Consider the following 144,179-nt stretch of genomic DNA (forward strand, 5'->3'; position numbering starts at 1 on the left):
ACAGTGGTTAGCACTGCTGCCTCACAGCACCAGGGTCCCAGGTTCGATTCTAGCCTTGGGCAACGGTCTGTGTGGAGTTTGCACATTCTCCCTGTGTCTGCGTGGGTTTCCTCTGGGTGCTCCGGTTTCCCCCCCACAGTCCAAAGATGTGCAGGTCAGGTGAATTGGCCATGCTAAATTGCCCATAGTGTTAGGTGCATTAGTCAGAGGGAAATGGGACTGGGTGGGTTACTCTTCAGAGGGTCAGTGCAAACTTGTTGGGCTGAAGGGCTTGTTTCCACACTGTAGGGAATCTAATAAGGCCAATTGATTGATAAATTCATTTTTGTCTATGTTCCACATTATTTCTGAGTCAGAATAATTTTTAAAATTGCACAAAACAGAATAATTTGGGGTAACTTTTTTTTATTTTGAACTTTGGAATTAATACTTCTCTTCATTGTTCTTACTTAGCTTGCGAAAGCTGAGAAATGAGATGGCCTTAATGAAAGGCTATATACTTCCAGATTTGTGCTAGAACTCCCTGTGTTGCTTGTGCATTTGGGACAGGAGGAACTAGAACCAACAACATTCTTAAGCTTCTGAAATGTAATTAACAGAAATAAAATCAAAAAATCAATAAAATCCAAAAAGGCTAGCAAGCTTAGGAAAATCGACAGTTAAACAAAGATATTAGATAAGTTGATGGTAGATGATGAATCCGTGACATAATTGATGGGTGTTGGGTAGGATTCATCTATTGTTTGATTTCTAGAGTTTCCAATTAGTGATTCAGTTGCTTTCTCAGCCGTAGCCATTTCAAATATTTATGATTAAAGGTACAGAGTAGTTTTCGGATTTCCTGCAGAATACCTAGAAGGTGGCTGTGAATTCTTTTTCCACAATTCCACTCAGTAATTAATGCACTGACATTTGTAAACAGAGCCACAGAAGAAGCCTAGTCTAGTTACAGAATAAAATGACCTTTGCGTCCAGTAGCACTGAGAAAAAAAACTTTACATAAAGCCACATTAAACTTGGAAATTAACACAAGAAACATTTTTTAAATTAAACACTTAAACATTCACGGAGTACTGCTCCGAAAATATAACCAATTACTAGCTAATAGTAAAACAATAAGACAAAGGATTCATCTTTTAATTACTTTAGCTCTTAGTAATTGTTTTATTTAAAACTGTATGTGGCTCCTGTTTTCAGGAAGATGCAGCTTACTGTGATGATGGAACATTACAGATATAGAAGCCTCTCTCACTATTAGAAAGATGTGACTGAAGTAGCTTCAAAATGACACTGAAAGTGGTGGCTTTCCATTGAACTGTGATTGCCAGCTCTTTTGATCCTTTGGGAACATACTGACATTTTGTAAATGACTCCAGGCTTAACTGTAGTAATCTGCGCAATATACGAAAGCATTCCTTCCTGTGATTATCAACATTGTCAAGGACTTTTCCAAGTTAACTAATGTGTGTTACACACTATTGCCATAAATCCTGCTCAAGAAAAATTCATGAGGCAATACAGAATGAAAATGTGAAAGACCTCTGGCACATCAAACCTAATTAGTCATGTATTTAAACAGAAATATGTTCCAAATTAAAAAGTAAACTAGCTTGTAACAACAAAATTAAAGTTTTAGTAAGATATCTGGTTTGTAAAACAAAGTGGAACAATGAGCAAATCTGTTATTTTGTGTCCCTCAATATCTAAAAAATATAAGAACAGGAGTAAACCATTCCACCTTTTGAGGCTGCTCTGCGAATTGTTCAGCAACCAGAACAGTCTAAGACTGTGGTAGGTATGTATCTGTAATATGTATTTCAGAAAATAAACAACTTATTAAAATGGATTAATTTTATTTTGTGGGATATTAGATTTTAAAGGTATAAACAAAGATGGAGAGAAAATGGAAATACTCCATATCTGGGTGAAGTCTGGTATCCTTTGTTAATCTAACTTTTTCTTTGAACAGCACCTATTCACATTGCACCAATGACGATAGAGTCTTCATCCATCTTAGATTTACTCTTTGAAACTTTCTTCATGAACCTCTTCTGTCTTGTTTGTTGAAAGCTACCTCAAATATTATCTTTACAATTATATGACATTTCTTTCACTTAAGATTACAATTTAACATCAGCTCTTTGAAGCAACACTAACTGTAAAAGATAACTACAATCTCTATTTGTTGATTTATGTGGTTTTCTGCTGTGATATTTAGAAAACTGAGACCATCAGCATCTGAGAATGGTAGAAGATTTATCAGACCAAAATTGATGAACCTCGATTATCTGAAGGACACGGGCAGGGAGAATTTCATTCAGATAATTGAATGCCGGATAATCGAATGATGGATAACACAGTTTAGCCAAGCATCAGACCTGGCGACCTTGTTCGGATAATCCAAAATTCAGATAATCGAATGCCAGATAATCGAAGTTCCTCTGTATTTTAAATTGCAGTTTAAACATATAGCATCCAAGACACTTTGAAAACCCTCAAAAGGCTATTAACATCATTACTCAGCAAATCAAAACAATTTTATTAATAGACTTCACCCAGATATGGAGTATTTCCATTTTGGTCTGATGAGTCTTCTACCATTCTCAGATGCTGATGTTCTCAGTTTTCTAAATTGTGTGTAGCAACAAAAATATAAGTACATGTATTAAAATCATCCATTGGCATGACTTATACGTTGGCCAGGAAGTTGCAGTTGTATTGATGGTGAAACTAAGAGCATTCTGGCACCTGCAGTTACATGTGGAAATTGAGAATTTGCTATCAATATATCTCTGCTCTTCCACAGGGTGCATTATTGATTTCCATTGTTGAGAACTTCAATTAGAAAACATTGCATTGACATAAAGCTCTGTTTCTTGTCCTATTTTTCTTATTGCAAGAAGCCTTGTAAATCTTATGCTTTGTTGAATGATTGTGAATTAGTGCATCATTCAAAACGATTATTGCTGTAAACATCATCCCATATTTTATATATATATATGTATGTGTATGTGTATGTGTATGTGTGTGTGTGTGTGTGTGTGTGTGTGTGTGTGTGTGTAGTTCTTGGTAGTACAGAATTTTAAGTATTGCAGAAAAATGACACTTTGCTAAAGCTTTTAATCCTGCACTCATCAGGATAATTAACAAGAATACTAATTCAAGGAGAAAATTAATATTTATATTGCATGACAGAAAAGTGCTGATTGATTTGGCAAGTGGACTCAGATAGAAGCATTACCTATTAATGCTAATTAACAGTTAATTACCAATCTCCGAATAGATTTTACACCAGGCAGCATGTCCCAGATTGGCCAGCCCCGAAAAGTGAGTCAGCAAATGGATACACATATTTTGTTGAGTTGAAAAAGGTGCATTACAATTAGTTGTGAAATCAAAGTTAACATTTTGGGTTGTGTGATCCTTCCTCAGAACTTTGAGGAAGCTTTTCCAGCAATTTCTGTTTTTGGTTCTGATTTACGGCATCTGCAGTTCTTTTGGGTTTATATCATTTGTTATGCTATTACTAAACAGGACGCTGATCCTTGAAGAGAGCATGTAGACCATTCAGCTCATCAAATCTACTCTGGCATCCAATGAGATCATGATTAATCTGACAATTCACAATTCCAATTTCCTGCCCTTTTTCCCTTATCCTTGATTTCCTTTCTGATTAAAAAATCTGGTGCCAGAATGAAATTAATTTGAGGAAGGATATTGCTCGATATTTGTGAGCAGCTTTTTTTGAGGACACAGTATCACAGCTCTCAAGATATGTGCCAATATATTTATAAATACATTGCAACGATGAGGATCTTGTTGTTCGCTTTTTTAATACAAAGAAAAACCCCCATGAACAACAGCATTTTGTCCCCGTCCTTCATTAATTGTTAATTTAAGCACCTCAATTGGTGATCGAGAAAGAAGGATGTTCACAAGCTTTCCTGGCTAGGACTTAATTGGGGTAGAGGCAAAAAAGGCAGCAGGATCCATACTCATCACCCTCCTGCATGATTAAATGTCCCCTACTTCCAAACTAGCTTTGGGGGAGGGCATTACATCCTGCCAATGTTTCCTCATGTTGGGGAATGTAGCATATGTTTTCAGAATAAGGCTACTCTCCATTTAAAACTGAGAGGAGAAGTAATTTCTTCTCACAGCAGTCACGGATCTGTGTAATTCTCTGCCCTATGCAGTGATGAAGATTGGCTTATTGAGGATATTCAAGATTGAGTCAGGCAGATTTCTGATTAACAAGGGAGTCAAGAGTTATGGGAGGGTAGGATACAGCAGCTAAGTGGAATTCAGGCCTTGACCAGCTTAGTCATGATCACATTTGAGGGAAAACTGATTTAAAATGAAAAAAAAAGAAAGTCTGAACATGTTTTGTGGCAAACAATTATTATATAAACACATTTTTATGATCTGCAGTGAAATGTAAATGCTTCTAGCCTACTTAAAATAGATAGAATTAGTAGTTTTCTCTTTATTTGCATTCTATTATTGTCAAAGCTTTGGAGCAATGCACATATATCAAATCAGCAAAGTAGCCTCAGCATTCAATGCCATTATTGCATACAATAAAGATTGAAGCTGGTACTATTAACAAAATATAATCTTACTGGATTATACACGTGAAGTAACGGACTATGGCAGGGATTCACAAATTATTTTCCAACTTGACCCAATTTTAACTCATCACGACCTTCTCAGGGCAATTAAAGAAGAGCAACAAATGACGACCTTCCCAGTGTTGTTCTCACACTGATTATAAGAACTCTTGAAAATTAAGGTTACCCCAGCTACCAACAAAACAAAACAGCAATAAAGCAACAATGTAACATTCAGTGTATAATTATTAAAGTTTGCATACCACATATGATATACGTGTGGAAATCTGTATTTGAAGTAAATTGTAAAAATATTGTTTTACTTACACAGCTAGGCTTCAGAAAAGTTCTCGATGTTCCCTGGTGACAGAAAATTCAGTGAAGTCCCTCCCCACACACATTGTAATCACTGCCCCAACCCACATATAGAATCCTCTTGTGAACCCTATTCCAAAACCTTCCTCCCTCTTCCTGGGAACACTTGGTGCTACTCCTCATGATGGACCTGCAGAACGTCAGGTTCAGGAACTCAGGTTCTTCTCCCTGTTAGATCTTCTGAGGCCCAAGCAGTTTCCACCCCTTATACACCTCTGATCACTATGATTCTATTAAGCATTCAGGAGTAGATTGCACTGCTTTGGCTGTATTGAAGGCTATTGCAGTCCAGGGAAAATGAAAGTCCATTAACAAAAAATCGCGACTGCTGCATATCAGAAATTTTTCATCCATGTTAATGAACAGTGGAGGAGGATTCAACAATTTACTCCTGTTCCTAATTCTCATGGTGTTATATTACCATCATTCCCTTAGTTCTTTTCATAGATGAACTCAGACTGTAGCACAGTGATTGTATAATTGAAAGTACATTAAAACCAAACTGGTACAACATATCATTTCGTGGACAGGACGATTGCAACCTATGCATTATTTCTGCAGATGGAATAGGGATTTCCAGCAAACTTCAAGCAGAAAAAAAAGATACTTCCTTGAATAGTGGCAGAAAATATAAAAATAACACTTATACATCATAAATTCTTTTTGAAAATACAGTATGTATTTTGTATTTCAATATATGTTAATTTGTAATGATGTTCATTCCACTTGATACCGAGAAAAACACAAGATGCATTACAAAACAACATGAACCCAATGAATTAATGTCCTGTTATTTCTGCCAGAGGTAAATATAATCAGATTAATTCTTCAGGGAAAGTGAAGAAAAAGTACATTTAACTAATGTCTGATCATCTGTTTTTATTTTGTAGATGACTTCAATGGTTAATTGGATCATAACATGTCAGGAACCAAAGTAGGGATATTAATGTCTTGCAGTCTGAGTGTTGCTAGGCTTTGATTAGCTCTGAAATGCTTGTTGAAAATATGAGTGAGCATGTCCGTAGCAGTTTCAAGGAGAAATTAGAGGATCGGCTCAAAGGACTTGATAATGAAAATCAGCCAGAACAATGCACAACAAAAGACTGGTTATATTCTATTTTCAAAAATTCCTTGTGGGTATCTTTCTTCGTGTATGTGAGGAATATCAGTATTATGATTGAAATATCTTTAATGAGAGTTTCAAAGCATTTACAAATTTACATTGATATACCCTGACGGTGAACACTAGATCACCATCTGCTCCACAATCAGAATATTTCATAACCAACTTAATTCTTTTAGCAGTGAAAGCAAAATATTGTGGATGCTGGAAATCTGAAATAAAAACCAATTTGGCCTCCAGACTTTAACTGTTTCTCTCTTCACAGAGGCTGCCATACCTGTTGAGTTCCTCTAGTAATTTCTTGTTTTTATTAATCCTTAAAGCCTCTGAGTTCAAAAAGGTGACGTAGAAAGGGGGAGAGGAAAGGGGAAGGAAAGGAGTTGGCAAGAAGGAGAAAAGCATTAAGGAAAGGAGGGTGGTAAGGAAGCATGAAGAATGAATGAAAGAAGGGGTGAACGGAGATGGAGAGGATGTTAAGGGGAAAGTGAAAAGAAAGAAGGAAAGAAAGATGGAGACAAAAGAAAGGGAAGGGAAACAGGAAAAGGAGAGAGAAAAGCTATGTAACATCTTTAATTAACTCAAGATGTCAAAAAGCATTTTATAACTAATGAAGTTATTTTGAAATGAAGTGTGATGTAGAAAATGTAGTATTCAATTGGCTGCCTCCTGGAATAGTCTATGCAATGATGCTTCTGTGCCTGCAGCATCACCTTAGCAAGATTATTTTGTGGTAGCAGAAAAACATTCCTGTTTCTGCTTAACAAAAATAATTCTAATTATACCACTCATTAAATCAACACAAGTAGCCACAACCGACCATATACTTAACTAGCATGCGAAAGGTCTGTTGGAAATCTATGTAAATCATAGGAACACTAACTGAACCCTAACAAAATTAGTTTTGCCATAAGCAGGTGGAGGCTCTCACGCAGACTAGACATGCCAAGAAATAGCACAGACCATTATCTTGCAAAATGAACTGTGCTCTTTTTTTCTAGTTGATTCTGCTGCTTTCAATTTAAAACTCGACTAGCCAGTGAGAGATAAAAATGTGGTCAGTGCATCAGTTATAAATGAGTTAGACAAATGAGTAAAGCAATCAGAAGGAAAAGGAAATATTAAAATGAAAGAGAATAATCTGTTTTTATACCTCTATCAGCAATTTGTTTTTTTCACATTTCTTTCCCTTCTCTTATAATTTTATGTTTGTTTTTAAGCAATTATCAGGTCATTTAAGTACCACTCTTTGGTTGTAGATGTGTTTCTTTGCTGTCGTTATACCGCCTGTTGTTTTCTGATTCTATCTAAATGCTTATCTTTTTTTTATTAGATTCCAACTGGTTTGCAGCATATAGCCCATCTATTTTTGCCTCTTATATAATCCTTTGACGCATATGTTTATTACTACAATGGCTTGTCCAGGGTTAAGTTCAATAGAATGCTCAGCAAGGAACTCTGAGCAAGCATTAGGATGGAGAATATTTGGCCATAACAAAGCTTCGCTTTAAGAAATAATGGATTAACACCTGGCTAAGTCTGCTAACAATATGGTGCCAAAGGGATTCATTAATTATGATCAATTAAGTGTGAAATATTGATGAAAAATGTGTTCTAGGATTAATGTAAGCAACTGAAAATAATTAATGCCGCATCTGCTGTGATATGCAATTTATGCAAAATCTGTTCATACTGCTTGTACACAGAAGTTTGAAGCAGCTACATGGATGATTCACAAGGAAAATAATTTGAGGAAATAATTTGGAGTCAAACTATTATGAATTAAATGCTTGGTAATACTTATAAAGAATATAAAGTCTTTGTTGGATGATCACACTGGCTTTTGTGGAAAGCAGGAGTATTTTTAACATGTTGGGTGATCATTTCTTGACCTACAGCATTATATCAAATAATCATCACACTGTATTCACTCAAATGGAGTCTATAAGCAGAACATCTATGGAATAGAAAATACCTTAAGAATATAAGAATGCTCCTGAGAATTTGCCTGACAATGATAACCGTACCACCATTCTCACTGACACAGTTTGTATTTTATACTTCACCTAATGCATTCCTGTGGCAGATAGGCACAAGCCAATAAGAACTGAAAAGCTGTTCATATGGAATAGACTACGTAACTGGGCTGTTAAAAGTGGGCTTTAAACAGATAAAGGGTAGTGAGTGGAATTCAATCCAGATAAATGTCAGGTGATGCACTTGGGCAGGACGATTAGGACAAGGGAATACATGATGAATGGGAGGACCCTGGGAACCAGAAAGAAAGAGAGAGAGGAAAAAAAGTTCTGGATGCTAAAAATCCAAAACAAAATCAGAAATTGCTTCAAGAAGGATCTTGATATGCATCTACACTGGTCTTTTAAGGTATTAGGACAGATGAATAAAATGGTTAAGAATGTATATGGAATACTTGCCTTTATTAGTCAAAGCACTGAGTTTAAGCTAGCACTAGAGAGAGTGCAGTGGAAATTTACCAGCATGTTGCCTGGGTTGGAGAGTTTCAGTTATGAAGACAGATCAAACTGACTGGAGTTGCTCTTCTTACAGCAGTGAAGATTGAGAGGAGATATGATTTGAGATGGATAAAATTATGAGATGCGGAGATAGGTTAGACAGGAAGAAACTTTTCGCCTTGCCAAAGGGATCAATGACCAGGGAGCATAGACTTAAGGTAAGAGACAAAAGGTTTACAGGTGATGTGAGGAAAAACATTTTCGCTTTCCATCACTTTACTTATGACTGAGAAGAAACTGATATGGCATTGGCTGGAATGGATTTCTGTGTGTATGTGTGTACAGGACATTCCTGGGTGATTTTCCAGTGTCGGATAGATGTTAAGGTTATAGTTTGGTAAGGAGAGCAACAAGCTCTGGAGCACAACGTTTCAGCAACAGCACTGAAAACTTATCAGGGCTCATAGCCTTTGTATATTCAGTGCCTCCACTTGATCCAGATATCACATGGAATGAATCAAATTGGCTGAAGAAGAAGCCCTTTGGAGGAGTCCGGGATGGAATCAAGGACACTATCAAGATCAGAGTCAACTCCCGTTAAATTCATGGTCAGAAGCTAAAGTTAGAGAGGAAATCTTAATGACAGTAGCATGTTGGATATGGCTGAGATGTAGATGTAAGGTCATCAGCCTCTCGTTGACACCCAGAGGGAGTTTAGAGAACAAAGCAAAGATCCTGGTCTTCATAGCAAAGCTGACTCTAAGAATGTAGGGGTCACAGTCTAACTTCCCTTTCTAGAAGAAGGTATACTCTCCATCTGCCTTCCTCATCTGCCCCTCCCCAATGAACTGGATTTTGCTAAGAGCAGTGATATCCATTTTATGTCTTGCTAGTGATTGGACACAAGGACTGTAATCTCACTGGGTACAATTTCCATGCCCTGTAAGTGGACAGGCACCTTTTCTAGCCACTTCTCCTTTCAGGTTGAGCATAGGATATCCTAAAGAGGTCTTGCTCATTCACTGAAACAGGTCCTGGAAGGTTCCCCTGTCTCAACACAGGTGCCCAATGACCACCATGCATCCACAGTTGTCTGTGTGCCCCCCAGATATCACAGCCTTGCCCCTGTCAATAATCCACCTTCACTACAGGACTTCATGTGATGGCTTGTATTGGACATTGTTTACAGTGAAGATTCAAGTGCGCAGTTGGGTTCTGCATAATCTTAGCAGTTGATGGCTATCATAGATCAGGCCAGACCCCCTAAAAACATTTCAAGAAAGTAACCCAGACCCTAACTTTGCTAGTTATTTTAAGCAGGTGTGAGGTGGATTATCCAGGAGGGATGTCATGCAGCTGGTCAAACCACTTAGTTTTAAACAAAACAATTTATTCACAAGATTACTGAATGAAACACAAACAAAAGAGATCAGAATATAGAATAACTTTACCTATCTGAAAGCCCAACAGATTATCCCAGGTTAATCATGCTGTTCCAAATTCCTGCAACAATCCCCATAAACACTCCTTGGCAAAAAAGGTAAAATCAAACACAGGGTCTTACAGGAGACACAGAGAGATGGCTTCATGAACTCCTTCTTGCATATAGCTGTTTCTTTAACCAGCAACCTTAATCTGACTGCCTGCTTTCAGTGAACAGCCAGACTGCTAAAACCATAGAAAAGCTGAGCTGGGAGAACTGGCCACTCCCTTTTTATTGTCATAGAGTCATAGAGATGTACAGCAAGGAAAGAGACGCTTCGGTCCAACCCGTCCATGCTGACCAAATATCCCAACCCAATCTCGCCCCACCTGCCAGCACCCGGCCCATATCCCTCCAACCCTTCCTATTCATATACCCATCCAAATGCCTCTTGAATGTTGCAATTGTACCAGCCTTCACCACATCCTCTAGCAGCTCATTCCATACACATACCACTCACTGCGTGAAAAGGTTGCCCCTTAGGTCTCCTTTATATCATTCCCCTCTCACCCTAAACCTATGCCCTCTAGTTCTGGACTCACCCACCCCAGGGAAAAGACTTTGTCTATTTATCCTATCCATGCTCCTCATGATTTTATAAACCTCTAAGGTCACCCCTCAGCCTCGGACGCTCCAGGGCAAACAGCCCTAGCCTATTCAACCTCTCCCTATAACTCAAATCCTCCAACTCTGGTAACTCTGGTAACCCTTTTAAATATTTTCTGAACACTTTCAAGTTTCACAACATCTTTCCGTTAGGAAGGAGACCAGAAATGCACGCAATATTCCAACAGTGGCCTAACCAATGTCCTGTACAGCCGCAACATGACCTTGCAACTCGTATACTCAATATTCTGACCAACAAAGGAAAGCATACCAAACACCTTCTTCACTATCCTATCTACCTGTGACTCCACTTTCAAGGAGCTATGAACCTGCATTCCAAAGTCTCTTTGTTCAGCAACACTCCCCAGGACCTTACCATTAAGTGTATAAGTCCTGCTAAGAATTGCTTTCCCAAAATGCAGCACCTCACATTTATTGAAATTAAACTCCATCTGCCACTTCTCAGCCCATTGGCCCATCTGATCAAGATCCTGTTGTAATCTGAGATAACCTTCTTCCATGTCCACTACACTTCCAATTTTGGTGTCATCAGCAAACTTACTAAATTTACCTCTTATGCTCACATCCAAATCATTTCTATAAATGATGAAAAGTAGAGGGCCCAGCACCGATCCTTATGGCACTCCACTGGTCACAGGCCTCCAGTCTGAAAAACAACCCTCCACCACCACCCTCTGTCATCTACCTTTGAGCCAGTTCTGTATCCAAATGGCTAGTTCTCCCTGTATTCCATGAGATCTAACTTGCTAACCAGTCTCCCATGTGGAACCTTGTTGAATGACTTATTGAAGTCCATATAGATCACGTCCATCGTTCTGCCCTCATTTAATCCTCTTTGTTACTTCTTCAAAAACCTCAATCAAGTTTGTGAGACATGGTTTCCCATGCACAAAGCCATGTTGACTATCCTTAATCAGTCCTTGCCTTTCCAAATACATGTACATCACGTCCCTCAGGATTCCCTCCAACAACGTGCCCACCACCGACGTCAGGCTCACTGGTCTATAGTTCCCTGGCTTGTCCTTACCACCTTTCTTAAACAGTGGCACCACGTTAGCCAACCTCCAGTCTTCCAGCACCTCACCTGTGACTATCGATGATACACATATCTCAGTAAGAGGCCCAGCAATCACTTCCCTAGCTTCCCGCAGAGTTCTAGGGTACAACTAATCAGGTCCTGGGGATTTATCCACTTTTATGCGTTTTAAGACAACCAGCACTTCCTCCTCTGTGATACGGATATTATTCAAGATGTCACTGTGTATTTCCGTACTTTCTGTATCTTTCATGTCCTTTTCCACAGTAAACACTGATGCAAAGTACTCGTTTAGTATCTCTCCCATCTTCTGTGGCTCCACACAAAGACCGCCTTGCTGATCTTTGAGGGGCGTTATTCTCTCGCTAATTACCCTTTTGTCCTTAATGTACTTGTAAAGAACCTTTGGATTCTCCTTAACCCTATTTGCCAAAGCTATCTCATGGCCCCTTTTTGCCCTCCTGTGTTCTCTCTTATGTATACTCCTTCTGCCTTTATTCTAAGGATTAGAATACTCTTCTAAGGATTCACTCGATCTATCCTGTCTATACCTGACATATGCTTCCTTCTTTTTTTTAATCAAACCCTCAGTTTCTTTAGTCATCCAGCATTCCCTATACCTACCAGCCTTTCCTTTCACCCTAACAGGAATATACTTTCTCTGGACTCTCGTTAACTCATTTCTGAAGGCTTCCCATTTCCCAGCCGTCCCTTTACCTGCAAACATCTGTGCCCAATCAGCTTTTGAAAGTTCGTGCTGAATGCCGTCAAAATTGACCTTTCTCCAATTTAGAACTTCAACTTTTAGATCTGGTCTATCCTTTTCCATCACTATTTTAAAACTAATAGATTTATGGTTGCTGGCCCCAAAGTGCACCCCCACTGACACCTCAGTCATCTGTCCTGCCTTATTTCCCAAGAGTAGGTCAAGTTTTGCACCTTCTTAGGAGGTACATCCACATACTGAATCAGTGCACGTGTTTTTTTTAAACTTGAAAGCATTCTCAAATCGATCAACCCCAGGCATTTCAAAGTCTAGGTCTTTATGATATAATGAAAGAGAAACCAAGAACAACCTAACCTTGTTAAAGGAGCATCATCATCACAATGGCTGAATTCAGCAGCAAGGCAAACCTTGAGAACTGGGCCACATCCACACTACAGCCTTCTTCTATCTTCACATTCTGTTTGGTCACAGCCTTGCTCTGCTGTTGAGGACTTCTTGACTTGTTCTTTGCTGGAACTAGCTCCTTAGCCTTGTTACCATGGAGGAGCTTGCATGAATGCATAGTGAAGATCATTGGAATAAACTGACAGACAACCATGGTGAGAAAATAGCAGAAATAAAACTTACGGTATGTTAAATCTCATGTCCTTTACAGAAGGAAATTGAATATCCTTCCGTAGTCTGGCCTAAGTGTGAATCCAGATACACAGCAATGTGATTCACTCTTTACTTCCCTCTGGGCATTAATGGAAGGGTACATCAGGTCTGGCATGTCAACCATACCCAGGTGTTATAAACACGTTTTTAAAAAGCTAAGTTTCATTTTGGGATCTAACTTGTGCAGTGTTATGACCACCTGTAATTATAACAACTTTCCCTCTGTTACTGGCAATCACAAGCCAGTTGGCCACAATACAGCAACAAAAGCCAGTATGTCATAAAGTCAAAGGTCGCCACTGTCCTAACAAACCATAAGCCTGCTTTTTTCATTGGAGAAAATGGCAACAAAATCTGAAGCAGGAGAGTTATGCATCATGGTCTGTTCCCACTCTGGCATGAAAATCGCCCTGCTAGATAAAGTGTTCTGTCATGCTCTCAAAGAATTGACATTTCACCTTTAACATTGACATCACTGCTCTGAGCTAGATACAAGTGGCAAGAGAAGGCCAACTTAAAGAGCAAGGTGATGGTTACACCTTCTTTTGGAAAAGCAAACCTGAGAAAGAATAAGAATGTGGGTTTGGGTTTGCCTCAACAAACAAACTGGTTGGACATCTCAACAAATCCCCCTGTGGGATAAGTGACAGACTCAGGATCCTATGGCTCACATTGATCCAAAAGCAACACATCATAATTATCAGTGTCTACAACTGGACCTTCGATGCAACAGGTGAGTCAAAAGAGGCATTTGACACTAACCTTGAACAATTACTGTCCCACATCCGCAAAGGCGACAAGTGCATACTCCTCACTGACTTTAATACAAGAGTCAGGAGGGATGCAAACCTTTGGAAAAGCATGTGAGGCAAGGTGGTGTAGGGAAGACAAACTCTAATGATGGAGTCCTCTTCCTGATGAAGTGCCTAAGACTTCATCATAATGGATACCTCTTCCATCAGAGGAACAAGCACAACACCTCATTACAACACCCCTGCACTGGCACCTAATAGACTACATCATGGTTCAATTGAGACACTGCACAGATGTCCACATCAACCGTTCAATGACTGGAGTTAACAACTGCTGGACCAACCACTGATTAATCCATTCTACTACCTCCACCAACATGGTCCCAAAGCAGCAAAAGTAGAAAGAACTTTGCTGCAGGAGACTCAATGTTGCTGGTTGAAAGACCCAGAGAGGAAAGACCTACTCAGGGTGTGCCTCACAGCCAACCAGGCAACAACCAACGTGCCAGAGCCGAAGAGTATCCACAGAACCTGGTCCATAATAATAATCACTAATAATCACCAGAATCAGCACCTGTGCGAAGACCCTCAGCCTCTCAACCAGGAAATACCAAGACTGGATCATCGAGAATGATCAGGAGATCCAGGATCCCACAGGCCATAAAATGTAAGGTGTTTCTAAACTGGCAGCTCCACCAAAGCCTGAACAAGAAAAAGCAAGCCTACAGAGAACTGAAAGCCAAGATGCAACAAGGAACCTGTGACCAGAAGAATAGATGGTGTGTTGAAAGACACAGGATACTCAGCAACTCACCAACAACTATGATGCACTTTGCTTCTTCAGCACAATCAAAGCCATCTATGGTCAGAGTACTGAAGGACCTACTCCACTGAAAGCCAAAAATGAGAGTTGCTCAAAGACTTAGAAGTAATCTCGAAGCTGGAGAGCACTTCAAGGAGGGTCGATGTGGACTTGTTGGGCCGAAGGGACTGTTTCCACACTGTAAGTAATCTAATCTAATCTATAAACCTTATTGAATGCATTGACTATGGTTTCTAGGTCGCGTGTGTACACATGCAAGCATTATTGGTATACTGAAGTTCAATGATAGAAGTTGGGGTGGTCATGGTACTGGCCTGGAGGCAATGGAGGTTGGACAGTTTCCTCTTGTACTGTAGGTTAGCTCCACTCTGCCTGGGAGTTACCTGGAGATAGGGTGGAATTTTGGAGCAAAGAAGATGGTTAGTGCAATGATGCATGCTGTTTGACATCAATTTGCATTCATACTGTACTGGTTCTGTGGTAGATCCAGAGGTGAGGATCATGGCTTGCATGCTATCGTGAAGCAGGTGGAGAATGGTGATGGATTTTTATAGGCGGCTGAATTTGAGGAGACACTCACCGACCCTCTGAAGAACAACCCACCCAGACCCATTCCCCAACATTTACCCCTTCACCTAACACTACGGGCAATTTAGCATGGCCAATTCACCTAATCTGCACATTTCTGGACTGTGGGAGGAAACCGGAGCACCTGGAGGAAACCCACACAGACATGGGGAGAATGTGCAAATTCCACACAGTTAGTCCCCTGAGGAGGGAATTGAACCTGGGTTTCTGGCACTGTGAGGCAGCAGTGCTAACCACTGTGCCACCCTTAGGATGGCTAAGAAGGTATTTATGAGAGAATTGATGATGAAATCCAACACTGATTCCAGTGCAGCACTGTAGACTTTGGAAACCTGAGGAACATTGTGTTCAAAATTCAAGAGTTGAAACACAGCACCAAGCTCATGGCCTACAGAGCAATCATAGTCCCCAACCCACTGTATGCATCAGAAGCATGGACCTTATGCACCAGAAACCTCAATCGCTGGAGAGTTATCATAAGTGCTGCCTTCACAAAATCCTGCAAAGCCATTGGCAGGATAGGTGTACCAATATGAGCATCATTTCCTGGGACAATATCCCTAGTATTGAATTACTGGTCACACACCACCAGTTGTGATGGTTGGACACATTGTTGGCATGCTAAAATAAGTCTCCCTAAACAAATGCTCTATTCCAAACTAAACAATATTAAGTAATCACTAGGATGGCAGAGGAAATGCTACAAGGACATTCTGAATGCCTCCCTAAATAAGATCCCCACCAACATGTGGGAATCACTTGCCCTAGGAAGCACAAACTGGAGAAGATGCATCTGTGAAGACACTAACCACTTTAAACTTCACCGAGTGGAAGACATGGAGGCCAAGTACAAACAGCAGAAAGAATGCACACACTCAGCTGGTTTCCACCCACTGACCTCATCAAACACCACCTCCCCAACCTGTGGCAGAGTCTGAGGCTCCAGGATAGGTTGATTCAACTACCATAGAAGCTACCCCAGCAGAATTGAAGCAAGTCAGCTTTGACCCAGAGGGAAAGACAAAGGAGGAACAGGAGGGAGTGGTGTAAAATTCACTATTCATTCAATATTAGAATAATTTTTCTCAGGATCTTTTTTTTAATTCACTCATGGGACTTGGGCATTGCTGGTTCGGCAGCATTCATAGTCCATCCCTAGTTGTTCTTGAGATGGTGGTGAGCTTCCTTCTTGAACAAGTTCATATGTGGTAGGTTAACAAGCACTTTTCTAAGGAAGGTAATTCTAGGATTTTGACCCAGAGACAGTGAAAGAATGGCAATACAAGTCGATGGTGAGTGGCTTTGAAGGGAACTTACAGGCGGACACGTGCATCTACCTGTTGCACGTGTCCTTTGAGGTGGAAGTCATCGTGGTTTAGAAGGTGTTGTCTAAGGATCTTCAGTGGATTTTTGCAGTGCATCTTGTAGACAATACATATTGCTGCTGTTGAACATCAGTGGTGAAGGGTGAAGACACTTACGGTGGTGCCAATCAAGTGGGCTGCTTTGTCATAAAGTCATAGAGATGTACAGCATGGAAATAGACTCTTTGGGCCAACTTGTCCATGCCGACCCGATATTCCATATTAATCTAGTCCCATTTGGTAGCATTTGGCCCATCCCCCTCTAAATCCATCCTATTCATATACCAACCAAATGCATTTTCAATGTTGTAATTGTATCAGCCTCTACAACCTCCTCTGGCAGCTTATTCCATACATGCACCACTCTCTATATGAAACAGTTGCACCTCAGGTCCCTTTTAATTTTTTCCCCTCTCAACCTATATCCTGTAGTTTTAGGCTCCCCTACCCAGGGGACAAACCTTGAATACTCACCCTATCCATGCCCCTCATGATTTTATAAAATTCTATAAGGTCATCCCTCAGCCTTCAATACTCCAGGGAAAATAGCCCCTATTCAGCCTCTCCCTATAGCTCAAAACCTCCAACCCTGGCAACATCCTTGTAACATCCTTGTAAATCTTTTCTGAACCCTTTCATGTTTAACAACATATTTCCTATAGCAGGGACATCAGAAATGAATGCTGTATTCCAAAAGTGGCCTAACCAATTTCCTGTTCAGCCACAACATGACCTTCTTACGCTCAATACGCTGACCAATAAAGGCAAGAATACCAAATTCCTCCTACACCACCCTGTCTACCTACAACTCCACTTTCAAGGAGCTATGATCCTGCACCCAGAGGTCTTTTCATTAGGCAACACACCCTAGGGCCTCACCATTAAAAGTTATGCCTTGATTTGATTTACCAAAATGAAGTATCTCATATTTATCTAAATTAAACTCTATCTGCCACTCCTTGGCCCATTTGCCCATCTGATTAAGGTCCCATTGACTCTGTGGTAACCTTCCTTGCTGTCCACTATACCACCAATATTGGTGTCATCAGCAAACTTATTAACCATTCCTCCTATGTTCACATCCAAATCATTTATATAAATGATAAAAAGCAATGGACTCAGCACCAATCCTTGCAGCACACCGCTGGTCACAGGTCTCCAGTCTGAAAAGCAACTCTCCACCATCACCCTCTATCTCCTACTTTAGATCAAATTTTGTATCCAAATGGCTAGATCTCCCTGTATTCCACATGATCTAACTTTGCTAACCAATCTACCATGTAAAACCTTGTCAAGAACCAAGTCCATATAGACGATGTCCACTGCTCTGCCTTCATCAACTTTCATCACTTCTTCAAAAAAAAACTCAATCAGTTAGTCAGCCCTGGATGGTGACAAGTTTCTTGAGTGTTGTTGGAACTGCACCCATTGACTCAAGTGGGTAGTATTCAATTATGTTCCTGACTTTTAGATGGTGGACATGCTTTGGAGAGTTAGGAAAACGTGAGGACTGCAAATGCTGGAGATTAGAGTCAAGATTAGAGTGGTGCTGGAAATGCACAGCAGATCAGGCAGCATCCAAGCAGGAGGAAAATAGATGTTTCAGGCAGGAGTCCTTCATCAAGAATGAGAATCAGGAATTTTCCTGCTCCTCAGATGCTGCCTGACCTGCTGTGCATTCCCAGCACCACTCTAATCTTGACTCTAATCTTCGAGGAGTTAGGAGGTGAGTGCCTCACTGCAGTATTACTAGCCCCTGACTTGCTCTTGTGGCTACTGTGTTTACGTAGTGCGTCTAGTTGGGTTTCTGATCAATGGTAACACCAAGAATGTTGATAGTGGGAATTCAGTGATGGTAAGTGCCATTGAATGTCATGGGGTAGTATTACATTGTCTCTTACTGAAGATGGTCATAGCCTGGCATTTATGATGTTTGCCACTTGTCAGCCCAAGCCTGGATATTTTCTACATCTTATTGCATTTGAACATGAAATACTTCAGTATCTGAGGAGTCATAAGTGGTGCTGAACATTGTTTGCCATTGATTGCACATCACTACTTTTTGATAGTGGAAAGGTTATTGGTGAAGCAGAAGACGGTTGAGCCTAAGACACGACTTGAAGAATTCCAACAGAAATTTCCTGGAGCTGAGATGACTGACCTCCAACTACAACTGTCTTCCTATATGGCAGATATGACTCCAACCAGCTTGCCCCCATTACTATTGATTCCAGTTTTGCTCGTGCTCTTAGTGGCACACTTGGTCGAATGCAGCTGGGACGTCAAAGGCATATTACTCTCACCCCACCTCTGGAATTCAGCTGTTTTGTCCATGTTTGAATTAAGGCTATAATGAGGTCAGGAGCTGAGTGACCCTGACAGAACCCAAACCAGGCATCATTGAGCAGGTCATTGCTAAGCAGGTGTTGCTTGATAGCACTATTGATAACACCTTCCACCACTTTACTAATGCTTGAGAATAGACTGATGGTGCGGTAATTTGCCAGGTTGGATTTGTCCTGCATTTTGTATGATGGATACACCTGGACAATTTTCCACGTTGTTTGGTAGATGCTAGTGCTCTAGCTGTACTGGAATAGCTTAGTTAGGAGAACGCAAGTTGCTGGAATGTTGTTAATGCCGATGGCCTTTGCAGTATCCAATGCCTCTGACTTTTTAAAAAAAGTATGATGCAGAATTAATAGAGTTGGCTGAAGATTGGTATCTGTAATGCTAGCAACCATTCGAGGAGGCAAGACAGATCATCCACTCAAATTGTCCAACTGAAAATTGCTGGGAATGCTTCAGCTTCATCTTTTGCACTGATTTGTTGGGTTCTTCCATCATTAGGCACAGGGATATTTGTGTAGCCTCCTCTAGTGACTTGTTTAATAGTTCACAAATGTTCATGACTGGATGTGGCAGGACTGCAGAGTTCAGATTTGGAAATTATTCAACAACAAAAAAATGCCCCTTGCAGCATTCCAAATATAATATAGTTTACTTACAATCTGTCTTCTCATTGCATATGCACTGCTCCCTTGATGCTCTGCACTTTGTCCCCACCAAAATCCTCTCCCCAATCCCCACACACTCATCAGCTTCTCACCCTCTTCCCCCACATTCATTCACATTTTCTTCTGTCACTTTGTCATCCCTACTAACTAACTGAGCAGCCCCTCTTCGTGAATCACTCCTCCATCACTGTTGGGTCTGCCCAACTCCTCTCCTGCTCCACTCCAGTCACTGACACACCAATAAGCCCCCCTCACTGACTCACATCTTAGTAATGTTGGACCCAACTGGGGGCTCAGGCTTCTCCCCATCCAAGGCTTGCCAGACCCCTACTGCCATCCTAATACTTGAGGTACTCCTTCCAGTACCAGGTTCAAATTCCAAAAATACAAGGGCAGCAACAAGAAGAAACTAGCCAGGAATGTCCCAGTCACTGTCCTGAGAAGCAGTGTTCTGGAGAACTAACCAACAAGACACAGGACAAAATATAAAGTTACAAGAGAAGCCTATAATGGACAAAGTGGTTAGTGACCCTTATTCTAACTCCAACATCGTACAAACATTGCCAAGTCAATAATGTGTGTTCTGGTTTAATCACGATGACTGGATGGATGAAAGCCATATACACAAAGATATTCTGCATGGTGAACTGGCTACTGGATCATGGCTTCTTGGGTATCCATTCCTCCATTACAAGTTCACCTGCAAGCAAGACATGAAGATGGCTGACATAATTGTCATTAACTTTCAGTTATCAGTCGCTGATGGCTGTGATCTGGAGGCTGACTGTTTGGTCTGGCGTTGGAAGAGAGGGCACATAGGAGAAGTTCAGAAATAAAAACCAGAAGCCATCCACTTTCTGAACTCAATATTTCCCTGCAGCAAGTGCAGATTGCCATGCTGAAGGTGCTGAGCTACATCAGGCACTGGTTCACACAGTGCAGATCCTGAGAACCTACAATTAAAGATCATTGTCACAGAGTCACGCAGCCCAGAAACAGACACTTCGGTCCAACCAGTCCATGCCAAATATACAGATAGTTCTCCTATAATGTAATAGTTGCGTTACCATACAAAGCCATGTAACAGAATATAAATAATGGGGCCTATGGGAAAAACAAGGTTGGGGCAGGCCACCAAAAAAATTAGTAAATATTGAAACAAAATAAGTAATTTAATGCAAATGATAGCACAGTCTAAGTAAATCTTTAAATCATATATTTTAATGAAATAATACAGTAGATTTAACACTAAAATCACTGACTACAGCACTGTACCTTTCACAAAGCTCTTCACCAGAAAGCATGCAAGCTGACTGACCACATCAGATGCTTATCTGGAAGTCCAGTCCTCAAGATTCGCCCCCCAGATTGAAGTAAAGTTTCTTCTAAACGTAGACTACAATTCCCAGTTTCACGCTAAGTTTCAAGGCTTGCAACACCGATTGCATTCCTGTTTTAGCTGATCACACTGAATTTGTATTTCACAAACAAAGGATCCTTAGGTTGGGTTTCGCTGTTCAGCTAGTGTCGGGGGTAGAATTGTATAACAGCGAACAGGAACTTGCTTTATAAATGGAAGTCCACAAATCACAAATTAGGAGAACTCCCTATAATCCCAAACTAAACTAGTCCCATTCGCCTGCTCCTGGCTCATATCCTTCAAAACCTTTCCTATTCATGTACTTATCCAAAAATCTTTTAAACGTTATAACTGTACCCACATCCACCACTTCCCTGGGAAGTTCATTGCACACGCAAACCACCCTCTGTGTAAAAAAAAATTGTCCCCATGTCATTTTTAAATCTTTCACCTCACCTTAAAAATGTACCCCCTTGTTTTGGCATCCCGCATCCAAGGAAAAAGACAACTGTCATTGACCCTAACTATACCCCTCATTATTTCATAAACTTCTATAAGTGATGAACAGTAAAGCCTCACAGAAATCCTTCCAACAACTGACCATCCCACGATAATGAAACCAAATAGCATTTCTCCATTACCAAGATGGCCGCCACCCACGGTCGGGCGAATACCACGTGATCCCAATAACACCGTAGCTGATTGGTGGGTACAGGAGGGGGGCGGGGAGTAACTCTGACATTGCACGGTGGTGTGCGCGACGAGACGTGTGGGCATGCGCAGTAATGTGCAGAGGCTGGGCCTCCGTGGGGGTTGTTTACAGTCGGAGGTCGCGGCGTGTGATTCGGGATGAGTGAGGGGCAAAGCGAGCGCGATCGGAGCAGCCAGGGTGCTGTTGCCACCAGCACCACCACGCCGACGACGGGCGTGTCCCCTCACAGCGCCTGCCCCCAGGAGGTGACCACGGTGGTTATCGCCGCGGCTCTCTTCGAAAGTAGTCAGGCAAGAGGAGCAGAGGAAGCCGTGCGGGCTCCTGATACTACAGAGAACTCCAGGCAGGCTAACGGGGAGGAGGAGGAGGAGGAGGATGAGGAAGAAGGAGAAGAAGAGGACGATGATGATGATGAGGAGGAGGAGGAGGAGGAGGAAGAAGAAGAGGAATTGGAGGAGTTAGAAGATGAAGAGGAAGATGAGGAAGATGATGATGAGGAGGAGGATGAAGAGGAGGAAGAAAGCGGCCACAGCGAGACGGTGATCAGGAAATGTGTGTACCAGGATTGTACTGAAACCACCAACCTGGTGGCTAAACCTAGGAAGCCTTGGATGTGCAAAAAGCACCGCAACAAAACTTACAAGGACAAATACAAGAAGAAGAAGAGCGTTCAGGCTATGGTCAGCAGGAACAAAACTTATATGAGCATAAACTACATATGCTGTGCAAACAGTTATTTTTGGGTTTTATTTCCACTCTGATTCTTTCTTGAAAGGTTACTGGGTTTCTTGCTGAAGTGCAGACCTTTGACCATTAGTAGAGGCAGAAGTGGACTAGTGGAGTTCCACAGGGGTCAGTGGTGAGGCCACAACTATTCATGCTATTCATTAATGATTTGGATGAAAGATCTCTGGGCATTGTTGCTAAATTTGCAAATGAACACCAAGATAGGTGGAGGCACAAGTAGCATGAGGAAGGTGGGAATCTGCAGATGGACTTGGACAAGCTAAGAGAATGGGCAAAGAAGTGGCAAATGGAATACCGTGTGGGAAAGTATGAGGTTATGAATTTTGGTAGGAAGAACAGAGGCATAGACGGTTTTCTAAACGGCAAAAGGCTTTGGAAATCTGAGGACAAAGGGGCTTAAGGTTACTGTGCAGGTTCAGTTGGCAGTTCAGAAGGCAAAGGTAGTTGTAGCATTCATTTCAAGAGGTTTAAAGTACAAGAGCAGAGATATACTGTCTCTGGTCAGACTGCATTTGGACTATTGTGAGCAGTTTCTGAATACTACTTGTCCCTCCAATCATCTGCAAACTTAGCAACAATCCCCTTAGTTCCTTAGCCCAGATTATTAATGTGTAACATGAATAGTTGTGGTCCGTACATGGACCCCTGTGGAACTCCACAAGTCAGCAGTTGCCATCCTGAAACAAACTCCCTTATCTTGACTCTTTGCCTTCTACCAGTTACCTGGTCCTCTGTCAATGCCATTACAGTGCCCCAACACCATGGGCCCTGAACTTATTTAGCAGCCTTCTGTGTGACACCTTGTCAAAAGTCTTCTGGAAACCCATACAGATCATGAAATGTGAGGTGCCGTGTTTAGGTAAGGCAAATCAGGGCATCACTCATATACATAACGGAACAAAGATACCTTGGGGAGCAGGTTCATAGTTCTTTGAAAGTGGAGTCACAGGTAGACAGAGTGGTGAAGAAGGCATTTGGTATGCTTGTCTTTATTGGTCAGTGCATTGAGGAGAGGAGATAGGAAGTCATGTTGCGGCTGTACAGGAGCAACCTTTGGATTACTGCATTCAATTCTGGTCTCTCTGCTATAGGAAAGATATTGTAAAACCTGAATGAGTTCAGAAAAGATTTATAAGAATGTTGCCACGATTGGAGGGATTGAGCTATACAGAAAGGCTGAATAGTCTTGGGCTACTTTCCGAGAGCATTGGAGGCTGAATGGTGACCTCCGAGAAGTTTATAAGACCATAGATAGGATGAATAGCCACGGTCTTTTCCCCAGGATAGGGGAGTCTAAAACTAGAGGGCATAGTTCAAGGTTAAAGATTTAAAAGGGACCTAAGGGGCAACTTTTTCATGCAGAGGATGATGCATGTATGGACTGAGCTGCCAAAGAAAGTTGTGAAGCTGGTACAATTACAACAGTTAAAAGGCATCTGGATGGGTATGCGAATAGGAAGGGTTTAGAGGGATATACGCCAAATGCTGGTAAATTGGACTAGATTAATTTAGGATATCTGGCTGGCATGGACAAGTTGGACTGGAGGGTCTGTTTCTGTGCTGTACATCTCTATGGCTCTATAACTCGACTAAATAATATTTCCATTTCTTTCATCTTCCCGCAACTTTGTTTCTATCTTTCCTACTATTTGGCCATTAGAATACACTCAGTAATATATAGTACCTCTATTGTTTCTTCTAATTATGATAACAGAAACTTTAGTGGCTCCTGCCCTAAAATTAGCAAATTTGTTGAATTCATGTTCTTGCGATAGTGAGAGTTGAACTTGTGATCACTAAACTGTGGTACATTTAAAGTAATTTATTGGCTGGGCTGTAAAGTGCCTTCAGACTGCTAATGAAATGTAATATATATGAAACTGTATAAATGTACATGTTTTTCTTTATACTCTTTGCTTGTTATCTGCATGTACTGGAGTAAGAAATTAAGTTAAATATCCCCATCCTTTACCCCTTCCAGCTCAGGGTTGTTGAGTCAGCTGTTGTGTATTGCCCAATATTCCAGACAGACCAGGAGTTACACTTGGCCAGTGGTTTTGTTAATTGTGATGAGTTCTCAATCTCAATAACTTTGAAACAAAAATGCATAAGCATGCTGTAACTTCAAATAGTCTTGAATAATAAGCTTTAATTTCTTTATTTCCTGTCTTAATTTATAGTTTATAATTTTTATTTGAAAGATTTTTTTTATTCATTGATGGAATGTGAGCATCACTGGCTGACCAGTATTTATTGCCCATTCCTGCTTCCCCTTGAGAAGGTGGTGGTGGTGATCTGCCTTCTTGAACTGCTGCAGTCCACCTGTCTAGTCCACCAAAAAGGTCCACTTTGCCTTTTACTGTACAAAAAAAGGTGTTTGCTGCTTTTCTGAATGCTGTATTCTAATCCAACAACTTTCACAATCATCACATCTTGTACCAGCCCACAAATAACTAGATTTATTGAATTTCCAGCTCTTCATGCCATTAATAACTGTGAAATAAACATTGAACAGTTTTTCTTTTAAGTCAGTTCTGCACCAGATTCAGTAGTCAAAATGAGGCCACAGATGTTTGTTGTTATTTATGTTGAAATAATATACACCTTCAGATAAGGAAAAAGGGCATTGTTAAATACAAATAGCTAAATGTTATTGTTTGAGGTGCATCACTCAGCTGTTTGCTTTGTTTAAATGTTTTTTGTGGTTTTCCATACTACTAGTATACATTGAACATCATGCATTTGCCTTTTTAGCTGAGACAATAAACCAAGGTATTGTCTGCCATCTGAGGTAAATGTTAAAAAAAAAGGCCATGCACCCATTTCAGATAAGAGCCAAAGCATTTCCCTGTGTCCTGACCCTCACCAACATCATTTTAAAGAAGAATCTGGTCATTATTATAATGCTGTTTGAGGCTTTTATGGAAACTAGATGTCCATATACTACATAATTATCTGTAAAGTATTTTGGGATATGCCGAAAAGGTGAAAGGTTCTACATAAATCCACATTTGTACATTATTTATATGTCAGATATTCACCACAGATACCTCAGTCCAGTGATTATTAGTGTAAGCAAACCTTTAAAAGCATTAGGTGTTATTAATTGCCATTTCATTGTCTCTGGCACTAAAAATTCAAACGTGGAGCCTCATTCCTTCAAGTTTAATTGTTGATGTTTTAAACATCCTTCCTCTCTTTATTTTTCTTTCTGCACCAGATTTGACATTGATTTCACTGATTCTAACTTACAGTACCTTCTTGGTCTTTATGCTGTTAATTTCATAATTCTTCAAATTGATTAAAGGGGTTTACAGTGCTTGTTTTATTCATTCACATCCCACATGCCCTCTCCTGGACAGTGTCACATTATTGAAATCCTGCACTTCCAGCAACTTGTAGTGCAAAATATCACTGCTTTGAAGCCAATTCATTTTTGATATGTTGAAGACTTGCGTTTTTAAGGATTGTGGAAAAAGAGGTCATGTCGGGTTTTGAAGAGATAAACAGATTGATTCCCTTGAAAGAGATCAGTGAAAGGTCATTATGACCTGGAACAATGACTAAATGGGATGTTTAATGGCAGGTGATATTTTTTAATGTGTAAAGCACTTACGTATTCTCGTTTCTGAACAGGATGATACAGATGAAAGACCTACATCTGCCACCAAACAACGTTTGAGATGTATGATAGTGCATCAAACGAGTCGTAAAGCAAGCCTCCTTGAGCAAGTTTTAAGTCAAAAGAGATTGGTGAGACAGGAATTATTTGATTCTTTTATTTTGAGGAAAATATATGTTGTATTTTTTAAGTGATAAATCCTTGTCATACCACTCTGTTCAAATATGATTCAGTTTTTTTTCCATTTATGGAAGATACTGTTCAGTACATTCTGTATATGCCACAGTTGCTGATCTATTGCAGTTGGGTGAACCCAGTCTGTAAAGTCCAATCAGTAATAAATGCTTGAAATTGTGAGTTTTACCACCACAAATTTAAAGACGAACTGATGTGAACTCCGTGGAAAATTGAATATGCTCCCGTTGAGCAGGATAGTTGAATTTTTACAAGGACTCTCCTATTTGTCTGCTGAAACTTTAGCAGTACAGCCTCAGAACCAGAATCACATACCACACCCTCCGGCAAAAGACAAAGCTGGAACATTTGTATCTAATTTCAGCCAGAAATGCTGAGTCAGTGATCAGTCTCAGCCTCCTTCTGAAGTCCCAGCTATGTTCTTCAGCTATGTTTCAATCATGTGATTTGAAGACTTGGGTCTAGGCAATGTATTCTGTAAAAGTTATGGGCCCTGGCAAAAGTGCTTGAAGTTCTGTGGTCCAGAACTTCCTGTGCCTCAAGCTAATCTGTTTCAGTACAGCAACAACACTAGCGTCTATCTGGCAATGTGGAAAATTGCTCAGGAAAGTCTTGTACTCAAAAAAAAGGACAAATCATCCAATTACCTAACATTAGTCTGTTCTCACTTATCAGCAACATTGTGCAAAGTGCCATTGACAATGCAATCAAGCTGCACTTGTAAAGAAATAATCTGGTTTTTGATGCTCAGTTTAGTTTCTACTAAAGCTACATAGCTCCTGAAACACTGAAGGTGAGGTGAGAGTGACTGCTTAACATCAAGTCAGCATTTGACTGGGCATGGCATTAAGGAGCCCTACCAAGATTGAACTCAATGGAAATCAGAGGGCAAGCTTTTCACTGGTTGGAGTTGTACCCAGTTTATATGCTTAATAAGCATAGCAAATACAGACAGACCGTTTTACCTTGGTAATGCAAATGCTTTCAGAAACTATCATCTGGAACAAAATCATCACTTAACTAACAGGCAGGTCTATATTTATAAATGTACGGACATCTTCTAGAGCTGATAATTGGCAAGTAACATTCGCACAAGGAGAAAGTGAGGTCTGCAGATGCTGGAGATCAGAGCTGGAAATGTGTTGCTGGAAAAGCGCAGCAGGTCAGGCAGCATCCAGGGAACAGGAGAATCGACGTTTCGGGCATAAGCCCTTCTTCAGGAATGATTCCTGAAGAAGGGCTTATGCCCGAAACGTTGATTCTCCTGTTCCCTGGATGCTGCCTGACCTGCTGCGCTTTTCCAGCAACACATTTCCAACATTCGCACAACACAAGTACAAGGCAATAACCATCTCCAATGAGAAATGTTGCAGCAGTGTGTCTTATTTACGTACTGCTCTGCAACAACTTACCAAGGCTGTTTTGATAGCATCATCCAATCCTGTGATCTCTACCAGTTGGAAGGATAAGGACAGCAGATATATGGGAACACCACCAGCATCTGCAAATTCCCTCCAAGCATCCTGACTTGAAACTGTTTCAATATTCTTTAATTAGGAATGAGTGAAAATCTTGGCACTCCTTAACAGCACTGCCAATGTATCTTCACCATATTGATTGCAATGATTCAAGAGTGCAGTTCATCAGCCTCTCCAGGGAATGACAATAAATGTTGGCCTAGTCAGCAGTGCCCACATAACAAGAATGAATAAAATTTAAAAATAACTATTTATTTCTGATGTGGAAGTCTAACTGCGAACAAAAGACTGTCCATTCTAATGCACACGTTCTAATGGGATGGTTATTGTATCAAATCAGGCTGCTCTGTTCTCAAGCTCACCTTGAAAGGAGTTGGACACCTCGTTTTTTTATGCTTGCCTTTTGTTGATGCAATGTAAGGCTAAACTGGCTAAGTACATAAGAGAGAAAGAAATAGAAAGAAATGTTACAGTGCAATGAAATAATGTGGCAGGTTTGTATAATGTATGGAAAGCTACACTGTTCCATTGAATGGCCTGTGCTGCTAATTCTTTAAATATATTGTGCACATTACTGGATCAAAAATACTGTTCTAGATGTTTTGGATAGTTTATCCATGAAACTTGTTTTAAGAGTCCATTTGCCATGATAATCAGTCAGTTAGTAAAGAAACAGATATGTCACAATGTATGTATGTTTGTAGGCTGTGTCCCAGCACTGCTTTGATTTGTTTCTTTTAAACAAAAATAATTTTGCTTTCAGAAATGCTACGGAGTACCCAGTTTGAAGAGTTCAATCAGAAATGTGGCTGAAACACTAACATTTAGTTTCTATTTGTGGTCTTCAAGCTTAGCTTTCTGTTGTGAGCATGGGAGGAGAATTTGTTTTTTGCTGTGAAATATAGAATGGGAAGTTTGCAGAACAAAAATTTTAGTTGAATTTAAAAATTTGTAATAGAGTACAAAAAAAACTTCTATTGCAATAGTATTTGATAATATTTGATGAGTAATGCAATTATATTTATTTTTAGTCATTATTGAGAAGTCCAGAAGTTGTCCAGTTTCTACAACAGCAGCAACGATTGCTGAGCAACCAGGCCCTTGCTCAAAGGCAGCAGTTTCCAGAATCACCAATGTGATGCTTTCTTTGCAAATAGGATGGTAATGTACAGGAGGATGATGCTAATGAAACCTCTGTAAGTCACTGAAGGTTTTCAGCTGCTTTACTTCATTACTGTGAGAACAGAGTTTTCTAACACCATTTTGAAAAAAAAATTAAGTGTGATGATTGTGATATTACCATATGAAAGACTTTTTCTGTATTAAAGGTATACTTGGATATTTTGAATATTCCTGATTGGTAATTTGACCCTCGATGATGATTGTGCAAATGAGGTTGAGGGAATGATGGTATAAAATGGAGCAGTTTACTATTACAGGACCTAGTCTTGTCACTGAACATTTTCAAATTAGATACAGCAGCTGAGTGCAAAATAAAGCGCTGTTGCCCCTGCGCCATCAATGTACATCAGCCTAAACAAAAACTATCATTTACGTAATGTTGTATGTGAAGTCATCTGAGGAAGTATTGTGGTGGAGGTAGAAAATGTAGTGAATCCTGACTAAGCAAAAATGAGAAAAGTTGGAATAGCAAGTAGATTTTAAAAGAAGAGTCTATATGGCTTCTGAAAGCAGAAGGGTGTGGAAGGATTTCAAGAGTACCTTTATTGTTTGATACTGTATAATGGAAAGTCTGTGGAGTTTGTAAGGATATGTAAAGGTTGTAATGTTACAGAAAAGCACTGCTATAGTTTGTGTCTTAAAGCAAATTGCAATCTGAGCTCATTTCTGCTGTTCAGAATTTAAGGTTTGAACTATTCATTTTTTTTCTATGTGTTCAAGGGAACGTGGGCATTGCTGGCTAGACCAGGTTTTTGTACAAATTGTAGGGAGGAGGGACTTGGGGGAGGGGTGTCTTCTGTGCAGAGGAGATGACCTGGGGGGTGCAGTGAGAGAGGGACTCACTGAAATCTTTGTAGAGGGAGGAAGAGAGCTTCTTCAAGGAAGGCATCCTTGTAAGAGGATTCGCAGTAGGTTGAAATCTTTGAGGAGAAAGTGAGGACTGCAGATGCTGGAGATCAGAGCTGAAAATGTGTTGCTGGAAAAGCGCAGCAGGTCAGACAGCATCCAGGGAACAGGAGAATCGACGTTTCGGGCATAAGCCCTTCTTCAGGAATGAGGAAAGTTTGTCCAGCAGGCTAAGATAAAAGGTAGGGAGGAGGGACTTGGGAGAGGGGGGGGCGTAATGTTGATCGATTCTCCTGTTCCCTGGATGCTGCCTGACCTGCTGTGCCTTTCCAGCAACACATTTTCAGCTCTGATCTCCAGCATCTGCAGTCCTCACTTTCTCCTCAAAGATTTCAACCTACTGCGAATCCTCTTACAAGGATACCTTCCTTGAAGAAGCTCTCTTCCTCCCTCTACAAAGATTTCAGTGAGTCCCTCTCTCACTGCACCCCCCAGGTCATCTCCTCTGCACAGAAGACGCCCCTCCCCCAAGTCCCTCCTCCCTACCTTTTATCTTAGCCTGCTGGACAAACTTTCCTCATTCCTGAAGAAGGGCTTATGCCCGAAACGTCGATTCTCCTGTTCCCTGGATGCTGCCTGACCTGCTGTGCTTTTCCAGCAACACATTTTCAGTTTTGTACAAATTGCCCTGAAGATAGTGATGAATTGTCATTTTGAACTACTTAGTCCTTGATGTGTAGGAAGTACTGTTAGGTAGGGAGTTCCAAAATTTTGACCCAGTGAAGGAATAACAATATAGTTCCAAATCAAGGTGGTGAGTGGCTAAGAGGGGAATGACCATGTGGTGGTGTTCCTCAATATTTGTTCTTCTCCTTCTAAGTGATGGAGGTTGTGCTGTCATCTTACAAATCCTACGCATGTACATTCCCTCCACACTCTTATTTTCAATTAACAAAGGTAAAGTTGGCTGCAGGCACTACATGTATAATCACAATGCAGACATTGTAGGAACAATGCTCTGCAGGATTAAAATTTTTCTTCATCATCCTCTCAATTTTTCAGCAGGTTCTTCCTCTTTTGCCTTCACATAGCCAGCCTTCCATTGTTATAAATAAATAATTATGGCATCCAAATAGAATACAAATGCTGTTTTACAGATGCAAGCATGATTTTTAATTCCCAGACGCCTTGCAGATATTAAACACTGCAGTCAACTGTTACATTCATTCAGTTTGAAATTGGAAATGATTAGGTTAGAGGACATTTGAATTTCTAGAAATGTATGTTTACTAGATTATTAAATGTGTTAAATATCTTCAAAAGTGATTTTGTTTGAAGATCTAAAAGGTGAATTTTAATTACAATGTATTAAGCCTGGTCTTTAACAAATTTTGGAATATTGATTTTCAAATAAAGTATGGATATGTAGCTTTTCATTTCTAGTTTCTTTGTTAACTTCAAAGAAATAGGTTCTGACATTTTAATACTACCCTCTGGTTGTGTTGATGAGAAACTCCACTGTTAATCTGTGATTCTTAAATTGTACTCCAGCCAGGGAAGCCTGGGAAGAATCATTATTCTGCAGACCTTAAGGCAGTCTATGTGATTAGCATAAAAATTTAGACATCATTGTGCCGTTTGTTCACAGTAAGACATAAGCCACAATGTTTCTTCGCTGGAGTCTAATTATCTGCCCAGCCCCAATACAAACACACCCACATCTTGTACAACAGTATATCACTACTGATTAATAAGATATTACTTAAGACGGTATATGAATGCAATCACCAAGCTCAATACTGTCTTATGGATTCTGGAGAGGATTCAGTAGTGGAGAGTTGTGATATTATTTTATTCCCTCTCTCATTACTATCATTTGTAGAGTCCTGGTATCTGAATGTGATGAATTAGTTTGCCAAATCTAGGAATTTTCAGGTCTGCACAAATTGGTAACATAACCTAACTGCCTAACAATGGGATCAATTTTTCAGAGAGTATTGGAAACAATTGTTTTTAATAACTAAAATAAAATAAAGAAATGCAGATGCTGGAGATCTGAAACAAAAACAGAAATTGCTGCATAAACTCAGCAGGTCTGGCAGCATCTCTGGAGCAGAAAAAAAGCAGAGCCAACATTTTGAGTCTGGTGACTTTTCATCAGAACTTCTGATATATACATATTCTCATCCAAACATCGGCTCCTATTAAACATTCTTCAAGAAAAGGGCATGAAAGAATTCAGGAGCAGACTTGGTCTATATCTGAGGGACTGTAGCCATTTGCGGATTGCATCCAACAGTAATACTGACACAAGGTGATCCTCATTGTTCATGAGTCAAAACGTGTGGTGCTGGAAAAGCACAGCCGGTCAGGCAGTATCCGAGGAGCAGGAGAGTTGAAGTTTCGAACATAAGCTCTTCATCAGGAATGGGGAGTGGGAAGGGGTCTGAGAGATAAATGGAAGTGGGGTGGGGCTGGGGGGAAGGTAACTAGGAATGCGATACGTGGATGACGATGGGGGGTGATGGTGATAGGTTGGAGTGGACGGTAGAGCGAATAGGTGGGAAATAAGATGGACAGGTAGGACAGTTCAAGAGGGCGGTGTGCTGGGGTGGAGTGTTAGGTCCCGGATAAGGTGGGTGGAGGGGAAATCAGGAAACTGGTAAAATCAACATTGATCCCATGTGGTTGGAGGGTCCCAATGCAGAAGATGAGGTGTTCTTTCTCCAGGCATTGGGTGGCTAGAATTTGACAGTGGACGAGGCCCAGGGCTTGCATGGCCTTGGAGTGGGAGGGGAAGTTGAAGTGTTCGGCCTGAGGGTAGTGGGGTTGATTGGTGCCTGTGTCCTGGAGATGTTCTAGGAGCGAGGCTCTAAAATCTTGTGTTTTCAAATAAACCTATTGGTCTATAACCCAGTATTGTGTGATTTCTTTTTACATTATGAAGAAGCCAGAGGACCACCTTGGTTCAATGATGAGTGTCAGGAAGCAAGGTAGGGGTAGCACTATGCATACCTAAATGAAAGCTGCTAACCTGGTGAAGTAATGATACAGGATCACATGCATGCAAAAGAGCAGAAGCACTAAGCTTTGGACAGAGCTATGAATCTCGCAAGTAATAGATCATATCAAAGCTTCACATTCCTACCGTAATCAGTTGTGAATAATATGAATGCAAACAATTAATGGAAGGAGATGGAGCCTGAGGACTGTCTCCATCCCCATTGGGGATGCCCAGCTCATCAGTGCAAAAGATTGTGTCTTGGGCAAACAAGCTGCAAAAGCATACATGGAACAAGGACCAAGAGTAGGTCACTTGGCTCCTCAAGTCTGCTCTGCCATTCAATAAGAACTTAGCTGATCTGACCTTAACTTCAACTCTTAAGTTTCTGCATATCCCTGATAATCTTTTATTCTCTTGGTAATCACAAATCTATACTTCTGCCTTCAAAATATTTAAAACTTTTGCATTCACTGCCTTTTCAGAAAGGAAATTCCAAAGATTCTCAACCCTCAGAGAAAAACATTTCCTCATCTCTGTCTTAAATGGGCTATTCCTTTTTTAAATGGTGACCCCTAGTTCTAGATTCTCTCACAAGTGGAAAAAACATCCTTTCAACATTCACTTAGTCAGGTCCTCTCAGGATCTTGCATATAGTCACCTCTGACTCTTCCAGAGTTCCAGAAGATGCAAGCCTAGCCTGTATCGCCTTTTCACATAAGGCACTCCACTCATTCCAGGTATTAAATTGTCTCTGTACGGCTTACAACATATTAATATCCTTCCATAAGTACAGTGAACAGTACTGTTTACAATATTCCAGATGCGGTTTCATGAGCTGTTAGATTGAGTTGCTGTAATGTACAGGATTATATTTTAAAAACATCAAATTGGTATTTCAAGTTGTTACATAATTTAATACTTAAATCTAATTCATTCAGAATTCTCTTTTTTTAAATTGCAACTTGTAATAAATATATGAACAGGTGAGTACCTATCATCTGTATTTTTTTTCTTTCTCAGCTGTTTCTAACAAGGTTAAGATATGTGCATTTAAATGTACCCTGAGGAATAATTGTAATCACCAACAATAAGACAAAACATCTCTCGATTTTCCATGGTCAACTAATTTAACAAAAGTTGCTTGTATTTCATATGGAAAATTGCTAGACCATAATTGACAGAACACCATATTAGATATGAAGGTTAACAAGCCAAATGTAACCATGCAATAATTTAAAAGAAATGGCCCATATAAAACTAGGAAAAACCCATATGCATCTTACGCATTAGTTTTAACTTGCCAGTTTTATATTTTACGATCAAGAGAGTTAATAAAGAGCCATACTAAGAGACTGAAGATATGGGATTGTGAGGTGAACCCATCTGTGTTAAAACTTTATCCAGCCATTGTAAGGGTCCATGCAGATGAATCTCTATCCAGCAGGGAGTGCTTGTAACGTCTTGACGATGGTACTCTGCTCCCCATCCCTGAAATGATTAAAAAGAAGTCAGTTTTATATGAGTAGATTTCCTTTTGTGTTTTATCTATTTAAATTTCATTTTTATAATGTTTAGTTATTTTGATACTTTTTAGGTTTTCAAAGCCATGCAACATTTCTTCATAATGACGACAGGCAGGCAGGCTTTTATGAGGTTCCTGAAAATGGTTCTCCAAAAGCAATCAAATGGAAGCATGAAAATTATTTACATGGGGAATCACTGGGAAATTATTGATCTTCAATTCCACAAGACTGACCACATGTGGAACTTAAGTACTAGCTTATGCCAAATGCTCTATTCAGAGTTCACAAATAAATTGCATGACAGTCAAATTGCATGAAAACAGACCCTTTGATCCAACTCGTCTACTCCAACCAGTTCCTAAACTAAATCAGTCCCATTTGCCAGTCTTTGGCCCATATCCCTCTAAAACTTTCCTTTTCATGTATCCATCCAGATGCCTTTAAATGTTATAATTGTGCCAGCCTCCAACATCACCTCTGGCAGCTCATTCCATACATACACCACCCTCTATATGAAAAAGTTGTCACTCGGGTCCCTTTTAAATCTTTCTGCTTCACCTTAAATCTAAGTCGTCTAGTTTTGTAAATCCCTACCCTGGGTAAAAGACCTTGGCTATTCACCCTATCCATGCCCATTACAATTTTATATACCCCTATAAGGTCACCCCTGAACCTCCGATGCTCCAGGGAAAAAGTCCCAGTTTATTCAGCCTATCCCTTTAGCTCAAACCCTACAATCCTGGCAACATCCTTATAAATCTTTTCTGAACCCTTTCAAGCTTAACAACTTATTTCCGATAGTAGGGAGACCAGAATTAAACACAATATTCTAAAAGTGGTCTCACCATTGTCCTGTACAGCCGCAACATGACATGCGATCTCTTGTACTCAATGCACTGACCACCAAAGGTAAGCATACCAAATGCCTTCTTCACCACCTTGCCTACATATGCCTCCACTTTTAAGGAACAGTGTACTTAGGTGTCTTTGTTCTGCAACACTCCTCAGGCCCCACCATTAAGTGTACAAGTGCTACCCTGCTTTGCCTTAGCAAAATGCGACACCTCAGATTTATCTAACACCTTGACTATTGGTTTTGCTTTATGCTGTTATGGTCAATTGTGATCTGCATTTTCTTATCTTTGCTGCTGCTTTTGGTAGTATAGCCATCTGCTTATAACATTAGAAGCCATACTACTCATTGACCACTTTCTTTGCAGCTTGTCTTGGCATAATCACTTAGTTCTGTTCTACTTACTCATGTCAATTTACTTTCAGAGATAAGCTCTGATGTTTTTCCTTGGTCTCTGCATTGAATGGCATAGCCCTTAATGATTTCAGCCTCCATCTCAACTCAACTCACCCTAATCTGTGTTCACTGCTCTCCATTTACCTCCAACTCTACAAACTTGCCAATCCACATTCAGGGCCACTCCTTCAATCTTGCAATTTCATGTTTATTCCGTTCATACAAAACAACAACATCAAAAAGTCTGATCCCTTCCTTGTAATCCACAAACTCCCTTTGGATGGTAGGATCCCATTCCATCCCTCTTTTAAATGCATTTCTTTCTGTATTCAACCTACCTCACTCACTTACAATGAGACTTTCAAACTTCTAGCTGTCTAGCCTTTCTCCTCTATTTCTCACGGCTGCAGCTACCTATCTGCTCCATTACATTCTTCTCTTTACTGTTGATGCCTCACTCCTAGTAAAACCATTATATTCTCCAATTCTACTTGTCCCTGACAAAATACCTATCTACATTCTCTTAACCAAGCAATGCAGGTAAGAATTTCTACAGCATACAGTTTGTTACACTCATTATTTCCAGGTCTGGCTTGATCACATTAAGCAGCATTAAGACCAGCTCATCTTGAATGCAACTGCTTAATACTTCTGGAATCATAGAATTCCTAAAGTGCTGATAGAGGCCATATGGCCCATTCTGCACAGACTATCCAAAGAACATCCCACCCTATCCCCATAACTCCACATTTACCATCGTTACCCTACCTGGATGAATATGCTTGAATTCTGGATCAGTGGTGCTGGAAGAGCACAGCAGTTCAGGCAGCATCCGACGAGCAGCAAAATCCAATATGCCTGAACACTATGGGGTAATTTAACATGATCAATCCACCTAGCCTGCACATCTTTGGACTGTGGGAGGAATCCAGAGCACATGACTGAAACCCATACAGACACGGGGAGAACATGTAAACTCCACACAGTTTTCCAAGGCTGGAATCAAACTTAGTCCTTGGCACTGTGAGGCAGCAGTGTCACCAGGCCACCCATGAAAAAGCAAGTCTTGCCTCTTCCTTACCTTTCGAGCCTCACCTCCATTAAATGAAACAAATTGTAAGCTGCCTTCATCTCGATCTTACTCACAATTTGTTCAACTGTCAGTACCAGAAAGCTGAGGTTCCTCTTCTACCCCATCCTCAATCTTTCTGTAGTTTGTCTTCTGTCTTGCCTCAAGCTCATTTTCTCCATGAGATCCATCTCCTTTTTCATCTTATTGATCTTCCTAAGCCTAAAGTGCTGAATAAAAACTTTGCTACCTGGATCCCTATTTAAAGGATTCAGCACCTTCCACAAATGTACTCCACTCTGCTGCTGGCTCGATATGTTCAAATTCAGAATGAAGTGTGACTGCTTGCCAATTTACTCCTCTCCTACCACTGCAGCAGCCTCAAAATGATGGACTGAAAATGGACATTGCTTCAGGCAGTCATCCATTACTTTGTTTGGGATGGGGGTGAATGGGAGTTGCATATGAGTGAAATCCAAAAATCTACTCTTCTGTTAGTTTGGTTTATTAAAATAAGCTACTGTTAAGTCTAGAAGATCTAATGTCCTAAGATACATAGCAACCTCTGAATGAGGATTAACAAGTTATATACAAATTCCCATTTTATATAATTAATAGTTGCAATCCACCATTCAGCTTCTATTCCCCAAGCATGTTGTGGTTCTGTTCGCCGAGCTGGGAATTTGTGTTGCAGATGTTTCGTCCCCTGTCGAGGTGACATCCTCAGTGCTTGGGAGCCTCCTGAGAAGCGCTCCTGAGAAGGCATTTATAGTGGTTTGTCTAATGCCGGAGGAAATATCACGGAAGTGCTTCACAGGAGGCTCCCAAGCACTGAGGATGTCACCTAGACAGGGGACAAAACGTCTGCAACACAAATTCCCAGCTCGGCAAACAGAACCACAACAATGAGCACCCGAGCTACAGATCTTCTCACAAACTTTGAATTTCCCAAGCATGTTAAACAATGACTATATACTTATCTTTTCTTAAATAATAGAGCTGCTAGTGAGCAAAAATTAAAATCCACAAAACAGATTAAAAACCACTAATTGTTACTTACAGCTATTCTTTCTGAAAACCAAGCTAAATGGCATCAATGGAAAAATTTTTTTAATGGCATGAATTTCATAGTGTATTAACAGCAGTTAACAACGCAACCAACATTTTGGATATCATCAACCATGCATAATTTTTAAAAACCATCGCTCTATAATAACGATTAGGTACTTACTTTCACAAAGCTCATGCGGATTGTACACATTTTTGTCAATTCATAGACCACCTCAAATCCATGATTTACAGATTGCGCTAGAAGCTGGGCAAAGAGCTGATTATTGAATATCTTGAGGCTACAACCACTAGGAATCTTGCAAACAGTAGTTGGATGAAAGCCATGTTGATAGTTGCAGTTGCGACTCTGGACAAAGATACTGCTTTCACTCAAGCATTCGGCGTAAACCTCACCACCAACATAATACAGGTGAACACCTGGAAGATTATTTTCATAAATTGTTTATTACATCTGTTTGCATAAGAATCTTTCTTTCAAAAATGAATTCTAAGAGAACTCCAAAAACATGGTTTTTACTACGTGATTTGTTTTAAGAGTATAGAGCTACAGTTTATCTAACTCTCTGAACTTTCAGACAATCAGGATAATAGATCAAAAACCATAATAATAAGCCTATTGATAACTTTTCCCTAATACCATCTGCTCTTATATACACACTGTTTAGAAAGCAGTGGTAACAATTTCCACTCTATTCTAGAGGCTGAATTACATATGGTAGAGTATTGTCACAACAAAGCATGCAATAATTCAGGAACACCTAACACTATCTTTTCAGGACATCTAGGAATTTTCATTGAATGCACACCGATCAGCTGTGTCTGCATTCTGGTTAAAGGATGAGTAACAATTTGCAATTTATAATGCAAACAAGAATTGAAAATGGAAAAATGTACCCTTAATTTTAAAGGCTGAATAAAGCAGCCCTGCTTTCTAACTATCTATGATATCCACCAGTTGCCAACATATGAACGCACTATACCACGAAGCTGTCCCACTGTATTTGCAATTCTACAGCTAACCCTTAGAGCAATATATACTTGAGAATCAAATCCCTTAATTAAAAGTTTATTTTTCCAGTGAATTTATGTGGTTCTATTTTATGTGTTATATTCTGCTTATATTTCTAGTCAAGTTATATGGTGGAATTTATAGTTTAAACTGAACTACCTGGTGGACATTAGGAATCCAATAGATTTATTTGAGGAGGAACAATGAATTCTCCCAGTATGTTCCTCAATCACCATTACCAAGTACATTCATGTCATTATTGTTTGTGAGGAGTACCTTTTTGTATAATGGAAGCTACATCCACTTCCATAGTAACAGTCATTACAGTTGAAAGCAATTCATTTTATGTGATGTGCACTGGTACAGCTTGAAACACTGCTTCTAACTGCATAGTTAAGTGTGCTGCATTCTTGTGTGTCATCCAAGGCACACATTGTCAGACCAAGTTGTTATGAAGTTAGGATGAGAATTCGTTAGCACTATTTTTCATAACTTGCCCATATTTCTCAATCCTTTTTTACACTCTCCCTGACGAATGCCTGCTGTGATCAAGTTGGTTTTGGAAAGAGTAAGTACATTTCTCAGGAGATTTGAAGAGAAAAATCCAAAAAGACTAAGAAAATTCTAGTGTTTAACAACAAATAGCCTTTTAAAGACAAAAAGCATTTATTTATGGACCTGACCTTTTCCAATGTGCCGCCTGGTGTTTTCAATTGTAGAATTTCGATTTACATTTGACAGAAGCCCAAGGCAGAACCTGTTCTTATTATTGGAGGGGTCTGTGAATCCATCAACCAGTAAACTTGTTGCTGATGCATGGAAAGCCTCTCCAACTCTATTGTTTAGTTCATAATAGACGATGGAGCACCAGTGATCTGGCTCTTCATAGCAGACAGGTTGCAAATCTGAAAGGAAATCAATTGACAGGGTTTGACGTATCTCCAGGATCGTCTCATCTGTACTTATCAACATTACAGTAATACAAAATTGTAGTAAAAATAAACATTCTTTGTGAGTGTAAATTAGTATTGTAGCTAGAGACATTTGTGATTGCAATTTTCATTGTCGGATTTATATTTTATTCAAATAGTTTAACAGGATTTTGCCATTGTTTCTAACCCTAGAAGCTGTTGTCCCCAACAGAAATCCAATAGAGGTCTGGAAGAAGTTATCAGGCAAAAGGGAACAGCAGAACAACAGGGCAACATATTTGTATGAATATAATATTAGCAGAGAATAGGCATAAACAGATCATTCTTGGGTCAACAGGGTGTAAATGGGTGGTGTGCCACAAGAATCAGTATACTGGCCTCAACCTGTTATTGTTTACATCAATGATTTGGATGAAGGGACCAAATGCATGGTTGCTAAATTTGCAGATGATAAAAGGACAGATAGGAAAGTATCTTGTAAAGAGGACACGAAGATTCTGCAAAAGAATTTGGATAAGTCAGGGTGCAAATAAAGGTAGATAAAGTGTAACTTGGGAAAAAGTGTATTTGTTCTCTTTGGCAGGAAGAATCGAAAGGCAGTATAAAGGTAAATTATAGAATTCAGAGATACAGAGGGATCTGGTGGTCCAGTTCACAAATCACAACATGTTAATGTGCAAATACAGCAGTGATTAGAACGACATATGAAATGTTGTTGTTTATTGCAAGGGGAATGACATATGAAATTAGGGGTGCTTTGCTATTGTTGTAAACAATGTTGGTGAGATCACATCCAGCCTACTGTGTACAGTTTTAGTCTTATTTAAGAAAGGATTTACACGTGCTAGTTTAGGGAAAGTCCATTTGATTTATATTGTGAAATATTAATTTATAAGAATAAAGTTGCACAGGCTGGGGCTGCATCCATTGGAGTTTAGAAGAATGAGAGGTCATATAATTTAAACATTTGAGATCCTGAGTGTACTTAATAGGGTGGTTGCTGAAAGGATATTAATAATAGCTTCAGTTTTTTTTGTCAGTCAGGATCCCAACACTCTTTTACTTTACATGTACATTATTTTCTTTTGATACAAGTACAGTTCTTTCCTGGATTTTGATACCCATGCGAAGCACTATACATTCAATTTGATCTAACATCTATTTGCCCAATCCGTAAAGGTATTTAAATTCCCCTGTAGCCTATTCTGCTCAGCTTTGGAGTCTACCATCCTGTCAGTCATGTAATATATGTACATTTAGCCACTCTATTAATGATTTGCAGCAGAAACTCATGAACATAACTGATGATGACCCCTTTATCACCATCTTGTGGCAGAGGTTGGAACTAGGTGATATCTTTCGAAAATAAGGATCACCCAATTAAAGCAGAGTTGACAATGTTTTCTCTCACAGTGTTTACGAGACTTTGGATAGCTCTTCCTCAGGGATCAGTGAGAGGGCACAGGTAGTTAGAATTTCATACAACAAGAGAATCAATGATTAACGGGGTGGGGAGCTTGGAATATGGAGTTGATGCCGCAATCAGATCAGCCAAGATTATATTGAATCGTGGAACAGGCTAGGAGTGGTCAAAGGACCTGCACATATTCCTAAATCATATGTTTGTACAGCACAATCATCAGTTGTTGCACTTTCAATTTGCATCAGTCACAGTTCCTGTCAGATAAATTCTCCAAATTTCTCCTTCGTTGTGCGAATGCACTAATTTTTATGGTTTATATCATGACAACAGCCTTTCAATACAGTACTCTAGCAGCCACCTTTCATGTATTGCCCAAAATAATGGCCGAGAAGCATGGAGAGGTACACAATTCTGTAAAATTGTCTTTAATGTGATAATGAGCAGACACTCTGTTTGATGTCTCCCTTTCCTAATAAGCCTGGGAATTTGGACATTGCTGTAATTTCAATGCCTCCTTGGCTGAAATTAATAAAGATACTTGATCAAAACTAAGTGAAATTTTCTACTCCCTTGAGCAGGGAGTGTTAGTGAGAAAGCTGGACAAATACAGAGAGAATAGAAGAATCAGAACCTCAAAGATTTTACGATTTTTCCCTTAGGGAAAATGACATTAGCAACTCTGCAGGTGCTATCCCTGTAGTTGCATGAGGGGTGGTTCTATGACCAAATAGGAACTGGGACAGTTTGGTATCCAGTGAAGCTGTAAGCTGTTTTTATAAGCTTGCCTTCACAGTTTGTCAGCTCTTTCTGCCAGACCATTAGAGGATGGATGGTGTGTAGCTTAAACGTTGAATGGCATTCAATTTTAGGAAATACCCAAATTCCCTGTTGGCAAACGATGGCCTGCTATCCGTCAACAACACTTCCGGGAGTTCTTGTCTTGCAAAACATTTGTGGAGTTTTTTGATCGTTGGCCCTGTGTTTGACGAATGAACTCTATGCACTTCCACTCTGAGTGATGACTAAGAACATTGAGCCTGTGAAAGAACCTGCATAGTCGATGTGTAACTGAGTCCAGGATTTACCCGACCACTCCCATGAGTGTGGGGGAGCTGCTGGCAGTAATTTCTGTCCTTGTTCACACTCTGGGCACTGCCCCACCAATGTGGCTATGTCAGCGTTCACTTCTGAGCACCAGACATAACTTGTCGCAAACATCTTCATGTTGGAAACCCCTTAATGACCCTGGTGGAGTTCAGCCAGTATCTGACTGTGACCTTTGCTTGGGATAATCACTTTTGCTCCCTATAATAATATGCCATCCTCTACTGTGATCTGGTCTCTCTGGGTCCAAAAAGGTTTGAACAAGAATAAAAATTACTGCCAGCAGCTCCCCTACATTCATGGGAATGGGTGGGTAAACCCTGGATTTAGTTACACCTCGACTACGCAGGTCATTTCATGGGCTCAAAGTTCTTCGTCATTGTGGGCCAAGAAGGTTTCAATTCTGGTTCAGATGGCCCTTTGGTTTCACCCATCATCACCAGCTGTTTCAGTTTTGCCAAGACCAGATCTTTCTCCATCCAAAGTGTGATATTGTCAGCTGTGACTGGTTGTGTGTGCAGGAAGTTTTAAAACTATTACTGACTCTTCCAATGGTGGTACCAGTGGCATCATGTCTGCCAGTGAGAGATGGCTCAATACATCCACATTCGCTACTTGGCCTCCTGGACAGTGTTCCAACTTGTAATTATATGCAGTTAGTATGACAGCCCACCACTGAATTTGGCCTGAAGTTATAGGTGGCACTGTCTTGTTCTCTAAGTAGACCTAGCTGGGATTTGTGCTCCATTTTTATGACAAATTTACACTAGTGAAACTATTTACAGCATTTCCTGATTCTAAATATGACTGCCAAACATTCATTCTCTATTCTGCCATATATAGGCTCTGCATTAACCAATGTGCTGGATGTATACACTATTGGGCATTCCATTGGGCCACCTATGAGCTAATACCACCTGATGCCGAATGGGGAGGAATCGCATATCAATACCAGAATTCGCTAGGGTTCATACTATGCCAAGACCTCAGAGGATGATAGCTGTTTCTTCACCTCCCTGAAAGTTGTAGCTTCAATTTATGACCATGTCCAAGGCTTTTTTAAGACTTGATGCAAAGGTGCCAGGATGGAAACCAGGTTATGTAAGAACTTTCCTTAGTTTCACCAGCCCAAGGAAAGATCTAAGCTCCTGTACAGATGTGGGAGCCAAGGCAGCTTTGATCACCCTCACTTCATCTTCCAATGGGTATAACCTTGTCTTGTTTACTCTGTAGCCCAAGTAAGTCACTTGGGGTGCCTGGAACACACACTTTTCCCTTCTAAAGCATACATCCACCAGGGAGACACGTCTAAGGACTATCCAAGTCCTCTAAATGCTCCTTATTGGCCTTCCCTGTTATTATCGCATCATCAAGAGAAATGGTGACCTGTGGCAAATCTTGCAAAATGTTTTCCATTGTCCACTGAAAAATTGCATAGGCTGATGATACCCCAAATGATAGTCTTGTATATTGGTACAAACCCCTATTAATTGTAACATAGATCTGGAAATCCTCAACTAACATGACTCTTTGCAAGTACAAATGGCTTATGTCCAGCTTCGTCAAGGACAGCCCCTCCTACCAGCTTTGTATATAAATCCTCTATGGGAGATTCTGGGTATTTATCAAGCTACAAAAAGTGGGTTAGTGTTTGTTTAAAATCTCCACAAACCGACACATCGAGTTTCACAATCAGTACGATCAACGCTGCCCATTCTGCTTTCCAGCCTCTGGATTTCTGCTTCTACTTTTGTATGTGAGGTAAATGGCACTGGGCAGGCCTTACCGAATCATGGAATTGCTACCTGGCCAACATGCAAGATGGCCTTGGCTCCTTTGACAATCCCTTGACCTTCCTGAGAAACTTCCAAGTATTTAATCAGAACTTCACTTAGGCAGTCATTTTCTAATCAAAAATGTTGAACTAATCTAAGTGAATCTTTCTGAACTAACTTCACCCCATCAAGCTTGGGCCCAAACCTTTTACTACAATCAGTGGGAACTGATCCAGCTGCTTCTCATAAAAGACCAGAACCGAAGTTGTATCCTTAATCTGTAAAGGTTCCCTGGTATAGGTTCTCAGTCTAACTGAGGTCTTGCACAAACTTAAAGGTTGGCGTCGAGAGCAAATTTTATTAAAGACTGGTTTGGCGATCACTGAAACAGCCTCAACGGTATCGACCTCCATTAGAACCAAGTGATCATTTGAAGAGATATTTATTTTGACTGGTTCTGACTTGGAGGTTGCTAAACAATTTAACTGTTCCCAATTGGATGCAGGATGTGCATTCTACTGGATACTGACCAATGAGTTTTCTTAAGCTTTGGTTGGTCCAGTGGGACTCTTTTGCCATTTTGAGTCAGCATACTGGTAACAACTACAATGGCTTGCCCACCCTAATCATGATGAAAATGTTATCCATTTGGCCAAGGCTTGGCTTTGTTTTAGGGTTTTGTTGTGGGCTGACCTAGAGTCCCTCTGTTCAGGATGTTTCCTCAGTAAAGCTATGCAATTGCCTTCACTCAAGTGGTCTTCCCCAAGCTCAGCTGGACTGGCAAGTGTGTCCATTTCCATCAGAATACCCTGCATCTCATCTGCTCCACTTGCTGTATTTCCAATGATAAAGCCAGTTGTAGCGCCAGTTTGAAGTCCAGATGGGCTTTAGCTAGTAGGTGCTTTTGCATAGTTACATCATTAATCTCACATACCATGTGGTCTCTCTGAATCTAATTAAGGGTTAAACTAAAGTCACACACCTCTGCCAGTTGTCTTAACTTAGTCAAAAATTCCCAAATGGATTCGCTGGTTCTCAGATTGCTGAGTAAAACTGATAATGTCTCAGAGTTAGAGGATGCTTGGGATCATAAAATTCCATAACTAAATCCGTCAACTCTTGAAAGATTTTAATATCTGGTGCCTCAGGGAAACCTCCAAATAACCGATAAAGCTGTGGGTCCACAAGCTGTCAAGGGAATTACTCATTGCTTTTCATCTGCTGCAATGTCATTTGCCTGGAAAAAATAACACATTCTTTCCATACATTAGGCCCAGTCTTTTATGGGGATCAAATGAGTCAAACTTCCCATATAATGGCATGATGTCAGAAATGCTTACCCCAATTCAAAGCCGACTGTTGTAAGTGAATTCCTTCAGGAGTGTGCTTTACTCTCAGCGTCAGTGAAATAACTCCACAGAGGCTGGCATCCTGTCACCAAGTCACTCTTTATTTACATGTCGATAAGTCCTTGATGTTGATCCAGTTTCCTCAGAGCCAGCTCTCAGCATGACAGGATGTCCGAAACTCTTGTTTATATCTGTCAGCCAGGGCTCCCTAATCATGCCAGATTAACAGCCCCAATCAGGGAACTCCTATTCCATGAGGTCTATTTGGCTGATAGATATAGATATAGAATCCCGACAGTGTGGAAACAGGCCGTTCGGCCCAACAAGTCCACACCGACTCTCCGAAGAGTAACCCACCCAAACCATTCCCCTACATTTACCCCAGACTAATACACCTTACCTATACATTCTTGAACACTATGGGTAATTTAGCATGGCCAATTCATCCAACCTGCACATCTTTGGATTTTGGGAGGAAACTGGAGCACCTGGAGGAAACCCATGCAGACATGGGGAGAATGTGCAAACTCCACACAGACAGTCGCCCGAGGCAGGAATTGAACTCAGGTTCCTGGCGCTGTGAGACAAGTGTTATCCATACACGTACCATCCTCTGTGTGAAAAAGTTGCCCCTTAGCTCTCTTTTATATCTTTCCCTCTCACCCTAAACCTATGCCCTCTAGTTTTGGATTCCCCCACCCTAGGGATGAGGCTTTGTCTATTTATCCTATCCATGCCCCTCATGATTTTATCAACCTCTATAAGGTTACTCCTCTGCCTCCGATGATCCAGGGAAAACAGTCCCAGCCTGTTCAACCTCCCCCATAGCTCAAATCTTCCAACCCTGCAACATCCTTGTAAATCTTTTCTGAGCCCTTTCAAGTTTCACAACATCCTTCCAATAGGAAGGAGATCGAAATGCACACAATATTCCAAAACTGGCCTAACCAATGTCCTGTACAGCTGCAACATGACCTTCCAATCCCCGTAATCAATACTCTGACCAATAAAGGAAAGCATACCAAACACCTTCTTCACTATCCTATCTACCTGCAACTCTACTTTCAAGGAATTATGAACCTGAACTCCAAGGTCTCTTTGTTCAGCAACACTCCCCAGGACCTTACCATTAAGTGTATAAGTCCTGCTAAGATTTGCTTTCCCAAAATGCAGCACCTCGTATTTATCTGAATTAACCTCCATCTGCCACTTCTCAGCCCATTGGCCCATCTGATCAAGTTTCAAATTTCAGCGCTGCATCTGCATTGGTTTGATCTCTAATCTAGTGTGCCAGTTCATTTTCACGTCCACATAGTTGCCCTTGTTTAGGTTTAAATTTCTATAATACTAGGCTTCTCTCTCTTTCAAACAGGTGTAGCATTCAATCATATTGTGATTGTCAGTTGCATCTTAACTCTGAAATCATTAACTAATCCCAACATATTACATAGTATCAGGTCTAATATAACCTGCACTCTGATAGTTTCTTAGAGGAGCACGTTCTGGAATGAATCTTGAAACCACTCTATGAATTCCTTATCAAGGCTACTAACCTCAGAGTCTTTTTTGAAGAGATTACAAAGGTGATGGACAGAAGTAAGTCAATGTATATTGTTTATATTGACTTTCAGAAGGCATTTGATAAAGTCCTATACAAGAAAGTGTTCACTAAGGTGAGATTACTGATATGGATAGGAAATTGATTGAAGAAACAGAACGATAGTTAAGCATTCAAATTGTTTGGACTTGACTATTGGTGTCCTAGAGGGATCTGTGTTGGAAGCTCAATTATTCAGAATAAATGAATTAGGTAATGGAATAAAAGGTCAAATATCCAAATTAACTGCTGATAAAATTGGACAGCATTATGGACAGCTTTGGCAACAGCATAAAATTCTAACAGGATATTGATAAATTAGGTGAATGGGCACAGTTGTGGCAGATGGATTTTAATATAAGCAAATGTGAGGTTATCCATTTTTGACCAAAAAGGAATAGATCATAGTTTTTATGTTAGAAAGAGCAAAATTAAATACATTGGATATCCAATGAGATTTGGGGGTTCAGGTGCATAGCTCTTTAAAATGTCATGAACTGGTGCAGAAAATAATGAAGAATGCTAATGGAATGCTGGACTTCATATCTAAAGGGTGGCACGGTGGCTCAGTGGTTAGCACTGCTGCCTCACAGCGCCAGGGACGCAGGTTTGATTCTAGCCTCGGGCGACTGTCTATGTGGAGTTTGCACATTCTCCCCATGTGTGCCTGGATTTCTTCCGGATGGTCCAGTTTCCTCCCACAATCCAAAGATGAACAGGCCAGGTGAATTGGCCATGCTAAATTGCCTATAGTGTTAGGTACTTCGTCAAAGGGAAATGGATCTGGGTGGATTACTCTTTGGAGGGTCGGTGTGGACTTGTTCGGCTGGAGGGCCTGTTTCCACACTCTAATAATCTAAAGAGCTAGAGTATAGGGAAGCAGACGTTATGCAGCAGTTATACAAAACCCTAGTTAGACCCCATTTGAAGAAGTGAGGGTAGATCTGGACACCAAACCTTAAGAAGCAGGCTCTGGAGGTAGATTAACACAGGTTTACAAGGATCATCTCTGGGCTTCAGGGGTTAAGTACTGAACAGGGATTAGAAAATTTGACATTTATTCTCTAGAATTAAGACGTTGAAGGGTGATCTAATTGAAGATTTCAGAATATGAATCGGGAAAGACATGGTAGACAAAGTTAAACTATTTTCACTGGTTGAAAATTCTAGAACCAGGGACATAGTCTAAGAATTAGGGCCAGGGCATTCAGGAGAGATGTTAGAAAACACTTCTACATGCAAGAGTAGTGGAGATTTGAAACTCTCTTCCTCAAATGGTGGTTGATGCTAATTCAATTATTAAATTTAAACATTAGAGAGACATTTTTTATTAAGCAAGGTTATCAAGGGATACAGGCCCAAGACAGGTATATGGTGTTAAGCCACAGGTCAGCTATGATCGTGTTGACCAGCACAGCAGTATCGAGGGGCTGAATGGTCTACTCCTGACCCTATGTTTCTTTTGCCAATTTGATTTAAACAGTTTAAATGTTGATTTAAAACAGCCATGTTTATGGCTTCCCCTTTATTGCAAACGCACAATAGTTCTTCTTGTATTCTTTGTACTACATTGTGGTTACTGCTATGGCACCAGAAGATCACTCTCACTAGTGACGACTTCTACTACTCATCAGCTCCGTGATTCTACACTCTGATCTCCTGGACCTCGGTCATCTCTAAATATTACATTAAAGTCTTCCTTGATAAACAATGCTACCATTCCACTTTTCCTAGCTTCCTACTCCCCTTGAATATCATGTACCCCTCAATAATCAGGACCCAGTCCTTGCCATCCTGCAGCCACATCTCTGTAATGGTTTTCATAGTTACTTTGTTGTGTGTTATCAATTCATTTATTTTGTCATGAGATAGGAGAGTGACTCCCCTTGACATTACAGCTGCAGTTGACCAAGTGTGACTGAGAGGAACTTCCTGGGGGTCTTTTGTGTTGTCCCTCCTCCTCCCTGTAGATGCCTGTTGGCACCACCCTCTCTGAGAAGAAGGGACACATGGACTGAGGCCAAGCCCTTTTGTTCCCCCACTCACCTTGACTCTGATGCTGACTGTCAATGGTTACATTGATGGAGTTTTGGTCTATGTGTATGTCTGTGTCCAGTGAACTCATGTCTACATGACAGTCACCAACCTGCCCATGAGACAGACAGAGGTAGACAAGCAGGAGGCTGGAAGAACACAGCAAGCCAGGCAGCATCAGGAGATGGAGAAGTCAACATTTTGGGTGTAACCCTTCTTCAGGACCCTTCTCCACCTCCTGATGCTGCCTGGCTTGCTGTGTTCTTCCAGCTCTCTGCATGTCTGCCTTGGATTCCAGCATCTGCAGTTTTTTTTGTCTCTAACATGAAACAGACAGATGGCATGCATCAACCGTGCACTCCTCCATCATTTGATCTTGTTTACTGACTGCCTTTGGCAAATCTGCCTGCGGTTCATGTGCCTGTCTGTGCATTTTTACAAAGTCCTTAATGGCCAAGACAATGGAATCATCTTCTTCCTGGGCCTGAGCAGGTGCCATGTCTTTGGAAGTTCCTTGTGTGCCAGTGACCTGATCTGTGCCATCCTCAACCAGCTGCAGAGACGTGTCAGTGGTGGGCTCACCAGATTATGCTTCCGAGTCCAGTCGAGATAGAGAATTCAGTGGGGTGGAAGTGAAAGTCTCTGAGCTGGTGCAGGGTGCAGGTGATTGGTGCATCATCTGAGGGTTGTTTGATGGCCTCCTCAGAGATGGAGGTGGAGCTGAGGATTAGCAGTGTTGGCCTCTTCTTTGTAGTTCTTTGCTAGGTTCCATGAGAGTTTACATAAGAGAAGAGGGGGAACTAGTTGTCTAAGAGGGCTGAAAGCTTGTACAAGTTAAGGATGTTAGTAATGGGAGAGCTGAATGGCACAATGAAGCTTATTGGTTTAGTTTCCATTGAGGTTTCGTGACCCACTGAGCAGTTGTGTTCTTCTTTGGCCAACTGCAGCATTTTCTTTTTCATATGGGGTAAGAAGCTTAATGTGTGCCATTGTTCTTCACCCACTCTGATTGGTTAGGAGACATTTTTTCCTGCAATGAGACAAAGAAGGGATTGAATGAAAGTGTATTGAAAAACAGTTAATAGTGATGAAGGAGCAGGAGAGGTGTTGAGGATTCCCTAATGAGTGAGTAGGAAATTAGAAGACAGGAAGGGTTAGTAGTTTGTGAGGCTGAGGTAGGCAAGAGCCATTGAGTGGACATGTGTAATGCATTAGTGAACAATGTGTGAGCACAACATGAGTGCTGGTAAGAAGCTGGTGTGCAGTGTTAGATTCCTAGTGAGTGGTTGCTCTATTAGTATGAGAGACAGCAGAGAGAAAAACTTGGTACTTACCTTTGCACAGCCCAGATAGCCATTAAACTGCTTTCAGCACTATTGGTTGTTGTGTTTAATCCTGGACACCACATTAACACAGGCTGTTCTCTCCTTCCAGGCTGGTTGTGGTGTGGCCATACAACAGACTTCCTTTCCACCACCCCATCCACTAACTCCTCCAGGTTCCTGTTAGTGAAACAGGGGCCAGCTTCCCTTTTTTGGGCAGAAACAGAAAATGCTGGAAAAACTCAGCAGAATTAATGTTTCGGGTCCAGTGACCCTTCTTAAGTCCTTTTCGTAGAGTTGCTTGGTTACAGTGGTGGAGTAGCAGAGTGGAGGGTACTTTTTGACTTGCAGCATCTGAATTGCTATAGAGTTGGGAATTAAATAAGGCACCAACACTGTGGACATCACAAAGTCCTGGCAGCTTCCACCAAGCCTGCTGCATGAATGCATAAGATGGCGGGGGAGAAGCCTGTTGTATAGTTAATGAACAGAGGATTATATGAGAAAGTTTGACATAACAGACCACTCGCCATGAATCTCACCAAAAAATACTCTGCCAAAAAATATGAAAATTCAATCTCATGCCCTTCTTGGCTGCACAGTTCTGTATTTAAGCTACAAAGTTGGTTTATGGTGAAACTTTGAATCACACCATAAGGAGAAAACTTTAACCACTGTGCAAATCTGTTCAGGAAAGTTCCCCTCATTTCCCTTTCATATCAAAGCAACTGAATTGCTTTCATGGCTATTAGCACTGCCAAAGTTAATGACCAAGTAATCAATACAATATTTACTAACATTTCTCTTGTAGATAGAAAGGCAAACCCAAGCCATCGAAATTGCCTAAGTACAGAAACATTAAATGTAATCAATAAAAACTGGAAAAATTCAAGATACCTCCCAATATTTATAATTCAAAACAAACTAAAGCATAGTCAAGAAAGTAACAGACACGATAACACTACATTTCAAATAGTAAGAGACAATCGAATCTCATTGTAAAATTATTTGCTCTATGTCGTGATTATTCTGAACTTTAAGACCATATTCTACATTTCCCTAATTCCACCAATTACATTTTATGAAGTAAATGCATATCCCAGATCAGTTTGGTATGATGTTTAGACGTTGTGCTCCACTGTGTTATTATGTGACCTGTATCTGTAGATCTGTTTATTGCTGCTGTAATCTTAATATGATGTGGAGGTGCTGGTGCTGGACTGGGGTGGACAAAGTCAGAAATCACATGACACCACATTATAGCCCCTTCACCTGATGAAGGGGCAATGCTCCAAAAGCTTGCGATTTCAAATAAACCTGTGGAACTATAATCTGGTGTCGTGTATAACTTCTGACGTAATCTTAATAATGTGTGCCACAAACTGGTGTACAAAGTTAAAAATCACACAACACCAGGTCACCTGATGAAGGAGCGTCGTTCCGAAAGCTAGTGTGCTTCCAATTAAACCTGTCGGATTATGATCTGGTGTTGTGTGATTTTTAACTTTGTACACCCCAGTCCAACACTGGCATCTCCAAAGCATGACAAACTGGTGTGTCGGCTTACCTTTACAATCAACCAACTCTGGAACAAATGAGGAATCACTTGAGATGTCCATTGGCTGAATGTCACGCATCACTTGTTTGTCTGTGGGCCCATACAGAGGTGGTAGTGTCTTGGCTGCAAACAGACCATGGTCAACATTAACAATTGGAAAAGTTAACTTTTACTTTTTTGATCTGATAAGATGTACCTGTTGACCCTTTTAAAAATAATTTGGATTCCCCAAACAAGTAAAGTAATGCCCAATAAAAATAGAAAATGCTGGAGAAAATCAGCAACTATGACAGCAATTTTTAAAAATTCATTCACAGGATGTGTGTGTCACTGTTCAAGCCAGCATCTATTACCCATCCCTAATTGCCCAGAGGGCAGTTAAGCATCAATCAGATTGCTGTGAGTCTGGAGTCACATGTAGGCCAGATCACACAGCAATTTCTTTCCTTAAAGGATATTAGTGAACCAGATTTTTTTTACCTGACAATAAACAATAGTTTTCATTAGACTCTTTATTCAGCATTTTTATTGAATTCAAATTCCACCACCTTCTATAGCAGAATTCGGACCTATGTACCCAGGACATGACCAAGGCGTCTAGATTAATGGTGCAGTGATAATACTACTAAGCCATCACTTCCCCAGATGTGGATAAAGAAGCAGAGTTAATGTTTCACGTCCAATATGATTCCTCAAATGTTCCTTCTCCAAAGATGCTGCATGACCTACAGAGTTTCTCCAGCACGTTTTGTTGATATTTCAGGTCTCCAGTATCTACAGTAATTTCCTTTTATTAAAGTAACAGCCAAATCATGTTAGATCTAACACAGGAAGCGCTAGACAAAAAAACAAATAAACATGCATCCATTTCTCTGTCGTGGTAGTCACATGATACGACCATAATGGAATTTTGGAGTCATCAGAGCAATAAATTGGTCAACAACAAATAAAAGGAAAGAGCGGCCTTGAGCTTTAAGAACCATAGGCCCAAAGACATATGTTCCTCAGAAGCATGCTTTTCTGTGTGGAATTTGCACATTCTCCCAGTGTCTGCGTGGGTTTCCTCCCGGTGCTCCGGTTTCCTCCCACAGTCCAAAAATGTGCAGGTTAGGTGAATTGGCCAGGCTAAATTGCCCGTAGTGTCAGATGAAGGGGTAAATGTAGGGGAATGCGTCTGGATGGGTTGCTCTTTGGAGGGTCAGTGTGGACTAGTTGGGCTGAAGGGCCTGTTTCCACATTGTAAGTAATCTAATCTAGTCTAACCTTAACATGTGCATGTTTCAAATTATGCACTCTGTGACCCTCAATGTAACAACATAAAGAAAATACTAAGAAAGAATACAGGATACTTTTCTCTAATAGGTCAGGCACAGAATATGAAGCAGTTCTGACAGAACTGTATAAAACACTAGTGATGCCACAGTAAGAGTGCAGCATATCATTCTGGTCTCCACATGAGAGGAAGAATGTGATCACATTAATGAAGGTACAGAGAGGATTTGTGAGGATATTGCTAAGAATAAAAATGACTGAATAACTGGGAGTTCTGAAGAAGGATCAAGGAACCTGAAATGTTAACTCTGCTTTCTCTCCACAGATGCTGCCAGACCTGCTGTGTATTTCCAGCATTTTTGTTTTAGTTTCTAAACAACTGGGGTTGATTTTGGAACAGAGAAGGCTATTGGAGAGCTTAATTGAGGTGTATAAAATCATGAAGGGCTGACTGTATAAGGAGGATTTAATTCCCTTAGTGAGAGATCCCTACCCATTTGGAAATAGATTTCAAGTAATAGAAGCATGAGGGAAGACATGATAATTTTTTTCACTGAGGAAACTAGAGATCTGGAACTTGCTGTCTGAAACAGTGTAGAGGCAGAAGCTCTTACTATATTTATAAAGTACGTAGGCATCCACATGAATTACTAACTTACAATAAACCATTACAGCACAGTAAAAGGCCATTGTGTTTGCACTAGCTATGCATTCTAATCCCACTTTCCTGAATCTGGTCCATAGACATTCCTGGCTACAGGGTTTCAAGTGCAGATGCAGGTTTTGCCTTGAAAACCAAACTGAGCAATGAATTCCAGAAACCCACTACCCTTTGGTCAAAAACATTTTCTTCGTGCCTCCTCTAATAGAGTCATAGAGACATACAGCATGGAAACAGACCCCTTGGTCCAACCGGTCCATGCCGACCATCCTTCTACGAATTTCCTGTGCCCCCTGGTAATTGACCTCTCTGCCAGGGAAACCAGGTCTTCCTTTTACACTGTACCCAAGCTGCTCATTATTTTTAACACCCCAATTAATTCACCCCTCAGCCTCCTATTCTCTAAGGAAAACAACACTAACCTATCTGGTTGTTCCTCATACCTGAAATTTTCAGACCCCGACAACATACTTTTAAATCAGCTCTGTACATTCTCTACAGCAATTATGTCCTTCTTGTAATGTGTATAGAACTGTATACAACATTCCAGCTGTGGTCTGACTAGTGTCTTGTATGATTCTAAAATGAATAATTGAAAATAAAGCAAACAAAGGTGATGACAATCCCTGTACTGCCATTTTTTGGGTTGTAATGGTCAACTAAACAGATATCTATTATGAATTATTTTCAATGAATGTCACTGTATTTATTTTCAGTACCAGCCTTAAAAGGAATTATAACAACAGTTCTACTGAAAGCCAGGTCTACTGTTGTACTCTTACAGCGTTTCTTTGTCATACTCTCAAATGAAAGTAGTAATTTAGATTGCTAAGCCTATTGGCTTTCTTTTGGGAATGTGTTTCTAATCAAACATTACAGTACGTTATCTTTCACTCAGACTTCTATAACTTTACCCTCAATAAAGGTTGTAGTTCACTGGGTCACTTTGCTCCCTTTTTAATTAAAAAAAAAGCATCAACCTTTGACTAGGTTCAGTATTCAGTGAATTCTATAAGATCTGTACCAGAGTTCATAAAACATGTTCTGTTATTTCGTCAAGAATCCTTACAGTATTTTATCTTCAAAAGTGTTTCATTTACTGTAAAGTGTTTTCAAATGTTCTCAAATTGTGGCAGATTAATTCCCGTTAATATTAATTGAAATGCTACCTGAGAGTTGATATGAGGCTCGTGAACCAGAACTGGCAGGAGAACTTGGATAGTTAATGTTGCTCGATGATTGAGGGAAAGCGTTGTTTGGTGAAGGCAGATAAGGCGGATTTATTTGCTGATGAAAAGAGCTTGGGAAAGTAACATTGTGCGGCATCAATGGTTCATTCTGAGGTGACAGAGGCACATTGCGAAACTTGACAAGTAGGCTATGTTGCGGGTTAAATTCACTATGACGTGGCACAAGTACAGGCGGTAGCACTGTAAGAGAACACACAAGTTCAGATGGCCGGTAGACTTTGATCATAGTTTTCTCTTGTATCACAACAAAATCATTGAAAGTTACCTATAAATCTCAGTCTTAATTGCATACCTATGCTCAAACAAAATATGGTAATTTACAACATTAAAGATTTGTGGGTGATTTTAAAATTCTATCACAAATGCTTTTTCTTTCATCTTTGCAGCGCCATTGTCCTTTTCAAACACTGGCATTAATATGCCCAATCGCCTGAAGAGTTAGATAGTAATTCCTTCTTTTAACTGTTTGCCTGCTGGCAGTTTCAGTAAACTTGTCATTATCATCATTGGATACTTGCCATGGAGTAAAACCTATGGCTAGAATCTGTGCATGGAATTTTAATGTGTGGAAGGTGCAGGAAACTTCCACTCTTAACCTCCTGCATTGGGGCTTTGGAAGGACTTACGATTTGGCAATATCATGAACACATCTGTTAGTCAAAATGTTGATAGGGTTGATAGATTAATGTGGAGACAATGTTCCCTCTTATATGCAAATCTAGAGCTGGGGTCATTGTTTAAAAATCAGGAGTTGCCAACTGAAAACAGAAATGATACAAATTTTTCCTGACGGTCATGAGTCTTCAGAACTCTCTTCCTGAAAAGGTGATAGAAATAGACTCCTGGAGTAGTTTTTAAGACAGAGGTATATAGATTCTTGTTCAGCAACAGGCTGAAACTTTGTCAGTGGTAAGCGAGAATGCAGATTTGAGGTTACAATCTGATCAGCTATGATTTTATTGAATGATGGAGCAGTCAGAAAGGGCTGAAAAAGTCTACTCCTGCTCTTTGTTCACTTGTTCCGGGCCATCAAGTCTTGGACCCAAAGAATTCTGGTTCAGAAAAGGAGGAGCCAAAAGACTTCCCTGGGTCAATTTAACTGTTAAGGTTTTAGTTCGGCTAGTGATGCTGAAAGATGACCATTTTATCATTGGCTCAGTTGTAGTTGTTCCAAACCACCTCAATTACTTGTGAACAGTTATAACAGGCCTGCTTATGTTGATTTCTGCGCAACTGTTTTTAGTTTTCATTTGACAACCATGCGTATTCCTTTATCTCCAACGTTCATTCCTCTTCTTCTACCCTGTGCAATTCTTCCCTTTCAATTTGAGTGTTAGCAAGACATCCATAACTACATATTCAGTCCCATTGTACAAGTCAACTTTGTACAAGTCAAATTGTAGAAGTTTGAAGCCCCAGCACTGATCTCTGTGGGTCAGTGTGTTCTCCTAAAACAGCTGCAGTGGGGACCATTGTGTAATGATCACAGATGGAAATGTACAGCAGATCTTTCTCCTATTTAGATTAGATTACTGACAGCGTGGAAACAGGCCCTTTGTCCAACAAGTCCACACCGACCCTCCAAAGAGTAACCCACCCAGACCCCTTCACCTAACACTATGGGCAATTTAGCGTGGCCAATTCACCTAACCTGCACATTTTTGGACTGTGGGAGGAAACCGGAGCACCCGGAGGAAACCCACGCAGACATGGGAGAACGTGCAAACTCCACATACACAATTGCCTGAGACGGGAATTGAACCCGGGTCGCTGGCGCTGTGAAACAGCAGAAAGTTTTTGGGCAATTCAACTTTGACTAGGAGTTCTGATAAAGAACCTTTTTAATAAGGAAAAACAAACAACGGTGATACCTTGACTATTTGAACAAGATAATTAGGAAATGAATCAAGATCTTCTGATCTGTTCCTCTGTCTCAACAATCTTACTTATTAAATTTACATTTACAAAACTGACATGTATGTGTAACATGCTCAGTTATTTATCAGTTTTAATCATGGTGTACACTTTCATTACTTACATACACACAATGGCTATTAGTACTGCATATAATTCTGATACAAAAGAAGAGATTGAAATTAGCTCTTAAGGAATAAGTTGTTTATTATTCTAACTGCACAGAGTTACTACCTATTTATCAATAAAATAATTTATCATTTGATAACTAAATATCATTTGATTTTTTCCTAAGCTACAAGCACGAGTCACAGCAGTTATATTGGATCTAAACTTTCTCTGATATTTCTAAAGCTGACTAGCATTAAAGTTTAAGAAGAACTGAGTAAGGTTTTATTTTCTTAGCACTCTCAGTAAACATTCAAAATCTGCCCACAAATAATGTCACATATAACAGAATGGAAGAAAGTAACAAAAGTTCATAACAACATTAGTATAAATTCAGCTATAATTCATGTAATGCTTCAGTTGTTGAGCTCTCAATCTCAGCTCTACCGTCATGGTTCATAAGGGAGACAACTGTTCTAGGTCATCTTCCATTGGTTACAAAGTGACAGGGGTAAAGACGTGAGAAAAGTTCATTTGCCAGCGCTTTTGACCCTGAATGAATGGTAATAAGAAAGTAAGTATATTTAAAGATATACTAAGCAGCAAGTCCCATTATTACTTAATAACTATGTGAGCTATGGTGCCCCTCACATGTGCATTGCTCATTACACAGAGAATTGCTAGCAACAAGCACGGAATGATCAGCCTGGAACACCTTCCCCCTCCCAGCTAAGAACAGTCCATGTGAGAGTGGGACTAATTGGAGAAAAAAAAATGAAGAGGTAACAGACCCAGTTTTGTATTTTTCCAGAAGGCAATGTAATGTCAGGATTCATCCTCAGGAAACATTTGCTTGGTAATAATTTGACATTGGTGAAAGTGATTTTGTCTTAGGGTATCTTTGATAACTGAAGATTAGAAATCAATCCTGGAAGCTCATTGAAACTAAATGATAACATCCAATTTCCCTACCTTACCTGAACCCACCCCACCAGAGAATACGAATGACTGTAACATGTGATTGAGTTTGTGGGCTTCCATCCCCACTCACATTCTGTAGATTTTTGGCCAGTTTAAAGAAAATTTCCATATCTATTGGTCATATCTGCTTTGTCCCATTTCTGTAGCCATGAAAGATTACAGATGTAGGAAGTAAAAAGTGATGGGTTAATCAAAACTCTAAATCAAAACCAGAAATGAGAAGTAAACTAATTCTTTAGCAGCCAAGTGTGTTGTGAAGCTCCTGGTAAATGTGATTGTTTTACTAAAAACTAATTAAGACTGGATACTATTAATTAAATATTCATTTACAATAAATCCTTTTGTGCAAATAATAAAAGCAAGGCACAAAAAATAATATTTATTGCAGATTGAATTAAGTAAGAACATGATTCAATCTTTAATTGTCATCCTTTGCAACAAAGTATGTTTATTATGCTCAATCTTCGGATTGCTCTGGTAGTTTTTGAAAACAAGTCATTGGAGTTTCAAGAATAATACATTAATTTTCAGTTGATAATGATATTAAATGGGAAACCATTTAATTTCAATTAAAGAATTGCATATCTTACAAGCTGTTTATTGCAGCCACTTCTGATCTGCAGGTATTTAAAATAAACAGTTTTTATAGGAAAATTGGACAAACATACAACTAATCTCACCAGTTTCTATGTAAATCCTGGATTAAATAGGAAAGACTCAACTACAACTCCAAAACAACAGGTGTAAGAAAAAGCCAGACTTCTACTCAATGAATTAAATTTTGAAAGGGACACATATTGATGATTTTAGTAGGTAAAATAAAAACAACATATTGACTAAATGTTGAGACATTAAGATGCAGAGAGATTTTATAAAGGACAGGTTTTGGGCTTTTGATATTATCATGTAATAAGTACTCATTATTAAATCTCCAGGGCAACAGGGGAACCAGATTAAATGAACTACCATAATAGACATACCTGGCATTTCCACCCTCCTGTAATGATATGGATTAATGCATACTTCTTTCTGCTTTGAACCAAATGGGAATTCACAATACTCGAGAGGTTTTAACTCATGGTGAGACTGTAAATCAGGCCATCGCCACACCCTGCAGTATATTACATGTGGTAAGCCTTTACGATGAGATACTTGTAATCTCCCATCCAAAGACCTTGGAATGGTGACACACTTGCTGAGTTGCCCTGGTGAGCTGAGGGCTTTCTCCAGGTCCTCCATGGCCCCTTTCTTTTTTTTCAGCTTTTTCACAAGCGAATCCACAGCCTTTTCTGCCCATTTTTCCTCCTCGTCTCCTTGTTTCCATCCCAGGAGCTTTTTCACTGCAGGACTTGTGAAGGAAAACAAGCTAACCATAGTCATCATTGAAAATACAGAGGAAGAGCTTTTTTTAAATAGTTAGGAAGCATGAAGAAAATGTCATCAAGACCTTCGAAGCCCGTGCAGTTTGATAACTGTCCAGGATAAAGTTCCTGTGATATCTAGAGGTCAGCCACAACAAATCTCTTCAATGCTCTGAATTTAGAGCTGGCCACTGGGAAAGTCTGAGAAGCTTCCAGGAATGGATGCTTTTCTTCTGTAGTCAGATGCCAGCTGGTATTAATTTCACCTGTTAGAATAATACATAGCCATGTTAAAGATCAGATAGCTCTCTCTTTTGAAGGTGTCATTCTTTTCAAGTGTAGTTCACATTTCAATGCTGCATTAATTGCTATGAAATACAACACCATCTGTTTAGCCTGTGGAATTGTGTTGCAGTGTAAAAAAATGTATATATGCATGTACACATACACCTCCACAGTCAATCAAGATTTAACATGGTTAAAATATACAATTTGTGGCAAAATGTCAAATATTTGACTACTGAAATTTTTAAATTCTGTAATTAGAGGCAAATGATATGAGCATAACAACATCTTGAAACTCTGAAATCAGTTGCACTGAAACCTGAACATTGTAGGTTCCTCATCAGCTATCCTAGGGTATGTTTCATTCTTTCATCATTTTCAAAGCATGAAAATTGTCATTCAACAAAATAAGCCATATTTTCTGATTCATTTCTCAGGGTAATGCCCTGACCAATGTAAACCTACTCGGTTTCAAATCTAAATAGAATTTGGCAGTTAACAGTTGACCATAAGACCATAAGATATAGGAGTAGAACTAGACCATCGAGTCTCCCGATCATTCGATCATGGCTGATCTGCTTTTCCACCCTGTTCTCTTGCTTTCTATCTGTAACCTTTTATTCCCAATTCAAGAACCTATTGCTATCTTAAGTACACTCAATTACTTGGCCTCCACAGCCCTTTGCAGCAAGGAGTTCCACACATTAACTACCTTATGGCTGAAGAAATTCATCCTCACCTCAGTTCTAAAGAGCCATCCCTTCGCTCTAGGGCTGTGCCCCTGGATTCTCATCTCTCCTGCCAGTTGAAATATCTTCTCCACATCCAGTCTATCCAGGTCTTTCAGTAAGTTTCAATTGCAGAGGCCTATATCAATGCTGGGCAAAGGACTCCCAAGCACTGGAAGTAATTTCTTTGAGAAAATTTGCTCCACCTCACATTGATCTGCACACTCCGCATTTAATTTGCAAAATGGTTCAGTGTCCTTGTACACTAACTAATGAAAGTAAATTGGAAGGTGCAGGAAGCATTTAGGAAGGCAAATGGTTGACTTTCATTCCAAGAGGATTTGAATACAAAGTAGGGATAAAAGGTGAAAGTGAGGACTGTGGATGCTGGAGATTAGAGTCAACAGTAATGTCGGAAAAATGACAGCCAAATATGCAAGCATCTGACAAGGAGCAATGCAATAATGATTAGCTAATCTCTTTTCATGTTTGAGGGATAAATGTTGGCCCGGACATTGGAAATAATTCTATTGTTTTGTTGAATGCTATGGGATCATTTACATCCACCAGAGGGAGATCAGACCAGTTTAACATCTCATCCAAAACGCAATGCCCTCTGAAAGTGGAGCAGTCACTCAGGTCTGCCCTTAAATATCAGCTTTGATTTTTGTGCCTTGTCTTTGGAGTAGGGTTCAACTCCATAACTGTCTGACTCAGAGGTGAGTGCCACCAAGCAAGTGACCACCAAAATTGTTAACATTTCCGTCATGTAATGGGAGGAGGCTGCTGGAAAAGGATTGAGAAAAAAGTCAGAATAGGGTTCAGCCATGAAGTTGTTTGAAAGCTGGCACAAAGATACTAAAATGAGACCATTGGAATTTGGGTAGAATGGTGGCGATGGCTTCATTATTACAGAGAATGCCATTTGTGCATTTGATCAGGGTTCTCAGTGCTTTAACTGGAGCAGAGACCTAAATAGAGAGTTTAAAACTTGGATTTGGGGGGGGGGGGGAATTCACACAGATTTAGGAGGCAATAACATATTAAAGGAGCTCTTTTGAAAAGGAGAATACAATTAGAGATGGGGTTCGTCCTGTTTCCAAGACAGATGGGAAGGAAGCAGTGTACCAGGGTTACAGTTGGCTTCAATATTAGTGACAAAGAAATCCATGAGCTCTTCACTTCTGTGGAGAAAAGAAAGGGTGGAAAGGAACTGAGGGGGAAATTTTGAGTTTGGAGATTGCAAAATTATTTGAAAAAAAAGCCACAGTTCACAATCCACTTTGAAAATGGCTGTTTGGCAGTATTGGAAAGATGGGTGAAAATGAAAGTCACGTTACAAAGCCAAACAAACAATCTTAACGCTAGTAAGAAGCTGATATCACACCATCACGGCAGGTCACATTTAGAGAGTTGGTCCTCAGCTGTAGCAATAGCCACAGTGCCAGGAACTGACTTGAAAAATATTGCATCCAACCAGGTCGACCTGAAGGCCCTGCTTTCTCTCCTGTATAACCCAGAATGGCGGAGCTTTAAACTACCAAAGATTAAAAAAAAACATCTTTGACAACAGGGAAGTCTTGATTGCTCAGACCCCACTCAGATTCCAGACAGTTACCCTCAGATTTCCAACTCATGGTAGACTTTTTTCAAATGTTTTGGCAGATTGAGTAACTCGTTCGACAAAGTAACAAACATCGACGAATCCTTAAGCTGGGGGGAAAAAAATCAACATTACTTACAAATAAAACAAACCACATTTATGGTTTAACTTACTGACCCTTCTGAGGTGCGAGGATTCCGTCAGCACGTCTCATGTGACAATCCTATGGACAACCAGAAAAGATTGAAGAGAAAACTTCATTGCGACTTACGAAAAGCAGCGGTGAGTGAATGAGAGACAAGACAGATTGGTATCAGGGACCTGGATAACCTTACTTCTCGCACCCAGACAAAGAATTTCTCAGTCACAGAGCACCACTGTCAGAGTCATGGAGTCCGAATCAGTGAAGTGCCAAAGAGACAGTCAGTCTGAGTCTCTCCGCGCATAGGGATCAAGTTGAGAGAATGCCAATGAGGCAAAGCCACAGAACCCAAGTGACATTCACAGACAAGTCAGAGTGTCACAGTACTAGCGGGAAGACAGCCAGAATGAAAGCTTCATGTTTGAATATCAGTCATAGCTTGCTTTCGCAGAAGTCAGCGTCACTAACATCCTAGCCTTAGGCTTTCACCACACTGATTTTGGCAACAGTACAACACTGACATAATCATCATGTCAGGGTCAAAAGTGCAGCATTATGTAGCTGGTGCCAGCCCAGTCTCATCTGTATTACGAGTGACACCACCTTAAAGAAATTGCCTCAAATAAATTTTTTGATTAGTTGTGAAAACCACTCTATGTTATTGCGGTGGGAGAGCCTTCTGCAACTGCAGATTATCGTACAGTGCAGAAGCCTGGAAATCACAATCAGCATAAATGTATCGATGTACACAGCTAAAGCTGGTGGTGTGAACGGCCAGGGCACACTCCCCACAAATAATGCTGACACAAATCATGAGACTCATATCAGTCAATGTCAGCCAGGGACACATTCAGTCTAAACTGGCCTGAGTGATGTGAGAATATTATGGACTCAACCAGTCAGGTGCACTCTTAGTAAAGTGTCATTTCACACATACATATTACAGAAAGTGTGACGTTTGTGTTCATTGACCTCCAACTGCAAGTGAAATTTCGAAAGTACAAAGAAAACAACGTTTCTGGTCAGTTCTTTTTCAATCAGACTATCCTATGATTTAATTTTTAAAAATGACAGGGCTTCAATTGGGTAAACTGGAATTGGTGTGATTATGGAGACCTCACACTGTTATTAGCATGAGACCCACTCCATTTTAACTTGTCATTTTGATATCCTCAGCTTTTGTTTTGGTAATGATTATGAAAATATCAGCAATGGTAACAGCAACTTCAGGAGTTCTGTCATGCATGGAATAAGGTAGAAACCCAGGCATTGCAGCCAGTGAGGGTATACTTATCCACAGGGTGTGCTGCAGAGGCTAGCCAGGTTATACAGCACAGAAACAGACCCTTCAGTCTAACTTTTCCGCACCCACCAACATCCCAATCTGACCCAGACCCATTTGCCAGCATTTGATCCATATCCCTCCAAACTCTTCCTATTCATATATCCATCCAGATGCCTTTTTAAATGTTATAATTGTAACAGCCTTTACCACTTCCTCTGGTAGCTTGTTCCATACATGCACCACTCTCTATGTGGAAATTGTTACCCCTCAAATCGTTTTGAAATCTTTTCCCTCTCACTTTAAGACTATGCCCTCTATTTTGCCCTGGACGAATACATGGATAGGGAGGGAATAGAAAGGGATTTATATCCTGTAAATGAAGACAGTTTTAATATGGAAGGGCAAAATGTGTCAGCACAGACTTGGAGTGCCGAAGGGCATGTTGCTATGCTGTATTGTTCTTTATTCTTTTGGACACACCCCATCTTTTGCAATTGTGAATTCACGAGATGTTGCCCTATAACACTTAGACTCACCGCAAAAACCCATGAAAAAGTTGCATCTTGTTGAAAGAGGGGGAACAGTTTATCAACTGCACAATTACCATAAACATCCTACGACCCTGAAAAACTAATTTTGTATTTACATAATGTCAAATTTCTCCCAATGATATAAATTCCATATTCTTTCTATTTTAAAAAAGCATATTTTCAAAAGACTTCTTCTTAGTTTTCACATCCCTCTGAGGCGGAGCATTCTGAAGATTCATTGCTTTCTGAGTAAAGAAATTTCTCCTTATCTCAATGGGGTTTCTCTTGTTCTGAGATAATGTCCCCCGATTCTACATTCACTCTCCTATCTACATCCACATGCTAGAATTTATCAATTTCAGTAGGATCACCTTTTGCTCTTTGAAATTCTAAAGAATACAGACCCAGTTTTCTCAATCCCTCCTCACGATCCTGCTGCTCCAGGAAATAGTTTGGTGAATCTCTGATGGACTCCTTCTGTGGGAAAACCATCCTCCAATAAGGAGACCAAAACCATACACAGTAATCCAAGTTTAGTTTCACCAAAGTCTATACAATCACATCAAATTATCTTTACTTCTGTACTCAAATCTCCTGACACTGGAGGCCAACATATCATTTCTCTTTATTTTTGCTTGCTACACTTGCATGCCAGTTTATAGAGATTAATAAACAAGGATGCACAGCTCCTAATAGGTACCAACATATTCCAACCTCTCACCATTTAAGAACTGTTCTATCTTTTTTACTACCAATGCGGATTACTTCATGTTCATTCACATTATGTTCCATTTGCCATTCTTGCCCATTCAATTAGCCTGTCCATGTCTGCTTGAAAATGACTTGAATCTTCCTTACGATTTAAATTCCTACCTAGTTTTGTGTTACTGACAAATTTGAAAATATTGGTCCCCACATCTAAATCATTTGTTTAGATTGCGAATAAATGTAACACTGATCTTTTTGGTACCCCACGAGCAGTACAAGTCCCATCTGCTCAGAGGTGAACGCATAACTGAAAAGGTTGATTAGAAAAATATACACAGCCTGTCATCCTGAGAATGGCCCATTTATTCCTACTCTCTGTTTTCTGCCTGTTAACCATTTCTCAGTCCAAACTAATATATTGCCCCCAATCTCATGTGTTCTAGCTTGTTTACCAACCTTCTGCATGTGGCCTTATCAAAAGCCTTAACACAGAGGGTGGTACGTGTATGGAATGAGCTGCCAGAGGAAGTGGTAGAGGCTGGTACAATTGAAACATTTAAGAGGCATTTGGATGGGTATATGAATAGGAAGGGTTTAGAAGGATATGGGCCAGGTGCTGGTAGGTGGGACTAGATTGGGTTGGGTTACCTGGTCGGCATGGATGGGTTGGATCGAAGGCTCTTTTTCCATGCTGTACATCTCTATGACTCTATCTACTGTCTTTTCTTTAACTGTGCGACAAGTATCATCCTCAAAAAAACCTAACAGATTGTCAAATATGGAGTGGAATTGAGAAAGGTGGAAAATGTTGCCCCTCAAATCCTCTTTAAATCTTTTCCCTTTCACTTTAAACCTATGCCCTTTAGTTTGCCCTGGACGAATACATGAATAGGAAGGGAATAGAGAGATACGAATCCTATAAGTGAAGACAGTTTTAATATGGAAGGACAAAAATGTGTCGGCGCAGGAGTGGAATTGAGAAAGGTGGGAAAATATGGCGAAAATGAAAAAAATCAAAGCCTCGTGTCAAGAAATGTTTTTGTGATTTTTATCCTCAGACCTATATTGGTGACACCAGAATCTCACCACTTATGTGGTGACTACCTTATTTCCATGATTTTGCATCACATTAAATTCCCAACTCACGTTATTTATATGTCACTTCTGATTCTTCACTCTTTCCCTTAGAAACTATACAGCACAATTTCATGAAATATAACTCTGAGCCAGTACTTGGTTACTGCACCTTACTGAATGCTTGTTCTGGTCATCATCCAACAGTTTATTTACCACAACATTTCTGTATGCTCCTTGACCACTATCCTCTTTGATTATTCATCCTCACAAATCAGCATCAGTAAACTATGAGCCACAATACGTTATCATGCCTGCTCTGGATCCAACTCACACAGCGCTTCAGCCTTTCAATGCTACTTTGGAGCTTAGGGACACCTATCACTTACATGCTTCTCCCAAGTTGCTGTGCATTCAAGAATAGACATACATCTCTTGCATCTGCACATGTGCATCTTATGACGCCTAGCATGCTTTTTTAGCACTCATTTACTTGCAGACAGCCAGCCTGTTTCTGGCTGACTTTCTTTCTTATTGCACAGTCACTGACCTCAGCAATGACTTCTGTGTGGTTGACATTGCATTTCAACACATAGGGTCTTTATTGCTCAATTACAAATTGCCAGTCTCTATTTAGAGCAGGTGGAGAATCAGATAGCTGCCATGCTGGGCAGCTCTGTCCTGTTAAATAGAGGGTGAATATATCATTCTGTGATATTGTGCTACATCAGTGTCACACCTGCAGCATGTGCCAGTAGTCTACATGCAAATACACTGCACTTGCTTCAAGGGAATGACAATGTGTGAAAGTTAAGGTTGTGCGCTCCTGTGGGGTGAAGGGGAGCAATGGTCAATCAGCTCATCCATTTCAAGTTCAGGTGATGCCCACAGTCATTCAGGCACCTACGTCTTACCAAAGTTTGGGAATCTGTACATGGGTAATCCAAAGAGTAGGCCCAGACCAGCTCTACAGGTCAACTGCTTACAGTTCAAAATGTACAGGTACATTAGTCAGATTTCTGTGGAAAGATCAACCTGGGGGTGCCTACAATGAGACAAGGGAATTGAGTATGATCCAAGTGGATGAAAGAGTAGTTAGTGGTGGTATAGGAGCAGGAGAGGTGGTGACATGTCCTTGGTAAATAATAGGAAACACAGTAGGAAGGAAGGATGAGGTGTGTGACAGCTGTTGAGCGGACATCATGCGTACAATCATAAGGGTTGTGGTCCACGAGCCTTGTTAGGAAGCTCCTGCAGTGGTAGCATTGTTATTATTTTGTGAATTTATTATGTGGAGGTGCCAGTGTTGGACTGGGGTGGACAAAGTTAAAAATCACACAATACCAAATTATAGTCCAACAGGTTTATTTGAAAGTACAAGCTCTTGGAGTGCTGGTCCTTTGTAAGGTAGCCAATAGGGCAGGATCATAGGACACAGAATTTATAGTAAAAAATAAAAGTGTCATATGTGAGAAACAAAGCTCACTCACTTCAATAATTTCAGTCCGAGACAAGATCTGAATCAGTAGTGTCATTTATTTCACACTTGCAAGTGGGTGTGATGTCCAGTGCCTATAAGGCAGAGGACATACACAACCCAAATTTAATTCATACACAATATTTATATAATTTGGTTTCTTTTGTTTTACATTGCTCCTCCCCTGTTTACATCTTCCACTTCCCTAAGACTGGCCCCATTACTCCTGTTTATCTCTTGCCTTATCCTGCCTTGTCTGTGACAAAATGCTTATTTCTGACCTCACAAGGCCATTTGACCTCATCCCATCCTTTGCTTACCATTATCTACTCCCTCCATCTGAGCTGCCCCTCACAGCATCTTATCACTAAGCCCTTTTAATTGGGGTTTGTTCCTGTAAAAGTGGGAAACAGATGTTTATACCTACTGTTTGTACAGGCGTATCTAGCTTAACTTCATCCCTTCACAACATCTTATCTATTTGCCCGTAATATATACCATTGTTTTGCTGTCACGTTTCATTCTGGCATACAATTTTAGCTAATACAAAAACAATTATATATTTCCTCCACATCGTTTCCATTCTTGTTGACTCAGCTCTTGGCTAAAACAATTACACACTGGTGTGAGTTCATTTACTTCTATATAATCAATTATAGTTGCAGAATTGCAGAAGTAATTTACCTATATTCCACACATACAACTCATGCCAGTAGTTTTGATTAATAATAACTTAAAACCTGCATCCCCATTTGAAGTGATTAAAGACTTAACAGCAATCTATGTTTGTTCAATACATCGCATCAGTTGTATGACATTTTGATCTTTTATTATAAATTCTGCATCCTATGATCCTGCCAAAGTAGCAGCGCTCCAAAAGCTTGTATTTTCAAATAAACCTATTGGACTATAACCTGGTGTTGTGTGATTTTATTTTTATAGATATTTTTATTAGAATTTTAACATTTTTACAAGTTTACAAAAATAAACAAAACTCTCAGATATAAACATTGATATACAATTAGCTCAAATATACAATAGCCAAAATTTGACAAAAAAAACAAAACAACAAAAAAAAACGAAAAGAAAAAAAAAACAAACAAACAAAACTCAACTATCTACTAATCTAACCTACAACTAACCAGGGTGTATATTTAATTCTCTTACATGCTCGGGATGTGTTAGCATCAGATATAATAAAACCCGTATTCGTGCGGGATTCCTCCCCTGAGGGGCCGCGGACCAGCCAGGTTTGTAATCTCAATTAAATAAAAGCCCTTGTTAGGATAGCCGAAATATCTGTATTTATGTAATTCAAAAAGGGCTGCCATATTTTATAAAATAATTCGGTCTTTCGGTGCACCATATTTGTAAGGAAGTCAAGGGGAATACATTCCATAATTAGTCTGTGCCAATTTGAAAGTCCGGGGGGCCCTCCGCCACCCAGTTCATCAAAATATTTTTCCTTGCACAGAAAGAAAGAATAGAAAATAGTCTCTTCCCGTACGTGTCCAGGGAGGGAAAGTTCGAAAAGCCCAAGAGGAGAGATACGGGGTCCACTTTTATTTCCGTTCCTAAAATTTCTGTCAGGGTACTTGCTACTTTAGTCCAATATCTGTGGATCTTATGACAGGTCCATAAGCAATGTACAAGAGTGCCCACCTCTATTTTGCATTTAGGACACATTGGAGATGCTCCTGCCTTAAATTTTGCCAATCGAACCGGTGCTATATGGGCCCTATGAAGTATCTTCAGCTGGATAGCCTGGGTTCTGTTACAAATAGTAATTCTTCTAGCATTTTCCCAGATATCATTCCACGTTTCTGTGGAGATTTCTAGTCCCAGATCCTGATCCCATGTTTTAAGCAGATTATCCATATCTCCCGATACTTCATTATGTAGTAAATGATAAATATTACTGACGGAAGATACCCCCACTGGTCGTAGGACACTACATTCTCTATCGGATTTATAAAGACTATCTAATAACGTAGTCTTCTTCTGTATATAATCTCGAATTTGGAAGTATCGAAAGAGGTCTCCATTGGGTAATCCGAATTTCTGACACAGCTGTCCGAAAGACATCAGGACCCCATCTTTAAATAAATCCCCGAGACATGAGATACCCCTGGATCTCCAGAGTTTAAAAGTGGCATCTGTTAACCCCGGTTGGAATCCCCATGCTCCCACTATCGGTGCATAGGGGGATGTTTTATGTGAATTACCCTCATTTTGCCGCATTATATTCCAAGCCTTGATTGTATTTAGTATTATAGGGTTTTTACAGTGATCTGTAATGATTTTCCTCTTGTCTGAGAATAAAAGGTTAATAAGTGGGTATTTTACTTGAGAAGCCTCGATGTCCAACCAGATTGATTGTGGATCAGACAAGACCCAATCAGCTATGTAATTTAATAGGGAACTTAATTGATATTTCCTAAAATCTGGGAAGTCCAATCCACCCCTTGCCTGTGGAAGCTGTAGCTTCTTCAGCTTAATGAGGGGCCGCCTATGATTCCAGATAAAGGAACTCAGCCAGCCGTATAATTTACATAAAGCCGTCCTCGGCAGCATCACCGGAAGCATTCTCATAGGATATAGGAGACGGGGCAGGATATTCATTTTGATTAATGCTATTCTACCCAACCAGGAAATTGGCAGGTCTCCCCATCGCTGGAGGTCCTGCCTTATCCTTTCCAATAAATACACAAAATTAGCCTTATACAACTGACCAAATACTGGAGTAATAAAAATGCCTAAATATAAGAAACCCTCCAGGGACCAGCGAAAGGGAAAAAGGGAACCGTCCGCTAAGCGGGGTATCACAGCAAGGCCACCCATTGGCATAGCCTCCGATTTTGAAAAATTAATTTTATAGCCTGAGAATGCACTAAATGTATTAATAACTTGGATTAAGCGAGGTATGGACATCAAAGGGTTACTGAGGAATAGAAGAACATCATCTGCATAAAGGGTAATTTTATGTTTACCTGTACCAATCCTTGGGGCCACTATATTAGGATCAGCTCGTATAGCTTCTGCTAGTTGTGTGATTTTTAACCTTGTGAATTTGGCCACTGTGCCTTCAGTCCCCCATCTCAGTCATTGCCGTAAATTATATAAAATTGAAGTCCCAGCACAAACCCCTATGTGATTCCGCACATCGCACATTGTCAATCAGACAAAGACCTACTTATTCATTCTCTGTATTTTCTGCCAGTCAGACAATTTTCTGTCCATGTTGATATGTTACCCCACAACTTGAGATTTCATTTTCCACATCAACCTTTGATGTGGAAAGTTAACAAATGACCTTTGGAAACCTAACTACTGACTCCCCTCTATGCATCCCTGTTACTCCTTCAAATGACTCCAATAAATTGGTTAAACATGACCTACCTTTGACAAAATCTTCCTGATTACCTTGAGTTTTTATAGAGTCATAGGCGTGAAAAAGTTGCCCCTTAGGTTCCTTTTATATCTTTCCCCTTTCACCTAAATCTATGGCCTCTAGTTCTGGACTCCCCCACCCCAGGGAAAAGACTTTGTTTATTTATCCTATCCATGCCCCTCATAATTTTGTAACCTCAGATGCTCCAGGGAAAACAGCCCCAGCCTGTTCAGCCTCTCCCCATAAGCTCAAATCCTCCAACATCCTTGTAAATCTTTTCTGAACCCTTTCAAGTTTCACAACATCTTTCCGATACACCAGAATTGCATGCAATATTCCAACAGTGGTCTAACCAATGTCCTGTACAGCCGCAACATGACCTCCCAAGCCCTGTACTCAATACACTGACCAATAAAAGAAAGCATACCAAATACCTTCTTCACTATCCTATCTACCTGCGACTCCACTTTCAAGGAGCTATGAACCGGCACTCCAAGGTCTCTTTGTTCAGCAACACTCCCTAGGACCTTACCATTAAGTGTATAAGTCCTGCTAAGATTTGCTTTCCCAAAATGCAGCACCTCACATTTATCTGAATTGAACTCCATCTGCCACTTCTCAGCCCATTGGCCCATCTGGTCCAGATCCTGTGGTAATCTGAGGTAACCCTCTTCGCTGTCCACTGAACCTCCAATTTTGGTGTCATCTGCAAACTTACTGACTGTACCTCTTATGCTCACATCCAAATCATTTATGTAAATGACAAAAAGTAGTGGACCCAGCACCGTTCCTTGTGCACTCTACTGGTCACAGACCTCCAGTCTGAAAAACAACCCTTCACCACCACCCTCTGTCTTCTACCTTTGAGCCACTTCTGTAAACAAATGGCTAGTTCTCCCTGTATTCCATGAGATCTAACCTTGCTAACCAGTCTCCCATGGGGAACCTTGTCAAATGCCTTACTGAACTCCAAATAGATCACATCTACCGCTCTGCCCTCATCAATCCTCTTTGTTACTTCTTCAAAAAACGCAATCAAGTTTGTGAGACATGATTTCCCACGCACAAAGCCGTGTTGACGATCCCTAATCAGTCCTTGCCTTTCCAAATACATGTACATCCTGTCTCTCAGGATTCCCTCAACAATTTTCCCACCACCATTGTCAGGCTCACTGGACTATAGTTACCTGGCTTGTCCTTACTACCCTTCTTAAAGAGTGGCACCACATTAGCCAACCTCCAGTCTTCCGGCACCTCATCTGTGACTATCGATGATACAAATATCTCAACAATGGGTCCAGCAATCACTTCTCTAGCTTCCCACAGAGTTCTCAGGTACACCCTATCAGGTCCTGGGGTTTTATCTACGTTTATGCGTTTCAAGACATCCAGCACTTCCTCCTCTGTAAAATGTCCATATTACAGAGGAGGAAGTAATGAATGTCTTCTGAGAGCACAGCTATAATCTCTTTAATGATTGATTCTAACTCCTTCTCCATGAGGAATGTCAAGGGAACTGACCCATAGTTTCCTTGTTTCTGTCCCCTTTCATGAATAGAGGATTTATATTTGCTATTTTCTAGTCTGCTGGAACCTTCCCTGAAGGGCAGGAATTTTGAGACATTAACACCAATGTATTTATTAGCTCATTAGCCACATCATTTAAGCCACTGGAATGAGATTCTGGACCCAGTGACATCTCAGAACGCAGCTCCATCAGTGAATACTTAGAACCATTTCTCCCATGGCTGAAATTTCATTCTTTTTCTCTCTCCATTCTGCCTGATTCACAGTTATTATTGGATTTTCAAAATATTTGTTTCTCGGATGTGGATGTCACTAGCTAGGCCAGCATTTATTGTCTGTCCCTAATTGCCAGAAGTGAATTGGGAGTCAGGCACATTGTGTGGCTCTGGTTACGTTTAGGCCACTCTGTGTAAGGTGGCAGATTTCCTTCTCTAAAGGACATTAATTAATCTGATGGGTTTTTATGACAATCAGTAAAGGTTACATGGTTGCTATGAGGGCTAGCTTTTTATTCCACATATTTTTATTGAATTCAGAATTCACCATCATCAATTTTGGGATTTGAAACCTTGCATCGAGAGTGTGGTGCTGGAAAAGGACAGCAGGTCAAACAGCATCCGAGGAGCAGGAAAATCAATATTTTGGGCATAAGTCCTTCATCAGGAATGGGCTAATTTGAAACCTTGCCTCAAGCACATTAGACTGGAGTTCTGGATTATTTGTTCACTATTCTTTACAATGAAGCCAGAAGCAAATTGGTTGTTTTTTCTTCTGCCATTCTCTTTTTATCTGCTATTGATTTTCCATTGTCACCCTCTGGAGGATTTACACTTAGTATTTTTCTTTTTAGATACCTATGGGAACTCTTGATATTCCTGATTTACATTCATTGCTAGCTTCTTCTCATACTCTAATTTTTTCCTCCTGATTAATATTTTAATCATTCTCGTCCACTCTTTGTATTCTGGCAAGTTTTCTAACCTGCTACTCATCTTTGCACAGTTGTATGCTTTTCTGTAGGTTTGATGCCTTCCCTAACTTCTTTAGTTAACCACAAATGTGGGTCCTCTCTTTAACATTTTTCTTAATAGGAAAAATGTATTCAAAATATATTGAAATATACGCTTTAAAAGTTTTCTACTGTCACCATCAATCTATCCCCTAGCCTAATGTGTCAGTTCACTTCAGCCAGTTCAGATTTCCTGCTCACATAGTTGCCTTTATTCAGGTTTAATGCATTAAACTTAGCCTCATTCTTCTTCCTTTTTAAATTAGTTGTAAAACTCTTCATATTGTGATTGCTGTTACTTAGAGACGCCTTTACTCTGAGGTCATTAATTACACAATACCAACTCTACTAAATCCTGCTATCTTGTCAATTATTTGGAAAGTATTCTATGAACTCTTCATCCTGGCTACTGCTGCCAATTTGACTTTTCCAGTTCAAAGGGAAGTTAAAGTTGTACATGATTATTGCCATCCATTTATCAAAGCACCCAATACATCCATTGTAGAAGGGGTACTGTAGACAATGCCCCTACTGACATGTATTTGGAAAGGCAAGGTCTGATTAGGGATAGTCAACATGGCTTTGTGCGTGGGAAATCATGTCTCACAAACTTGATTGAGTTTTTTGAAGAAGTAACAAAGAGGATTAATGAGGGCAGAGTGGTAGATGTGATCTATTTGGACTTCAGTAAGGCATTCGACAAAGTTCCCCATGGGTGACTGGTTAGCAAGGTTAGATCTCATGGAATACAGGGAGAACTAAACATTTGGATACAGCAGTGGCTCAAAGGTAGAAGATAGAGGGTGGTGGTGAAGGGTTGTTTTTCAGACTGGAGGCCTGTGACCAGTAGAGTGCCACAAGGATCGGTGCTGGGTCCTCTACTTTTCATCATTTACATAAATGATATGGATGTGAGCATAAGAGGTATAGTCAGTAAGTTTGCAGATGACACCAAAATTGGAGGTATAGTGGACAGCGAAGAAGGTTACCTCAGATTACAACAAGATCTTGATCAGATGGGCCAATGGGCTGAGGAGTGGCAGATGGAGTTTAATTCAGATAAATGTGAGGTGCTGCATTTTGGGAAAGCAAATCTTAGCAGGACTTATACACTTAATGGCAAGGTCCTAGGGAATGTTGCTGAACAAAGTGACCTTGGAGTGCAGGTTCACAGCTCCTTGAAAATGGAGTCGCAGATAGATAGGATAGTGAAGAAGATGTTTGGTATGCTTTCTTTTATTGGTCAGTGTATTGAGTATAGGAGTTGAGAGGACACGTTGCAGCTGTACAGGACATTGGTTAGGTCACTGTTGGAATATTGCGTGCAATTCTGGTCTATCAGAAAGATTAGATTAGATTACTTACAGTGTGGAAACAAGCTCTTCGGCCCAACAAGTCCACACTGACCCGCCAAAGCGCAACCCACTCAGACCCATTCCCTGACATTTACCCCTTCACCTAACACAAAGGGCAATTTAGCATGGCCAATTCACCTAACCTACACATTTTTGGATTGTGGGAGGAAACTGGAGCACCTGGAGGAAACCCACGCAGACACAGGGAGAATGTGCAATCTCCACACAGAGACCCGCCTGAGGCGGGAATTGAACCCGGGTCTCTGGCGCTGTGAGGCAGCAGTGCTAACTGCTGTGCCACCATGCCGCCCTAACCCTAACCCTAAATGTTGTGAAACTTGAAAGGGTTCAGAAAATATTTACAAGAATGTTGCCACGTTTAGAGGATTTGAGCTACAGGGAGAGGTTGAAGAGGTTGGGGATGTTTTCCCTGGAGTGTTGGAGGCTGAGGGGTGACCTTAGAGAGGTTTATAAAATCATGAGGGGCATGGATAGGATAAATTGACAAAGTCACTTCCCTTGAATGGCAGAGTCCAGAATTAGAGGGCATAGGTTTAGGATGAGAGGGGAAAGCTATAAAAGAGACCTACGGGGCAACTTTTTCACACAGAGGGTGGTACATGTATGGAATGAGCTGCCAGAGGAAGTAGTGGAGGCTGGTACAATTGCAACATTTAAAAGGCATTTGGATGGGTATATGAATAGGAAGGGTTTGGAGGGATATGGGCCGGGTGCTGGCAGGTGGGACTAGATTGGGTTGAGATATCTGATTGGCATGGACAAATTGGACTGAAGATCTTTTTCAGTACTGAACATCTCTATGACTCTATGGCTTCTTTCTCCTACTGTTCCTTATTTTTATCCAAAACAGGTTTACCACCTGAACCAATATAATCTCTAACTATTGCACAAATGCAAATTTAATTAACATTGCTCCCCCTTCACCCTTAGCAAGCTTTCTATTCTTGTTGAATGTCGTAAAGACATCAACATTCAGGCCCCAAACCTTGTCATCCTGCAGCTTCATCTCCATAATGGCCATCAAAGCAGATTTATTTACTTCAATGTATGGTATCAATTTGTTGCTTTGTTATGAACGCTCTCTCCGGGTCCCTGTCCAGGTTTCTGGAACATTTTTTCTCCTATCCTCATTATGATGTCAGACACAAGCTGATTATTTAGTTTCTTTGACATTTCCCTGTCTCCTCTATAAATTCTCTTGCCTCAATTTGTAATGGATCGACATTTGTCTTGGCTAATCTTTTCCTTCTCACATGCCTAAAGAAGATTTTACAGTCCACCTTAATGTTTCACAATAGCTTCCATTTTAATTCTCTTTTCCTTTTATGAATAGTTTCTTGGTTATACTTTGCTGGCTTCTAAATTGCTCTCAATCCTCAGTCTTATTACTTTATCTGGCACCAAAATGAAATAGCAAATACAAGAAGCAAAGAGGGATTAAAGAGAAAAAAAAACTGGAAGGTAATATACAGCAAAATTCTGTAGTCTTCTATAAGAATATCAATAATTAAAGATTGGTTTAAAAACAGGGAGTAGGGACAAAATGTGTATCTGCAAATGGAGTTAGAAGGCAAGGCTAACGTGTTAAATGAATAGTTTGCTTTTGTCTCTATCTATGAGGCAGCTGCTGCCCAGGCCATAGTGACAGAATAGGGAACTCAGTCACTAGAACAATTCACAGTAAATAGGAAGGGAATATTGAATAAACTTTTACTTCAAGTTGATAAGGCGCCACAACTAAATGAGATATGTTCAAGGATATTGATGGAAACAGTAAAAGTGAAAAGTGGAATCGCAAAATAGTGGCTATCATCCTGGACTCAGAGCTGGTACCAGCTGACTGGAGATTATGTCCTCATTCAAAAAAAAAGTAATGTTGGGCCTAACAATTATAGAACATTCAGTTTAACATTGATGATGGAGAAATGTAAGTTATTTTGGAAAAGTCAGCATTGATTTGCTAAGGGAAAATTGTAACTAATTAACTTGCTGAAATTTATTTGAAGCAGTAACAGGGAGAATTGATAAGGGTAAGTCTATTATGTGGTGTACATGGACTTCCAAAAGATGTTCCATGTAATGCCACACAGATTTGTGAAGGAAGTGATAGGGCATGGAATAAAAGGGATAGTAGCTATATGATTAGAAATTTGGCTGAATATTAGGAAGTAAAGAGGACTGATTAATAAATATTCTTCAGTTTGGAGAAGGTTTGTAATGGAATTCCCTGAGAGTCTGTAAAGGGACTCTTGCTTTGATATATACATATAAATGATCTCGATCTTGGTCTGCAGGAGGAAGTTTCAAAGTTTGCGGCTGACACAAAACTTGGAAGAATTGTAAATTGTGAAGAGGACAGATGTAGACTTTCAGAAAAGACACTGACAAGTTGATGTACTAGGCAGATCGCTAACAGATGAAGTTTAATGTGGAGAAGTACAAGTTGATACACTTCAGTGCAAAGAACATGGAGAGACTGTAAACAATAATGGGTACTTTTCACAAAGGTGTGCAGAAATAGAGAGACCTAGCTGTACATGTGCATAAGTCATTAAAAGTAACAGGGCAAATGGAGCTGTTAAATAAAGCAAACCGTATTCTTGGCTTCATTAATAGAGCACAAGAGTAGGGAGGGTTTGCTGAGCTTATGGGGAAATAAGAACTAGAAACAGAAGTAGACAATTCAATCTCTTGAGCCTGCTCCACCATTCAATGCAATCATGACTGAACTCATCTCTGCCTCGGCTCCACTTCCTTGCCCACTACCTGAAACACTTTGGCCTATTATTAATTGAAAAATCTCCATAAATTTCTTTGGTGTCCCAGTCTCTGCCTTACTCTAGGGTTGCAAATTTCACAGCTGCACAAACCTTTGAGTGAAGTAATTCGTCCTCATCACAGTTTTAAATCTACTATCCCTTATTCTAAAGCAATGCCGTCTCATTCTAGATTGCCTGACAAGAGGAAACATCCTCTTTGCCTCGACTTTATCAATCCCCTTTGGGATCTTATATATCCCAAATAAATCTGCTGTTATCCTTCTGAACTCTAGCTAGTATAGGCCTAAAGTGTTCAATTTCTCCTCATAAAACAAGCCCTTTATCTTTGGAGTTAATCAAGTGAACCTTCTCTGAATGATTAGGTTAGATTCCCTACAGTGTGGAAACAGGCCCTTCAGCCCAAACCGACCCTCCGAAGAGTAACCCAACTAGACACACTTCCCTCTGACTAATGCACCTAATACTATGGCAATTTAGCATTGCCAATTCACCTGACCTGCACATCTTTGGACTGTGGGAGGAAACCGGATACGCGGAGGAAACCCACACAGACAGTTGCCCAAGTCTGGAATTGAACCTGGGACCCTGGTGCCGTGAGGCAGCAGTGCTCACTACTGAACCACCATGCCACCTTTTCAATGCAGTTACATCCAAGGACACTTGTTAGATCTCAACTGGAGTATTGTGTACAGTTCTGGTCTCCACACATTAGGAATGATGGGAATGCATTGGCAGGAGTGCAGAAGAGTTTTGGAAGAATGGGGGCTGCAGGGATGAGAAACTTTAGTAATGAGGACAGATTGGAGAAGTTGGAATTCTTTTCCTTGGTGAGGTGAAGGCTGATGGGAGATGTGATGGATGTTCTTAAAATCTTGAGATGTCTTGTGAGAGTAGAAAGGAATAAACTACTCCCGCTCAAAACAGGATTGAGAAAGGGCACAATTTTACAATGTTTTACAATGAAAGAAAATGCAAAGTGAGAAAAAAAATGCTTTTACACAGTGAGTGTTCCAGATTTGGAATACATTACCTGGAATTGTGGCAGAGGCAAGTTCAATTCAGGCATTCAAGAGGGCATTGGATGATTACTTAAATAGAAACAATGTGCAGGATTACAGAGAAAGGGCAGGAGTTTGAAATATGTTAAGATACTCAGAGAGCCAGAGCAGACACAATGAATATCCTCCTCCTCATCTAACAATTCTGTGATTCTTACTGTGCACTGTGAAGCACAATGGAAGTGGTGGAGGGTGGTATATAAATTCACAACATTTCTTCATTCTTTCTTTAGCATAAATTACTCTCTGTGCAAAGATTATGCCACTTATTTTACCCTCCCTGCCGATGATGTACAGTAACAAAAGTTTATAAAACAATATATCCAATAGAAAAGAAAGAAGAAAATAATGGAATTATTAGAGGAGGCATAGTTACAATGTTATCATTTAGATCCTCACTATTTCCTTCAGTTGTGTTCTAGCATCTGGACAGGTTGAGCTGTTCGAGAACTGTAAGAGGCGTTCATTCTTAATTACTTGTGTTTTCAAGCGACCTTAGTTGAGGTTGCTGACAGTAATGTTGGTGCAAGATGTATATGAACAAAATGGACAACAGTACCTGACATTAGTAAAACAAATGAAATATCTTCTCACCATTTAGTATGCAAGACAAGCAGGCATTTGTCTCAAGAACCACTTTGGAAAATATTTTCAATGACACTGTAATTTTAATGTAGCTTCCACATGAATAGTGTTTAACCTGTTCAAAAATTAACATTATTGTAAAGCCTGTAGCAGACTGGCAGACTCCTACTGATGAATCAATCAGTTTTTATTTTGCATGGGGGTTTAGTTACATGAAGCATACTGTAGATTGTATGAGCATTAAGATTTATTTTTAAGGTTATGTTTACAAGAGTGGTAGAAAAGAGTAAACACAAGATGAAAGGATAAGAGCAAGGATAACATTAATTGCACTTCATATTCGGGAAAAGTTTGAACTGCTGAGATTAGTACTTGTGAGCTGCTGTTACTTGTATTTGTTTGTCAGCTGAAATGTCATAGCTTTAGCTTGTGTTGATTGCTGGTACAATCCAATATAGTATATGCCTGTAAGATCATGCTAATGAGTGAATGCTACAGTTTTTCTGTCTAAAATGGAGATTGTTGTTTGACCTCTGAGAAAGTTTTTGGTATCATGGTCTCCAAATATGAGAATGAATGGGTTTTCATGAGATGATGTCTGATAAATCAGAAATATAGATTGCAGAGGACAGAGGGTGAAGGACAGAATCTTATTTGTTCTTTTTTATTCATTCATGGGATGTGAGAATTGCTGGCAGGACCAGCATTTATTTCCCACCCTAATTGCCCTTCAGAAAGGAGTGGTGAATTAGCTTCAAATGCAGATGTGTTAGCATGGACTGAGGATTGATTAACAGACAGAAAAGAGAGGAGTAATAAGTCAGCTATTTCAAAGCAGGCGATTGTAGCTACTAGGTTACCACAATGACCAGTGCTTTGGCCTCAACTATTCACAATCTGTATCAATGATTGTGGTCTCAATTATAGTATATCTAAGTTTGTTAATGATACAAAGTAAGCTGTGAAAGGAACAAACGAGGCTACACAAAGGTATATAGAAATTAGGTGAATGGAGAAGAACGTGTCAGATGGAATATAATTAATGGAAGTGTGCAGTTATCAACTTTTGGAAGGAAAGCTTTTTTTTAATAGTGAGAAATTGGGAGATGAAATCAAAAATTGCTGAAAAAGCTCAGCAGGTCTGTGAAGTGAAATCAGAGTTAACGTTTCGGGTCTGATGAGCCTTCTGCAGTACTTTCAGTTTTTATTGAGAATTTGGGAAATGTTGATATTCAGAAGGAGCTGGGTGCAATTTCAAAGACAAATGTATGTTAACCTTTATTACAAAGCATTTGGGGTATAACTGTGAAGGCATCTTACTGCAATTGTACAGGACTGTGATCAGACATCAGCTTAACATGGGTGTACAGTTTAAGATTCTTTATCAAATAAAGTATATGCTACCTTTGGAGCAGGTTCAGCAAATATTCACTGGACTGGATCCTTGAATGAGGGCATGAGGTGCATTAGAGTTGGTCCTACATTCTCTGGATTTCGTAAACGAGAGAACTTAGCATTGAATCACACAAAAAAAATTAAGGAGCTTGTTAGTGTAGACATTTGAAGGACTTTTCTTCTGGTTAAGGAATTTGAAACCAACGTGGAGACCTTCAAACACTACTCTGGAGTCTGAGAAGTTTGGAGCATCAAAGCTTTATTCAAGTATACATAGTGAAGTAAGATCTTCTCAAAAAATCAACAGTTATTGTAGCTATATTTATACTCCCCCCTGTAGAAAGCTATGAATTGCAACCACTCACACGAGGCAGAATTTCTGTGACCATGGTGTGCCAGTTAACTGAAATAATGACTGTAAAATTCAATGCATCGTAGGTTCAATCTGTTCTAAAATCCAAACAATTATGATTAGCCCATTAACAATTGTAAGATCAACAAGCAATTAGTTGACCCACAGTTGCTCCACATCAGTCCTTTCCATTGGCTGTGGCTGGAACCTTTCTTCCAGACAGGCCATCCACCTGGATATCTATCTGATGGACATCCATGGATTTGATTGGCCCTAGGCTAAGCTTTTACCTTGCACATGTTGTGATTCAGCCTGTATCTAATGATAGGACAGGGGCTTTTGAATTTGCTTTAAAAGCTCGGACTCTTTCTTCCACCAACTCCTGTGCTCCCCAGCACATCCTCCCTTCCCCCGCCCCAGTAAAAAGGAACTCTTTTTCATTTACAAGTATTTGGATATACAAAATAGAGCAGAAGTAGACCATTCAACTTTATGACCCGACTATTCAATAAAATCATGCTGATTTCTTCGTATTTTGAGTTCCACATTGCCACCTTTTATTCCCCTGTCTAAACAAAAATCTAACTATCTCTGCCTCAAAGATATTCAAGGACCTCACTTCTATTACTTTTGAGGAAAGCAGTTCCAAAGTTGCAAAACACCTCTTGGTGAAAATATTTCCCCTGATTTCTGTCTTAAAAGGATGGCAACTAATGTTAAAACTGTGTCCCCTACTTCTGGACTCAGGCTCAACAAGAAAAATTCTTTCCATGTTTACCTTGTCAAGACCATTGAGAATTTTATGCACTTCAATCAAATCACCCCTCACTCTTTTAAACTCCAGTGAAAACAAACCCAGCTTTTCCTCATAAGACAATACATGTATTCCAGGTATCAATCTCATGAACCTCCTCTGCACCATTTTCAGTGCATTTAGATCTTTCCTTAGATAAGGAGACCAAAATTACACAATGTATTTGCAATATTATATAAAATTTTTACATTTTTTGCCAGCACATTGAGTACATATACTCTTTTACTAGCCCTGCTTCTTTCAAATCCACAATTAAGTGTACTTTCTGTTCCTCGGGCCATAAATTACAAGCCATCATAACTTTCTCACACCCACCTACTGTTTAATCATTTGTATTTGAGATTTGCTATGAAATTAGGTTGGACTTTGTACTATCAAAATTTATTCTGCTCCATTCAATTCTTTGGACTCCTTATTCCAGGAGTTATGTGATTCTTACGGTTACTAGTCAATTGGTCTAGTATGTATTTTGCCAGGCCATTTGACTCATAGAAACATTGAACACAGAAACATTGAAAATAGAAGCAGGAGTAGGGTATTTGGCCCCTAGAGCCTGCTATGCCATTCACTATAATCATGGCTGATCATCAAACTCATGAGCCTGTTTCTGTTTTTTCCATATGTTCTTTGATCAATTCAGCCCCAAGTGCTATCCTGAACTCCTCCTTGAAATGTTTTGGCCTCAACTACTCTCTATGGTAGTGAATTCCACAGGCTCACTAATGTTTAGACAAAGAAAGTTCTTCTCATTTTAGTTCCAAATGGTTTATCCCATGTGAGAAACAAAAGCTCACTCACTTCAATAATTTCAGTCCCAGACCAAAAATCTGAACTAGTAGTGCCGCTTTATTTGTACACTTGCAAGTGGGTGCAATGTCTAATGCCAGGTAAGACAATGACAAATGCACATCAAATCCAACAAACTCTCGAAATTTATACAGTTTGAATCCCCATATTTTTTCTTATTTCATTGTTTCCCCCCTTCTCCACTTACGTTACTCATTTCCTTAAGACTGATCCCACAACTTCTGTTTATCAGGCCTTGTCAGTGACAAATGTCTATCTCTGGCTCCCATAAGGTTGTATGACGTCATCCCATCCTTTGCTTACCATTATCTACTCCCTCCACCTGCGCTGCCCCTCACAGCATCTTATCACTAAGCCCTTTTAATTGGGGTTTGTTCCTGTGTCTCTGTACAAGTGGGAAACCTACTGTTTATAAAGGCCTTTTTTCACAGCATTTTATCTAGTGCCTGTATTTCTACCATTGTTCTGTAATCACGTCTCATGCTAACGTCCTTCCTCTACGTAGTTCCCATTTTTGCTAACTCAGCTTCTAGCTGAGAAAACAATCACAGACTAATGTGAATTCATTTACTCTGTATCAGAACTTATAATTTGCAGAAATAACATCAATTCACCTATATCCCACACCCATATCTTGGATTGTGACCCCTGGTTCTGGACAACCCCATCATTGCGAGCATCCTTCCTGCATCTACCCTGTCTAGTCCTGTTGGTATTTCATAGATTTCCATGAGTTTCCCCCTCCTTCTTCTAAAGTTCAGTGAATATAATCCTTATTCCACCTCTCCACACATCAGCATCAACTCAGGGTGATTAGTGTAGATGGTTTTTAACTATTTAAAATTGTCCCAATGTGTTTTTGATAGCAACATCTTTGGGTTCCCTATCTTCACAATGCCGTCCTTGGGAGAGAGAGGGGTCATTGCATTGACATTTTATAACCACGTTGTTAGATTAAAGCATCTTATACAAGTACGTTCTAACCGGTTAATGATGTCAAAGCACGATTCTTGACAGTATTGTCTTTTAAGTCCTGGTTTCCATAGGAACTGAGGCAAATTGATCCACCTAGTGCAACCTTAACCATACCTATAACATCTATTGTACCAATTAGAGCCGTTGGTCTTCTTTCCTTTCTTTAAGCAGATGCACATAATACCCAGAATGCAACAGCATAAACAGGTGTTAATAATTGATCAGGACACTTCCTCTTCTTAAAGGGAATTCTGCGTTACTATTTGTGCAATTTTGCTTGGGAGCTTCTTAGGCGGTGACTCCTGGACAGCTCAATTCCTCATCTCTGTCCTCACACATACACACGATAGCTACCTCTTGTTTTGAGAATCAATTCTAACAATACGTTTTGTTGTCTCATTGTAATCGAGTGTCTTTTACCCCACAACTATCTGTCCTAAATTATACACATACTGCGAGTCACCATCTTCTCATTCATTTACTGTCTGATAAAATATTAAGAAATGCCCTTGAAACAAAAGGAACAACATTTCTATTTCATTCCAGGCACTAACATATTTTGCTTGTTCATTCTTTATCTTTATAAAAGTAGACTAGAAATACTCAAAAAAAAACCAATCCAACGTCTCTCCCCTTCCTCCAATGAACTCCTTAAGATTCTTAGCTCATTGTAAGTCATATTCCAAATGCTCAATCAAATGGTGTTTGATATTTGTCTATGTTCTAAATGCTGTAAATGAGGTTTCAGTATCAGCCTGCTCTTGATTAGTCTTCAGTTTGCGTTCAGCTCTCAAAGCTATTTTTAAAAAATAGCATTTTAGGTATACGATTGTTTCTAGTGCATTAAAAAAGAAAAATAACATAAGAGCAGTGATACTTTTAAATTTTAAATGGTAAGTGATTTTAAATAATATCTTCGTTAAAATGGCAGAGGCAGAGTGCTGGACACTGTGCTCCAAGAGGCAGTCACACTCTGTAAATTAGGTTATTCAAATTTCTTGATTCAAATACATTGCTAATTCTTTTGTAAATAAAATATAAGGAAAAAAACTGTTTCGGCACTTTGAGCCATGTGTGAAATCCAAAGTGATACTTTTGCTGGCATTAAGCCTCCGGAATTTGACAATGGTAATGCAATGTCTAGGACTGATATTTTTAGAGCTTACGATCTCAGTTAATACTGTACAGCTGCAAGCTGTTTAAAATTCAGTTAGGTTTAAGAGATGTCCTGTAAGTTTTATAAATAACCAATGACATACATTATGAAATCACACCTAATCATTCAGGCATCTAAACTACATATAATGCATCTTCAACCTGACACTGCTTAAAGCTGTTCTGATATGGGGGCGTTGTGAGGGTTCTCCTCTATAGGGATAAGCATTAGTCGGACAACATGGGCTCTTGTGTCACGGCGTTAGTGTTCCTACATCTGAAGCAGGAGGCCAAGTTTTAAGACTCACCTGCTCCAGAAATGTGTAAAGGCATCTCTGAGCAAGCTGAATTGAAAGTATCTAGACAGGACAATAATTATGTGAGCAGTACTTAAACATTGTGCACAATAAAAAAAAATGGAGAACCAAAGTGGACTTTCCAGTCATCTCCTCTGTAACTGTCGAGAAAAAGGGAGATGCTGCAGTTAGATAAATCTATGGATGGCCATTGCTGAAGGAGAGAGGGTGAACCACACTGCACTTTAATGTGAAAACAAAGTGACTCTTAATTGAGGTTTGAACAAATACGGTTGTTGTAAAGGGAAAAGCTTGAATCTTAGGGCTGAATTTTCTCATCTTTGGCAAAGGTGAGAATCTCATAGGGGTCTGAATGATGTGGGCTATGGCAAAATATATGGCAGAATTGGGCAATAAGTACAATGAGGCCCATCTCAATGTCAGGAGCAACTCGTGCCACATTTTATACTTTACACAGGTGTCATGGTGAGATTCTCACAAGACAATAGCAAGATGCCAATTAATGTTCATTCTTAAAAACCAAAAGAACTGTAGATGCTGCAAATCAGTAACAGAAACAGAAATTGCTAGAAAAACTCAGGTCTGGCAGCATCTATGGACAGAACTCAGAGTTAACGTTTCAGGTCGAGTGACCCTTCCTCAGAACTTTTTCTGATTTACACTATCCGCAGTTCTTTCGGTTTTAAATTCAATATTAAACTCACTGCCACTTCTCTTCTAAGTATGCCCATCTTGAAGAAGTTCTGCTCCATTCTCGAATGGGATTCCATTGCAATCTGTTTTCTTATCTACTGTCATCAATTTCATTGTCACTCCTGGTAGTTGACCAGGTATTTGCTAAAACTCATTTCCATAGCCACTTCATATTCCTCACTGACTGCCTCTGGCTCAGACTCACCCCACACTGATTTCAACTCAAGTTTCATCCTTCGTGCTTTGAATCCACAGGATCATAGGTATCTTCTCAATGCTCAACATTCCACAGACAACTGTTCCCACTGTATCCTGAGATCCACAATCAGGGCCATTTTGTCATCATATGCAAACTCTCGACCTCTCTTTCCAACATCACATCATGCTGGCCCAGGGCTGCATTACTCCCCAGTTCCACTTCATCGTCGGCTCATTTGACACACTAACAAGAAACTATTTTTTTTCCTTTCAGGCATCAAGGCCCACAAGATGAAACAAGCCAGAGATGCCCATGGTCCCCTGGAACCTTCCTCCCCTCTCCTTCCCTTTAACTCCATCCCCTCTCTCAACCTCACCTGCTGTCGTGAATTCACCATCCCTCCTGACCATCTGCTCTCCAATGTTCATTATTGGTTGTTAAACACCTTGTTTAACAGCCCAATTCACTTAATGAATATTCAGCCTCATCAAACTTGTTCAATGTCAAGAAAATTTGACAAAGGAAACCAGAGTGGGTACCAGTCGGATTTAATTCAACACTTGCTACGACTAACCTCCATGGGCATCAACATCACAGGTCACACTCCATAGGCATTGATCACACACACCTCACATCCATGGACATTGGCATGTGACATGCTCCAGTCTCTGAGAACCCTCATGGTACATCTCCAATTGACCTCCAGGATGCTTCAACACTGCACCTTGAGCTGCACCACCAGCTATCATTATAAAACTACAGCAAGGTCACTCTGCATTCAGGGATATGCACCCAGCTCATGGGCTAGACCAGGCTGCATTTCTGAGCTTTTTTGTTTGCTCTATTAATGTTTATCCTTTCTGAGTCTATCTGGACACTTACAGCATCCCTGCCTTGCCTTGCCTTTTAGCACTTTCACCCTTTGACAGAAATACTCGGCTCATATTACTGCTGTCTAGGTTGTCAGCAGGCCTCAGTCATTTCAAGCAGGATAGCCTCCACTCAAAAGTTCCTGATACAGCAAGTTGAGGGCAGCCTTCAGTACCAGTCCAGGGCTTGCTTGGAGAGAGGTTTGGGGAGGACGGGGCAGAGCCAGGAGCCTCTTCACAAAAAGGATGAGCTGAATGTTGGGAAGCCCGACAACAGTTTGGTTCTTTTTGCCCTATTGGGCGCTGTTTTCCTCCTGGAATGAAAGAGGGACAGATTTTATTCATTAATGGAATGTGGGTTAGACCAACATTTATTGCCCATCCCAGTTACCTGGGACAAGGTGATGGTGAGCTGCCTTCTTGAACGGCTGTGGTCCATTTGCTAAAGGGAGACCCATACTGCTGTTAGGCAATGAATTTCAAGATTTTGACCCAGCAACACTGAAGGAACAGTGATATATTTTCAAATTCAGTGTGGTGAGTGACTTGGAGGAGAAATGGTGTTCCCATTTATTTGCTGCCCTTGTCCTTTTAACTGGAAGTATATGTGGGTTTGGAAGTTGCTGTCTAAGGAGCCTTTTTGAAATTCTGCAGTGAATTTTGTAGATGGCTGTCACTGCATGCTACTGAACTTCAGTGGTGGGGGAGTGGATGTTTGTGGGTTTGGTGCCAATAAATCGGGCTGCTTTGTCTTGGATGGTGTCAAGAATTTTGAGTGTTGTTGGACCTGCAGCCATCCAGGCAAGTGGAGATTATTCCATTATACTCCTGACTTGTGCCTTGTCAATGGTGGACAGACTTTTGGGGGTCAGTGGTGAGTGTGGGAGATGGGGCAAAAATTGGATGTGAGGAACACCACATTGGGTAATTAATGAGATGGGTTTAATAAGATAGGGTGTTGCAGCGACAAACCTATCAAAAACTTGACATAACTTGGACTTAGTTTAAAAAAAAAATCAACTTTGGCCCAAAATATTTATTCCTTTGAGATTCAAGGAGGGAGCTCATGGTCCACGTTAGCTTTATTCACACAGTCTTCCAATCCTTAGCTTATTAGTTCTGCAAATGGTGTCTTATAAAATTGTGCTGCAGTAGAGATGGAAGTGCTGTTTACTGCAAGGACTTGCTGCCATTCAAGCTGCTCGTGCCATATTTAAACCCCAGCTCCACAGCATTTCGATTACTGCCAAGAAGGAATTGGCTTTCAAACCCGATTACTCTGCTGTTGTAACCAAAGACATGGCCCAGACAGCCTGTTTCAATGACAGGGACCTGCATATCCTGGTGGAAGGGTTGGCCAAAAGAAGGCAGTGCTGTTTCCTCCAGATGCAGTCAGCCTAGGAGGAGATAGTGGACTGAGTTAGCATAAACTTTTGGATGAAATGCAACACTTCGCTGTGCTGTAAAGAGATTAATGAACTTGCATGCATCTGTAGTTGCTGATTGCCAATCATTCCTTCCCTTGCCCATGTGTCAAGATAGAATATTTTCAGCTTGCTGTAATTGGTTTCAGATACTTCAGTGAAATATATCTTGTCACAGACAACGTTACATTTTCAAGTACCTATCCAATGCACAGCAGCTGATTGCAAAACTATTTTTCCATTAGTAATAGTTAGATCTATGTGTTACAATGTTTTAAAAACATTTGGATAAATACATAAAAAGGAAAGGTTTGGAGGGATATGGGTCAAATGTGGGTGGGTGGGATTAGTTTAGTTTGGGAACATGATCAGCATGGACTGGTTGGATCGAGGAGTCTGTTTTTCCATGCTGTATGACTTTAGGTTGCACAGGGTATGTGCCACCATTTTCTCTTTGCTACCTCACACTCATAGGGTCATCACTCACTCTGCCAGTGCAGTAACTTCTCGCCAAGTTTCAGGGACTACAGTTCTCTGTATTGCATGCATTGTGTCCACTCAATGGCTTTCACCTATCATCCTCACTATTAGCCCTCCCTGTTCTCTGCACATGCTACTCACTCAGTGGGGTGGAGACGATGAGGACCAGCGGTACAGTGGCAGACATTAGGCCTCTAATCCCATCTGAGGAAAAATAGTGGAGGTAGCTGAAGAAGAACACAACTCAGTGGGTCATTGTGCTATTCAGCTTTCCCATTAACGTTTGTACTAATTCTTAACCTGTGCAAGCTTTTAGCCCTTTTGCACAACTCATTCCCTCTTTTCTCTTTTGCAGACTCTAGTGAGACCCAACAAAGGATCACAAAGAGGCCAGCACCTCTGACCCTCAGCTTCAGCTCCACCTCTGAGGAGGAAGCCAATCAACATTCAGAGGATGCACATATCAGACTGTTAACGGCACTCTGCACAATCTTAGAGACATTTATTTACCTCATGACTTCTCCAGCTAGATCCATCAGCACACACCATTACAGACTGAAATGTTGTTCCCATCTTGCTGCCTATGAGAGATAGCATTATTAACACTTGGGAATCTCATGTTGACTAAATCCTAACGTCAGTGCCTCTTGATGTTATTGCACTGTCTCACTGACTGCTGCCTCCTTCCTCACAGTCAGTAAAGTCTGTGTAATTGTGGCCATCCCAATGGACTGAGATCTGATGAACCCCTTTGACAGCCTATGGCTGCACTCTCTTGACTGATCGTTGTCCCCCTTTATCAGCCGAGCAGAGGCTGATAGCCAAGTTTGATACCCATGAGGATGGCCTCAATCGGGACCTTGGGTTCATGTCACACTGCAGGTGACCCCACTACACTATACATTCTCTCTCTTTCTCACTGTCTCTCACACACACACGCACTCTTACATACTCACACACTCACGCAGACCCTCTCTCATACACATACATAAACACCCGCCCACACTCACACCCTCTCACAGGCTTATACTGCATCACACTCGTGCACATTTTACCAAGCATACACCCATGCAAACACACAGTCTCACATGCACACACTCATTTGCAGACACTCTCACTCTCTCTTTCTCTCGTGCAAACACACACACATATGAGTCTATGGGGTGAATGTGCATTTGCAGGTTTATATGTGCAGACATATTCTATTTTGCTCAAAAAGCGTACAATCTGCAGGCAGTCAATGTCGGAGAAAGACCCATTTGTACATACTCTCCATTTTCTGTCAGCCAGTCAGTCTTCTGTCCATGCTAGTATTCTATCCTCTACATGATAAGCTTCTATTTTCCATAATAACCTTTGAAATATTTGTGTATAAAATACCTTCTGGAAATCAATGTGTCATAATACATTTATTTACTCCACTTTATACACAGCACCTGTTACTCCTTCAAAGAACTCCAAAAAACTGGGTAAATCTGATCTCATTTTGATGAAACCATGCTGACTTTTCACAATTACTTTGATTTTCTGTATGTACAGTGCTATAACCTCTTTAATGATCGATTTTACTATTTTTCCATGACAACCATCAAGCTACCTGGCTTATCATTTCCTGTTTTGTTTCCCTCCTTTCCAGAAGAGTTATACTTGCTACTTTCTTGTCTGATGGACACCTAAAATTTTGGAGGGAATTTTGGAAAATTAACATAAATGAATCAATTATCACATTAGCAAACTCTTTAAGGCCCAGGTATGATTTGACAGAGCCCACATCTCCATCAGTTTGCTTAGTGCCACTTGCCTCAAGATTATAATTTTGCTACATTCCTCCCTCTCTTCCACCTCCTGATTTATAGCTTTCATTAGAATGCCTTTTTTATATGCTCAATCATGAAGACAAAAGAAAAACATTTGTCTGTTTTATCTGCCATTTTCTTATGTTCCATGACTAACTCCCCATTCTCACACTCTCGAACACCAACACCCACTTTACCTACGCTTCTTTTTAAATACCCGCAGAAACTCTTGCTATCTGTTTTTATGTTCCCAGCTAGCTTTCCCTCCTACTCTAATTTCTTCCTTCTGATTAACCTTTTAGTCATTCTCTGCCATTCCTTATATTCTGACCAATGATCTGATCTGCCACTCATCTTTGCATGGTTGTATGCTTTTGCCTTAAGTTGGATACTTTTCCTGACCTATTCAGTTAACCATGGAAAGTGGGTCCACCCTTTAGAATTGTACCTTATAATAGGAATATGCTTACTGTCGGTATGCTGAAATATGTCCAGAAATGTCTACCATTGCAGCTCTACTGATCTTTCCCCGACCTTAGTGTACCTGTTCACTATAGCTAGCTCAGTTTTCATGCCCATATAGTTGCCCTTATTTAGGTTTAACATATTAATGTTAGCCCCATTCTTGTGCCTTTCAGATTCAATGTAAAATATTGTAGTTGCTGCTATCTACAGGTGCCTTAACCCTGAGGCAGTTTATTAATTCTATCACATTACACGTTGGGTACAAGTCCATCACTCCCTGAAAGTGACAACATAAGTGAATAATGTGGTAAAGAAAGCATAACACATGTTTGCCTTCATCAGTCAAAGTACTGAGTATAAAAGTTGGCAAGTCTTTGTACAAGAGACTTTTGTTCGGCTATGTTTGGAGTATTGGGTGCAGTTCTGGTCACACACACCAGAGTCTTAAATATATTCAGTGACCTGTGGCAATGAATTCCATAGATTCACCACTCTCTAGCTGAAGAAGTTTCTCCTTATCTCCGTTCTAAAAGATTTTCCCTTTACTCTAAGGCTGTGCCCTCGGGTCCGAGTCTATCCTACCAATGGAAACATCTTCCCAATATCCACTCTGTCCAGGCCATTGTGGTAATTTCCAAAATGTGCTACTCTAAGAAATTATCTTGCAAGCATTCTATGAACTCTTCATGCAAGCTACTATTACAAATTTGCTTTTTCCAGTGTAAATTTAGATTAAAGTCACCCATGATCATTGCAGTCTCTTTGAGACAAGCACCCAGTATTTGTTCTTGTATATTTTGTCCAATGTTGTGGTTATTGTTAGGAGGCCTGTAGACCACTGCTATTAGTGACTTCTTTCCCCTAGTGTTCCTCAATTGGACCCAAATTGATTCCACCTCCTGATCTCCGGCACTAAGGTCACTTTGAACTATTGTACAAATGCTAAACTTAATTAACTAACTTTACCCAGCTTTTTATTTCTCTTGATTGTCATACATATCTGAATATTCAGGACACAATTCTCGCCATTCTGAAGCCATGTGTTTGATGATACTGCAGATGTGTTTATCCTGGAACACAATGCAGGAGCCCCCATATGCTGCAGCCTTGACAGGTCACCGGAACTGCCATTCATTATGGAGTTTAAGTATTTAATTATAATATTGACTTACTTTTAAATGGTTCCTTTCACACGTTATTAACTTCAATAAAATTTGCATACTATGTAAAAATTTAAGAACAGAAAAGACCTTAATTTCTTTCCAGAGATTCACCAAATAACTAGGTCTGTTCATTGTAGTAGAACACGGACAAATTCTACTGATTTCCGATGAATCTAACTCTGTTGAAATTCTAGGTCTGACTGCCTGCCATGGGACCCTCACCTCACCCACTCATCTCAATCTGTGTACTCCTGAGAAAATGAAATCTTAGTCTCTACTTTGTTTAAAAGGCTAGAGTGAAAACATTCACATTGTATATTATTTATGGATATCGTCACTATAAAAAAGAAACAAATTAGACTACACAAAAAGTTCGAACTGCATTAGAAAAGTGACATTAAAGACTCCATGGGAAACCACTGAATCATTTATTCTTCTGCATCTGCAATATTTTGGTGGGTTTTAATTTGCAGAGAGAATTGGACAATGTGAGCAGAATCCAAAATGGGTGTCAAAGCAACAACTGGGTGACATCAGTTGATTACTTAAGTGGAGACAAAAAGTCTCCGAGTCAGGACTTTTACGATTATATTAGACACAAGGTGATTTAGAAAGGGTGAGGTTACACTGGTGATTTATAACATGATAAATCTATAGCCAATAATTTAAATGTCTGAAGCATTTCATCCTGTCATGAAGAAAAAGAAAAACAGGTAGTTTGCAGTCACATGCCATACAAAGAACTTAGAGTAATGATGCCAAAGTGAGCTTAGAGATATTCAACAATCAGTAACAGTAATACTTAATATGTAAGGCAGGATTGGGATAATCCTTGCTCCAGAAGAATTGCTAGATGGCTGATTAGCTGGTACACTATGCCCATATTAATTTCCTCTCCATTATTTTAATTGTTATTGATAAATTCATTAAAATAGACAAAAAGAGCAAAGAAAAGAATTTCATAGAACACATTAATTTTTTTCATTAACAGGGGACATGGATTTTGTTGGCTGGGCCAATATTTATTGCCCAATCCCAATTACCCTTGAGGAGATGGTGGTAAGCTGCCTTCTTGAACTGCTGTGGACCATTTAGTATCAATGGATGCCCAATACACTTCAAAAAGCTGAACAAATGGATGATGTATTTCCAAGTCAGGATGGCAAGTGGGGAACTTAAAGGTGATGCTGTTCCCATCTAGTTTATGCCATTCTCTTTCTAGGTGGTAATGGCCATGGGTTTGAAGGTGCTGACTAAGGAGCCTTGGTGAATTTATGCAGCACATCTTGGAGGTGGTATGCATTGCTGCTGTCTGCACTGGTGGTTGAGAGGTGAATCTTTGTGGATGGGTTGTCAACCAAGTGGGCCGCTTCATCCTAGATTACGTCAAGCTTCTTTAGTACTGTTGGAGATTCAGTCATCCAGGCAAGTGTGAGTATTCCATCACACTCCTGATTTGTGGTTTGTAGATGGTGGACAAGCTTTGGTGAGTCAGGGGGTGAGCTACTTACTGTGTGATTCCTAGTTTCCACAGGAATCTGTTCTTATAGCCACAATATTTATATGTAACTGAAGCAGTTCAGTTTCTGATCAATAGCAAACCCCCATGAAGTTGGGATTCAGAGATGGTGCTGCCAATGTACTGATGATTAGATTCTCTCTTGTTCCAAATGGTTATTGCCTGATACTTGTGTGGGGTAAGTATTGTTGTATAATAATGTGCAATGGCATATCTAACAGGAATTTCCATCCTTTAATGTTTTACTCTAGGTCTAAAATTGTACAGTTTCTTGATAGTCAGTAGGAGAATTATTGAAGAAATGGAATATAAGGTAACAGCAATAATTACATATTGTTTTGATATGACAGTAATTGTGTCTCCAGACAAAGGAAAAGAAAATTAGGTGAGAATACTTGTGGGAATAATTAAGAAGTTCCAAACACTCGTGTGATTTATTTGCACCTAAATTTCCTGTCAATCGCACTAAAGTATGCCAAAAATGGTCATTATCTCATCCTGAGATCTTCATTATCACTGAAGCAAATTTTCTGTCAAATTAGTTCAGAAAAATTGATATTGAGAAACATAAGAACACAGGAAATAAGAGTATGAGAAGGACATTTGGTCTTTGAGTTTACTCTGTCATTCAATAAGATCATGACGAATATTCTACCTTAACTCTACCTTCTCACATAATGCCAATATTCTGTTAGTATCCATAATCTATCAACCTCTGTTTTCAACAGATGCTAACTCAAATACTCAGCATTCATAACTTCCTTCGGTACTGAATTCAATAGATTCATAACTCTCTAAGTGGAGAAATTTCTCCTCATCTCTCCACTGAATAGGCAATCTCATATTCTGGATGTAAATCTTGTTACAGCTTGGCACAAAAAGGACAAAATATCTTGTTATAACCAGGTGAGGAGAGATCAAATTGTCCTCCTCTTTTCCCTCCTCATTTAGAGTCATAGGGATGTACAGCATAGGAACAGATTCTTCAGTCCAACTTGTCCATGCTGACCAGATATCCGAAATTAATCTAGTCCCATTTGCCAGCATTTGGCCCATTTCTCTCTAACCCTTCCTATTTATATACTCATGTAGATGCCTTTTAAATTATGTAATTCAACCAGCCTCCACCACTTCCTCTGGCAGTCCATTCCATACACACACCACCCTCTGTATAAAAAAGTTTCCCCTTAGGTCCCTTTTAAATATTTCCCCTCTCACCTTAAACCTGGGCCCTCTAGTTTTGGACTCTCCTACCCTGGGGAAAAGACCATGACTATTCACCCTATTCATGCCCCTCATGATTTTATATACTCCTACAAGGTGATCCCTCAGCCTTTGATGCTCCAGGGAAAATAGCCGCAGTCTATTTAGCCTCTTTGTGTAGCTCAAACCTCTAACCCTAGCAAAATCCTTGTAAATCTTGTCTGAACCTTTTCAAGTTTCGCAACATCTTTCCTATAGCCGGGAGACCAGAATTGAATGCAGTATTCCAAAATGACGTAACTAATGTCCTGTACAGCTGCAACATGACCTCTCAACTCCTATACTCAATGCACTGACCAATAAAGGCAAGCGTATCAAACACCTTCTTCACTACCCTGACTACCAATGACTCCATTTTCAAGGAACCATGGACCTGCACTTCAAGGTCTCTTTGTACCCCAGGATCTTACCATTGAATGTATGATTCCTGTCCTCATTTGTCCTAGCAACGTGTCGCACCTCACACTTATGTAAATTAAACTCCATCTCCATTTGTCCACAACACATCTTGTGTAAAATAATAAAAGTACAGTCTGACTTGGATGCACATACACATACACTTTAAATTCACACACCCAAATAGATATTATAGAGTCCAAGAGGCTAGACTTGGCCAAAGTATAGTCCATAAGTATTAGAAGAGGTTTTCACTTTGTACTTGCAGTCTCTGTTGGTGCACAGTGAATCCAATAGTCTGGCTTCTGGTTCTGAGGTGATCTAAAGCTATAGGGCTTCATAGGAATATAGATAGGTTAAATGATTTGGCAAGAACTTGGCTGATGGGATATATATGGAAAAACGGGATGTGTCCACTTTGACATTAAGAATAGAAAACAAATATTATTTAAGTGGGGAGAAATGCAGAATGCTTCAGCACAAAGGGATCAAGGTGTCTTTGTACATGGTCCACAAACTAAAACTTAGAAGTACAGCAAGTTTATTTTATTTTAGCATGGGATGTCAGTGTCACTGACCAGGCCAGCATTCATTACCCATCCCTGATTGCTCTGGTGAAGGTGGTGACAAACTTGATGAAACACTGCAATTCTTGGGGAGTAGGGAAACCCACAAAGCTTTTAGGAAGGAAGTTCCAAGATTTCGACCCAGTGACATTGAAAGAATGATAATAAAGCTCAAAATTCAGGGTGATGAGTGGTTTGCAGGGATGGTGGGTATCCATGCACTTATTGTTTTTCTCCTATGTGGTAGAAGTTACAGTTTAGAAGGTGATGTTGGAAGTGAGTTACTGCAGTGCATTTTGTAGATAGTAAACACAACAATCACTGTTTGGCAGTAGAAAAGGGACGGAACATTGAAGGGATGAATAAACACCAATCAAGCAGGATATTCTGTCCTGGATCGTATAAAGCTTTGAGAGTGTACGTGTGCCTTGTACATGATGGAGAGGCATTGGTGAGACAAGAAGCGAGTTACTGATGTTGAGATTTCTTAGCTTCTGACCTGCACTTGGAGGCAAAGTATTTATATATCTGGTTCAGTTCAATTTCTTGTCAATGGTAACTAGGATGTTAATAGCCCTGATTCTATGAAGGTGATGTCCTTGAACATCAAGGGGCATTGTTACATTCTCTCTTCTTAGAGATGGTCACTGACTGGTACTTGTGTAATGAGAATGGCATGTGCCACTTATCAGTCCTGGATATTGACTAGGTCTTGCTTTTGACATGGACTGCTTCAGCTTATGAAGTGACACAAATGATGCTGAATGTTATACAATCATTGTCAGAGTATTTTTCTCAAGGTGTAAGTGTCAAATACTAAAGGGGTATAGGTTTAAGGTGAAAGGAGATAGTTGAGGCAAGTGTTTTTTCTGCAAATGGCAGTAGGTGAGTTTTGAGAAGATTTGTAGCTCAGGGTGAGGTTGTGGATGTAGGTTTGCTCGCTGAGCTGGAAGGTTCATTTTTTAGACGTTTCATCACCATACTAGGTAACATCTTCAGTGAGTCTCCAGACAAAGCACTGCCAATGATTCCTGCTTTCTATTTATATGTTTGTGTTTCTTTGGGTCAGTGATATCATTTCCTATGGCGATGTCATTTCTTGTTCTTTTTCTGGGGGGGGTGGTAAATCGGGTCCAAGTCAATGTGTTTGTTGATAAAGTTCCAGTTGGAATTCCTAAAGAATTCCTAGAAGCATGGCATTCCAACTGGAACTCTATCAACAAACACATTGACTTGGACTCGATTTACCATCCCCCTGAGAAAAAGAACAAGAAATGACATCATACATTGACTTGGACAGGAAATGACATCACCAAACAGTTCATTTTAAAAGGGTTTTACACTCAAACACTGAAGTACATAAGACAGGGTATACAGATGCTATTTCAATCACGCCAGATATCTGCGTTGACTAAAGACTGAATAAAATTTGGGTTTTAGAACCTCACCTTCAACATTGCGCCTCTTGCTAATTGTTGCTTTATTTTTTACATTTCTTGCAACTGCAAACATTGTTTCTATAGACATATTAAAGTTCAAATATGAAATTAGCCCGATTTCATGTTAAAATATGTTCATTTCTTGCATCTTGCTTTGAATCTCAACATTACTTGGAAGTATTTACATACTGTATCAGATACTGAACAATACAAGCACTTTGGAAGTAGAGTTTCAGCCAATAAACCACATGTACATTTTGAAAACAGAAGGTGTGTCAACTTTGTGCAGACATCAGGCTGCCAAATAAGTGCCCATGGTGTTAGGCGCAAGGTTCTGGCACGGATAGAAGATTGCTTTACTTAAGGGAAAGAGTGGGGATAAAGAAGTCAAGTGGAGTTCCACAGGGGTCTATGTTGAGACTTCACAACTATTCACAATATACATTAATGATCTGGTTGAAGGAACTGAAGGCATTGGTGCCAAGTTTGCAGATGACACAAAGATAGGTGAAGGCACAGGTAGTTTTGAAGAAGCAGGTAGGTTAGGAGAGTGGGCTAAGAGGCAATTGTAATTCAGTAATGGAGAGCGAGAGGGAGGAAGAATAGAAACAGAGAGGGGCTTTGGCAATCTGAAGCACAAAGAGACTGGAGAGTCCTAGTTCAGGATTCTCTTAACCTTAACATACAGATTCAATTGTATTTACCTTCCTAACTACCAATGTTAGCATTCATTTCAAGAGGGCCAAAATAGAGAAGCAAAGATGTACTGCTGAGGCTGTAAAAGGGTCTGGTCAGACTGCGTTTGGAAGGATGTGTTAGTATTGGAGGGGGTCCAGAAGTGATTCACAAGAATGATCCCAGGGATGAAGGAGTGGTTGAGGACAGTTGATGGAGTTTATTTGGGGGTGGGAATCTTGTTAAAACTTATAAAATACAGAGATGCCTGGTTGAGTAGATGTGGAGAAAAGGTTTCCAACTCTTAGGAGACACTAGGACCCAAGGACACAGCCTCAGAGTGAGGGGTGACCCTTTAGAATACAGACGAGGAGGAATTTCTTTAGCCAGATTATGGCTAATCTCTGGAACTCACTGCTGCAGAGGACTTTAGGCCAAGTCATTGAGTGCATTTAGTACAGACAGGTTCTTGATTGGTGAGGGGATCAGGGGTAAGGGGAGATTACAGGAGAATGGGGGTTGAGAAATAGAGCGGCCATGATCAAATGGCCTAATTCTGCTCTATATCTATGGTGTGTTGCGATTCTTGTATCTGTAGGTATTAAAGTGAGAAACTTAAAATAAATATGCATTTGTTAAAAGTACAGAGATAGATGTTTTACAAATGTAACTTTTAATTAAAGTACATGAATAAAATATTAATTCAAGTTTAAGGACTTCAGATAAGTTCTGGTTTTTCAAATTAAAACTAACTATGAATCAACCATTGCGGTAACCCTCCATTAATATAAGTCTCATTATACTGGCTTTCCATCTTAGCCATTGAAAATTGCGCTTAGGAATCAAAACTGCTCCAGAATTAATGATAAAACTGAAGCATCCATATACAAAACAATTGAAAGAAATACGAACAAACATAATGAGTTAATCATTTACCCCATGTCTCATCAATAACCTGGTATGGCAATTTCCTGCCATCTGACAACCATAAAACACCAAAGAAAGTATTTTTAAGGATATCCATTAAATACACATCATAAATGTACATTTTGCTAATGTAGTCTCATTTACAGTCTGAGGTAAACCAAAATACTTCCTTGTAATAATGTTGTAGACAAAACCAGTAAACCATTACTCAAACATAATCCTTTGGCTGTCTCAATCTGGTCATTCACGACATTTTATCTTCGATTTAACCAAAAATACAACCTAGATAGAAAGTTTTCACTTTATTCACCAGGATGCAATGTAGAAAAACAAAGAAAATACTGCAATATGTATGCAGAAAGAACAAAATATTTTACCATCCATCATAAAACATTGTGTGTCCACCCTTGATTATATTTCAGTAATGATATATGTCCTTTCATCTTCACGAAAAGATACAGTGCAATAATTTAGTTGACTTTTTTGGACATTTCCACATTCCAGGCACCCGTGAGGTAACGTAAGCGAATGAAGAGAAGATCTTTACCCATTTGTAACCAACTCCAGAATGGAACTAACTTTGATCCTACAAGGCAATGTAAAATGAGAGGAATTCACACTAATGCAGCATTTGGCCTGCAAAAATATGTTGCTAGTTTACAAAACACTCAGTAATTTTAGAACACAAGACTGTAAAACCGTTAAAAGGTTATTATGAATTTTGTTCACAAAATGTTTATTTATATACATCAGAATAATTTAGTTAAAATAATTTATATCTCTATAAATTACAACTCGCATCTCTGGAGTTTCAAAAAACACCATGTTTTGTTTTTCCTTTTAGATGTAATCCTGTTCCCGGCCAAGATGACCTAACATCTAACAATGACTGCAGGACTAGGAAAATTATATTTTTCCCCAATTTTAACACAAACATTCCTAAGTTACGTGTGCAATGCTTCAGATGTAGGACAAAACAACCGACCATCAAAAGGCACTTTCTTTGGACCTACATGTCATTTAAATCTTACACTTGATTATCTTTTGGTCAATTAGATTAAGATCAGAAATTTGATTTTCCACTCGCAGCAATTCTGACATTGGAAAAGTGCCAGAGCATTAATGGTGCATTTAACTAAATATCTTCAATTTTCTGTCATTAGCCATTTTGTCCAATAGCTATGTTAGCTGCATCCATCTTCCACTAGGTTCAAAGTTAGTGGGAAAAGCTGTACCTCGTAGGTCCAAATTGAAGGGTTGTGTGCAACTGAAGATAAGTGGCTACACACAAGGGAAAATACTATTTCAACCTGAAGTTCAAAATAATTTTATACATATGTCAATCTTCATCAGGGCACAAGTAATAGAAACCAATGGGTTTATCAGCAATGCCACCACTAGATGGAGCACACCAAATGGAATGCATTGAAGTACTGCTGCAGTGCTAAGTCACTGCGAAATGACCAAGCAGCAGCCACATAAAGATGGCACTGCATATATATTCACAGGGCAGACACAAATGCTAGGAATGTAGGGATGTTCTGCCAGACAGGGAGAATTGAAGATTTTACTCCTTACTGTTTACAACAATACAAGTAACAGTTCTCATTCTGCCATTTAATTACAGTAGAAACCAGTGCACAAGTCACAAAGTCATCCACCTAAGATCCTTGTCACAGGAGACCGAAGTCACTAAGCCTTGCAGATGTAAATGCCTCCTGACGGCCATCGTGAATGGTGGTCTGCATAATTTGGTTAATGCTGGTGTTTGTTTCCACCCTGTGAATAGATCAGTGGTGCCACCTTGAGAACAATTAGCGGTTGCTTCATTGCTTGACATGGCACGACATTGCTCTGTTTGAGTTTACAAGCTCAGTGCTCCACCTATCAGTGGCATTACCTATCCCATTCAAAATACCAAATTTAAGACAAAAAAGATATGCTTCTGGTGGAGGAAAATGAACAGATTGAGCTGAATATTAAAACTAATGTAAGAGTGAGGGTCAGTAACTAAACAGTCAAGTTTTTCAATATTTCAGAATAAGAAAGTTATAGTCTGTCTAGAATTATGTCGATCATTTATCTAGACAACTCATTGAACATATTGGTGCATAATAAATTGTTATGGACCAGGTCAGACTCTCTCAAAACACTCCAAGAAAGTAGCCTGGATCTAACTTTGCTAGTTGTTTAAGCAGGTGTAGATGGATATTCCAGGAGATGCAGCTGGTCCAACCACTTAGTTTTAAACAAAACAATTTGCAAGGTTACTGAATGAAACACAAACAAAAATGAACAGAATAATAGAATAATTTAACCCTACTCAAAAAACCCAACAGATTATCCCAACTTAATGATATTATTCCAAATTCCTCCAACAATGCCCATAAACACCCCTTGGCAAAAAGGTAAAATCAAACACAGGGTCTTACAGGGGAGAGAGAGAGAGAGAGAGAGAGAGGCCAGAGGGACTCAGCATGGGACACCTTCTTCCATGGAGCGGTTTCTTGGACCAGCAGCCTCAAACTGAACTGCCTGCCTCCAGAGAACAGCCAGACTGCTAAAACCAAACCAAACCAGAAAAAAGCTGAGCCACTCCCGTTTCATTGTACAAGTGTTTGTGTTTTAAAAAAAAACTTGAAAACATTCTCAAGGAGATCAACCCCAGACATTTCGGAGTCTGTGTCTTTACAATCTCCTGGGAAAAAAACAAGGACATGCTAACCTTGTTAAAGGAGCAGCATCATTACAAAATATATTCTTGAGTTCTTTACAAGTGGTTTTTTTTCAATTAATAGGAAGATGGTATGGGTTTCAATTGCATCATTATTTCATCGAGCAAATAACATATACAACCAATTTCACAAATTTAATAGATGGCTGCATTCATTCCACTGGAGTGCCATAGACTTAAACCATCTATGGTTCATTATCTAAGGATATACTAGCATCGGAGGCAGTCCAGAGTAGGTTTCCGAGGCTGATATCAGATATGGAGGGATTATTTAATGAGGAGAGGTTGAATATATTGGACCTGTACTTGTTGAGATATAGAAGAATGAGAGGTGACCTTATTGAAACGCACAAGATTCTCATGGAAATGAAAAGGTAGATGCAGAAAGGTTTTTTCTCCTTGGGTCAGTCTAGGACCAGAGGGAATTCTCTCAGAATAAGCAGTTGCACAATTAAGACAGAGTGCCTTGGCATTCTTCTTAATATGACTTGACAAGGACATTTCATTGCCCCTTTTAGGCTTATTTGTTTCTTTATGTTCTTTCTGCTTCCTTTATATTTTCTAAACCTTATGTATGTTTTTTACTTTTTGACTAACTTTTCAATATCATCATCATCATCCAGGGTCCCCGAATCTTGACATCCTTATCTTTCATCCTAAAGTTGAACTCTGATCAACTGGCCTTTAGAAGACTCCCACATGGATTTACCCTCAAACAGCCACCCCCAATCTTATTTCTCCAGTTCCTGCCTAATACTGTTGTAATTCACCTTCCCCTTACATGATCCACCTGAAAAAACAAGTATTGCTCACTTCCAAAGCAGATTCTAAACTGATTGCTTGGAGTGGTAAACAAATATCCTTAGATTTTACTTCCACTTTGATACCATTCCCAGATAAAATGCTAAACACAGGAGCAAAAACCCAGTAATTTCCAAATTAGTGCATGAATGCTACACAGTTAAGCATAAACCACAGCTGCATTTATGGCGTGGCTTAAGTAATGAAACGATATAGCTTCATGCTAATGACCCAGTTGTTAGAAGTGATCCCATTTCCTTGCTTTTTCTTCTCTGGGTGTAAATAACTTACCCTCTATTTCTGTCCATTGCACAGCAACTTCGGCAACTGGAATCTTTAAACACTGGGCAATGTAGAGGAGTTCCACATCAAAAGCCCTAAAATGCAAAAACAAAAAGGTTGTGAAAACATTTTTAAGTTCACTGTTTAGGAATTTAAGGAGCACTTTCACAGAATACACAAAAGGAGATATTTAAAAATGGGACAAAACCATATTTCCAATTTTTCTGCCCCATTTCCTCTTTGCTACCTATCCACCATTTTAAGGCCAAGCAAAATGTTCGCAGGTCTATCTACACAAGTCACATACAGTCTGTCAGAGAAAATCAGTTACAATATTTCAATTCTCTTCATGTTTGCTCTCCCCCAACAGATGAAGTAATTGCTGCTGTATTTAATCAGACTGAAAAGACAATATTCCCAGACACTTACTTAATGAAACAGTCAGTTTACAGGATTAATGAAAGAAAAATGTTGTGTGAAGGGAACAGCAGTTTCTACAGAGGATGTGCTAAGTGTGGTAAATAAGTTAGTTATTAATAGCTATGGAAGCAGATTTATACTTGCATAAAAAGTTGTGTGTAAATGCACGTTCTGTCATTTTTCTAGGTTCATTTAACAATACCATTTGATTAAACACCAAAACTGATCTAATTTCTCTTTCTAACGTGTTGTTTGGAACCCAATCTTTGACACCGTTCCTCCTATTGTACCAGAATACATTTGATGTGCTGCATTTGTTTCTTTGATTAGATGTTGCCTATTGCTATTCAGTTTGTAATATTTCCTTCAATTTGATATGGACAAGCTCACATTTGGACTAGGTAGATGGTAGCTTTGTTATCCAGGCTAAAAGGCTGCAAAATTGAGCTACTCACAGTGTGGTATATCAAATAACTATAAATTATTCTGTGAGATTACAAAGTATTGGCAACACAGTTAAAAGCTACTTGTACGAACAGGATAGTGTTTGTGATTATGCTCCAGTTAATGCTTCAAAAAGAACCTGCAAAGCCTTCCTTAATAACATTTGGGGGCTATTGCCAAAATTGGGACAGCTGTCTCACAAACTAGTCAAGCAAGAGCCTGATGCAACCATACTCACAAGAATCATATTTAACAGACAATGTCCCAGTCACCATCATCACTATCCCTGTATACGTCCTTTCCCACCAGCAGGACAGACCCAACAGAGGCGACAGCACAGTGGTATACAGTCAGGAGGGAGTCGCCCTGGGGGTCCTCAACATGGCTTCAAGTTAAACATGGGCAAGGAAACCTCGCGATTACCACATACTGCCCTCCTTCGGCTGATCAGTAATCTTGCATGTTGGACAACACTTGGAGGAAGCACTGACTATTGAAAGGGCACAAAATGTACTCTGGGTGGCAGATTTCAATGTCCACTGCCAACAATGGCTTGGTAGCAACACTACTGATCAAGCTGGTTGGATCCTAAAAGACACAGCTGCTAGACTGAGTCTGTGGCAGATGGTGAAGGAACCAACAGAGAGAAACGTACTTGACATATTCTTTACCAATCTGCCAGCTGCAGATGCATCTTTCCATGACAGTATCAGTCAGAATGATGGCTGCACAATCTTTGTGGAGACCAAGTCACATCTGCACAATAAGAATACTCTCTATTATGTTGTGCGGCACTGCAACCATACTAAATGGGACAAAGTTTGAATAGATCAAGCAACCCTCCCAAGATTGGGCATCCGTGAAGCACTGGGGGCCATCAGCAGCAGGAGAATTGTACTCCAGCACAATCTCAACCTCATGGCCCGGTAGATCCCCACTCAACCATTACCAGCAAGCCAGGGAATCAACCCTAGGTTCAATGGAGAGTGCAGGAGGGCATGTCTGGAGCAGCACCAGGCATATCTAAAAATGAGACATCATCCTGGTGAAGCTACCAAACATGCATGCCAAACAGCATAAGCAGCAAGTAATAGACAGAGCTAAGTGATCCCACTACTAACAGGTCAGATCTAAATTCTGCAGTCCTGAACAGTAAATAAAAAATAAAAGAGCTACAGATGCTGGAAATCAGAAACAAAAACACAAATTGCTGGAAGAGCTCAGCAGGTCTGGCAGCATCTGTGGAGAGAAATTAGAGTTAATGTTTCAGGTCCTGAGACCCTTCCTTTGAGCTTTCTGCTCAGCAATAAATCGCTTAGTGACTCTCAGATTAGGCTCGCCAGGGCCAGTCAGCTCCTAACTCAGTACAGACTTGGTTCAAACATGGATGAAACAGCTGAATTCCAGAGATGAGGTAAAAGTGACAGTCCTTGACATCATTGCTGCATTCAACCAATTGCGGCATCCAACAGTCCTAGCAAAAAACGGGCATCTGGAAACAAATTCTCTGCTGGTTGGAATCATACTCAGCACCTGGGAAGATGGCTGTGGTTGTTGAAGGTCCAGGATATCTATGCAAGAGTTCCTCAGGATAGTGTCCTCAGCTCAACCATCTTCAGTTGCTTCATCAATGACACTTTGTCCAGGATAAGGTCACAAGTGGGGACGTTCACTGAGGATTGCACAAAATGCTATTTGCAGTTCCTCTGATACTGAGCAGTCATGTTCAAATGCAACAAGATCTGGATTGGGGTGACAAGTGCCAGTAACATTTGCACCATACAAATGCCAGGCAATGACCGTCACCAAGAAGAGACAATCTAACCACCACCCTTTGACATTCAAAAGGTGTTACCTTCACTGAAGCCCCAACATCCTGGGGGTTACCCTTGAACAGAAACTCAACTGAACTCATCATAAACACAGTAGCTACAAGAGCAGGTCAGAGGTTAGGAATACAGTGGCAAATACTGGGATGGCATGGTGGCTCAATGGTTGGTACTGCTGCCTCACAGCGCCAGGGACCCAGGTTTGAATCCAGCCTCGGGCAACTGTTTGTGTGGAGTTTGCACATTCTTCCCGTTTCTGCATGGGTTTCCCCCAGGTGCTCTGGTTTCTTCCCACATTCAGATGAATTGGCCACACTAAATTGCCCATTGTGTTCAGGGATATGTAGGTTAAGTGCATTAGTCAGGAGTTAGTGTAGAGTAATAGGGGAATGGGTCTGGTTGGGATACTCTTTGGAGGGTCGGTGTGGATTTGCTGGGCCGAAGGACCTGTTTCCACACTGTAGGGATTCTATGAGTAACTCACCTCTGGACTCCCCAAAGCCTGTTAACAATCTACAAGGTACAAGGTCAGGAATGTAACAGAATACTCCCCACCTGCCTGGCTGGATGCAGCTCCAATAACATTCAAGAAAACTTAACACCGTCCAGAATAAAGCAGCCTGCTTGACTGTCACCACACAAATAAGCACCCACTCCCTCCAGCAAAGAAATTCACCAAAGATCCTTAGACAGCAACTTACAAACCCATGACCACTTCCATGTAGAAGGATAAGGGCAGCAAATAAGTTCCCCGCCAAGCCAAACAGCATCTTGACTTGGAAATACATCTCCGTTCCTTCACTGTCACTGGACCAAAATACTAGAATTCACTCTCTAAGGACATTGTGGGTCAATTTACAGCACGTGGACTGCAGTGGTTCAAAAGAGCAGCTCATCACCACCTTCTTAGGGATGCACAATAAATACAGGTTAGCCCACGATCTTAGAGAGAGTTTTAAAAAACTCCCATCTCTCCCAATCTAGCCCAATATGCTACTTCCCCTTTCTGTAGTGTGCATTTATCTAGCTTCCTTTGACTGTAACAAAGCTGACTGCCTCAAACTACCCTCTCTATTAGTAAGTTGCACATTTTAACTACACTCTTGGTAAAGAAGCGCCACCTGAATTCATTGCTGAAATTATTATATTTCGGTCCCTAGTTTGGATTATGCTTGAAAACAAACATTTTGTTTGCATCAGTTAATTAATTTGATACCTCCACAAAATGTTTCTGATGGAGAGCACTGTATAATGCAAGACATTTTCTTAAGAAAAAACTTTGAATCAGATAAAATGAATTCTATTCCAAATATAAAGATTCCAAAGCATACTTTTGTAAAAGTACAAATTTCCACTGTGCATGCTATAAGGTCCTGGTGACTATCTTGAACTGCAGAAAAATGTGCCACAAAATGAAACAGCACAAAATATCTATGAAATTACTGTGATCTCCTGTGCTCTATTATTTGTGCATTACTGGATTTTTAAATGGTCTCACAGCAATTTATGAGATAATAAATAAATACATTGACAATACACAGAATTATCATTTGTGTTAAATTATGGAACTTGCATTGATGGCTGCAGGCTCCATCCACCTTTCTCAAATCGGAGTTCTGAAAATTGTGATAACAGTTTGGCAAAGTATGAAGGGGAGAGTGACAGTAGTTCTGGTATAATGTGTATTTTGGCAGTGCAATTTGGCTATAATGTCACTGAAGAATTAGGGAACAGTATTTTGGCAATAGCACAATTCTTTTGTGACCGAGTTTTAAAATTTGCACTATTATGCAAAATCTCATTAAAGTTCCATTACTGACAATGTGAGTAAAATGCCCACAATAAGCCACAGGTTTAATCATGTCATTACAACTCAGTGGAAATATTGCACTACTGGAACTTTGCTGCTCATCGGATGCTGCCTGAATTGCTGTGCTCTTCCAGCACCACTGATCCAGAACTTACTATTTTCAACCTGCTGAAATTCAGGTAGACAAAATCAAATTCATGCAGCAGTTAAGATGTTCATTTTTCCCAATTATGTTAATTCTTGAATCGGACAGTCTAAATTGGAATTGAACACAATAAATCAGGTTTTTCAGGGGTGGGGGGGTTATCATGGCATTAGTTAGACTGCCTCCTAAGCATCTGTGAGCTCCCAAAGCACCACCCCCACATAGTTACAGAATGAGATTGGATAATGGGGCAATGAGGGAAACAAGTCACTTAGGACCTCAATCAACTAGGCCACTAACAAGCGTACCTCCATAGTTATTGAGATTTAAGGGGGAAAAACACAAAGGACTGAGAGACATAACTAAATCTGATGAAACAAAAGTGAAATTAGGCACATAAAGAAAAATTGAGAGGCAAAGAAACCATTGAAAGACAGCAAGTGAAAATAGGATTTTTTTGATATTACAACTTTTAAAATCTTCCGAAATCTCAAAAGTGATGAAATAAAACTCTCCAGTTGTAATCATTACCATTTGATTCCAGAACACTTGGATGACAGCCATTAACACTCATCACATTGTTAAAATTATGCTGATAATGTCAACATGAAGTGGTGGAGGTGGGTACAGTTACAACATTTAAAATGCATCTGTTTGTGTATATGAATAGGAAGAGTTTAGAGGGATATGGGCCAAATGCTGGCAAATGGGCCTTCATCAGATTGGGATGTTTGATGAGCATGGATGAGTTGGACTGAAGGGTCTGTTTCCATGCTGCATGACTCTATGTAGCTTTCTGTGGCAAGTTTAATGAACAAAATGGAGAAATGTTCTTAACAGGAAGATCAAATACAAGCTGTGATGGTTATAAAGCTCACAGGAGAGAGTTGCAACTCAAAGCAACATTTGATGTTCTGCATGCATTCACCCACTTGCTTCTTGTCTGAAGTTGCTGCAGCAATCATCCAGATTGAATTGCAAGTGCTATTTGCCTTTGATCATTTGGAGAACAAATTTGCCCCTCTGCTCTTAACCAAGTTGCCATGTGGGACTTTTTGTAAAGTGATAAATGATGTTTTGAATTTTCTTTCTGAAGCACAATAGTTTAGCCAAATCGAAGGACATTTTCCAGTGGAGAATTGTCTGATGTCTATTCTGTTGGTAATGAAAACTAATTGCAAGCTTACATTGTTACAAATTCCTCTACTACTTACATGAATACATCAATTCACTCTTGATGTTTACTCACAGGATTTTAAAAGTCATTCATGAGAGGTGGGCATCGCTGGCTGAGCAGGCATTTATTGCCCGTCTCTAGTTGCCGTTGAGAAGGTGCTGATGAGCTGCCTTCGTGAACTGCTGCAGGCCACTTGATGTAGGTATACCCACAATGCCATTAGGGAGTGAGTTCCAGGATTTTGACCCAGTAACACTGAAAAAACAGCGATATATTTCATAGTTAGGATAGTGAGTGACTTGGACAGTAAATTGCAGGTGATATTCCAATCAGCTGCCCTTGTCATGGGTGTGGATGGTGCTGTTCTAAGGAGCCTCTGTAGTGCATTTTAATAGATGGTACGTACTATTGCTATTCAGCATTAGTGGAAGAACCAGTGAGTGTTTGTGGATGTGGTGCCAAGTAAGAGGGTTGCTTTGTCCTGGAGGGTGCTAAGCTTCTTTATTATTGTTGAGCAGTATTTGTCCAGCCAAGTGGCAGGATCAGTCTTGGTCATCCCTCAATGCCTTTGAGAAGCTGATGCAGAACCACTAGGAGAAAGTTCGGACTGCAGATGCTGAAGATCAGAGCCGAAAAATGTGTTGCTGGAAAAGCGCAGCAGGTCAGGCAGCATCCAAGGAGCAGGAGAATCGACGTTTCGGGCATAAGCCCTTCTTCAGGAATGAGGAAGGTGTGCCAAGCAGGCTAAGATAAAAAGGTAGGGAGGAGGGACTTGGAGGAGGGGCGTTGGAAGGAGGTTAAGGTGAGGGTGATAGGCCGGAGAGGGGGTGGGGGCGGAGAGGTCGGGAAGAAGATTGCAGGTCAAGAAGGTAGTGCTGAGTCTGAGGGTTGGGACTGAGATAAGATGGGGGGAGGGGAAATGAGGAAGCTGGAGAAATCTGCATTCATCTCTTCTGGTTGGAGGTTCCTAGGTGGAAGATGAGGCGCTCTTCCTCCAGGCGTCGTGTTGCCACGGTCTTGCGATGGAGGCGGCCAAGGACCTGCATGTCCTTGGCGGATTGGGAGGGGGAGTTAAAGTGTTCCGCCACGGGGCAGTTGGGTTGGTTGGTGTGGGGGTCCCTGAGCTGTTCTCGGAAATGTCCCACAAGTAGGCGGCCTGTCTCCCCAATGTAGAGGAGGCCACATCGGGTGCAGCGGATGCAGTAAATGATGTGTGTGGAGGTGCAGGTGAATTTGTGACGGATATGGAAGGATCCCTTGGGGCCTTGGAAGGAAATGGGGGGGTGGGGGGGCAGGTGTGGGCGCAAGTTTTGCATTTCTTGCGGTTGCAGGGGAAGGTGCCGGGAGTGGAGGTTGGGTTAGTGGGGGGTGTGGACCTGACGAGGGAGTTGCAGAGGGGGTGGTCTTTCCAGAACGCTGATAGGGGAGGGGAGGGAAATATATCCTTGGTGGTGGGGTCTGTTTGGAGGTGGCGGAAATGATGAAGGATGATACGATGTATCTGGAGGTTGGTGGGGTGGAACGTGAGGACCAGTGGGGTTCCGTCCTGGTGGTGATTGGAGGGGTGGGGTTCAAGGGCGGAGGAGCGGGAAGTGGAGGAGATGCGGTGGACAGCATCGTCAACCACGTATGAGGGGAAATTGCGGTCTTGAAGGAGGCCATCTGGGTTGTTCGGTACTGGAATTGGTCCTTCTGGGAGCAGATGCGGCGGAGGCAAAGGAATTGGGAATATGGGATGGCGTTTTTACAGGAGGCAGGGTGGGAGGAGGTGTAATCTAGGTAGCTGTGGGAGTCTGTCGGTTTATAGTAAATGTCCGTGTTGAGTCAGTCACCAGAGATAGAAATGGAGAGGTCTATGAAGGGGAGGGAGGAGTCTGAGATGGTCCAGGTAAATTTGAGGTCGGGGTGGAAGGTGTTAGTAAAATTGTTCAACCTCCTTGTTGGAGCACGAGGTAGCGCCGATACAGTCATTGATGTAGCGGAGGAAAAGGTGGGGGGTGGGGCCAGTGTACCTGCGGAAGATGGACTGTTCCACATATCCGACGAAGAGGCAGGCATAGCTGGGGCCCATGCGGGTGCCCATGGCTACTCCTTTGGTTTGGAGGAAGTGGGAGGATTGGAAAGAGAAGTTGTTCAGAGTGAGGACCAGTTCAGTCAGTCGAAGGTGGGTATCAGTGGAAGGGTACTGGTTGGGTTGGCAGGAAAGGATGAAGCGGAGAGCTTTGAGGCCTTCGTGATGGGGGATGGAGGTGTACAGGGACTGGATGTCCATGGTAAAGATAAGGGGTTGGTGGCCGAGGAAGCGAAAATCATGGAGGTGGAGGGCGTGGGTGATGTCCCGAACGTAGGTGGGGAGTTCTTGGACTAAGGGGGACAGGACCGTGTCGAGGTATGCAGAGAGGAGTTCGGTGGAGCAGGAGCAGGCAGAGACAATGGGTCGGCCGGGGCAGTCAGGTTTGTGGATTTTGGGCAGGAGGTAGAAACGGGCGGTGCGGGGTTGTGGGACTATGAAGTTGGAGGCGGTGGATGGGAGATCCCCTGGGATGATGAGGTTCTGGATGGTCTGGGAGATGATGGTTTGGTGGTGGGAGGTGGGGTCATGGTCAAGGGGTCAGTAGGAGGAGGTGTCCGCGAGCTGGCGTTTAGCCTCAGCAATGTAAAGATCGGTGCGCCAAACTACCACCGCGCCTCCCTTGTCTGCCGGTTTGATAGGAAGGTTGGGGTTGTAGCAGAGGGAGTGGAGGGCTGCACATTGCGAGGGTGAGAGGTTGGAGTGGGTAAGAGGGGTGGACAGGTTGAGGCGGGTAATGTCGCAGCAGCAGTTGGCTATGAGGAGATCGAGGGCGGGTAAGAGGTCAGCACGGGGTGTCCAAGTGGATGGGGTGTGTTGGAGGTGGGAGAAGGAGTCGTCAGAGGGTGGGCGAGAATCCTGGTTCAAGAAGACAGGCCGCCTATTTGCGGAATGTTTCAGAGAACACCTCAGGGTCACCCGCACCAACCAACCCAACCGCCCTGTGGCTGAACAGTTTAACTCCCCCTCCCAATCCGCCAAGGACATGCAGGTCCTTGGCCTCCTCCATCGCCAGACCATGGCAACATGACATCTGGAGGAAGAGCGCCTCATCTTCCACCTAGGAACCCTCCAACCACAAGGGATGAATGCAGATTTCTCCAGCTTCCTCATTTCCCCTCCCCCCACCTTATCTCAGTCCCAACCCTCGGACTCAGCACCGCCTTCTTGACCTGCAATCTTCTTCCCGACCTCTCCGCCCCATCACCCTCACCTTAACCTCCTTCCACCTATCGCCTTCCCAATGCCCCTCCCCCAAGTCCCTCCTCCCTACCTTTTATCATAACCTGCTTGGCACACCTTCCTCATTCCTGAAGAAGGGCTTATGCCCGAAACGTCGATTCTCCTGCTCCTTGGATGCTACCTGACCTGCTGCGCTTTTCCAGCAACACATTTTTCAGCTCGGATGCAGAACCACTGCCTTGAATAGAACCATGTGATTTCCTAGGCCATTTTGAAGAATACTTAAGAGTCAATATTGTGTTGTGGGGTTGTAGAGTTATAGAGGCCAGACAAGGGCAGCAGATTTCTCTCCCTAAAAGGCACTTGGTATTTATGGCAATCTGATACTTTCATCGAAATAACTACTAATACTAACTTGATTTTTGTTTTATTCCTTATTTTTGTTTTAATTCCTTTGGTGAATTTAGGTAGCCCAGTTGTTGTGGTGGAATTTGAAGTCATGTCATCAGATCATTAGTCCAGCAACACAGGTCTACTATACCATACACATATCATCTTTAAACTGACATCAGTTCATCACAGATAAATCATATCCAAGCAAGAGTGCTAAATTGTGAAAAAGGTTTGGTTTTATGTGCTGCTCAAGTAACTAACACAGATACCACTATAACCTACAAAATCATCTTCAAGACAAAGGAAACTTCTCATCGCTTACCTTTGTTGTAGCCACTCTCAGCAATGCTATACATTAAAACCTACACTGCAAAAATGCAACTATACCTCAGCTTCTTGGTAGCAAGGCTTTAGCATATAATTTCAAGAAACACTATGATAATATATCATGGACAGAATTATCTAAGAGTATAAGGCGATTGTCAATTTGGAAAAGCTGCAAGATAAAATATACAAAATTTCCACTGTAAATCCTATATAAATCTTTGTATTCAATGTGGGTACATCAAAGTAATAATTTACTGAACTGGTGTTTGGGTCCATTTCAAAAATATTGGACTTAAAATAATGACAAAAGAGTTCCCAGTTTCCTTTCTTTCCCTGCCCATTACAGTAAACTCTTAAGAGAATGAACTTGTTCTTACCTTCTTTCCTTTCATCCTTTGAACATAGCTGGCAGCAAGGTTTGTTTTTATGATTCATACACTACAGTAGGGCCTTTTTGCCCATGGAGTCTGCACCGACTCTAGATCTACACTGCTCCCACTTTCCAGGATTTGGTCCATAGCCTGAATGCTTCAAACACATATCCACCTATCCTTTCAAGGTTGTGAGGTGCCTTAGCTCAACTGCCTTTCGGATTCCCAACATCCTCTGGGTGAAAACATTTTCCTCAATTCGCTTAGTCTTTTGCTTTGCACCTAAAAACATCCCCATTTGTTACTGACTCTTCAACTAAAGGGAACAGCTGCTTTTATCTAAGCTGTCCTTGCCCATCACCATCTTCTACACCTCAACCAGAAACCCCCACCCCAGTCTTCTCCACTCTGAAGAAAACAACCTTAGCTTATTGACCCTCTATTCATACCTATACTGTTCCAACCCAGGAAACAATTGCTCTGCACTCCCTCCAGTGCAGTCACACCCTTCCTTTTATGCAGTGACCAGAACTGCACATAATAATCCAAATCTGGCCTAACCAAAGTTTAATACAGCTCCAAGATAACCTCCCTGCTCGTATAATCTATGCCACAACTGATAAAAATCAGGTGTCCCTTCTTAACTACCCTATTAACCCTTGTTACTGCCTGGAGGGACGTGGACAAGTATGCAATAATCCAGATTTGGTCTCACCATAGGCCTGCATACCTACAGTAAGAAAACACTACTTCTGAACTTAAATTATTTTGCAATGAAGGCCAACTTACCATTGGTCCTCCTAAATGCTTACTGGACCTGCCCGCCTATTTCATCGATGGCTGCACATAGACATCCAGAACCCTTTATAAATTCACTTTGTCCAATATATCACCATTTAAATACTGAATAACTTCACTTCTAGTAATGTTGTACTGCATCTGCCATGATTCAACTTGTTTAAATTCCCTTGAATGCTCCTTACCTCCTCCTCACAACTTTCAATCCCACCTAGTTCAATGTCATCAGCAAAGTTGGAAATGTTGGATTTGGCTCTCTTAAACGGCTCATTAGTAGTGATATAGTATTAGAATGGGAATAAATGGGTCATTTTCTGTTTCCTGTGTCAACTAATTCTCAACCCATGCTGATGCATTACTCCCTATCCATGTGTTTTAACTTTATTCAATCATTTCTAATGAGGGATCTTATCAGACGTCTTCAGAAAAGCCAAATACACCAAACCCACTAGTTTTCACCAACCTATTCTTCTAATTACATTCTCAAAACTCCTGTAGATTTGGTAAGCACTTGTCTCTCATAATCAAATGCTAGCATTATTCAAACTCTTGAAGGCTTCCCAAATGTTGCTCAGAGGATATTTTAAGAGTCAAACACATTGCCATGGGTCTGCAGTTGCATGTAGATCAGAGCAGATAGGATAGGATAGCAGATCTCCTTCCCTCCAAGACTAGATGTTTTTCCCCCAACTGATGATGGTTGTCATGGCTATCAACATTGAGACCAGTTGTTTTCATAACTGAATCTAAACTCCTCTATTGCCATGGCAGAATTTGAACTCGGGAACCCCGAAGCTTTAGCCTAGACCACTGTATTTCTCAGACATGATACTATCACTATGCCATGATCTCTCAATGCTTCTCATTTGCTTACAAAGTATCATTTCTTGTATTAGAACTATGTCTCGCCTCTAGCCAAGCTACGATACAGTTACAACCACAGAATCTATCCATGAATGTGGAAAATTGCCCAGGTATGTTTCATATACAAAAAGCAGGACAAATTCAACCCAGCCAGTTACCACCTATCAGTCTACTCTCAATTGTCAGTAAAGTGATGGACGATGTCATCAATAATGCTTTCAGGCAGCACCTGCTTAGCAATAACCTGCTCACTGATACATGGCCATTCAGCTCTTAACCTTCATACAGCCTTGGTTCAAACATGGACAAAAGAGCTGAATTCCAGAGGTCAGGTGATTGTGACTGCCCTTGACATCAAGCTTGCATTTGACTGAGTGTGGCATCAGGAACACTAGTAAAACGTAAGTCAGTCGGAATCAGGGGAAAAACTCTGCTGCTGGTGTCCTATCTGGCACAAAGGAAGTTCATAAGATATAGGAGCAGAATTAGGCCATTCAGCTCATCGAGTCTGCTCTGCCATTCGATCATGGCTGGTATGCTCCTCACCTCCATTTTCTGCCTTCCTTCCATACCCCTTCAACCCATTACCAATTAAAAACCTGTCTAACTCATCCTTAAATTTATTCACTGTCCCAGCATCCACCGCACTTTGGGGTGGCGAATTCCACAGATTCATAATCCTCAGAGAAGTAGTTTCTTCTCAACTCTGTTTTCAATTTACAATCCCTTCTCCTAAGACTATGACCTCTTGTCCTCAAATTCTCCACAAGAGGAAGCATCTGCAACACATCTATTTTATCCACATCTTTTATCATCTTGAATACCTCAAGTTGATCTCCCCTCATTCTTCTAAAAGAATGGTCATGGTTGTTGGACGTCAGTCATCTCAGCTCCAGGTCAGCATGGCAGGAGACCATCAGGGTAGTGTCCTAAGCCCAACTATCTTTAGCTACTTCATCAATTACATTCAGGAGGTCAGAAGTGAGGATCTTCACAAACGATTGCACAATGTTCAGTATAATTTGCAACTCCTCAGATGCTGAAGCAGTTCATATTCAAAATGAAATAAGATCTCGACAATATCCAGGCTTGGGCTGAAAAGTAGCAAATAACATTAGCCACATAAATATTAGACAATAACCACTGCCAGAAAGAGACAGCCGAACCATCATTTCTGGATGCTGAATTCCCTACTGTCAACATCTTGGAGGTTATCATTGACCAGAAACTGAACTGGACTTTACATATAAACACAGTGGCTACAAGAGCAGGTGAACTGCTTGAATTTCTGCAGTGAGTAACTCCCTGCCTGAATCACCAACCGACCACAATCCACAAGGCATGAGTCAGGATTGTGATGGAATACTCCCCACTTGCCTGGCATCATACGTACAACCATCGTATCCTTCTGCCACCAAGCTCTGTACCACCTATAAGATGCACTGCAGAAATTCACCAAATCTTAGACAGCAGCTTCCCATTACTAGTTCCATTAAGAAGGACAAAGGAAGCAGATACATAGGAGTACAATTTGGAAATATATTACCATTGGTGCTGTTGGGTTGAAATTCCAGAATTTCTTTCTTAACAACATTATGGGTATACCTACAGCACATGGACTGCAACAGGGCAAGGAGGCTGTTCACCACCATCACTGTGTCATCAGAGGATGAAGAAGAAGGGCTCCTGCCCAAAACATCAATTTTCCTGCTCCTTGGATGCTGCATGACCTGCTCTGCTTTTCCAGCACTACACAGTCTTGACTCTGATCTCCAGCATCTGTAGTCCTCACTTTCTCCATCACCATCACTGACCCAGCCAGCAATGCCTACCACCAAGTAAATTTTTAAAAATCTAATAGCTAATTGTGTTTCAAGATATTGAGATTGTTGCAATATTCTGGTGATTTGAGACTCTAAATTCACTAATATTGCAGAACTAGAACAGAAAATGGAAAAAATATACTCATCATTCCCTCACTAGCTTTTTTTTAATTATTTGCCAAGACAGCTAAATGGATAAAGTGTGGATGATTTTTCTCCCTCTTTAGTCCAAGGGAACAGAAGCTAATATTTTTAAAAGCACCAGAAGACAACAATGAAAACTGTATAATTAAGACAACAGAATGAAAAGGACAACATAGTGTTTGCCAAATGCAGCAGACAGGTTCTATTAATTCAGTTCAGAGTGCTATTCATGAGTTAATCTCACTACTATAATGAAATATTTTTCCTTTCTGCTTCCTCAATGTCTGATATCCTAGACACTATACAATACTGGCAGTCACGCCATGATATCTAAATTTTGCTCACTAAGTCCTAATTTTAGTGATCTTTTCATTCTGAATACTCTGGGTACACCCCCAATTAATGTGGATTTGCAGTAAACTTGTATACCGCTAAACAGGTTATATTTATCATTTGGTGTGGATTGTTAAGCGTGCATCTTTAGTACAATTTAAGATGACAATGGAATGCATATCATATACTTCTTCTATATGATATTATGACATTTATATGGCTGCCATACATACTGGAAAGGCTAGACAAATGAATACCAACTCATCCATCACCAGCACAGCTAACTGCTCTCAAATATCAGTTCATCTGCTATGGTGGACAAACAATTGATCCTGTTTATAAAATAAATGCACAGAATTTATCACACTTGAGAAAGTTTAGTTTCTTGCCAATTTACTGCATTTCCTGCAGTAAATGCTTGAATCAGATAACACAAATACCAAATTCTTGATTGAAATTTCTAACAGGGTTCCACAATAATTTAATACATTATTGCAAAATGCTTATCTTTGAAGTGTGCACTTTCAAAATTATCTCCCTCCAGTGCCAACCATATAAAAGCAAAGCTCATAAACCAATGCTATAACCTTTTTCATTTATCTGTAAAGTACACAAAAAGTACTGTATTGTCAAAATTAAACAATAACAATACGGAAGGATTCAGGAAGAGAAAAAGATACATTGTAGATAATCAGTTTCACAGAATAACTTTGTTTTCAATCTCTTTCCCCACCATGCACCGTGACTATACAACAGTAGTACCAAAAAAGGGATAAGTCAATGGGCGGCACGGTGGCACAGTGGTTAGCACTGCTGCCTCACAGCGCCAGAGACCCGGGTTCAATTCCCGCCTCAGGTGACTGACTGTGTGGAGTTTGCACATTCTCCCCGTGTCTGCGTGGGTTTCCTCCGGGTGCTCCGGTTTCCTCCCACAGTCCAAAGATGTGCAGGTCAGGTGAATTGGCCAAGCTAAATTGCCCGTAGTGTTAGGTAAAAGGGGTAAGTGTAGGGGAATGGGTGGGTTGCGCTTCGGCGGGTCGGTGTGGACTTGTTGGGCCGAAGGGCCTGTTTCCACACTGTAAGTAATCTAATCTAATCTAATCTAATCTAATCCAACTGTAACAGCATGCTGAGAAAAGAGTGTACCAAAAGTCCAGTCAGAAACTGAAAGAGTGTGATCAGCACAGACATCAATACAACAAATCACTTCATTTCAAATATTTAATCGATAGAATTTTTCCAATAATGTGAATTACTTGAATATAACTCAAACAGGAGAGGATTTATGAAGATAGTCAAGACAAAAAGACAATTGCTGAGCTCACCTACGATATTGTTTGGTAATAGAGTTGCCTAAGGGATTAATTGTCACTTCAGATGTCCACTATTCTCAAGAATGAAAGGTCATTGAAACCTGTATTCTCGAGGCAGCGTGGAGATTTTTGACACCACACTAAGAAAGTCGAGGATGCTAAAACCATTCTAGTTAAAAATGATAGAGAAGGTCCAATACTGCCCAGTCCAAGTATCAAATAAAGCTTTTTAGCATAACCATAATAGCCTAATACGCAACTTGCTGGATATTGCCAAATAATTAGAAGCTTCTACATGTCAGCAGTGGAATCTATTCCAAAGATTTACAGACTTGAAGGTAGATCCATTTCACTTTAAATTGACCAACCAGAAAATACCTATTAAGAAGCACTGATATTGGAGTTATGATATTTCTATTCTAGACTTAAATGATCTATTTAATAATCTTTTTCTCCCTTCAAGCACTGGAGATTTAAGATCAGATTTTTGCTGCTTTCCAGGTGCCTTGATAAGAAGCCCTTTAATTAAACTATTTGAGGGCACCTTTAATGCAGATATTTTCCATTTTGTAGAATTTACTTGGAAGCAATTAGATATCAAGGTTATTAGCAATTTTATTCAGTTAAATTTATGAAGTGTTGTGAAAAGTGCCAAAACAATTTCAAAAAAATAAATGAAATTAAAAAAAACTAAGCTGTGTTTGAGAGCATGCCAGCAATAATCAAATCACATCATATTCTGCACTTTATTTTTCTAAATAGTTGATTCATTAAAGTCATTCTTTTGCAATGTACAATTATCTAGCAATAAGGGGAAGTGGAATAAAACATTGTGATGCCAATTTGATCCATCTCCTCATTCAAATTACTTAATCTCAACATGCAAAATGTAATAGTATTTTTCAATCTTAGTACAATTCACCAATTTATAAAGACACAAAAAAACATACCAGCGATCTACGTGCAATGTTGAGAATGTCCTTTGAGCTGCTTCTCGAGTCAAAAGCTTAAAGCCACACTGTGTATCCTTTATTCCTCTTACACACAGAAACCACACCAAAAAATGGAAACCATACATGAGTAGAGTTCGAAAACAGGAACGCTAGAACAGAAAAAATTATGTTTACACAATTGTTAGTTCTGAACATTTGTCAAAGTTGTAAATTTTGTTAGAAATATTAAAGCTGAAATTGCCAGAAGCTCTCCTAGCCAATGGATTTGGAGAACTCCCAACCATCAATCCAAATGCATATTGACTCACACTCAGATCCTGGGTTTGAGTGTCATCTACATAAAAAGGGGAATTGAACCTACATCATTTACAAACTCCCTGGTCAACCATCCTGTAGAAAACATGTCAAAGTGACTCTTTTCTTCCAATGTTTAATCATTAAAGAACCTGTTTGTAAATCTCAATTATTCAGTCACTAAGTTGACACCCATATTGGCACATTACTGATGGCTGGCAAGACTGCCTTGACGATTAAGTTCTTTAGATGGTACCAAGATAGAAAAGATGTCCATCCCACTTCAACTTCATATCATCTACCAATAATTGAAAGGTTTGAAACAAGCAAAGTAAAAGCTTTTTCAAAAGTTTGTTTTTACATAATTTCAACTGAAATTCACAAATAATTAAAATTAAGCAACTTTGATTTGAAGGAATAAATCATATAATATTCAAGGGTTTTTAAACGTAAAATGCGGCTTTGTTATAGTTAATATTCTAAAAAATGAACTCTACTATACAAGTGAAATTCTGGAACTCAAATTTATTCTTGAAATTCACTAATGACAATTGTCGTAATCGTTTGCCATGAGCATAAGTCCACAATTTTTCAGCTACACTTACTTTGGCTATTGCTTCCTTTTCCAAATGAGCCCTAGACCCACACGAGATAGCCATGTTATCCTAAAGAGAGATCAAAATAAATTTAATTAGCTGGTTTCACAAGAGCAGGATTTAAGTTGCTGAATTCAAGCCATATTAGTGTCACAAGTAGCTTCTGCATAAACATTCATGAATTTCCCTGCAATCATGCAGCAGATTAAATTATCTAAAATAGATGAAGCAGCAGATGTATTAAATAATTTGCAGGAATCAATTATGGCGGTCACAATTCACAAAGTTAAATGGTTGTATAACAGTTTTAGAACCATTTTTCTTGGAATGCTATCATGAGTGCATAAAAAGTATAGAGTTCAGAATTTTGGACAATGGGCATTAAGGGAGGTTTGGAAGACAATGAGTGCGATGCCAGTAATTACAGTTAAGATGCCACTCAAAACACAATCACTTGGGATTATAATGCCATTTAAATGCACACATGCATGGAAAATGTAAATAATGTTCAAATAATGTTTCTAAAATTTGGCTTTTCAATTATTATAATATAGTTTGCTACAAGAAACATTTTCTATTTCCATAGGTCAAACTTTATGCCCTTGTCACAATACTCACAGGCCATGGCTGGAGATCTTTCAAACCAGCTTCTACTTTTTCAATATCAGCAAACTTCGTAGCTCCATCAGCATCAGCCATTAAGATGTATTTCCCTCGGCATTTCAACACACCCTGAACAGAATTAAACTGTACTGTGATTTCTGTTATATTACTACATGAAATGAAGCAATAAAATTATAAACTCCAGAATGTCATAGAGAACCTTTTATGGTGGGTTCGTCCTTTGATTAGTCTGTAAATTGTATGCAAATAAGGTATGTTATAACATTTTGTAATTACAATACCAACATGCGAAAAACCTGTTTTTTTTTAAACATATTCATAAAAACACAAACTGGACATACCTTCACTATAATATAGGATTTTTTTTCATGAACTACATTGTATACCAACATGAAAAAGAATAGGGATATGAATAAGAAGAGGGACATATTTTTCAAATATTATTTGATTTCAATTTCAGATTTCAAAACTCTGGCAGCTAGGTGTGAATGTTGCAACATGCTAATACATTATACACAGCAAATCTTCTGCAAAAATTTGGCATTAATAAGATGATTCACACTCCCTTAAATATAGAAGATTAGGGGGCATCTAACTGAAGTAAATTATGATTAAAGGTTTTGAGAGAATAAATAGAAAGAAACAATTCTGTCTGGTTGGAAAGTCCAGAAAAAGAACCTATAGCCTTAAAATTAAAGCCATAGTATCTCACAGGTCAAGCTTTAAGAGGTGTATTTTGTCCTGGTTTTGTTTTTATGAAGAAAGGTTGAGACAGAGGTGCTGAATAGTCTGCTCCAAAGCCAATAAAAAGTTAATAGCTTCAGAGGGTTTGGTTTTTTTTTTAAAAGTGGGAACAATAAAAGCAGCCTGAATTGATGGGGTCAAGTTCCCACAGAACCAGGTTTTATTTTAGATTTAGACTTCAGTTGTAGTTGCTGGGGTCTTGAAGCAGGATATGGAAGCTCTTATTCCTCTCTCTATCACAGCTAGAAGTTAGAGTCTCGGCTATCTTCTTAATATATTTTGAGGGGGTTCGGTCTGGTCTGTAACAGGCCATTGGGACATCATTCAGGAAGCATACAAAGAGTAATAGAAATTTTAAAATCTCTCTCCCCAAAAGCAGTTTCAACTAGGTGTCAACTGAATAGTACAAATATGGATTGATAATATCTTTACCTGTCAAAAATTTAAGGGATTTGGAATCAAGGTGGGTAAACGGAATTAAAGTACAGAGCAGCTATAATCCAACTGCATTTTGGATCAGAATAAAGAAACTAAATGCCTGCCTTTAGTTTTATGCTTCTATCCAAGTTATCAAAACAAAATTAGAAAACTGAAGTTAACTGTATAGAGACAGATTCAATCTTGAGGTTTTACACTATTCACTGTATTAAACATATACAACTAGAATTATTAACTGTAATGTACAATTAGAAATCATGCAGGAGTCTCAGAAGTATACCTTTGCACTACTTCGACGTTGAGCTGTGAGTGATCTCTAGTTTCCTGGCTAGTTCTTAAATATCAAATCTTCACCACAAAAGAAAAAGCTTCTGTGCTGTTTGAGAGAGTTTGCTGAATGCATACTATCTGCATGCTTATGTTGCAATAATGACGACAATTCAAAATTAATTTGCTGGAAAGTACTTTGAGATAGCCAGTGAATAAATACAAGTTTTCTTTCTATTTAAATTTTGGTCATTAAAAGGTCTGGTTAAACAAATTTTGGCCCAAAACTTACCATTTTAACAGCTCCACCTTTCCCACGATTTTTGACAAATGTTAATACTCGGACTTTATCAGATCCATATGCCTTGGAATAATTCAGCGCAACCTAAATAAATAGATTTGAGCATTGTATGTTAGAAAAAATTAATATAAAATTCAGCTTCCCTGCAAAACAAAACAATTTGAGAATCCAGCCACCTGGCGAAACTTTCACATCAACTTCAATAAAATCCTTCATTGCAAGAGATTTAGACTTGTCCATAGAAACCAAAGTCACCATGATGTACAACAATTCTTAATTTCACAATGGATAGAACTTGATTGACAAACAATTTAAATTTAATCCAGCTTGAAGCAATGTAAATTCATTGTTAATGATTTTACAGAAAGGACAAGTTATATAGTCTCTCCAATAATTGTTATTTATTTCACACAGCTGCTATGTTAGAGTTTGGGTTCTAATTATTAATGTTTCATTTTTAATTATTAAACTCTAAAGTAAAAGAGTATCATGTATTAAAGATTGGCTTGCTTTCAACTCATCAGATTATGCACATGTACTGAAATAGTCAGCAAATTTTTCTCAATAGTTAATCACACATTATTCTCTCTTTCAAAAAGGGAACTGCCTATTTCCTAAACATAAAAAGAACCCGAGTCTACTCTTCAGTCTGTTGAGCCTGCTCCAAAGTTGAGGTTAAGACAACTGTAATTGCAATTCCATATGCTTATCTATCCCTAATTTTCAAAATCTTACTTCTCAAGAATAAATCTAACTGTGCTATAAAAAAAATTTAAACACTTACTTTCACCACCTTTTTAGGAAGTTTCAAAGATTCATATCCTCCAGAAAAACATTCATCCATCTGTTTTAAATGGGTAAGTCCTAAATCTTCAACAGTAACACCCAATTCTAGATTGTCCCATAAAAGGAAACAACCTCTTCATATCTACCCTGTCAAGACTTTCTCACAACCTTATATGTTTCAATCAAGTCACCTCTTGTATTCTACTGGGGGTTAGAAGTGTAAGCATAGTCTGAACAACCTTTCCTCATTAGATGACCCACTCATTACAGGTTTTAGTTTGGTAAACCTTCTTTGGATTGCTTCCGATGCAAAACATAAAAGAAGTTGACAGAGTTGTGAAACGTTTCTTTAAAAACATACTTTGGCTTTGACAGAAATTAATAAAATGGGAGATGAGTAAATACATGCCCTCATGATGTTTTTGTGACATATGGTTTTAAGTCCATTTCTAATTTTGTTTCCCCCTCACTTGGTACTTGCTTAAAAGCTGTTCATCTTCAGATTGATCACCTGTAATCAAAGCTAGAAAAGTTTACTCTGCTTCCCCTCTCCATAGATACTCCCCACCTTGTTGTGCACTTTTGGCATTCTCCTTTTATTTTAGTCTAAGTACAAACTGGCTTAGGGTGATTTAAGGCATTGACAGGCTCTGTGGCACAATGGTATTGTCCTTATCTCTGGGCCAAAAAGTCCAGGGTTAAATTCCACTTGTCCTGGAGATAAGTTTTTACATGTTCAAATTGGCTGACTACAAGATTTATTTCAATTTAGGATTGCCAATTGGTGCTTCTGCAAATCCCCATATACCAATTTTCCTCCGAACTATGGATCACCATCTTTCTTAACTCCTTCAGTTATTTATTCCATCAAAATATCTAAAATACAAATGGCCATTTAATTGCAAATTAACAATGAACAAATGAAACAACCCACATTGGCACCGCAGTCACTATAGGCAGTTTCAGCATTAAAACATAATACATTCATATTATTTTCAAATTATAAATAAATGTTTTTAATTTCAGTGAATTCCAACTTTTGGCCGATCTTCAGCATAAATGCACTTTTGCTGTACAATAAGTTCAGAACACAACCTACGTAAAAAAATTTGCTATGAGCTAAACATCAAATCGAGAAGGGGTCATCTAACTACTTTTAAAAAAAGCCAAATATTATTGTGGGTGAAATTAATAGGAAGAATTATTTTACACAAGGTTCCTTTCTGGCAATGATTTATAAAAGAGCATCTGCAGGAAGATATGAACTTACAACACAAATAATGCAAAGCCAGAAACAGAATAGGCCATTTTTAAAGTACTTTCACAGGCCTGCAAACATTTATTTAAAAAATAAACAGATAGTACAAAAATACCATTACACATTTAGCATAAATCTTAAGTACGTTACAGCAGAAATTGTTGGAAGGACTTCTGTGGATTTGCTTTTGGTATTTCTTACCTTTGTTGTTTCATCTCTACTGCCATCATCTACAACAATCACTTCATAGGAAAATAAGGAGTCTTTCCTCTATAAAGAAAGTTTTAAAGTATCTCTTAATATCCTGAATATTACAAAATAGCATACAATCTGGTATATTTGCATCATATAAAAAGGAATTGGAGGTGTATTTAAAAACTAAAGTACATGATTTAACCCTTAAATGCCTTACTTGTGTGTTAGTCACCTGGTTCAGGTATAACGTATAATAAATGCTGAAAGAAGCCAAAGCAGAAATAGCATGAGCATTGGTCAAAATCTTTGAGCTCATTGGATACAAAAAGCGTCTTGATGGGTGCTAAATTTATATCACAATTTGAAAAAGGAGAAAGCATGAAATTAGAAAATTATTGGTGAACAAGCCAAACATTGGTGTGATAAGTTATTAGAAAGCAATCTGGGACAAAATATGTTTTCATTTGGAAAGACATGGATCAGTGTCAGCACAGATTTATAAAAGGAAAACCACGTCTGATTGAATTATTCGAAAGAGTACCACTTTACTGATCAAGGTAGTACAGTAACTTTTTTGTATGTGTTCATGGATGTTAGCTTCAATGGGAATCATAACATTTATTCCTCATCATGAACTCCATGCTGGAGAAAATAGTGGTGGACCACCTTCATGCACCATTGTGATTAACGTTTCTTCTTAGCTGTGTGGTCATGCAGCTGCTGGGATGTTCCATGCACATGTGTGCTGAAGAGTGGTTATGTCGCATGGACCTCCAGGGTTCGTGCAGAAGCAAAAAGACTTACAGGAAACATTAACTGTGATGTATGTATACACACACACACATACTCCTGTTAGATTAGATTCCTATAGTGTGGAAACAGGCCCTTCCAGTCCACATCGACACTCCAAAGAGTAACCCACCCAGACCCATTTCCCTCTGAAAAATGCACATAACACTGTGGGCAATTTAGCATGGCCAATTCACCTGACCTGCACATCTTTGGACTGCGGGCAGAAATCCACGCTAACTCCACTCAGACAGTCGCCCGAGGCTGGAATTGAACCTGGGACCCTGGTGCTGTGAGGCAGCAGTACTAACCACTGAGCCACCGTGGCAGTGCTAGGATTTCGATCCAACAATAATTACAGGTTTCAAGTCATGTTGATGTGCATCTTGGAAGGGAACTTGGTGGTCCACTGAATCTCCTTCTTTTGTTTTCTTAAGTGTACAGATAATGAGTTTTGAAGGTGTTTAAGAATTTTGGCAATTTCCCACAGAATATCTTGCTTATGGCACATACTGTTGCCATTATGCACTGGTGATAAGGAGAATGAATGTTTTAAGTGATGGATGTGGTGCAATTCAAGCACACACATCCAAACAAGTCTTCCATCACATTCCTGACAAGGGTTTTGTGGACTCAGCAGAATTCCCAGCTTCTGACTTGCCCTCTTAGTTACAGTAAGATTCTTGTACTCAGGAAATGAACTTACAGTTAGGTGCCACAATCCTCTATATTTATACAGCTAATTTAGTTAAGTTTCTAATTAATTGATAGCAACCCAAAGGATGTCAATGGTGAGGATTTAGAAGTTGTAATGTTACCTATTGTCAAAGGAAAATGGTTAGATTCTAGCTTGATGGAGACAATCATTCCATGGCACTTGGGTGGCATGAATTTTACTTGTCATTCATCAGAGATGGTTTAAGCAGGGATGTACGATTAAGGTTGCAGAAGACTCTGGTTAAATTGGATTTAGAATATTATGAGCAATTTTGGCCATGTATCTAAGGAAGAATATGCTGGCTTTAGTTTGTGTGGGGTGGGGGTGGTGGTCTTTATTTGCAAGAATGAATGATCCCGGGGAGGGGTATTGTCAGCATTTACAGGGAATTCTGGCGGGGGGAGTGAAGAGAATGGAGGATAGTTGTTGGGAGGGCACTTACCACTTTTCTCTCACTATTTCCTATGACATGTTGAAGTTGCTCAATGCAGTTTAGAAGGATGAGGTAGGAGGTGGGGTCAGGGGGGGTTGAATCTCATTGAAAATTACAGAATACTAAGAGGCATGGATACAGAGGACAAGAAGAAAATGTTTCCAATAACAGGAGAGACTAGGACCCGAAAACACAGCCTCAGAATGAGGGGAAGACCTCTAGAACAGAGACAAGGAGGAATTTCTTCAGACAGAGTGATGAATCCATGGAATTCATTGCCACAGACGGCTGTGAAAGCCAAGTTATTAAGTGCATTTAAGACAGAGATGGCTACATTCTTGATTAATAAGGCAATCAAAAATTATAGGGAGAAGGCAGGAGAACAGGATTGAGAAATATATCAGCTATATTTGAATGGCAGATGGTCCGAATGGCCTGCTTCTGCTCCTATGTTTTATGGTCTTTGCACTCAGACGCAAAGTGAATTTAGTTAGACGTCTAGTTCCTTACAGTAGCCATACGAACTCACAAACCTCTCACCAAGTCCTCGATCAACCTAACTGATTACAAGTTTAAAACAGCTGTCATCAGACTTTTTTCTAATTGGTGTTGGAAGCCTTTAAGGTGATGGCTTACTGAGTGACAGCAAAACATTCACTGGAATGAACCACTATAAAAAGGTAAATGCAATACAAAGAAATGAAGATTCTGGAAATTTGAAACAAAAACAGAAATTGCTGGAGAAACTCAGCAGGTCTGGGAGCATCTGTGGAGGAAAAGCAGAATTAATGTTTCAGGCCCAGTGACCTTTCTTCAGAACTGATGGTCAGTAGGAAAACGTGGTACGTAGAGAGGGGGGAGGGGGAGAGCGTGAGTGTACATAATAGGTGGAGGTAGAACCCAGAGGGAGAGAAAGACAGTTCATGCAGACAATAGGGATGGATAATGGTACAAAAAGGAGAAAAGAAAGCTGATAATAGAATTAGTAAGTGAAAACTGGTTGGCTGCACTGAAAGCAGCCCCTGAGATGACAGGGCCTGTGATGTAGGGATAGGTAAAGGAATGGAGGGTGGTGTTTAGGCCCTAAGCGGAAAATGAAATGCTGTTATTCCAGCTTGCATTCAGCCTCACCAGAGCAGGCCTGAGACAGAAATGTTGCCCAGTAAATCCAATGGTGCGCTGAAGTGCCAGGCAATTGGAAGTTTGGGGTCATTTGTGGACAGAACATAGATGTTCTACAAAGCAGTTGCCCCATCTGCATTTCATCTCCCTAAATGTAAAGGGAATTGCACCGTGAGCAGCAAATACAGTAGACTAGATTGAGTGAAGTGCAGGTAAATCTCTGTTTTGTCTGAGAGGTGGCTAGAGCCTTGCATTGAGAGGAGACAGGAAGTAACTGGCAGGTGCTACACCTTTTACAGTTGCATGGGAAGGTGTCGGGAGTGAAGGGCCAGGTTGTCCCAGAGAGAATGGTCCCTCAGAATGCAGACAAGGGAGGGGAGGGGCTTGCCCAGGCAGACCCATTGTTTCTGCCCCAAGGTACCCATCTCTTTCTACCTTGGTTCTTTTTTTTTCCACAGCTCCGTGTGCTGTACATTTTTGGAGTCTCTCTCTCTCTGTGTTTAAACAATAGTCTGCTTTTTGATTCTTCCTGCCAAAGTGCATGACCTCATTCCTTTCTACACTGAAGTCCATCTACCATGTTTTTGCCCATTCACAACCTATTTATATCCCCTTACAGATTCCTTCATCACCACATCCTTCCATCTATTTTTGTTTCAGCAGCACTCTGTATCCTCCTCCAAGTCATTGGTACAGACACTAAATAGCTGAGACACCAGGACCGATCCTTGTGGCACTCTATTAGTCATGCCTTTCCAATCTGAAAAGATCCTTTAATCCTGACGGTCTTCTGTGTTAGCCAATCCTGAATCCATGATAATACATTACCCTCAATACAAGAAATCCTATCTTACAAAGAGTGATGTTTTATTATTAAGCTAAAAATTTTAAATTTACTGCAACATTTGTGGCGGCACAGTGGCACTGTGGTTAGCACTGCTGCCTCACAGCGTCAGAGACCCGGGTTCAATTCCCGCCTCAGGCGACTGACTGTGTGGAGTTTGCACATTCTCCCAGTGTCTGCTTGGGTTTCCTCCGGGTGCTCCGGTTTCCTCCCACAGTCCAAAGATGTGCAGGTCAGGTGAACTGGCCATGCTAAATTGCCCGTAGTGTTAGGTAAGGGGTAGATGTAGGGGTATGGGTGGGTTGCGCTTCGGCGGGGCAGTGTGGACTTGTTGGGCCGAAGGGCCTGTTTCCATCTAATCTAATCTAATTTACTAGGCTATCTCCATAAAAATAACTTGCAAATGTGTTCTTCCAAAGGACAATGTAAAACATTCATAAAGTAATGCAAACCTTTTTTGTGGTCAAAACAGGGATTTGAAGATAAAAGTTTCATAACTTTCCACAGCAAAGCACAATTTCCTGCAAAGAATTCTCATCAAGTTATTGTTTAAAAATGATATATTTTCCCAAAATAAATAGTAACATTTAACATATTCTGCTATTCTAAAGAGAAAACAAAACTAAGAAAGATAGTGGACTCTCATGTTGCACTATAATTCAAATTCACAAATAACAGTTGGTCTGAAAGAATAAAATTATCACTACCTGTCTTTGTTCCAAATATTCTAAAGCCTCATCCATCATCAGAGGTACTGAAATGGAGTAAAGCAAAAATGAGAACATGGCAACATTTACACGGTGACCACTGTTTACATGATTATCGATATACGAAAGATAGTGGAATATGACACTAACTTAAATTACATTGATTACATGGCAACCAAATACTAGCATCTTTCCAATGGAAAGTATCAATGCAGTTTCCCAGTAAATTCAAATATTGTGATAGTACAAAATAAAATAAAATAAAATAAAATAAAATATTTTGGGGGACAGAAGGGAGGAAGAAAAGTGCTGGAAATCATTATCTGTTTAAGCAGCACATGACCAGTTGAATGGCATCAAGTAGTATGGTTCTAGAAGATATAAAATAGAGACCAAACTATGAGGAGGAAAGCACTTGGGAAAAAAAAAGCTTGAACTGAGATGTTTTTCTGAGTCAAAGGATATCCTGACACTATTGGTTCAAATATGGCAATTTAAAAGATTGAAATTAAAGTAAATCTGGTCAAATTGGGGTCTACATTCTAGGAATGAACCTAAAACAAACAAAACCAAGCAAATCACATGGCAGTAAAGACAGAACAAGGAATCTTAGTTGTTTTGATGAATACTTGGCTCGACACTATTAAGACCAGTGTTCTTTTAGTTCTGGAGCACACATTAAAATATTTTAAATTTTATTTAGCAGAGTTTTTTTTGCAGAAAAGTACAAAGAACAACATTTCTTAACATTCAAATGTCAGTAGAGACTTTGTGCTCAAGTCTCTGGAATGGATCTTGAATCTACAATTTTCAACACAAAAGACAAGAATGCTTTCCGCTGATATAGCTGACATCAAATTATTTCTATCTTCAGGAAAATATAAACTTGTAGAACTCAGAAGCTTATATCTTCTGAAAATTGGAGTGAAAGCCCAGTTAAACTCAACATAACTGTGGTCTTATCAAGAAAACTTACACCTTTCTTCTTCATTATAAGATGGAACAATGACAGATAGTTCTTTTGTGGGAGGATCATGAATACTTGGGAATAACTCCTTCCTGCCAGAATTTGGACTCAAAAAGAATTTTTCTGTCTCTCCAAGACTGACGTTTGGCATTTTAATAGCAGTCACGTGTGCGGTTAACAACAGCTGCAAAAAGACAAGAATACCAAGTATAAAATATACAATGTGACATTACAGATATGGAGGGTCTTCAAGTTCAGATAAACAGTTTGTTAGACATTTTTTCATTATATTTTTTCACTCCTGCAGGATGGTTTCATATTTACAAGAATCAGATCAATCCTGAGATTGATTTCATTTCGGACCAAGTAAAAGGGATGCTAACAATAACAAAGTCAACAATAGGGACTTGCAATACTTTGTGAGCCTTGAGATTTTATTTTCTCATCAAAAGGTCAGAACAATAGATGCTTTTAACATCAGGGCATATTTGAAGAGAAATCAGTGTATATTTTGAACATCACCAAATCTCAAAAAGAAATGAAAAAAGCTATCAAGACACATTTGAACATCACCAAATCTCAAAAAGAAATGAAAAAAGCTATCAAGACACATTTGAACAAAATACTGAATTATTTACAGATTCCACTCAAGAGAAGCTCCAGAATTAATATTTTCACGATAATAAAATACTGCCAGGCATTTTTAGCATTAAAATATTATAGTACTTTAGATTGATTGTGTACCAAAAATATTGACTTTTAAATGAGATTCAAAGAGTGTCTTCTCACTATTACATCACAAAGCACAAATGTTGAGCCATGAAAAGATGTGACAGTTGATAAATTTTGCAATATGTGTTAACTGGTATATTGTGATAATTGAATGAAGTGCACCCATTTTGTTCTGAACACAGCTGTGATCAGCAACATCGCTTTTCAATTGATATCAATATTGGTATAATACATGCACACTGATTGATCTTCTATTTTGTAAGGGTAGTTTGAAAAAAAATTGGAAAGAGTTAGACTAATAATGCACCAATGAAAATCCAGGAATTTTATGGTAGAAATTGGTAAACGAAAAGCTTTTTCATTAAAAAAAAGTGATTATCTATACATAGCCTTTCATCACTTCAGGATGTTTCAAAAAACTTCATAGCCAATTCACTAATTTTGAAATCCAAAGACAGCGGCTATATTGGGAAATATGGCAGATAACACATGCTTAGACATAAACTACCAGTTTACAGGAATAAATGTTGGTCAGGTCATAAAGAACCCCTTTTTTTTAGAAATAGAATAGTCCAACACAGTGTGATGGATCAAATGATCTGTGTTGTATAATTCTAAGTTTGATAGTAAGTTACTGAAGCAAGCAACAGATATCTATGTGAGGCTGTTTTATACATTGATGAAGAGAATGTGATTAGGGAAAGTTATCAACTGTCATTGCTTTCTCCTATTCCTAAAAATTTCTTTATTATTTAAGTTACAGTGCAGACTCTTAGCCTCTTAGCAGCAGTAACCCTACAGAACAGAGAACATATGAAGTAACAAATGGAGCATGTAGGAAAGGTACCACCATAATAACAAGCAACTTTAATAGAAATGGAAATTGGGATGAATCAAGTTGGCAAGGATAGTCTACAAATTAATGGAGTGTATTTGTACAAGTTCTCACAGCAGCACATTTTAGGGCTCAGCAGTAGCAGGCTATTCTAGACCTGTTAATATCCAATGAAACAAGATTAATCAATAACCTCATAGGAAAGGATCCTATGAGGCACAATAGTGAACAAGAGGCAAGTTATCCCAGTTTTAAAAATGAGGCAGAGAGACGACAGGTTTCCTGTACACCCCACAAGATGCAGTCACTCTGCTGAAATGCCTCCACATTTTCTCGCTCTTTAATGAGTTTCCCTTGGTGGTCCTTGCAACACCATAACAAAAATCACAATAAAGCAACATAAAGACCCATTAAAGTCCGCATTTAAGGCGAGTTAATTATTACTGTTTTGTTAATAAAACTTGGATTGTTTACATTAGAGCGTTGAAGGCTGAGGGTACTTGATAGAGGTATGCAAATTATTACAGGCATGGAATAGAGTGGATAATCTGAATTTTTTTCCCAGGGTGGAAATGTCAAATACTAGGTTGAATACATAGCTTTAAGGCAAGAGGAGAAACATTTAAAAGGAGATGTGCGATGAAGGAGGTGGTAGGTGCCTGGAACGCACTGCTGGGTAGGTGTTAGAAGCAAATACAACACAACATAAGAGGCATTAGACAGACACATGAACAAGCAAGGAATAGAGGGATATGGCCTATGTGCAGGCAGACTAGATTAGTGTAGAATGGCATCTTGGTCGACACCATGCTGTACTATAAGAAGAAAAATAGTGACAATATATTCATTTGATGCAGAAAGTTTCAGTTTAACAGTGTTTGATAGAAGTCCTGTGTGTTACAGCTTACAGCAACTGAAGGTGAAATCACCACCATGACTATGGTGGTGTCATCAGCGAACTTGTAAATGGCATTAGTCTGGTATTTGGCGACGCAGTCATGGTATACAGTGAGTACAGTAGGGGGCTGACTACGCACCCCTGGGAAGCTTCAGTGTTGAGTGTTAGTGAGGATGAACTGTTGTCCCCCAATCTTCACTGATTGTGTCCTGTGAGTCAGGAAACTGAGGATCCAGTGGCAGAGAATGGGGCTTAGTCAGAGATCACTAAGTTTAGTAATCAGTCGAGGGGATAATAGTGTTGAAGGCTGAACTGTAGTCAATGAGTAGGATTTGTAACAGAGCTGTTCATGGTGTCAAGATGTTCTAGGGAGGAGTGAAATGCAAGTGATATGGCATCTGACATGGATCTGTTGGTCCAATAAGCAAATTGGAGTGGGACAAGAGTAGTGGGGAGGCTGGAGTTGATTAATGCCATGATCAGCCTTTCAAAGCACTTCATGACCACCAAAGTTAGGGCCACTGAACAGTAGTCATTGAGACATGCTGCATGAGCCTTCTTAGGCACAGGGATAATGTTGGCCCTCTTGAAACAGGCAGTGACAGTAGCCTGCTGAAGGGAGAGGTTGAAGATGTCAGAGAAGACCTGTGCCAGTTGATCTGCACACGCTCAGAATGCACGGCCTGCTACTCCAACTGGTCCCATCACTTTCCTTAGATTCACACGAAGGAAAACTGATCTGACCTCTGATGCAGTGACTGTTGGGATAGGTTCGTCAGGACTTGTCGGAATAGGTGTTACCTCTCTGCCGAAATTCTGCTCAAAGCGAGCATAGAAGGCGTTGAGACAATCTGGGAGGGATGTGTCATCGTCTGTTAACTTGCACGGTCACTTTTTACAACCTGTGGTGTCATTCAGTCCTTTCCTTAGTCGCTGGGTGTCTGTGTGGGCCTCTAGTTTGGATTGGTTTTAGTCCTTGGCTGTCTTAATGGCTCTGCGAAGGTCATACTTGAATTCCTTTTATTTGAGTGGGTCTCCTGATCTGAAGGCCTCATGTCTGGTTTTTAGCAGGTTCTGTATGTCCTGATTTATCCAGGGTTTCCTATTGGGGAACACCCCGATTGACTTCCTTGGTATGCAGTCCTCCACACACTTGCTGATAAAGTCTGTGACGGTGGTGGTGTACTCATCCAAGGTACCTGCACACTGTCTGAACATATTCCAATCAGCTGTTTCCAGACAGCACTGGAGTTGATCCTCTGCCTCCTCCGACCAGCATTGGACCTGCATCCGCAAGAAGGTCTCCTACTTGTGCTTTTGCCTGTAAGCCAGTAGAAGAAACACGGCATTGTGGTCGGAGTTCCCAAAATGAGGGCGGGGGATGCAGCGGTAGGCATCTTTCATAGTGGTGTAGTAGTGGTTTAAAATGCTCAGGCCACTGGTGAGGCAAGTAATGTTCTGGTGGTACTTGGGCAACACCTTCCTTAGATTGGCTTGATTGAAGTTGCCAGTTACAATAAACAGGGACTCGGGGTGTTCCGCCTCCAGGGTGTTAGTGGTGGAGGATAGCATATCCAGAGTTTCCTCAACCTTTTGCTTGTGGCAGTATGTACACAGCAGCTAACATAATTGCGGTAACTTCCCGTGGTAGATACAAGGGGCGGCATTTGATGGTGAGGAATTCAAGGTTTGGGGAGCAGTGGCTGCCCAGGGTTGCAATGTCTTTGCACCAAAAGTTGTTGATTAAAAAGTAAACCCCTCCACCTTTTGTCTTACCTGAGGATGCTATACAGTCCGTACAATGGATAGAAAAACCATTAGCCTAAAGTGCGCAGTCACAAATGAATATGTTGAGCCAGACTTCTGTGAAGCAGAGTGCGCAGTAGTCCTGCAGTTCCTGCTGAAAGCTGAGCAATGATCCATCTTGTTCTCCCGAGGTTGTACATTTTTCCATGGAGCTGAGGCTGAGGGGTTGACCTTATAGAGACTTACAAAATCATGGGGCATAGGAACAGTAAATATCCAAAGCATGTTCGTAGGATAGGGGAATCCAAAACTGGAGGGTATAGGTTTAATGTGAGGAAAGATTTAAAAGGGACCTGAGGGGCAACCTTTTCACACAGAGGGTGGTGCACGTATTGAATGATCTGCTGGAGGAAGTGGTGGAGTTGGATATAATTACAACATTTAAAACACATCTGGATGGGTACATGAATACGAAGGGTTTAAGGTTGGCTAATGGGACTAGCTTAGATTAGGATATCTCATCAGCATGGACATGTTGGACTGAAGGGTCTGCTTCTGTGCTGTACAATTCTATGACTTTATAAAAACACTTGGGTCAAACTCCTGAAGCTTCCTTCGTGACAGTCCTATGGATCCTCCCCTTGGAATCTTACACTATGATAGGAATATACTTATTCTGAGTATTAGGAAATATGCCCTTAGATGTCTGCAAGTCATAGAGTCATAGAGATGTACAGCTAAGTCCTTTTCTATTGACCAATTTCCGAGTGTCATCTCCCAGTTCCTTTCAGCTAGTTCTGATTTCATGGTCACATTGTTGATCGCGAATTCAAAATACGAACCTTAGATCCAGTCCCTCACTTTCAAACAGGATGTCAAATTCAACCAGGTTGTGGTCCTGCTCCTACAACAGATATTCTCTTACACAACAACTAATCCAATATAACATAGTGTACTCCTGTAGCAACAAGTTCTAGAACTAATCTCGAAAGCATTCTAGAAACTCCTCATTCAGCTTGCTATCACCACTGTGATTTTTTTCCCCCAATTTCTACACAGATTATCGTTGGACCTTTGTTGCAAACACCTAATATTTAGTTTGTATATTTTGCTCTACACTGTGGTTACTGTTACAGGGCCTGTAGACCTCTCCCAGTAATATTGTCTTGCCTCTAAGTGCTCCTTAAATTCACTGAAACCAATTCCATCCCCGCAGCCCTCCAATCCCTCTGCTCTAATCCCAACCTCACCATCAAGCCAGCGGATAAAGGGAGCGCAGTGGTAGTCTGGCGCACTGACCTCTACACCGCTGAAGCCAAACGCCAACTCGAGGACACCTCTTCCTACTGCCCACTCGACCATGACCCCAACCCCCATCACCAAACCATCATCTCCCAGACCATACAGAACCTCATCACCTCAGGAGATCTCTCACCCACAGCTTCCAACCTCATAGTCCAGGAACCCTGCACTGCCCGGTTCTACCTCCTTCCCAAGATCCACAAGCCTGACCACCCTGGCCGACCCATTGTCTCAGCATGCTCCTGCCCCACTGAACTTATCTCTACCTACCTCGACACTGTCCTATCCCCCCTAGTCCAGGAACTCCCCACATACGTTCGAGACACCACCCAGGCCCTCCACCTCCTCCAAGACTTCCGTATCCACGATGGATATCCAATCCCTCTATACCTCCATCCGCCATGACCAGGGCCTCCGTTTTTTTCCTCTCCAGACGTCCCCAACAGCACCCTTCCACCGACACTCTCATTCGTTTGGCCGAACTGGTCCTCACCCTTAATTTCTCCTTTGAATCCTCCCACTTCCTCCAGACCAAAGGGGTAGCCATGGGCACATGTATGGGCCCCAGCTATGCCTGTCTCTTTGTTGACTAGTTGATCTTCCGTAATTACACTGGTACCACTCCCCACCTCTTCCTCCGCTACATTGATGACTGCATTGGTGCCACCTCGTGCTCCCGCGAGGAGGTTGAGCAATTCATCAACTTCACCAACACATTCCACCCTGACCTTAAATTTACCTGGACCATCTCTGACACAACCCTCCCCTTCCTGGACCTCTCCATCTCCATTAGTGACGACCGACTTGACACCAACATTTTTTACAAACCCACCAACTCCCACAGCTACCTGGATTACACCTCTTCCCACCCTACCTTCTGCAAAAATGCCATCCCGTATTCCCAATTCCTCCGCCTCCGCCGTATCTGCTCCCAGGAGGACCAGTTCCACCACAGAACACACCAGATGGCCTCCTTCTTTAGAGACCGCAATTTCCCTTCTCACGTGGTTAAAGATGCCCTCCAACGCATCTCGTCCACATCCCGCACCTCCGCCCTCAGACCCCACCCCTCCAACCGTAACAAGGACAGAACGCCCCTGGTGCTCACCTTCCACCCTACAAACCTCCGCATAAACCAAATCATCCGCTGACATTTCCGCCACCTCCAAAAAGACCCCACCACCAGGGATATATTTCCCTCCCCACCCCTTTCCGCCTTCCACAAAGACTGTTCCCTCCATGACTACCTGGTCAGGTCCACGCCCCCCTACGACCCACCCTCCCATCCTGGCACTTTCCCCTGCCACCGCAGGAACTGTAAAACCTGTGCCCACACCTCCATCCAAGGCCCTAAAGGAGCCTTCCATATCCATCAAAGTTTTACTTGCACATCCACTAATATCATTTATTGTATCCGTTGCTCCCGATGAGGTCTCCTCTATATTGGGGAGACTGGGCGGCTCCTAGCAGAGCGCTTTAGGGAACATCTCAGGGACACCCGCACCAATCAACCACACCGCCCTGTGGCCCAACATTTCAACTCCCCCTCCCACTCTGCCGAGGATATGGAGGTGCTGGGCCTCCTTCACCGCCGCTCCCTCACCACCAGACGCCTGGAGGAAGAACGCCTCATCTTCCGCCTCGGAACACTTCATCCCCAGGGCATCAATGTGGACTTCAACAGTTTCCTCATTTCCACTTCCCCCACCTCACCCTAGTTCTAAACTTCCAGCTCCACACTGTCTCTTTGACTTGTCCGGACTTGTCCGACCTGCCCAGCTCCTTTCCCACCTATCCACTCCACCCTCTCCTCCCTGACCTACCACCTTCATCCCCTCCCCCACTGACCTATTGTACTCTATGCTACTCTCTCCCCACCCCCACCCTCCTCTAGCTTATCTCTCCACGCTTCAGGCTCACTGCCTTTATTCCTGATGAAGGGCTTTTGCCCGAAACGTCGATTTTGCTGAAGCTCCTCGGATGCTGCCTGACCTGCTGTGCTCTTCCAGCACCACTGATCCAACCTGGAGCTGTCTGTCGACTGGAAGCTGCCCTGGGAGAGACTGTCACAGCGAGCGGACTCACCAGGAGCAAGACCGTGAGGGCAATAGCGACCACCACCAGCAGTACTTCACCGGGATCGAATTCCATTACCCAGGGTCGACAACCGCCAGCGGCTTCTCCCTCCTCCCTAACAACCGCGCGAGCCTATGACGGCGGGACAACGAGGCGGAAGCGAGCACCCGGCCGGGGAATCGACGAGGGTGCTGCAAGCAGCAAGAGGCTCCCCCTGAGCCGCAACATCGGCGGCTCCTCTGCCTGCAGCGCCACCCCTCGGCGCCCGCCTACCGTCGCTGCAGCCAAGTACGTGGTTCAACTTTCAGGGCGTGGGAGTGAGCGGAGCAGGAGCATCTGTGTGCAGTCCGGCCTGTCGGTGTGACCGATGCTGATCTTGGGCTTCACTTTCCCCCGGCTCCCCGTATCCTCCAAGGGCAGAAATCACACAGGTTATAGTCCAACAGGTGTATTTGAAATCACAAAGAAATTTCTAAGCGCTGCTCCTTCGTCAGGTGCAGTGAGAAAGAAGCGCACAGAACTTACAGCCAGAGAGATCAAGGGCAGAGATCATACAAATAGTGCGACTGGAGTGTTGAATAAGTTTCTGCAGGTGACCAAGAGTCTCCAAGGCAGCATCAACTCTATTTCAGACTTGTAACTTGTGTCTTCCAGAGTGAAAACTGAGGCACAATGTTTTTCTTTGCCATTTCCTCATTCTCATGATAATTCTTCCTCCTCTGGTATGAGGGACCAACAGCTATTATTTATTGTAGCAACTTTCTTCCTTTTTGCATACTATTAAATCCGCTTGCCATGTTTTAAGATCTAGACAACTCTGATTCCCCCATACTGGAGACAATATTTGAAGAGATGCTTATATGGGTCACAACGGTATCAGAATCGAGAGTGTGGTGCTGGAAAAGCACAGAAGGTCAGGCGGCATCCGAGGAGCAGGAGAATCGACATTTCAGGCATAAGCCCTTCATCACACGAATTGCCTGAAATGTCGATTTTCCTGCTCCTCAGATGCCGCCTGACCTGCTGTGCTTTTCCAGCACCACTCTCAACTCTGATCTCTTGCATCTGCAGTCCTCACCTTCTCCTCATATCGGATCACCAATTCCCACAAGCTACAGATATACGATAGATTGAAGTGTTCAGGGACACCCTCCTGCTTAGTTGAGATTTTGAACAACTGCTCCACTGGTCCCAACTGTTCTCTTAAATTAACATAAAAGATGCCAAGGCGTGATTCAGAAAAGTAGAAATCTCCACATGTTAATGCCAAAGTTATTCCCTCAAACAACAATGTAATAACACTGCATTTTTCACTCTGTAAGAATCGGATGGGTGGAATGTTTGTTCATGAAGGGTATTGCTTTATACTGTTTTCATTTTTCCATTCATGTAAGTTACACCAACAAGTCCAGCATTTATTGCCTATCTTGAATTACCCTTGAAAAGATGGTGCTGAGTTGTTATCTTAAACTGTTGCAATCCATTTGTTGTCAGTACATCCACAATGACATTACTAAAGGACTTTCAGGATTTTATCCCAGCAACAGTGAAGGAAACATTGAGAATATTCCTTCATCCTCTTGACCTGAGCTCAGCAGATGATGGACTGGCCTTGAGGATTTAGCAAGTAAGTTATTGCAGAATTCCAAGTTTCTGAACTGCTCTTGTAGCAAAATATATAGAGTTCAGTTTCTGGTCAATATGTCCAAATAATTTTGGGGGATTCAATAAAAGCAACACCAGCACATTTGGTTAGCACTTCAAACAACAATGCAATGACAATACATTTTTCCCTCTATCAGAGTTAGATATGTGGAATGTTTGTTAGATATGCGGAATGGTATTGCTTTACACATTTTTCACTTGTTCATTGCTTTAAACAGACAAGTCTTCCATCACTGTCACACAGTGGCAGTAGCGTTTACATGATGCACTGCGACAATTCACGAAAGTTCCATCAAAAGTACCTGCAACATCCACCTCAGAGAAGGATGAAGCCTAAGCTAGAACGTTGTCCAGGTCATGTGTGTGGATATAGTGGGAGCAGGCAGCTTGAGGTGGCTGGCGGTGAGAGCGGGAGCAGGCTATCCGGGGTGGCCAGTGGGAAGAGTGGGATTCATGAGTCCAGGGTGGCAATGGGGTGAGGGGGGATGTTGAGCCTTTGTGAGGAGTGCAAATCCAGCATGACCAGGCACTTAAGAACTGTGCTGTTGAACTGTTAACTGTGTTTCTTTGTTTTTCCACTTTTAGTAAGAAGGACTGCAATATTAACTCTTTACCATTGTTTTCCTTATTTGTCTGGTTTGTACCTAAGAATCTGTACCTAGGTACCTTTGTACCTAAGATAGTGCTGTAAGTGATGACTTGTAAACTTTTCACTGTAATCATGTGAGTATATGTGACAATAAACCTAGTTCAGTTGAATTCATGTCTGATTCTCACAAATGAAGATCATGCAATCATCAGGGGCAACTCCACTTTGACCAGAGATGGGAGGAAAGGTATTTGACAAAGCAGCTAAAGGTAGTTGGGCCTAGGACACCATCCTGAAGAACTCCTGCAGAGATATCTTGGGACTGAGATGATTTGTGCTAGTTATGATCTCAATAGTTGGTGCATTCTGTTCTGTTTACAACAGTCAAATGCTGTAATGTTATCTTGTCCTGACATCTTTTTTAAAAGTGCTCTATTTAGTTTAGTGACAGATAATCTATTGTTATCAGCATTATTTGTTGCCATTTCAGTGCAATTAAGGACTACAGTTGGAAAATTCTTCATAAGTTGTCATACATCCAATTCTTTAAATATTATGGTGTTATTTAGTTGTGATTTAGTTAGGATACAAACTCGATGGGGCAAATGGCTTATTTTCTGCTCCTATGGTGTTAAAACTGACCTTTTCTCACCATAAACTTTAGGAAGAATACAGTGTTTAATTTAATCATATTAGATGTGCAGTATTTTGAATAAATACAATAATATATATGCAGCGTGGTTAAAAGGAGTTGCAAAATGTTGCTTCCGGAGGCTGCAGACTGCAGTTGTCAATCATCGTGCCTGGACTAACCAGTCACATGGTTGCCATTTCCCTTCAGCACATTCAACACTGCAAAATAAAAATAAAATAAAGCTTACCACGCGGCCTGGTCGTCGACAACGCGGGGATTGCAGGACAAGAAGGAGAAAACAAAATCAGCGCAATTCAATGAAGGAAGAAAGCTCGTAAATATTATGGTCTCTTTGAGGAATCTGCGAATCTATATCGCAGGTTCACATGGTTCAGAAAGAAGGAGAAGGATGGCGGCTGGATTCAAGTGTGTCAGAGGCAGAGGGAGGAGGGGGAGAGAGGGAGGAGGGGGAGAGAGGGAGTGGGGGGGAGGGGAGAGAGGGAGTGGGGGCGGGGAGGGGGAGAGAGGGAGTGGGGGCGGGGAGGGGGAGAGAGGGAGTGGGGGGGGGGAGGGGAGAGAGGGAGTGGGGGGGGGGAGGGGAGAGAGGGAGTGGGGGGGGGGAGGGGAGAGAGGGAGTGGGGGGGGGGAGGGGAGAGAGGGAGTGGGGGAGGGGAGAGAGGGAGTGGGGGAGGGGAGAGAGGGAGTGGGGGAGGGGAGAGAGGGAGTGGGGGGGGGGGAGGGGAGAGAGGGAGTGGGGGGGGGGGGGGGAGGGGAGAGAGGGAGTGGGGGGGGGGGGGGAGGGGAGAGAGGGAGTGGGGGGGGGGGGGGGAGGGGAGAGAGGGAGTGGGGGGGGGGAGGGGAGAGAGGGAGTGGGGGGGGGGGGAGGGGAGAGAGGGAGTGGGGGGGGGGGAGGGGAGAGAGGGAGTGGGGGGGGGGGAGGGGAGAGAGGGAGTGGGGGGGGGGGAGGGGAGAGAGGGAGTGGGGGGGGGGGAGGGGAGAGAGGGAGTGGGGGGGGGGGAGGGGAGAGAGGGAGTGGGGGGGGGGAGGGGAGAGAGGGAGTGGGGGGGGGGAGGGGAGAGAGGGAGTGGGGGGGGGGGAGGGGAGAGAGGGAGTGGGGGGGGGGGAGGGGAGAGAGGGAGTGGGGGGGGGGAGGGGAGAGAGGGAGTGGGGGGGGGGAGGGGAGAGAGGGAGTGGGGGGGGGGGAGGGGAGAGAGGGAGTGGGGGGGGGGGAGGGGAGAGAGGGAGTGGGGGGGGGGGAGGGGAGAGAGGGAGTGGGGGGGGGGAGGGGAGAGAGGGAGTGGGGGGGGGGAGGGGAGAGAGGGAGTGGGGGGGGGGAGGGGAGAGAGGGAGTGGGGGGGGGAGGGGAGAGAGGGAGTGGGGGGGGGAGGGGAGAGAGGGAGTGGGGGGGGGGAGGGGAGAGAGGGAGTGGGGAGGGGGGGAGAGAGGGAGTGGGGAGGGGGGGAGAGAGGGAGTGGGGGGGGGAGAGAGAGGGAGTGGGGGGGGGGAGAGAGAGGGAGTGGGGGGGGGGAGAGAGAGGGAGTGGGGGGGGGGAGAGAGAGGGAGTGGGGGGGGGAGAGAGAGGGAGTGGGGGGGGGGAGAGAGAGGGAGTGGGGGGGGGGAGAGAGAGGGAGTGGGGGGGGGGAGAGAGAGGGAGTGGGGGGGGGGAGAGAGAGGGAGTGGGGGGGGGGGAGAGAGGGAGTGGGGGGGGGGGGAGAGAGGGAGTGGGGGGGGGGGAGAGAGGGAGTGGGGGGGGGGAGAGGGGGAGTGGGGGGGGGAGAGAGGGAGTGGGGGGGGGGGAGAGAGGGAGTGGGGGGGGAGTGGGGGGGGGGAGAGAGGGAGTGGGGGGGGGGGAGAGAGGGAGTGGGGGGGGGGGAGAGAGGGAGTGGGGGGGGGAGAGAGGGAGTGGGGGGGGGGGAGAGAGGGAGTGGGGGGGGGAGAGAGGGAGTGGGGGGGGGGAGTGGGGGGGGGGAGTGGGGGGGGGGGAGAGGGAGTGGGGGGGGGGGAGTGGGGGGGGGGAGAGAGGGAGTGGGGGGGGGGGAGTGGGGGGGGGGAGAGAGGGAGTGGGGGGGGGGAGAGAGGGAGTGGGGGGGGGGAGTGGGGGGGGGGGAGTGGGGGGGGGGAGAGAGGGAGTGGGGGGGGGGGAGTGGGGGGGGGAGAGAGGGAGTGGGGGGGGGGAGTGGGGGGGGGAGTGGGGGGGGGGGAGTGGGGGGGGGGGAGAGGGGGGGGGAGTGGGGGGGGGGGAGTGGGGGGGGGAGAGAGGGAGTGGGGGGGGGGAGAGAGGGAGTGGGGGGGGGGGAGTGGGGGGGGGGGAGTGGGGGGGGGGAGAGAGGGAGTGGGGGGGGGGGAGTGGGGGGGGGAGAGAGGGTGGGGGGGGGGGGAGTGGGGGGGGGAGTGGGGGGGGGGGAGTGGGGGGGGGGAGAGGGGGGGGAGTGGGGGGGGGGGAGGGGGGGGGAGGGGGGAGTGGGGGGGGGGGAGAGGGGGAGTGGGGAGAGAGGGGGAGTGGGGGGGGGGAGAGAGGGGGAGTGGGGGGGGGGAGAGAGGGAGTGGGGGGGGGAGAGAGGGGTGGGGGGGGGAGTGGGGAGTGGGGGGGGGGGGGAGAGGGAGTGGGGGGGGGGGAGAGAGGGAGGGGGGGGGAGGGGTGGGGGGGGGGGGAGTGGTGGGGGGGGGGGGAGAGGGGGAGTGGGGGGGGGGGAGAGGGGGAGTGGGGGGGGGGAGAGAGGGAGTGGGGGGGGGGAGGGGGAGTGGGGGGGGGGAGAGGGGGAGTGGGGGGGGGGGGAGTGGGGAGTGGGGGGGGGGAGAGGGAGTGGGGGGGGGGGAGTGGGGGGGGGAGTGGGGGGGGGGGGAGTGGGGGGGGGGGAGAGGGGGGGGGAGTGGGGGGGGGGGAGAGGGGGGGGGGAGAGGGGGAGTGGGGGGGGGAGAGGGGGAGTGGGGAGAGAGGGGGAGTGGGGGGGGGGAGAGAGGGGAGTGGGGGGGGGGAGAGAGGGAGTGGGGGGGGGAGAGAGGGAGTGGGGGGGGGGAGAGAGGGAGTGGGGGGGGGGGAGAGAGGGAGTGGGGGGGGGGGGGAGAGAGGGAGTGGGGGGGGGGGAGAGAGGGAGTGGGGGGGGGGGAGAGAGGAGTGGGGGGGGGGGAGAGGGTGGGGGGGGGGGGAGAGAGGGAGTGGGGGGGGGGGAGAGGGGGAGTGGGGGGGGGGGAGAGGGGGAGTGGGGGGGGGGAGAGAGGGAGTGGGGGGGGGGAGGGGGAGTGGGGGGGGGGGGAGGGGGAGTGGGGGGGGGGAGAGGGGGAGTGGGGGGGGGGGGAGAGGGGGAGTGGGGGGGGGGGGGGGGAGTGGGGGGGGGGAGTGGGGAGTGGGGGGGGGGAGAGTGGAGTGGGGGGGGGGGGAGGGGGAGTGGGGGGGGGGAGAGGGGAGTGGGGGGGGGGAGAGGGAGTGGGGGGGGGGAGAGAGGGGAGTGGGGGGGGGGGGGAGTGGGGAGTGGGGGGGGGGGGAGAGGGAGTGGGGGGGGGGAGTGGGGGGGGGGGAGAGAGGGAGTGGGGGGGGGGAGTGGGGGGGGGGGGAGAGAGGGAGTGGGGGGGGGGGAGGGGGGGGGGAGTGGGGGGGGGGGGGGAGTGGGGGGGGGGGGGAGTGGGAGTGGGGGGGGGGAGTGGGGGGGGGGGAGAGAGGGAGTGGGGGGGGGGGTGTGGGGGGGGGGGAGTGGGGGGGAGAGGGGGAGTGGGGGGGGGGGGGAGTGGGAGTGGGGGGGGGGAGTGAGGGGGTGGGGGGGGGAGAGGGGGAGTGGGGGGGGGGGGGAGAGGGGGAGTGG

At 41.3% G+C, this 144,179-nt stretch overlaps 4 protein-coding genes and 1 long non-coding RNA gene across 10 annotated transcripts; 2 read left to right on the top strand and 3 right to left on the bottom strand.

Annotated features, from left to right (window-relative positions):
* Positions 1-449: 449 nt before the first annotated feature.
* Positions 450-797, bottom strand: LOC122551069 (serine-rich and transmembrane domain-containing protein 1). Its single transcript, XM_043692711.2, is given in 1 exon segment — positions 450-797. A coding segment is annotated over 1 exon segment (348 nt).
* A 19,438-nt stretch (positions 798-20,235) lies between these two features.
* Positions 20,236-62,777, bottom strand: LOC148149822 (SMAD family member 5-like). 4 transcript variants are annotated; one of them, XM_087988269.1, is made up of 8 exons: positions 62,155-62,777; positions 58,981-59,627; positions 54,917-55,177; positions 51,824-51,937; positions 39,404-39,625; positions 37,872-38,128; positions 34,145-34,287; positions 20,236-20,353 (listed from the first exon to the last, which is right to left on the bottom strand). In XM_087988269.1, coding segments are annotated over exons 2-8 (1,401 nt in total). In that variant the 5' UTR covers positions 59,384-59,627; positions 62,155-62,777; the 3' UTR covers positions 20,236-20,352. The 4 variants fall into 4 exon arrangements, with proteins under 4 accessions (XP_087844395.1, XP_087844394.1, XP_087844397.1 ...); XM_087988268.1 differs by lacking the exon at positions 20,236-20,353 and having other exon boundaries at positions 33,284-34,287; positions 62,155-62,775; XM_087988271.1 differs by lacking the exons at positions 20,236-20,353; positions 58,981-59,627 and having other exon boundaries at positions 33,284-34,287; positions 62,151-62,776.
* On the top strand, positions 21,825-29,106 carry LOC148149823 (uncharacterized). Its single transcript, XM_087988266.1, has 3 exons — positions 21,825-22,405; positions 26,109-26,225; positions 28,799-29,106. Exons 1-3 carry the CDS (start codon positions 21,863-21,865, stop codon positions 28,904-28,906), a joined length of 768 nt encoding a protein of 255 aa, XP_087844392.1. The 5' UTR covers positions 21,825-21,862; the 3' UTR covers positions 28,907-29,106.
* A 34,251-nt stretch (positions 62,778-97,028) lies between the features above and the next one.
* On the bottom strand, positions 97,029-137,635 carry alg5 (ALG5 dolichyl-phosphate beta-glucosyltransferase). 3 transcript variants are annotated; one of them, XM_087988273.1, is made up of 10 exons: positions 137,504-137,635; positions 129,915-130,089; positions 128,939-128,985; positions 124,332-124,400; positions 122,078-122,170; positions 120,331-120,444; positions 119,722-119,781; positions 118,820-118,971; positions 102,435-102,520; positions 97,029-99,194 (listed from the first exon to the last, which is right to left on the bottom strand). In XM_087988273.1, the coding sequence occupies exons 1-10, from the start codon at positions 137,567-137,569 to the stop codon at positions 99,079-99,081; spliced, it is 978 nt and encodes a 325-aa protein (XP_087844399.1). In that variant the 5' UTR covers positions 137,570-137,635; the 3' UTR covers positions 97,029-99,078. The 3 variants fall into 3 exon arrangements, 2 of the variants coding, with proteins under 2 accessions (XP_087844399.1, XP_087844398.1); XM_087988272.1 differs by having other exon boundaries at positions 137,411-137,584; XR_015757463.1 differs by lacking the exon at positions 97,029-99,194 and adding an exon at positions 108,323-108,505 and having other exon boundaries at positions 102,437-102,520; positions 137,411-137,584.
* Positions 137,636-139,011: 1,376 nt separating this feature from the next.
* LOC148149825 (uncharacterized) lies at positions 139,012-139,918 on the top strand. The gene is made up of 2 exons (XR_015757464.1): positions 139,012-139,121; positions 139,378-139,918. It is a non-coding gene; the product is annotated as an uncharacterized LOC148149825 (long non-coding RNA).
* Positions 139,919-144,179: the final 4,261 nt, after the last annotated feature.

This window comes from Chiloscyllium plagiosum, unplaced genomic scaffold (assembly GCF_037043375.1).
Source record: "Chiloscyllium plagiosum isolate Xiang-an unplaced genomic scaffold, Cpla_swu_hap1 HiC_scaffold_6, whole genome shotgun sequence".
In the NCBI taxonomy this organism is placed as follows: domain Eukaryota; kingdom Metazoa; phylum Chordata; class Chondrichthyes; order Orectolobiformes; family Hemiscylliidae; genus Chiloscyllium; species Chiloscyllium plagiosum.

Excerpts from the sequence above, each read along its gene's own strand:
- LOC148149823 (XM_087988266.1), top strand. The coding sequence starts at position 21,863 with ATGAGTGAGGGGCAAAGCGAGCGCGATCGGAGCAGCCAGGGTGCTGTT. Across the intron at positions 22,406-26,108 it reads AGAAGAGCGTTCAGGCTATG|GATGATACAGATGAAAGACC; the intron begins GTCAGCAGGAAC and ends GTTTCTGAACAG. Across the intron at positions 26,226-28,798 it reads TTTTAAGTCAAAAGAGATTG|TCATTATTGAGAAGTCCAGA; the intron begins GTGAGACAGGAA and ends ATTTATTTTTAG.
- alg5 (XM_087988272.1), bottom strand. The coding sequence starts at position 137,569 with ATGGAATTCGATCCCGGTGAAGTACTGCTGGTGGTGGTCGCTATTGCC. Across the intron at positions 119,782-120,330 it reads AAGATCTCCAGCCATGGCCT|GATAACATGGCTATCTCGTG; the intron begins GTGAGTATTGTG and ends ATCTCTCTTTAG. Across the intron at positions 99,195-102,434 it reads GCAATGGACAGAAATAGAGG|GATCAAAGTTAGTTCCATTC; the intron begins GTAAGTTATTTA and ends ATTGCCTTGTAG.
- LOC148149822 (XM_087988269.1), bottom strand. The coding sequence starts at position 59,383 with ATGATGACTATGGTTAGCTTGTTTTCCTTCACAAGTCCTGCAGTGAAA. Across the intron at positions 55,178-58,980 it reads CAGGAGGGTGGAAATGCCAG|TGCTACCGCCTGTACTTGTG; the intron begins GTATGTCTATTA and ends GTTCTCTTACAG. Across the intron at positions 38,129-39,403 it reads CAGGCGGCACATTGGAAAAG|GTGTTCACCTGTATTATGTT; the intron begins GTCAGGTCCATA and ends ATAATCTTCCAG.